Source organism: Schistocerca cancellata, chromosome 4 (assembly GCF_023864275.1).
Source record: "Schistocerca cancellata isolate TAMUIC-IGC-003103 chromosome 4, iqSchCanc2.1, whole genome shotgun sequence".
In the NCBI taxonomy this organism is placed as follows: domain Eukaryota; kingdom Metazoa; phylum Arthropoda; class Insecta; order Orthoptera; family Acrididae; genus Schistocerca; species Schistocerca cancellata.
The window spans coordinates 497,562,459-497,706,637 of record NC_064629.1 but is presented as its reverse complement, the minus strand read 5'-3'; the positions used below and the strand labels follow the sequence as shown (position 1 = coordinate 497,706,637).

The 144,179-nt window shown below is 42.2% G+C and overlaps 1 protein-coding gene across 1 annotated transcript; it reads right to left on the bottom strand.

Annotated features, from left to right (window-relative positions):
* Positions 1-41,388: 41,388 nt before the first annotated feature.
* Positions 41,389-100,835, bottom strand: LOC126184285 (mucin-22-like). The gene is made up of 3 exons (XM_049926662.1): positions 100,682-100,835; positions 44,331-44,418; positions 41,389-44,173 (listed from the first exon to the last, which is right to left on the bottom strand). Exons 1-3 carry the CDS (start codon positions 100,833-100,835, stop codon positions 41,389-41,391), a joined length of 3,027 nt encoding a protein of 1,008 aa, XP_049782619.1.
* Positions 100,836-144,179: the final 43,344 nt, after the last annotated feature.

Here is a 144,179-nt window from a genome sequence, read left to right as displayed (position 1 = left end):
ATGTGTCTCATGTTTCTCAGGACTGTCTGCAAGATTTTAAGGTTCCCCGTGGCCACAAATATTCACAGATCTGTCTCTGAGAGAAAATGTGTGGAACCAAATCGGGCATCAACTTCTTGCCGTTGCCAGTAGCCAGGATATGAAGGACCAGTTGATAACGTTGCGGGCAAGCATGGCTGAAAAGAGGATACATAGGCTATAGTGATACATTCCATTCTTTGAATGAGAGGTAAACTACATCAGGGCAACCCGTGAATAATAAGATCAAAATGAACTTGTGGAAGTGAAGAATATGATGATTTTCATAAATTTAAATAAGAATTGGTATAAGCTCCAATTTTAAAACATTCACAAATGGATCAATCCTTTAACTTAAGTATCGATGCTTCAGAGTGTAGCATAGCATGTGAGAGGGTTCGGGGTGAATGGGATTGAGTTTGGGAGAGCACAATACGCTATCATTTGCGAGTCGAGCTTTAAGTAAGTATGGGTTAAGTTATACAGCAACAGAAAAGAAGTTATTAGCATTAAGAAACTTCACACTTTAATTTTGGGATCAATGATAATTTAATATATTGATCCCAAACCTTAGCATTTCTCATGGAAAATTGCCTGTTGCATAGCAGACTTATATATTGAGTACTTTTTTTTACCAGAATACAAGGTTAATATTAAATACATAAAGCGTTCGCAAAATGTATTTCCTGATGGGTTATCACCTTTACCATTAGGAATGAATGAGAGCATTATTTTTTACTCTGAAAAATGTAGTTAGGAAAGTTTGTTAACTTTTATATTTAATGACTGCCTTGTGGGTCAGTATGTGTTCATTTTAGAGGGATGGTGTGGGATTTGCAGACATTACAAATCACACACACACACACACACACACACACACACACACACACACAGTTAACACAGTACTATTGTTATTTCTCTACAGGCATTCCATAGCAGGGTATTACAATCACCTTTTGGGGCCTGTTCGGGTGAAGTCGGGACGTTACCGTTCTGTTAGGCATTTGGACCACTCTACGTCCCCTGGAATCCTAATGAAGAACCTGGCAGCGAGGGTGGCCTGGGGAACGGGAGCGGGGAGGGCTTCCATCTCTGTGGTCTATCTTCTTTACTTCATCGGGTCCTAAATTTTGATTCTAGTTTTTCACTTTCTTACTTGGTCTAGCTACTTTTTCGAGGGGAGGAATAAATGGGAAGAATAAATGACAATCTAACACGCAGACGGAAAAGAGATTTGGAGGAGAGTAGCGATAGGAAGAACAGTCAGGCAAGAGAATTGTCCGGAAAAAAATCAGCTGTCTTCTCGATGACGCAGAGACAGAAACAAGAAAATCAGAAATGAGAAGTACTGGAGAACTTGAAATATTACTAAAGAAGTCTTCTGATGGACTTTATGGAAGTTGAAACTTCCTGGCAGATTAAAACTGTGTGCCCGATCGAGACTCGAACTCGGGACTTTTGCCTTTCGCAGGCAAGTGCTCTACCAACTGAGCTACCGAAGCACGACTCACGCCCGGTACTCACAGCTTTACTTCTGCCAGTACCCCGTCTCCTACCTTCCTAACTTTATGGAAGTTTATGGGTAAGTTATCCCTGAGAAGGGAACTTATACCAGGTTCAGGTGAACCCATGGAAGAGAGGACCCCAACCACTTTGTAGGAGTTTATAGGTAATTTGCCTCAGATGAGGAAACTTATCCAGGTTTGGATGGACCCAAGGAAGGGAGGTACCCAACAACTTCATGGGAAGAGAGGTACATCACGTTACCAAGGGTACGAAGTTAGAGAAAAGATTATTTAATCCCTGGAAGGGCAGTGATGAGAAATGTCTCCGAGTATTATTATTTGCACAAGGGTAGAGACCATGGATAAAGCAGAATTTCCTCCAGGCTGATTAAATAAACTTATTAAAGTTACGTAATTTACTTGTCTGCGAGGACACAATGTAATCTCAGAGTGCTCTGACGTTTGATCCTAGAAGTGTAGGTAATATTAACATTTTCCAGGAAATAAAGAGATTTTTGTGATAAGGTATAATCAAATATGTGTTAATGGTAAAACCAAACACAAAGAAATATTACTACAATGATAAACTCAAAGAAAAATTGAAAACGATAGCGAAGCTATCGTATCTATTTATGTCACACTTGTATAAAAAGCTAAAGTTGAATGTGTGGTCACTACATCTTTACTCTTAGAGGAGCGTCATGTAGTGATACATCCCATCCTCTGAATGAGAGTTATCATGTCTTTAAATACATATGTCAGAGGAAAGATGTTCGTGATTGATAGTAGTCGATACGGGGTGAGCACCTCACTGTTGAAAGGTGTTTTAAATCGCTGGTGCTGATACCAGAACTAATTTTCCAGTGACTGTCTGGAAGTGGGAAGCAGTGAGACACCTCCCCTGGTGAGTTGAAGATAGGAGTTCCATGGCGTGGGCGGCGAGGAGGAAGGAGCTCAAAAAAATGTAAGAACATAAAATGTCAAAGATGATAAATGTTTTCTAATTGTTAATTATCAAATTGATAAATGATTTGTTATGCAAGTAGTACAGAGAGGCAGTATGTGAATTGGTAGCTGTCCTCAGTTGTCACGTATTTAGTCGTAGTTTTCAAGATAATATAAGAGAGTGAATTGCATATCACTTCTTATTTATGTGATGGAGTAACTTAGAACAGGCAGTTAGTTTTCAGCAGTTTTATCTGCAGCCTGTAAGAAGACGAAGTCTGATCCAATTTGGAGGAAGAGAGCATACGGATTTAGGGCACAGACCAGTTGGACCCTGTTTAATAATACTTAACGGCGACCGAATATTCTGTAAGCAAAATTCATAGTATGTAAAATGAGTGTTCAGGTGGCAACTTATTTAAGTGTTTGGAGCATGGGATTGAGTATAACAAGCCACAACGTAGCCCAAGCCAACCTGAAGCACTTCAAAGCTTTATGACACTTCCTGAACCCAGTCAGTGTACGGATTGTGACCAGAGGGTGAACAATGTTATACTGTTAAGTAGCCTCATATTTGAAAATCTGACTCGGTTTTGCAATCACTAAAATAAAGTCACATACACTCTCAACCTGAGAAGTTTCATTTCTTTTCCTCCTCATCTTCTGAATGCTTCACATTTCTTTTAGACATTTTGCATGAAACTTGCTGACAGTTAAGTGACGGATGTGTTTAGTACGCTGGATTCACATAAGGGTAGATCAGTGGTTATCAACCTGTCTTAGACCATTATCCTAAGTGTCAGTTAGACATTAGCTTCCCCCCCCCCCCCCACCTTTCCCTGCTGCAGTCTGTTGGTCTGTTGACCGCCTTTATTTCTCACATTATCAACAACTTAAGCATCTAACGACACTGTAGAATGAAAGACTTTTCTTGTAAAAAAGGTACTCATTGTTCAAGTCTACTATGCAACAGGCAACTTTCCATAAGAAATGCAAAGACTTGGGATCAGTATATACACTTCTACTTTTAAAATTATGTAAAATTAATGATATTTTATTTGTTTCTTTGTTTGTGTGTGTGTGTATGTGTGTGTGTGTGTGTGTGTGTTAGAATGAATGATGAAGGAATTCGAGGTGCGTCGCAAATACCTACCCACAACTTCTTCTCAGATGAGAGAGATAGCTATCCACTGAAGTGGGGGGGGGGGGGAGAGGGGTACCCACTTGTTACAAAACATACTTTCCCTGCGTTACTCCTCTCCATTGCGCTACCTGCTTGACCTGCACACTGCAACCAGATTTAAAGTCAAACATGTCATAAATCACTTGACTGCTACACTCCTTACTTCTGAAATGGCAGAAATTAGAAGACTCCAGCCTGTTAATGGTTTGTGTCTCACCACAGCCACTGGTAGTAATATAATAATAATAACAATTATTATAGTATTACTAATAATACTGTGTACAGGACTGTAGCAGTCCTTACGTAGTTACTGCTGTGTCGTGCCGTCGATTAAGTCATGCCATTTATCTGTTTCGGACAGAATAATGAAGCAATTTTATGACTACTGCAGGTACGGTCTACAACTTCGCTAAGACATTGTCTTAAGTTATTTAGTATTTGTTACGTATATGTCTCACTTTTATCATCAGTGATGTGCGGGACAAAGCACAAAGTATGTGTTTAATTGGTTGACTGTGTGAGGAACCTGTGACTTCCACCGCATTCATGCTACTAATTAAGCAAAAGTAAGTATTGATAACGTATACAATCAGTATTAGAGGCTACCAAAATCTTGATAATAGTAATGATATCTAGGAAATAATTTAGTTTTGTGACTGAAACACAATCGAATCGTTTAGTCTTTACCCCTTAGAAAATGTCGCTTTACTCCTCAGGGGGTAATTACCACCAGTTTGGGAACCAGTGCTCTAGATCGCTTAAAGCAATGTGGCGGTGAGAAGGGGATTAATTGTCTCCATTGGTTTTCAACGAATGCGTATTGTAGCGTCCATGCGTGACTTACGTACCCGGGTGTCCTTTTCCACGTTTCCTTGGCAGAGATTGTAGCCAGTTTCCTTCTCCTTTCTTCCCTGGTAGGAATATGTGCTTCACCTGTAATTACGTTGTTGTCGACGGGATGTTATACAGTTATCTTCCTTCCTGCATTCTTTGCACTTCTTTTGCACTTCTACGAAGTTACGAATCGACATGATCCGTTTCTTACTCTGAATGCACACGGCTATTACAAACTGTACCAAGATCTCGATGTCTAGGGAAAGCAATTATTTAGATTCGCTAAACGGGATGTTAATGAATATATTGAGATCAAAGAACTTTTTCTGAATTCCACAGATGAGAAAACCGTCAAAAATATTTTATTCTGTAGGGTTGAACCGAACGTAGAATGTAATGAATCAAGTAGAATGGTAACTATTTGAAGCAGTTAGATATGGTGCTGATTTGTTCGTTTGGGTGTACGAGAACCATGTCATTAGCATGTGTACCGGAACCATTTTAGAAATGAATGTGGTTAAAGTATTATGAGAGCAAAGATATCAACATTAATTAATATATAAAAATACGCAGCCAAAACATGCCTACATGTACAAGCAGAAATAGTAAACTCATGTTTGGAAAAAAGTACCAAACGTAAAGATGAAAGTGAAACTCGCTGGAATGTGCTGAAATAATACCACAGATCTGACACAGATCTGAACACTGGACAAAATTGGATAAATTAGCCAATTTGCAACACACTAAAACCTCCAGTCCAAAAGGGAGGGATGAAGTCAGCAGTTGAGATGGATGAGGCTAGTTTTATCCAACAAGATGGACTGATATAGGGTGCGCTACAGCTGGACGACTGACCTCAATGATCATAGTTTATGGCACTTCATGGGTAGTCGCTCATATCCCACAGTTGTATGGCTCCCCGGGTGATCAGCGATATGGTAGTCTGCAAAGGAATTGTACATTTACACTTTGCACTTTGTCACGTTATGTTCCCAGCGGTCCTCTTTGATTCCTTCTTCTGGTTGCTCAATTCTCCTTTTTCAGAAGGGGCAGCTTGTCCTATACCATTGATATTAATATCTCCGCTGGGTAATTTTCTTAAGTGCTCACAGGACGTTAAGCAATCAGAGCCAATGTCGAAAATTTGTTTTGATAGAGTCGTGCCTGCTCCAGAGCCTTTAGGTTCAAATGGCTATGAGCACTATGGGACTTAATATCTGAGGTCATCAGTCCCCTAGAACTTAGAACAACTTAAACCTAACTAACTTAAGGACATCACACACATCCATGCCCGACCAGAGTCTTTAGAATCACTTGCAATTCAATGCTGTATAAAAGATATTATTCCTGAGATTTTGAGAAAATGTGTGATTAATCTCAGTGATCCTCAGTGAAGACTAGCTATACCACACTTCGCAGACGGACGGACTCACGGGAGCGCACGCTTGATTCCACCTACGGAGTTCGCTTATTCAGACACAAATCTGTCAGTTACGACCCAAGAATCAATCAACCAAAATAAATGCCGCACAATGGATGGCGTCTTTTGAATCCAGGTTTCTTGTATGGTCGGCCTATAATCGACTGTCTATTTATTAATAACTGAGAAAAGGGCCAGACTTTTCTCTTAACTATTATAGCACAAAGCCCTCATAATTTAACAACTTCAGATTCGTTACACATGAACAAGGACGGGGATAGTCGGTGTAGCGGTAGCTGTATAAACTGCTGCAAGACCTTTCACCTATATTTGTGATTTTTTACAATTCCTGGATGATTCTTCTAACCTTCTTAACATGGAACAGGTTCTATACACATGGATATTTAATTAATATTGCTTTTTACACCATTAAGGGACAGCGAAACTGTAACTTCGTATAACGCTGTCGCTATTATAGTTCGCTATTGGGTGGAAATAACGTACATTCAGTTCCATTCACACGCGCACTGCAAAGAAACAGGCAACCAGTGAACTACTGGTGAATTACTGACACAAACTTTGCCTTGAGAAGGTGGACCACAGAGACTTAGCCACTTGGAGGCGAGTGCCTCCAGGGCTGCATCATGTATTCGTCACTATACACGTAATTAGATAGTAGGGGGGGGGGAGGTCGATATATGTATGTAGATACTTTAAGGGCTTATTAATTTGTTGTTATCTGTTTGCCACGACCCCAGTTGACAGCAACGCTTACGTAAACTTCGTTCATGCTGCAGAACGGAGCATGCACACGATGGACGATATGGTGGTTGCGATCCAAAAATCTTAGTCACTCGAAAGCTTACAAAAGTCAAAGTATTTGACCTACAAGCGTTGAGTGCTATCACTGGAGTCAGTTAGGGAAAACTGCACCGTGCAATTATCTACGTTCTAATGAGTAAGCAATAAACTCACGAATCGAGTAACGAAGGAAATTAATTTAAAAGAATTCACTGACTGAAGCTGTTTGCGGTGCATCACTGTACTTAGTGAATGAGCATTCGTTTTATACTTCAGTTAAAACGATTTAATTTAGATTGCAAGACCACTTGGTAGCTGGGAGACTACGACCAGAGGCCCCAGAAATAAATCTCATCTCAGTGTGGATTGAATACACGGATAAATCGGTTGCCACAGACACTTGTTAAACAGACTGAAATTAACAGCAGTAATAGTGATCGTAGGGCGACCTGAAGTACTACAAAGTCCAGAATCCTAACTACAGCAGGATGAAAAAAGCCCAGCTCAAATACCGCACTTCCATGCAAAACTTACACCAGAACTGGTACAATAAACTAATGCGACACATCTGCACTTCATCGCAATACAACTGATTTCTTTTACTAAGAAACTGAACCAGGTTTCAATTTAGAAACGTTTTGTTCAACAACACGTGAGGTAGCATGTCAAAAGTGTTCGTTACCGACCGATTCCAGGAAAGCTGTGCCTTTCCCCGATTTGTGCCTTTTCGTTTTTTGAGTCATCAGTCTTTTCACTGGTTTGATGCACAACTTCATCAATTCCAATCTCTGCGTTCGTCTACAGTTTTTACCCTCTTCATTTCCCCCTAGAACCATGAAAGTTATTTCCTGCCGTCTTAACAGATGTCCTATCATCCTATCCATTACTGTCGTCATATCTTCCATTCTTTCTCGTTTCTCGAAAGAACCCCCTTATTCATTAGCTAATCATTCCACATAATTTTCATCATTCTTCTGTAGCACCATATCTCAAATATTTCGATTCTCTTCTGTTGCGTTTTTCCCACAGTCCATGTTTCATCACCGTACAGTGTAGTGCTCCAAACGTACATACTCAGAAATTTCTTCCTCAAATTACACCTTATGTTTAATACTAGTAGACTTCTCTTGGTCAGGAATGTCCTTTTTGCGAGTGCTTGTCTGCTGTTTATGTCCTCCTTGCACCATCCAAAGTGGGTTATTTTGCAACCTGGGTAACAGAATTCTTCAACTTCGTCTATTTCGTGGTGATTCGGATGGTAAGCTTTCGCTACTATCATTTCTGCTACTTGCCATTCCTTTCGTCTTTCTGCGAATCACTTGCAGTCCACATTCTGTAGTCCTTAGACCGTTCATTCTATTCAACAGATTCAGTAATTCTTCGGCATTTTCACAGAGGACAGCGATGTCAGCAGCGAATCTTGTCACTGATACCCTTTGAACCATTTTTTCAATCTCACAGTAGAAAGTTTCTTTCATTTCCATCTATGCTTCTTTGACGTATAGATTGTACAATAGAGGGAGAAAAGCTACTTATCAGTCTTGCACCATTTTTGATCCAAACACTTAGTTCGTGGTGTTCCAGCCTCAGGGTTCCCTCTTGGTTCTTGTGCACATTGTATATTTCCCGTCTTTTCATACAGCTTACACTTATTTTTCTCAGAATTTCTAACATCTCGTCCTATTTTACACCGTCGCGCAATTTTTCCAGGTCGACTAATACTATGAACATGTCTTTATTTCTCTTCAGGCTTGCATGCTATAGCGCTTGCCTGGCTGGAAACTTCCCCCACTGCCATCACACACTTTCTGAGGTAGAGGATGGGGAAGTGGTGGAAACCGTGAACGTCCCATATTTAGATGGCACTGGAGCCACACTGCATACATATTGGCTTCATATTTCATATTTCTATACAACATAGATCGCAAACGAAACAAATTTTCATTCATACGCAATGAGTTTTGGCACTCTGAAGGCATAGTATTTTTTTTATCCGGTACAAACTGTCAGCATACGAACAGACGCAAGCAGTATCACACATTTTGGCACTCAAGGTTACTGTGTAATTGTGGGTTATTTACACTGGTGTGCAGATGTCATTACAGCTGTTATCTGGACAGAAAATGCAATTCCGCTCAACGAAGACGCCTACAGACTGTCTGCTGTGAAGGGCCATAAGAATAATCGAAGCAGGTGAGTCGCAGAGTGATGTGGCTCGATGGCTTAGTGTGAATCGTTCTGTTGTTTCTTGGATGGTACGACAGTTTAGAAAGACTGCAACTGTATAGCGGAGACAAGACAGGGCCGACCACGAGTGACATTATGAAGAGTGGACCGTTATCTGGCTGTAAGGGCGTGATGGTACCGCCTTAGTACTGCACTGTAACAGGCATCTGACCTCGCAGCATCCCCTCGACGTGTTTTATCTAAGCAAACGGTATGCAGAAGTCTTCAGCAAAGCTGCCTTTATTGTTGCAGACCTGCTGTCTGCTTAACCCTGGCTTGTCTTCACAGAAGGGTACATCTAGAGTGAAGCCGTCAACATGCCACCTGGATGACCGAATGGTGGGCCAACGTTCTTTTCACAGATGAGTCCCGATTTGGTCTGGAGAGTGATTCTCGGCGGGTTCGCATCTGGAGGGTATCGAATCATTGTGGAAAGAGACTATATCGATGAGGATGGAGGATCCCTAATGATGTGGGCAGGGATTATGTTGACCACTCGAACACCTCTTCACGAAATTGTACAGGTGGATCAGCAAGATATAACTGCTGTCAGGAACCATGAGGAGATCTTGGGATCTCACGAGCGGTTGTTGCGAGGTGCTGCGGGACCATACTTCGTCTTAATGGACGATAATGCTCGACCACATAGAGCACGCATTATTGATGTTTTTCTCTTTCTCTCTCTCTCTCTCTCTTCCCCCCCCCCCCTTGCTCTCATATATATATATATATATATATATATATATATATATATATATTGCATGCGTGACGTGATCTGCTCGCTCTCCAGATCTGAATCCCACAGAGCATGTCTGGGATGCACTAGGGAAACGAGTTGCATTACGTCATCAACCACTAACCGTCCTCTAAGACTTGTGAACAACTCTGGGTGCCAGTGGTGGTCACACCCCATACTGAGCACATTAAGCAGTTGTCAGAATGACTGCAAATCCGTTAAGTTGGAAAAAGAAACGAAGAAAATGTTTGTCTACCGTCATGTATTTTGCATCTTATTACTTTCAGTATGCTATACGTTATTTCTACTGTACTATCACATGTTTATACTGTTTTGTGGGAAAGTAAATACAACCTTGCTAAATTTCCGTTTGTTGCTTTAATTTTTGACACCATTTTAGTTTCATAATCGAAAAACATGTTTCACATACGTATGTTTATTGAAATATTATAGCATTTTTGCAACTCCATTGTGGAAACGTAGAAGTCCCACCTGAAGAAACCACTGTAGGCGACCTGAACAGTTTCAGTTGAAACACATATATCTTTAAAACGTGAACTATATTGCACATCTATCAGTTCCATCGGAACATGCACAGGAGCGCTTTCCGCTGAACCGGCAAACGGTCGCGTAAACTGCTCATAAACGTAAGTAAGATTGGCAATGTCTTTTTAATTCTTTCAAGGCCACAATGAATTCTTTAAATCTCTCGTTTTCTTTAACACCAATGATCTTAGGGAACATGACTGGTTTTGTTGTCAGAGTCTGACCCTTCTGCAATGCGATTTTCTTTTTAAATGCATCTCTATCGAAAGACGAATAAGTTGTTTCTCACCTTACAATGTCGTAGAATGATCAGTGTGCAGTCGTGTCCACTTCAGATGCGAGGCCTGCAATTCATTCCAGATGTTCTAATTTTCGTTCCTGCACTCCTTTTTTCTTCATAAATTCAATAATAGCTCATTTTATATCGCAAACTCGTTACAGACTTTCCCTTTGCCTTACCCAAGGTACTTTTCAGTAATATATAAACTAAGCAAATTCTTCGTTCAGTTGCATTGAAAATTATTGTAGTTGACAGCGGAATAAATTTTACTATTTTGACCATCACTTCCTTCACTTTACTCATGCCTGCAATTTTAGCATCTTCATGTACAGAACAAATAACCCCGTCTCTCGATCACTGTAAATTTTTGTTCTTTCATTGTCAACTAAATCTTTCAATTCCGTTTGCATGGTATTATAGCGTTATTTCATACAAACTTTGCAGAATCCGTCGACCAGGCGACTGCATAATAGATATCGAGAATTCCCATCCCTTTCTTCCGTCATTGCCATTTAGTTTCAAAGGCTTGTCTCTACATACCACTCGGCTGCATCTTTTGTGCAGACAACCTGCAGAATAATACGGAGATGTTATCAAAGGTGTAGTACCGCCTCCTAAACCCACACGGAAAGCATCTAAGGAACTGTCTCTATTATAAGGTCCAGACAAAGCAGTAAAGCGACTATAGACCACGGAAAATAATTTTTCTGATTGTTTTGGTAGCTTGTTTCGTAATGCTATTGCTTTAGTTTTAAGAGTAATTAACTGTCTTTGGCTCGTATCGTTATAGGGTTCAGACTAATCCTGCCTCTTTAATTGCGTCATGACAACTAGTTCAAAGCAAGGATGGTAAGCCTTTTTATTATAAGAGTTACCCTATCCCTTCAGTTTCCGTGAATGTACGTAGTAAAATGAGTTAGAGTTATCGCCAGCCTCAATTACCACTTTTGATACAAAAATATGATATTAAAAACTAGAATTATCAGTATATCAGAATAAAAATACGTTAAGTAAATCGCCCACAATCTCAATTAAAATTATTTCACATTTCAAATAATCAGATCGATACTCAATTTTTACAAATTCAGATAGTTCGAATGGCTCTGAGTACTATGGGCTTAACATCTGAGGTCATCAGTCCCATAGAACTTAGAACTACTTAAACCTAACTAACCTAAGGACATCACACATATCCATGCCCGAGGCACGATTCGAACCTGCGATCGTAGCTGTCACGCGGTTCCAGCTTGAAGTGCCTGGAACTACTCGGCCACTGCGGCAGGCTTCAATTTTTCACATGGTTACAATTTACACGTGAGTTTCATGTCAGTTCTGCGGGAAATGATCTATTCTTTCCAGGGCTGCTATCCAGATGTATGCATCTTCAACGAAATTTAATTTACAGGAAAAGCTATCAAGAAATGATATTAATTAATTAAAACAGGCTATAAAACATAGAGACCTATGTTCTAAGTCATTTTTATGACATATGACTAAGTTCTCTAATGCTTACTGCCACTCTCTTAACTAAACAGCTGATTTAATCGCCTTTCATTGGCTGTTAAAGTGTGTAAATAAACATGTAATTAGCACATGCCATGCGTCTTGGTGAGCGATTTCATATGGTAGGTCGATCTCTCTTGTAGTTCAATTGTTACAAGTCTTATTAAAGATACTGTGAAAATTGGTTAGAGATAGCTTCATGGCCAAATAATCAGTTAAATACATCATATCAATTAAATTACCGCGCTCTCAAACTTGGTGTGTCGCACTTCGCTGTAAATTCAGTGGTTTGCGAGCCACATGCGCGAATTTGTACAAAGATTTCTAGTCGTTGTGTACAGTGACAGACGTGACATCACATTGGGACATCAGCGTGGCTGACAGAAGCGCGTGCGCTAAGCGGCACCCACCTCACTCTTCTCCACATCTCCTCGGCATCCTATATAAAGGAGATGCCTCACTAAACCAGAAGACAAATATTTGATTTCTACTGTCCATACTTCCACTTACCTTTCACACGGTGATTAAGATGAAGTAAGTAGCATCAAAATATACAATCCCACGAAAAGGGAATCATAGAGTTGTCAGCAATAAAAATAAGCAAATGTATAACAATTTGAAAACTGCAAAGGCAGCATGTGAGGCATGTTTCTGACACCTTAGAAACTAAACGTATATTAAAACCGTGAGTGTAAAATTCCAAAATCTACTGAGAACCACGCCTTGTCGTATAGAAACGTAAACAAATAACCAACTAACCTCTTGTGTGCAGCTGGGTGAATGACAGTGTAACGGTTTGTAAACCAGAAGCAAAATCATTTAATTACAGAGACATGTTGTTATACACTAGAGTACAAGATTTCCTGTGCCTGCGCTCAAAACTGTAGAAACGATACTGAAAAAAGAATAATTTACAGAAACGACAACGTTATTTGCTATCGGTTCTCTCCTTCCTGTATTATGTGTAAGTCATTTTATGATTTTGTGTACAGGGGTTGCATAAAAAGATGGAAACACCGCGAGAAAATCATGCTTCAACACAAAAACTGGAGATAGATAATGCTTCCGGATACGCTCATGTATTTGGCGACGAACGCCTTCTGTGCAACGTCCTCAACACGTTGCATGTGTCATTCGTAGTCAGAAACACTTTTTCTGCATGACTGAGAGTGCATCATATGGGTGTTAAGCGAATCCGAACGTGGGAAAATTGTTGCAGCCCGTATAGCGAGTGCGTCCGTGAACAAGGGAGCCGAGGTGTTGGATTTTTCAAGAAACATCATAACAAATATTTATATCACATAAAGGGAAGGCTTAAAAACATCATCCGTTGAGTGAGAACTCGGAATAAAATGTCTATTGAGTCTACGATAACTCAAAAGGATTGTGACGAAAAGTAGGAGAACAACTGCAAAAGTCACTGCAGTACTGAAAGTTTCGCTCGCGAACCTGTCAGCACCAAAACAAAAGTATGGTAGCTCCTTAAGAAGGGATTTACAGGGAGCGCTGGAATTCCAAGACCACTCATCAGTATCAAATGCCCGTTACAAGAAGACGTGGTGCCGAATCCATATAATCCGGACTATGGGGCAATGAAAGAGAGTCATTTCATCGAGTGAGTCTTTTTTCACACTGTTTCCAACTTCTGGCCAAGTTTATATTCCACGAGTGAAACATTGAGCTGTGGTGGAGGGGGTTTCCGTGATGATTTAGCCAGCCATATCGTGGTACTCCATGAGCCCCATTCTTGCTCTGCAAGGTCGCGTTACTGACAAGCATTATGTGATCATTTTGGCGCATAAGGTATATGTCATGGAGTAATGTTTGCTCGCCGAAGGTGGTGCTGTGTTCCAAGAAGACAGGAGCCCTGTTCACACTGCTTGCATCGGCCAGTCCCGGCTTCAAGAGCACGAAGATGATGGGTCGCACCGTCCCTGGCCACCACGGTCACCACATCTCAATATTATTTAGCCTTTGTGGTCTCTTTTAGAGGAAGGGTGAGTGATCGCTATCCACCTCCATCGTCACTATCTAAACTAGCTATTATTTTGCTGTAATAATGGTATAAATTTCCCTTAACTACTATACAGGACCAGTATTCATTTATTCTGAGATGGAAGGAAACTGTTTTGAAAGCCAGTGGGATGCCTAAAATGTATTAGGCATGCTAATCGACTTTAATTTTTGTGTTCCATATGTTTGTCCAACTGCTGTATGTTGTTAGTATGCGTCTTTTAATTTTATACATGTTTTGTACCCATTAACCGACATTTCACTCACACTATGTAGTACATGACACAGGGCACTGCTAGCACGACATTAGATATTTACCTACTCCTTCCTCAGATAGTGGTAGCTTCAGTACAGCCAGCATCGCCACATTACCCACACTTCATGCCAGCCAGACCATTCACTACGAAAGAAACAAAACGACCGTAAGACAACTGACTAAACCTCAGTCACATCCGCCATAGGTCCGGCTGTATGAACTCCCTGTCGGCATACCAGACTCGAACGATAAAGATATTATCTGTAGAGCAAAATGCACTCATAACCACTATGCAGAGAACAAAACTAGAAGTTAAAGAACATTATTGTTGAGGCACAGAATAGTAAGGTGTAGGAAGCTAGAAATTTCAGTTTAGAGTTGTTAACACTGCCATGCAAAATCAAGTCATGCCAGAGTCAGAGGCGAAGCAGGAAGCGAACCGGTATATTGGAAATGGTCAGGCCCTAGCTGCATGACAACATCGCGAGCCTAGTGACAATATTCATCCAACAGAAAGACCACTACGGCAGGAAACCAAATTAAGCGAGACAAGAATGTTCGTTAGCTCATAAGAAATGTACAGGAAACTCTCTTACTCAACTGCTCTTACAGAGTAACTGACACACCAGTTAATAGCCTTTTAAGAGAATGTAACAGCATGGGGACAGATGGAGTCGTTACAAACCGTGCATTGCATCACAGCCTCAAGATAGTTCCCTTTAAATACTCCAAAGATCCTGCTCTCGACATAAGGCTATTATTGGGCTCGGTGGTATTCACAGTAATCGCAGTCGATTCCCTGACTGTCCTAAATGACCCAGAACAGTCTATGAACTAGCTGAAGATGTACTCGAGATGATGGTCTTCGCCTGATGAACTTATGCTGCTCGCCACCTATCATCTCCTGATGGAGAAGTTACCTGTCTTCCGACAACACCATACCACACAGTACCGCCAGCATTGAGTTTCAAATCAGAAGCCAGCTCACAGGGCCTCTTGGTGTGTATATTCCTATTCAACATATAGGCGCCTCAAGGTACTGAAACCTACCACTATAGTAAGGAGGAGATCAACCGACCACGCGACTACCGACACCAGCTCTCCACCTGCTGGGAACCTCCTGGCTTTTGCGAAGATGAAGAAAGCTCTAGGGAACTCCTTGGCTAAGGAGCAACTACGCTGTGTTCTTCTTTTTACTTGTGTTGAATGGTGCAAGTACTTTTTTGGTAATAATAATAATAACTTACAGCCTTCACCAAAATTCATATAGAAGAATTTCACGCCACACATAAGGTGACATAAATAAACTATTTGCTTTGTACACCCCTTAGCATAAGAGGGAGCACTTGAAATGACACTAGGCAGGTGGACGCTTGAATGTTACATATGGAAGGTGGTTGGTTTCCGAGAGCTGGTAGTAGCGATAGTAACGCAGCCGGAAGTTATATGGGTGAGGAATTTGCGCCGGAAAACGTCTCGATGTTTCTAGAACAAACTTTGCATAGATAGAACTTTCTGTCAGATTAAAAGCACTGAAAATTCCCAAGTCAGAGAGAAATCCCCGTTCTGGTCAGCGATGCAATTGACTGAGTTTAAGAATAGCTCTAAGCACTATGGAACTTAACATCTGAATTCATCAGTCCCCTAGACTTAGAACTACTTAAACCTAACTAACCTAAGGAATCACACACATCCATGCCCGAGGCAGGATTCTAACCTGCGACCATAGCGTCCGCGCGGTTACAGACTGAAGCGCCTGGAACCGCTCCGCCACAGTGGCAGGCTTAAGCTTAAGACCTATTTAGTTTAACAGTACTCTAAACAAGGTGATGGAACACAGTACGATAAGAGCAAGATTCCTCGGTTACAGCTCGTATCTTTCACACATCAGGAAACTCGAGTAAATGTAATGTGACTCACGAGCATAGAAGCACGTGTTCCGTGGAGGGGTTGCCAGGTAAGGAGTTGGCCGCTAGTGGGTTGCCTTATATGCACCACAAAAATGTTCATTTCGGAATTAAAGTAGTACTTTCGGACTATCAGCGCTTTTCGAACACTGCTCCGAGTGTCTGAAACAGCATATGCGTTAGGACAGGCTTCTCCGCAATTATTAAATTCAAGTGTTACGTACGACTAGGAAGTGACTTTGAGTGTGTGTGTGTAACTGTCATTTGCTATCAGAACGATCTTTGTGATGAAGGTAGGAGTGTATTCTCGTGCCATGGTACATTCTTCACATGATAGCTAAGTGATTTCGGCACATGGAACTGCACTCGAGAGAATTTGTGACGTATGTTTTAGTCTTAATTGTGCAGGTAGCCGACTGGTCTCTTGTTTGAAGTGATGAATATTGATCACTTGTTCAGTATGTTTTACAATTATTGTGGAAAGACCGACTGCAAGTCTAATTGCATATTGTTTTCCCTTGTTATATTATTTTAAATTGCAAAGTGCATGAAGTAAACTTCTGGTGTCCTAACAATGGTTAACGTGAGTCAAGTTTCTGTTTGTTGTGAGTACTCGATTCGGGATAAGGGTTATATTTAACATAATTTACGAAAACTTCATTGAAGGCACGTAAGGGAAGACGTTTGCCTGATACCGTTGTCTTTCATGTTCTCTCGCGTTAAACAAATACAACTTTAATTATCAATGCTTCGTAGTGTAAACTGCTGATTATTCGAAACAATGTGCCTCTCAATTATATTTAACGGTCCATTTCAGTTCTAAGCTATTTATTTGTGGCTAACAAATCCTACTTTCCAGGCCACCTCAATTTTTTATGATAATCCTTCAATGGTTAACAGTGTGTGCCTACAACAGAGGAAAATGAGGGCTATTCTTATACGTCAGTTCGACGAGACGGTAAAATATCTGGGTTTTTGGCACTCGCGGCATCTCACAGAACTGAGATGTCCGTTGGCATGCTGACTACCTTGGTTAATGAGTAGTGTGGCACCTATGCACTCTACATCTACATCTACATTTATACTCCGCGAGCCACCCAACGGTGTGTGGCGGAGGGCACTTTACGTGCCACTGTCATTATCTCCCTTTCCTGTTCCAGTCGCGTATGGTTCGCGGGAAGAACGACTGTCTGAAAGCCTCTGTGCGCGCTCTAATCTCTCTAATTTTACATTCGTGATCTCCTCGGGAGGTATAAGTAGGGGGAAGCAATATATTCGATACCTCATCCAGAAACGCACCCTCTCGAAACCTGGCGAGCAAGCTACACCGCGATGCAGAGCGCCTCTCTTGCAGAGTCTGCCACTTGAGTTTGTTAAACATCTCCGTAACGCTATCACGGTTACCAAATAACCCTGTGACGAAACGCGCCGCTCTTCTTTGGATCTTCTCTATCTCCTCCGTCAACCCGATCTGGTACGGATCCCACACTGATGAGCAATACTCAAGTATAGGTCGAACGAGTGTTTTGTAAGCCACCTCCTTTGTTGATGGACTACATTTTCTAAGGACTCTCCCAATGAATCTCAACCTGGTACCCGCCTTACCAACAATAATTTTATATGATAATTCCACTTCAAATCGTTCCGCACGCATACTCCCAGATATTTTACAGAAGTAACTGCTACCAGTGTTTGTTCCGCTATCATATAATCATACAATAAAGGATCCTTCTTTCTATGTATTCGCAATACATTACATTTGTCTATGTTAAGGGTCTGTTGCCACTCCCTGCAGCAAGTGCCTATCCGCTGCAGATCTTCCTGCATTTCGCTACAATTTTCTAATGCTGCAACTTCTCTGTATACTACAGCATCATCCGCGAAAAGCCGCATGGAACTTCCGACACTATATACTAGGTCATTTATATATGTTGTGAAAAGCAATGGTCCCATAACACTCCCCTGGGGCACGCCAGAGGTTACTTTAATGTCTGTAGACGTCTCTCCATTGATAACAACATGCTGTGTTCTGTTTGCTAAAAACTCTTCAATCCAGCCACACAGCTGGTCTGATATTCCGTAGGCTCTTACTTTGTTTATCAGGCGACAGTGCGGAACTGTATCGAACGCCTTCCGGAAGTCAAGAAAAATAGCATCTACCTGGGAGCCTGTATCTAATATTTTCTGGGTCTCATGAACAAATAAAGCGAGTTGGGTTTCACACGATCGCTGTTTCCGGAATCCATGTTGATTCCTACATAGTAGATTCTGAGTTTCCAAAAACGACATGATACTCGAGCAAAACACATGTTCTAAAATTCTACAACAGATCGACGTCAGAGATATAGGTCTATAGTTTTGCGCATCTGCTCGACGACCCTTCTTGAAGACTGGGACTACCTGTGCTCTTTTCCAATCATTTGGAACCTTCTGTTCCTCTAGATACTTGCGGTACACGGCTGTTAGAAGTTACTCATGTAAGTGGCCACTGACATTCGACCAGTTTAATTCCGATAAATTTACTTTTAGATTTTATTGACGTAATAGCATTACAGTTATTCAGGTGGGATTAATTACTCCGTTTTCTAATTCATCGCAGTACCTGCTGAGCTCCCCGTTACCTTATGAGATCTCTGTCTCGGGCCAGTTACTTACATAGTAGGTGAGGTTCTTCACAGGTACACAGGCCGGTTTCAGCGTCCTGACTACACGATATTTCGAAGGTCGAGCTGGCCGCTATCTTCAGGTGGAGTTGCAGGTGCACATCACGCCCGAAATGAGTTTACATCAGTTACGGCGTCTTCTTTATACCCCGAGAACAGGCCGCCGCGCGTGCTCGAGAAGCGAAAGGACTGTCCTGTGTGAAGCGAAGAATCGCAGCTCTGACGGCGGTAGAAACTAACAAAAGGGGTGAATCGCAAATAAAACTGCAGCCGGTTGGAATCCAGTCCATTTTTATTTTATGTTTGACAAAGTACGATTCCTCATCTTGCCTTTAAAGGGAAGCCTTTATGTCTGTTAATAATGTCATTGGATGATCGTATTTCTATCGATTCCTCAAGTATAAACCCTAGTAACGAGAAGCCAGAGCAATAATTTGTGTATCTCAAAATGTCATATAATGTCCCTCATTGAGACAGTGTTCAGCGATGACAAATTTTTCAGGCTGGAACAAAAGGTTGCGACGCTGAAGTTCCACACATCTGTCATGAACCGTACAATTGCCTGTCCAATGTATGCCTTACTGCGATGACAGCTAATTTTACGCACTCCAGACTTCCTCAATTCCAGATTATCTTTAACAGATCCAAGAAGGGCTCTAGCTTTGGCCAAAGGCAAAGAGACACTTTTAACATAATATTTTCTGAGGACATGCGAAACTTTAGAACGAATATTCCCCGAAAAGAGTTAGACAGCAATTGACTTACAAGTGTCCACTCGTCATTGTCACTATGGTACAAACTTAAACGCACCAACAATTTGATGAACAGGATATCTGTTTCGCCTGGAAACAACTTTAAGCTTCTAATAATTGGACACAGGATCTTCAGGTTGTTCACTTTGTCGAAAATTCAAAGATTCCCAGAAAAGTGTCCTTTTGCCTTTCGTCAAAACAAGTCCCCTTCCTGGATCTGTTAAAGATGATTTGGGATTGAGGAAGCCTGGAGTATATAAAATTTATCGTCATTGCGCAAACGCTTATACTCGGCAGACTTTTCGTAGAGTTTATGACTGATGTATTGAACATAAACGTCACATACGTCAGCCTAAAAAATCTGCCGTCGTTGAACATTGTCTTAATGAAGGACATAATATGTCATTTAAAGAGACGCAAAATATTGCTCCTGCTTCCAGTTAATGGGATTATGTAATTAAGGAATTCATCAAAATACAATTATCAGATGACGTTATTAATAGAGATAAAGGTTTTCCTTTAAGCAAGATGTGGGGTCCCATTTTATCAGATATAAAAATACATCAGTATGGTTTTCGACCGGCTGCATCTTAATTTGCGATTCATCGCTATTGTTAGTTTCTACCGCATGCGACGCTGCACTTCTTGGCTTCGCAGAGGGCAGCCCTTTCGCATTTCTTTGCTTTTGTACCTATTTTGCTTGTTTTCCTTGTCTGTTTCTTTCATTTGTCTCTTCCAAAGTTCTCACCCAGCCGGCAGGTGTGGCCGTGCGGTTCTAGGCGCTTCAGTCTGGAACCGCGTGACCGCTACGGTCGCAGGTTCGAATCCTGCCTCGGGAATGGATGTTTGTGACGTCCTTAGGTTAATTAGGTTTAATTAGTTCTAAGTTGTAGGGGACTGATGACCTCAGATGTTAATTCCCATAGTGCTCAGAGCCATTTTGAACCTAAGGGAACAGGCACCATCTACAACAACGCACGCTTTTATACCACCTTTTCGACAGTTTAGTGAACAAGAGGAGGAAATGCTCGAATGGTTGTCCCAGTTTGAAGCACACATAGCGGTTCACAATGTACCGGGTACTGCGGGACTTCCATATCTGTTACCCACGTTAGGAAGTGCAGTCTTCCGCCTCATTCGAAAACTCATTCCAAACGTCGCTCCGAGTGAACTTGCGTATGAAAACATTATCGAGTCAGTAACTAACTATTATGACCAACACTTGAATGTGGTAGCAGTTAGGTATTAATTCTTTAACTGTAAAAAACGGTCAGAATAAACTTATCGGGAGTGGGTAATAGATTTGCAGGGTATGACAAGGAAATGCAAATTAAAATGTGCTCGTGATGCTTTATATACAGATGTTATGTTACGTGATGCGATCGTGTACAGTATACCTGATGTCAAACTCAGAGAACAGATTTTGAAGCAGTCGGATCCATCATTTCAGCAGGTAGTGCAAATACCAGATCAGTACAATACCGTTGCTTTGTAGGCTTATACATTTGAGCAGCCTATTTGTGGAATTGAGTCCCTCGTTTCCGATCGGCCCCTTCGGCGGCGGCAAGGGCTCGCCACTCTGAGTAAACAACCTTCCACGCCGGGTAAGCAGTTGACTAGACAGGCGGCTACATCGCGAGCAGTGACAGTACTACATTCGCGTGATTGTGAGAACATATTTGGTCTCGATTCAACTGATTAGATTGGCTTCAACAAGTCAGGATAATGTGTTGTCAGTGTCTGCTTTCCATGCAAAAGACGGTGTAGCTAGTTTGCTAAAAGAATTCCCAGAAATCTTATCCGAAGGTTTAGACAAAGCTAACAGTTTTGTTGCACATATTACGCTAAAAGACAATGCTCAGAGGGAATTTTGCCGGGCCAGAACTGCCCAATGCACGACGGGACAAATTCGTTGCTGAAATTAAGGAATTACAAGATAACGGAGATATTGCGCCCGTATCCCCTAGTCAGTCGGCAAGTTCACTGGTTTTCCTCCCCATTCTTTCTGGTCGCATTCGCCTGTGTTGACTTGAAGTCTATAGTCAACCTCTAATTGATACCTATCCATTGCCACGCCGAGAGGTTCTTTTGGACAAATTAGGCGGTGGACGCTACTTTTCTAAGACTGATTTGCACGACGCGTATCTTCAAATACCACTTAATGAAGAATCTCAAAAAGTGTGTGGAGTTTATCCTCATTTGGTCTTGTTTAAGTATTTACGGTTGCATTTTGGGCATTGCTTCCGCAGCCGCCGTTCTCCAACGGTATTTGGAACAGCTGACTGCACAAGTGCTAAACTGTTCAAACTATTTGGACGATATTGTCGTAACAGGTCGCACACCTGAAGAACATGTTGCAAATTTGCGTACTTTGTTTCGTGTGTTATCTGAGGCTCAACATCGTAATGCGGACTCACTATCACGGCTTCCGAGTGGCCCTAATACATACTTTGACACTTCTACTGCATCTTGTTGTCACATCGATGCCCGTGATTTTGAATTGCTTCAATCTTTTTGCTGAACTACAAGAAACTTGCACAGGCCACGGAAGCTGAACTGGATTTGAACGTTTGGCTATCATACGTTCGCACATCTTGATCTTGTTCCTTGCATAGCATTAGGAACTCAGCAGTGTGCCAATACTTTGCACGACGGCATAGCTATGCTGGACAGGAAGGTGTGATACTTGTTCAAAATTACAGTGGTCAGTCACGTGTGTTGATCCCTAAACCGTCGCAATAAAGATGTGATGTAGTTACCTCACCAAGGACACTGGAGGGCTGTTAGTATGTAACAGTTAGCACGCCGACACTATACTTGTCATGGTATGGTTCAAATGGCTCTGAGCACTATGGGACGTAACATCTTAGGTCATCAGTCCCCTAGAACATAGAACTACTTAAACCTAACTAACCTGAGGACATCACACACATCCATACCCGAGGCAGGATTCGAACCTGCGACCGTAGCAGTCCCGCGGTTCCGGACTGCAGCGCGTAGAACCGCACGGCCACCGCGGCCGGCTCAGTGTATGGACACCCAAGTAGAACAAATGACGTGACAGTCTCACGCATGTGAGGAAAATCCGTCCGCTCCACCACAGAAATTCTTTGCTAGGCCTAAGTCATAATCACCATGGCAACGTGTGCACATAGACTTCGCGGGACCTTTTTGGATCACCCGACTGTTGGTTGTGATTGACTCGTATAGTTAGTTTCCTTTTGTGGTGTCACCGCCAGACACCACACTTGCTAGGTGGTAGCTTAAATCGGCCGCGGTCCATTAGTACATGTCGGACCCGCGTGTCGCCGCCATCAGTACTTGCAGACCTAGCGCCACCACATGGCAGGTCCAGAAAGACGGACTAGCACTCGCCCCAGTTGTACGGACGACATTGCTAGCGACTAGACGTACGAGGCCTTCCTCTCATTTGCCGAGAGACAGTTAGAATAGCCTTCAGCTAAGCACATGACTACGACCTAGCAAGGCGCCATTAGCCTTACCTACTTTGAGAGTTATAGTATAAATGTCTCAAGAAGAACGCTGTATTCATCAGAGAATAAAAGTTAAGTATAAAGCAACTACGTACTTTTCTTGCTACCATTCAATAGTGATCCTGTTCCAGAACTCACGCCCGTCTGCATTAAATCGCGTGCCTTTCGACTACCTCCGAGTGGCGTGGCTCTTGCTACGCCACAACAGTTTGGCGACGAGTCAACGTGTTCTTCCTACTTGTTTTGCTCTGATTTGATTTGCTTGTGTCATGGCTTCGCCACAATCTCCAGATGTACTGTCCGAATTTTATCGCTTGCAGAATCAGCAGACGCAGGCGTTATTGGATGCCCTTGGACAGCTCGTCCAGGGTCAACGTGCGCTGCAAAACGATGCGGCCGCCGCCGCTTCATCGCTCCCGCAGCCACAAAACGCAGTTGCACCCTCTTTTCGTCAATTTCGTCCCGACGACGAAACTTGGACGGAGTGGTCACGCCAGTTTGGATTCCATCTCGCAGCCTACAGAATTCAAGGTAACGAGCGGCAGCCTCACTTATTGTCTTGTGTCGGCGTGCAAACGTACCGTGTGATAGTGAAATTGTTTCCCCGACGCGACGTAGCTACTCTGTCCTACGAAGAAATTGTGTCGGCTTTAGATGCCTATTTCAAAGAAACAGTTAATGTGGTTGCAAAAAGGTATACGTTCTTTCGTACAAAACGTATGGCCGGTCAAACTAATCGGGAGTGGGTTGCAACTTTGCAAGGCCTTACTAGGGACTGCGCATTTGAATGTGACTGTGGCCTTCCTTATTCAGATACAATGGTGCGTGATGCAATAGCACAGAACGTTTCTGATGTTCGCATAAGAGAACAGATTTTGAAACTAGTCAATCCCTCCCTTCAACAAGTGATAGACATATTGGATAGGCAAGACACACTTGACTGTGCTCAGGAATCTTTTGAAGCTTCGCCAGCAGTGTGTAGCATTAACCGGCCCGCTGGACGCGCTGCGCGGCCCGGTAACCGGCCCTCGCGCACTTCGACGCAGCTGACGCCGCGCTCTAAACCAGGTGTGCCTCGCCAGCACACAAATGCAGTGAAATCATGCCCGCGGTGTGCTACTAGACATTCGCGTGAAAATTGCCCATCCCGCCAAGCTATTTGCTTTTACTGTCACAAGAAAGGACATGTTCAAAGTGTTTGCCAGAAAAAGCTCAGATCAGACAATCACAACCGTTCCAGGCCCTTTGCTTCGCGCCGGAATCGAACCACGGACACTCAGGCTCGGGAACCTTCGCCCATGGACATTAACGTAGTTAATGCCACTCCGCCCAGGGTTACTCTTTCTAACAGTGACTGTGTTCGTCCCACAAAACGAGTGCGTCGACGTCGACGGCAATCCCGTCACGTCGCAAGTGATTCTGTACCAGTGTCTGTTCACGTTGCACAAAACAGTCGCTCTTGTCGTCGGCAGGACAATAAACTTTTTGTAGATTTGGACTTTGCCGGACAAGTGATACCATTCCAGCTCGATACCGGAGCTGCAGTTTCATTGCTCAATCACGCCACGTACAAACAACTGGGCGCACCGCCGTTGCGTGCCGCAAAAGTTCAGCTCACTAGTTATTCAGGACAGCATATCCCTGTGTTAGGACAGTGCAGCCTTCTTGCAACATACCAGGGACAAACAAAACTTGTGTCGTTTTACGTTCTTTGTTCTTCTGCTGCAGTGAACTTGTTTGGTTTAGATTTATTTCAATTGTTTAACTTGTCTATTGTGAATCATGTTCTCTCAGTGAACCAGACTGTGCCTTCAGCCAGTGTTTCTAGTCTATGTGAGGAATTTGCAGACATTTTTGCACCGGGCCTTGGTTGCGCTAAGAACTATGAAGCACATTTGGAACTCAAAGTCGACGCGCAACCGAAATTTTTCAGAGCGCGCAATGTTCCCCACGCATTGCGTGATGAGGTCGCAAGAACATTAAACGATCTGGAATCACAAGGTGTCATTGAACGTGTGCAGGCTTCTCTCTGGGCCTCACCCTTAGTGATTTTGCAAAAACCTTCCGGCAAATTGAGACTTTGCGTGGACTTCAAAGCAACAGTGAATCCACAACTAGTGACTGCTACTTTTCCTTTGCCCCGCCCGGAAGATCTTTTTGACAAACTGTGCCCGGGAAAATATTTTTCAAAGTTGGACCTAGCAGATGCGTACTTGCAAATACCGGTGGACGAAGAATCCCAGCGCGTATTGGTGGTTAACACGCATCTTGGATTGTACAGATTCAAAAGCCTGCCATTCGGGTGTGCATCCGCCCCTGCTTTGTTTCAGCAATATTTACAAACTATTTGTGCGTCGGTCCCTACTGCAGCAAACTATCTGGACGATATAGTGATCTCAGGAAAGATAGAAGCAGAACATTTACAAAATCTCCGAACACTATTTCAGGTCTTGCGACAGAATGGTCTTCGCTTGAGGAAGGACAAATGTGTATTTTTTGCTCGTGACTTGCCGTATCTGGGACATGTTATAAATGCCCAAGGCATCCATCCGAGTCCAGAGCACCTCCGTGCCATACAGGAGTTACCTTCGCCGCGGAATGTGAAGCAGCTACAGTGTGTGCTGGGTAAAATCAATTACTACCATCGTTTTCTGCGCAATGCCTCTTCCATTTCAGCTCCGCTTCATCGCATACGTCAACATGGGGCCCTCCCCACGGCGGGCGGAAGCCTTATAACACGACCGTTCGCCGATTTGCGGGGGAGGAATGTGGTGTCACCGCCAGACACCACACTTGCTAGGTGGTAGCTTAAATCGGCCGCGGTCCATTAGTACATGTCGGACCCGCGTGTCGCCGCCATCAGTACTTGCAGACCTAGCGCCACCACATGGCAGGTCCAGAAAGACGGACTAGCACTCGCCCCAGTTGTACGGACGACATTGCTAGCGACTAGACGTACGAGGCCTTCCTCTCATTTGCCGAGAGACAGTTAGAATAGCCTTCAGCTAAGCACATGACTACGACCTAGCAAGGCGCCATTAGCCTTACCTACTTTGAGAGTTATAGTATAAATGTCTCAAGAAGAACGCTGTATTCATCAGAGAATAAAAGTTAAGTATAAAGCAACTACGTACTTTTCTTGCTACCATTCAATAGTGATCCTGTTCCAGAACTCACGCCCGTCTGCATTAAATCGCGTGCCTTTCGACTACCTCCGAGTGGCGTGGCTCTTGCTACGCCACAACACCTTTTGCGATAACAATGAACTCGACAAAGTCCCGTAGTACAATTTAGGTGTTGTCATCGATTTTTTCCCTCGCAGTTGTACCTGAAGTAATAGTGTCAGAGCCGCGTTGAGTTGCCGCGCGGTTTTAGGCGCTATGTCACGGACTGCGCCGTCCGTCTCGCCGGAGGTTGGAGTCCACCCTCGGGAATGGGTGTGTGTGTGCTGTCCTTGGCATAAATTAGTTTAAGTAATGTGTAAGCATAGAGACTGATGACCTCAGCTGTTTGGTCCCTTAGGAATTTACACACACACAATAGTGTCAGATAATTGACCACAGTTCACGTCCGATGAATTTGCAACATGCTGTGAACGCAATAACATACACCATCTAACTAGAGCACCGTTCCATCCACAGTCAAACGGCAAAGCGTAACGTCATTCTGTCATCGTTCAATGTGTTGATGCAGCATGCTTTAAATTTAAAGGAACTTATATCTAACATGAATTGTGAATTGCGCTATATTAATTAAACGCCAAATAAATCCATACATTTATCAAAATCGACTGTCTACTGAAATGCCACAGAGATATAAGCGCCACTGCGCTCTCTTTCTCAGAACCTTTCTGTCACAACAAAGTCTCCAGCGGCGCTCCACACATTCGGAGTCGAGTACCACACCGAAATTCTGTAGGGCTGTGCATTTCATCGCCAACGTTTTTCAGGAACAAATCTGTTGACGTTCGAATCGGGTGTAGATTCCAGAAAACAAACACGTTCCAAAACCACTCAAGAACTGCACTGAACTCTTCCTCCAGTAGAATCGATACAGCCGGCCATTGTGGCCGAGAGGTTCTAGGCGCTTCAGTCCGGCACCACGCTGTTGCTGCGGTCGCAGGTTCAAATCCTGCTTCGGGCATGGATGTGTGTGATGTCCGTAGGTTAGTTAGGTTTACGTAGTTGTAAGACTAGGGGACTGATGACCCCAGATGTTAAGTCCCATAGTTCTTACAGCCATTCCAACCATTTTTGGAATCGATACAAACAGATCTAAACTATACAGTAAACATTTGATTTACAGCGTTTGCAAGATCGTCGTAAATTCTACAATGATCCTGACACGTTATTCAAGTCCCACTAGATACATGCATTTCGTGACAAACTCCCAATCGACTTCATCGGCAAATTAATATTTCCTTTTGATTTAAATAACTCCCTTAGACTCCAAACTAACAACAAATATGAAGAAACCTTACCCCTCGTTTAATTCCGTGCAGTGAAGCTGCGTACGCAAATCGATACTCCATAGAACAATAAATTATTCCCCCAGAATGTTCTCAGATATGTAAGTAAACATACATCTGTCTTCCTAGTTAAGCATTATAATTTTTCATTTTCCAAATTTCTCCAACCACCATGCACCCAAATTGGTGCGACCATAACTTATAATTTGGAAACTACAACAAACTTGAAACCATTGAATAACTTAAACATAGCAACATACATACTCAAATAAAGCCGTTATATACCCCCAAAAAGTTATATGTGTTCTGCGCACTGATTTTTGACTAGATACCGTTCACCAAATAACTGAGTTCTCTGACCTCCTCGCACCCAAATGTGCGTCCTTCTCAAAGTACAGTCTCACTTTTGTCACATTTCTTAATCCTAGAAGTCTTCCTGAAACAGTGTAGTCGAGTCGGTAGGCAATTGGGTGCGATCATTCTGCCACTACAAATGGCCCATAGTATAGCTCAAAAAACTGTTTTTAATTCTCCATCCACTTCGCTGGACTTTTCTTTCGTATGTACTAGGACTTTGTCTTCTATTTTTTATTTAATTCGTTTGTACTGCCCATCCTGCTGTTTCTTCCTTTCCGCTGCCAACTTTCCCATACGGGATTTTACCGCCTGCTCCCCTCAGTGCCCTACTCAGCCAGGTGCTGCGGGAACTCCACAATTCCAGGTTCGAATCCGGCCTTGGGCATGGATGTGTGTGATGTCCTTAGGTTAGTTAGGTTTAATTATTTCTAAGTTCTAGGCGACTGATGATCTCAGAAGTTAAGTCGCATAGTCCTCAGAGCCATTTGAACTCCACCATTTCCTTCAATAGATATTTCGGTTTAACTTCCGTCATCACCTCCAAGGGCGAATATCCAGTTGCGTTACTTTTCACGCTGTTTAGAACGTCCTCAAACAACGTACGTATACCAGCCACTTTGAGGGTCTATCACTCCATCACTGACATAGTCATCCAACTTCTCGCATATACCACCCGCAAGGGTTACTTGACGGGTGATACACGGATATTTTAGAGCGTTTTATGCCCTCGTCGTTCATAAATTTGTTCCAAACGTTTCATGTAAACTGCGATCCGTTGTCAGATAACAGCCTTTGTGGTTTGATTATTATAAAGAAATCTTTTTCTAATTTTTCTTTCAGCGTCTTGCTGTTAGCTTTCCGTATCGGATAAAGCTTAGTAAATTTTGAAAAGAGGTCAACAACAACAAATATGTACTTCATACCGCCACGTCCTGTGGGCAGTGGGCCAAAATTGTCAACCGCCAGTAACTCTCATACCTTGGTTGGTATTATATTTTGCATTTCCCCTTGTTGATTTCTAGTGCAATATTTTACTCGTTGACATCGATCACAGGCGGCCAACTGTGGGTGTACTCGTCTGTCGAGGTAATTAATATGGATGTATTGCTCTATAAGTTCCGTACACTTCTGTTCCCCGTAATGACCGTGACTTACATGGACGTAATCTATCAGCTGTTCCACGTAAAAGTCTGGGAAGCACAGTCTCAGTGATCTGTCTTCTCGTCTCTTCTGCGAAACAGCCCACCCTTGTGGATCTTGAAATAGCGGGGTATTTATTCCTAGCCCTTGCTGTCAAAGTTGATATTGATGTTCTTCAGTTCAAAGTTATCGTTTGGCACTCTCTGCATATCCCTGCAGGCAGTGCGAATTTCCTTCTCCCCCGGTACTCCTTTCATGTACAGCAGCTGATTCTTCGTTCTTTGCCTCCTCCCCTTCATCGTCTTCCTCTCCAAAGGGAAGCCGCGACATAGCATCGGCAATACAATTCTCGGTCAGTTTAGTTTAGAGAATCTGGTAACTAAATTGCTGCCAAAACATTGCCCAGTGCATCAAACGATCTTTTAGTGTTCTACAGTCTTGCAGAAAGCTAAGGGACTTATGGTCACCTAGTCCTGTTACCTCTCCACCTTCCAAATACATACGGAACTTTTTCAATACATACACGATTGCAAGCAGCTCCTTCGCTGATATGCTGTATCCGTGTTCGTGTTTGTTGAGTATGCGGCTGGCAAAAGCAACACGCCGATGTTGTATCTTCCTGTCGATGTTGTTTTTCTTTCAAGATTTCGCAGCCTATCCCATAATCTGAACTGTCCGACGACAAACAGAATGGAAGTGTCATGTCGGAATAATAAAGCATCTTCCTCGCTCACAGTTTATCCTTTATGTTCTGAAATTCCTTTTCACATTCCTCGGCCCATTTCCAGGATGAGTTTTTCTTTAGTAATTTACATAAATTTTCGTTACTCATTCCTCCATCCCCCAAGAATTTCAATAAAACCAACATAATCCGAGGTATGATTTTAATTGCTCTCGGTTTGTTGGCCTTTCACTATCCTGATTGATTTTGGTTTCTGGGTACTCGGTAAAATTCATCCAGATGTAAAGGTGTGTCCTAGAAACTGAATTTCCGCTAGGAAAGGTTCGCATTTGGCAATCTTTAATGCCATCCCTCCTATTCTTAAGACCACAAGCATATCCTCCAGCAGTTTACAGTGTTCTTACCAGGACTCCGTCGCTATCGAAATGTCAACCACATAGATATCCAACTTACTCATTAAGCGTTCTCCTAAAACATGGCTTAGCGCTCTCACAAATACTGCCACTGAAATTGTGAGTCCGAGCGGTACAACCTTAAAGCGGTAGCTTCGTCCTTCGAATAAGAACGCTGGGTAATGTCTGCTTTCTTCTGCCAATGGGATTTACCAAAATCCTAAGGTCAAGTCAACACTAGACATGAATTTTAGGTTCCTGAAGTTTTGCAGCAGTTTCTCGATATTACCAGGCTGGTCGAGTTTTCTCACAATTACCTTATTTATCTTACGTGCTTCTAACACGATTCTAATCTATTTGTCTTTTTTCAAAAAGTGGTTCAAATGGCCCTGACCACTATGTGACTTAACTTCTGAGATCATCAGTCCCCTAGAACTTAGAACACACACATCCATGCCCAAGGCAGGATTCGAACCTGCGACCGTAGCGGTCGCGCTGTTCCGGACTGTAGCGCCTAGAACCGCTCGGCCACCCTGGCCGGCATTTGTCGTTTTTCTTTACAATTACAATGGGATTACACTAATGGCACCTACACTGTCCTATAATATTCCATTCCAACATTTGCCTTAACCTGGCCCTGACGGCTTCCCGATCAATAATAGAAATTATATAAGGCTTGCACTTAGTCAGCCCGTACGGCTTCACTTAGAGTATTCGAAGTCTGTTACTTTACCGGGACGATCAGAAAATATGTTCTCATAACGGCACAACGTTTCACATTACTCCATTATCTCTACCTCCGATATGCCCTCCAACGCTTCTACCGTTGCCTTTATCTTGTCACACGTATTGTTCTCTTCATCCAAGCCATGAGTAATTATGGTGTGCGCACTCTGGCTGTCCCCCGTCAAATGTTTCTCAAATTTTGGTTTCCTTTTTTCACCCTCAATTTCAAAATCCAGGCACCTTCACCTGCAGTGAAGCGAGGTTTTATATTTACATAAGAAATCCTTTCCCAGCACCACATCTTTGACAACTCCATTTACTACAATGCATCCTATACTAAAACGACTCTCCTCGCACTTTAATTTTTGAGCGAACGGAAGATGATAATGTCCATAAACTACGCATTTTTGAAATAAGAATGAAAAGCTCTTTTCTATAGACCAAGAAGTTTTTTTTTATTTTTGGTCATTTTCACGAGCATGTCCCCATAATGTCTACACAAGAGTTGTTACACTGTCTCACCGAACCGGTTACCATCCACCCTTCGAAGTAAGTGCATACAGTGCCGAAGTCTAGCGAGTTCGCGTTTCTTCGCTCTGAGGAGAGGAGCTGTGAAATGCCCGAAGAAAGTATTAATGGAGGAGGGTTAATACTGCCAGTGGGTAGGAAACCACAGGTTGTATTTGATGGCAGACCCAAAGAGTCGTTATTTGCACATGTTACAAGCAGGGAAAGTGAAATGGCACACAAAGGTTGGTTCTGCAGGGTCAAGAATTAATACTCAATGGAACTCGTTGTGAGATATGTGAACCCACTTTCCGCTTGCCTTTTATATCTTAATGATACCATTGACGAGCACCCAGTAACAACTCTGGATCAGATTATCGCCACACAACATGGTCGTGTTACCATGGTGCATCTCTTGCAGCATGTATAAAGCTACTGAAGTAAGTAGCGGTAGCAACTGGTAGTCAATGGTTCATCAACATCAGCCGTTTGTGTATTCCTTGTGCCGATCGGAATTATGTATTCCTTGTTCAAGAGAAGAACTGCCCCACCACTCCCAGCCTTCAGCATACAGATTCGAACCGCTCTGAATGGCAACCCCCCCCCCCCCCCCCACACACACACACCCGGACAAGGCAGCATAATAAGTGAACATTCACGGAGGGAAAGACCAAGTCTGCACATCGACCATAACGAATAATGGTGTATAAGAGGGAGAGAACTGTGGTGTAATTAGTGGTGGCAAGTTACAAGATATAGTTTCAAAGGAAGGGAACAGTGTAAATATGTAAAAGTTCAGTACAGCTAGAGGGTTCAAAACCACATAAATGGAGTAACGTGTAAACAGATGTAGTGGCAGAATGCAGGGACTCATTCATTCCATAAAACTGATAAACGTAGAGCGTCGAATTATTTGCATGATTAAGTTAGTTAAAGGGAGGAGCTTTACAGTAATTAAGTTACTTAAAATGTGAAGGAATGTTGGGAACCGGAAGTCATTCGCGTACTGCACTCTGTTGTGCTGTTTAGTGATATGGTACCGTGGCCAAAGTTCGTCGGCGGAGAGCCAAGTTAAGCAAGGCAAAGGAGAACACTGTGTGATCCACTAGCGGATGACGTGACACAGTGTAAACAGGCACGAGACTCCAGTGCCTACGGCCGGATTCGAACATGGGTTCTCTGCTGGGCGTTGTTGCTGGGGTCCGTCCTCGGATGGCTCCTGATGACAAAATAACCACATGTATTGATCAACTGCAATACATTGGTTGTTAGCCTGAAACGGTAGAGTAGTTTCCGCTCTATAAGCAGCAGGTTTCGATGCTCGCTCGCACGGGGAAACACAAACAGAGGAGGCTCCACCGCCAATTTTATTGCACGACGCCGCTGGCCGCGGTTGCAACTGAACCCATGTGGACGGGTGGAAAGAAATGTGTTAGACTTCATAATACTTATTTATATGTGTTGTTTATTATGCGTTTCTTGTACGTGAATGTGAATCTGCATATGAACTTTCCTAATCCTCCTCACACCTTTCCGTAAAGCGTGGCCAAATCTTAGTTGGGAAGTAGTTCTGTAGTATAGTAGTGCCAACCTCACTCCTAGGTAGGGGATCAGAGAGACAGCACAGGTGGGTAAGAGTCAAAGACGTTCCATTGTCACAAGATTTCGGGTGGAGAGGTTGCTCACGGCAAAGTGGATCGACCACCCCCTCCACCGGGGCCCAGGAAGACCTCTGGGTGCCCGCCATATTCGGGGAGTGTTACAGAAGATGGGTAAGTGAGCAGACGTGCCCTCAGTGCGACTGTCTGAATGTTCACGCATGGAAGAGAGGTATTTGAATATTTGTGCTAATTCTTTTATTTCCAGCTTCGGATTGTGTGAGGAAATGAATGTTCTCGTTTAATTTCGGAAATTTGACCCCCTTTGTTAATGTATCTGGTCCCCAGTTTGCCCGTTATCCTCCACACATAGTGGATGTCCCATGGATAATATTGGGAGACTTTGGTGGTATACATTTGGCCAACGCAATTCCGTCTTGCCTGTAGAAATGTGCGTGCAGATTAGTATATAATATACCCGAGCTATAAGTTGTAAAATTGTAATATCTGTGAACTGAAATAATTGCTGCAATCGCTGTAAAGTCGAGTGATAATGTTTAAAGTAAATAGGTAATCAATTGTCATCAATCTTTAACATACCTTAAAAATCACAAAGAAGTCAAGTTAAAGGAATTAATTTAAAATAAAAGATATAGAATGCAGGAAACCACACATCTGCCTGTGAGCCCTCCAGCCCTATGGCCTAGTATCATACAGAAAGGGCACGCTCTATAGGTAGTGCTCTCAAGCTCCCCTCGCCAGTTATCCGTTGCGAAATTTTCATTCTGGGCTTGACGACATCAACTTTCATCTGGCGTCCCTAGGCAAGGAGGTTAGACAGGAAGCTTTCATCTGGCCGACCCTTTCCCATGATTCTTGCGAATACGTTAAGACTCTGAGAAACCAGTCAGTGATTAATGTTCAAATTGATTGTAGTACGCTAAAGATTGATCGATTTTAGTAAGATAGTGTTGCATGTAAATTATAGCGTGACTACTCATTTAGCGAGTACAGCAAATCAGGATATGCGCACGATGCGCTCGCACTCACGTAGCTTAGCAATAATGGACCTCGGCTTGGCTGAATCCGGCAGCATGCCAAAGGCGGGTGCTGGAATGTCACAAAGCCTCGGCCGACCGGAAACCACTAGCGTGGGGAGAACTGGCCCCCGCACGCCGACAGTCTCGGAGAACAGCGGTGAAACCGCACCCTCGCACGTGCAACACAGAACGGGCTGTGCAAGCCTTATGACTGGTCAATAACCGCTGAATAACACAGTCATAGGAACCGCAGAAAATACGCACGAAACTTCGAATAACAGCACAATGATAGACGCACTAGCGAAACTGCTCAATGAACGTTTCACTGAGCTCGAGGAACGCCAAGACAAACGTTTTGTTGAGATAGGAAACAAGGTCAAACAGGACTTGGAGGAACAGACAAAACGCCTCCAAGGAGCGTTCGACGCTCGATTTAACGAACACGAGACAAAACTGACCGAACAATCACGAAAGCTCCCAGAACTTGAAAGTCAAGTAGGATCACTGGTACTGGATATTCAAACCAGCAATGAAGTTCTACGAACTGAGGTTACGGAAGTGCGGAAAGGTGTGAACGAGGTCGCAGAAAGAACAGAGGCACGATTGTTCACTATTGAATACGATCTCGCGAAGAGGCAAGAAGTTGTAGTTGGCCCGGAGATCGTAAAGAATGCAGTAAATGGTGTTTGCGAAGAGCAGTAACAAGCACTCGAAGAGGTGTGAAAGCAGGTCACACATTGTGAGACAGCACTGCACAATCAGATGGGCGATGTGCGAAAAAGACTAGGGGCGCTCGCATCAACAGTCGAAAATTGAAGTTCACGCGTGGAAGAGAATTCGGGTAGCACGCTTTCCGTCGCGGTCGGCGAGAGCGACGAAGTGCAATCCTTGTTGCGGTTCAAACAAACGCAAACTGCAATAAATGAGCGGATCCTCAAGGAGATGCGGCTCCGATGTCAGGGCGAGACGGCAGGACGCGTAGCAAATGTCCAAAACAACATACGCGATTCGGAACCGAGTGTGAATGCAACAGACGAAGACGATGAATTGCGTGAACTACAGGACCGTTTATGCACTCTACGGAGAGCAGGTGGAGACTCTGCTGCCACGCACATTACCGCAAGCACGTCAGAGAATTACGAAGAGTGCAAGAAGCACTAGGTCTCGGTGTTGAAATATTCTACGTTCCTCGACCACTTAAATCAGCAACACGCAAAAGCTTGGGTTTCGCAATTTCACCACACACTACCGGATTCATGGGGAGACGCGCTCCGAATTCTTTTTGTGTACAATCATCTCAGAGATGAAGCAGCTATTTGGATGCAACCGTCGCTAGACTTGCGTAAGACGTATGCGGATTTCCGTGCTGCGTTCATTAGAGAGTCCTGGTCTGTCACAGAACAAGAGAGAACGAAATTCTCGATATTAATATCACCAGATTACAACTATTGTACCCACCCTGATCCTGCTATCTTCTTCCGGGACATGGTGCGAAGGAACCAGTATCTTGACGCGCCATATACAGCGCCGGAATTAATCAGGATCTGCATGACAAAGTTACCTTCGAAACTTCGGCGGGAGATAACGATTGCAGGAAGAGGATTGAACGACAATACCTCCTTCCTGCATCTCTTGCAAGAACTAGGCAAGCCTAGGATGCAACAAAATAACAATCAAAGTAGAGGAAACGAACCCCTGCCTCCAGCGGGAGGGGCGCAACAGTCATGGGCAGGCCAAAACGGATCACGTGGAAACACGGATCGTTGGGGACGGAATCGCGACCACGGCAAAGGGCGTAATAGTCCGTTTGCAAGGAACAGGCCGCGAAACGGGGAACGCACGGCGCCTGTACAAAACCACGAGTCGCGAGAGGTAGTCGAAGTACGCTCACCCGATCCTCGGCAAAATGAGGGAAGGCAAAGGGACAACATAAATGCGCAGCAAAAACTGACAGAAAGCACGGAGGGAATAGAAACCGAAAGAACGGAAGTAGGAGGCAGTACGGGAATATTTTTTTATTAATTTTAAAGATATAAGGGAAGTACTACACGAAGAAGGGGACGAGATAGTATCCGTGAGGTGCACAGTTCTGAACATTAACATAAATAACATCACCGTACCCTCTGTGCTAGACTAAGGCAGTCAGGCCTCAGTTATCCGAGAAAATATTTTACAAAGACGCACAGATCGCAAGTGTACGTCACTGCCGTTGCAACGTACGAAAGTACGTGGCGCGGTGCAAGGTAAATATGTAGATGTAAAGCGACAGGTACTGGTCGACTTTACCTGTCAGTCACGATTATTCACGGTAGTTTTCTTTGTGTTTCCGTCGCCTGCTGTGGAAGTAAACCTCGGCATCGACTTTCTGTGTGCACACCAAGCGTGCATAGATTTCCGCCTAAACTGCGTAACATTAACTCTCGAAGGAGAGAATGTGAGGCTAGATTTCGTACGTGGACCAGGCGAGACAGACGTTACTGATCTGTTCAATCTTGACAAGCTTTTTAATTTGTATGTGGGACCATTCCACCCGAACGCGGTGCAAATTGAAACAATATGAACGAGGAAGAGTCGTGGATTGCACTACATCGCGAACATTAAGCTGTGGATAGCACAAAAGTAATAGCGTAGGCAATAGGCAAGTTCAAACGTAAACAACGAAGGTCACAATTAATACAACATTCTGGTCATAAATAGTCCATCACTGGCAAGTAAACTGCTCCACTGAATCAATTGTTTCTTTGGTTGTGCTCCGACAAGATTTGTCGTAATAATTCTTCGGCCTCCAAGTTAAATCTAGACAGGCTTGCGATGGAAGTACTCTCAAATAGGTTGGAACCACGCAGAAACGGGATACACTGTCATAGATACTCTAATAGAGGGGAAACGGAGAAATGAACATATGTAGTGTGGTTTAGGTTATGCTGTAGATGCCCGTCTATAAAGACGCTGTACACTAGTCTAATGAGCATGAACAGCCCGTAGTGGAGGCTGTGTGCGCCTAAGTGTGCCATGAATTTTACATTGCAATGTGATTTTGTAGAAGGGACCCTGATAGAAGGAAAGCCCTGCAGTGTGTGTTTCAGGAATGCGCTGAAGGCATCCGATGTATAGAGGAAGGATAAAAGCAAGACCGCAGTAAAAGAGGAATCGATGCAGGCGAGTAATAACGCCAATAATCTGCGCAAAGAAACCAAAAACTAATAAATGGAACAGGGAGTATACATACATCTCAAAGTAAATATCTTTTAAATGATGAGTGTAAGCTAATATACTGTTAGAACAGTATGCTTTATATGTTGGTGATCTAATACACCTAATAAGAATACATATTTGTATGTGTGTGAACTATGCCTACAGAGCCAAAGGAATGAGCGAATAAATGAATCTAGGAGACAAAGACCTGCTAAAGAATCGGTAAGTCATTCCCAACATCCCACTGACAAAATTAAGTAAGGGTAATCATGTAATTACAGGCTGGAAACCTTCAAGAGGCCAACACAAAACAACTGTGGTAAAGCTGGTATAGTATTGTGTCGTTCCATGACAATATATTTTTTTTTTTGCCCTTAGCGTAAAACGGGCGCCCACTGAATTTTATGCTTAATTTATCCTTTAACAGTAACTCCATGTACGTATCTTAGACGCATGAAGAAGAGTTGGTGATTTGCATTAGATGTGCGTAGTAACACGATGAAGTTAGTCTAAGTTTTAAGCAGTGGCATTTTTCATGTAATCACGCCTAAATGCTATGTCGAGTAGAGTAGAAGTAGTTGGCTCAGTTCAATATTTCTTGGTAGTTGTGGGAGTAGCTTTGAACTAAACATAGAGTACATTGGTGACGGAATTTTTCCAAAACCACCTGATACCATTTTGATCCCATTTCCAATTTATGTGTTGTAACTGTCAACAATGTCATGCTACATTGGCAGAAGTATTTTGTTTTATATGTCTTCAACGACGTATTTATTATTGTACATCAATGACACTGCTCACAACTAGAACCATTTAAACTTAATTATATTCATGACTGTTTGGTGTGTGACCAGCTGTGCTTATTGTCAATAGAGATATTGGTTCATATTTATGTTGGGTCAATGTTGTAGCTTTAGGAACCTAAGAATAGTCACATAATTTCGTCTTGCCTAGACGGCATTGTTATGTATAAATAATAATAATAAAAAATATATGTAATCTTTGTGGAAACATGTTACAAGTTTCTCCGCGGAGATAGTACGCCGCGAGTCCACGGCACCCCAGCTCACACCAGGCGTCTACGCCGAGCGTGCCGGGGCGGCAGCAGCGCAGGCTGTTACGGCCGGTTCCCACTAGGGCGCGGCAGCGCGTCGTGCGGCAACGGCACTGGCAAGCGTTTTCCGCTTTGACGCGCAGGCTCTCGGAATTGTCGTTCCCATCTGGAAGCGGCAGACGCTAGCGGTAGCCAACGACGGACAGCCACTGAGGTACGGGGCGGGACCCACTGAAACGCCCGGTGCGTTTGATTAACTATATCTTACACCTACATGAAGGAAAGACGAAGTTGGGTGAACACATACCAGTTTTTCATTTTCTGTACAATGTACTCTTTCACATATTTCATTATTCATGTTTTCTCATTTCACCATAAACAGATTTCATGACTACCGTTCATGATTGTTCACTATCTCTTAACACATTGAAACAATGTATGACGAAAGATATAATTCAGATAGTTAAGCGAGACAAAAATTTAAATTGTGATATGGTAGCAGGTACAGGAAAACACTAAGAACGCAAAGGCTTGGGGGAAAGGATGAAGCCATCCTGGGTGCCCGAGCGGTTCTAGGCGCTACAGTCTGGAACCGCGCGACCACTACGGTCGCAGGTTCGAATCCTGCCTCGGGCATGGATGTGTGCGATGTCCTTAGGTTAGTTAGGTTTAAGTAGTTCTAAGCTCTAAGGGACTGATGACCTCCGAAGTTAAGTCCCATAGTGCTCAGAGCCATTTGAACAATCTGAACCTCTTCAGGAACCACACGTTTGTCTGGCCTCTCAACAGATACCCCTCCGTTGTGGTTGTACCTACGGTACGGCTATCTGTATCGCTGAGGCACGCAAGCCTCCCCACCAACGGCAAGGTCCATGGTTCATGGGGGGGGACGTTTGCTATATCTCGATAAATACTTCAGTTCTCTTTAGCTTTTGCCTGGTCCACAAAGATAATTTACTGATGCAGTGTTGTTAAAAGTAAGAAAACTAGCGTCAAAACTGTCCACGGAGAGATAAAATTTGATCTCAGTTATTTAAATAAACAACAATGTCAATATTTTGCCAAATGCAGCTGACTTAGCTAACCCATTTACACTTACTGATTAGACTATAACTTTTAATTCACCTTCGCATGCTTCTTTGGGCTGCGACTAATGATCTTTCCCATTGAATGGAGACAATTACATTATTTTCACGAGTTTCTGGTAGTTTGGTACGCATCTAACAAAAATTACGTTTCTATGCAACTAAATAATCAAGCTGAATTTCTGCTTTGCATAGAAAGCAGAAATTTAGTTTGATAACTACCGTCAACAAACGATAGCTCTCATTTTGGGAACGTGGTTGTTTCAGACATTAAGTAAAATCCAATAAAGAATTATTCCCTTTTCTTTAATTAATTCAGAAAATGCCAAGCAGTGGCTACTGGAAGTATGCTCCAGGTCTATGTAGGATATTGTACCATCAGATTGAATATCATACAGTTGGTGTAAGCTCTGTACAAGCAATTTTCAGTTTTAGCATCGCTGTTCTTTCATCGGAACTCCGTAATTTTCGATAGTAACAATGCAGTGGGGAACAGTATCCCATCTCGGTCCATTTGTTCCTCTCAGCGCCCTGCTCTCATCTCAACTTCTCACACCCCCCCCCCCCGCCCCACCGCACACATTTACTCATGTACACCACACTTACAAGATTTGTGTACTTTTCTCGTCTGAGTGCTATTAACAGTTTACCATTACCGATGACTCTTGTTCTTGCATTATATGCCCGTTATTCAGAAAGACATATAATTCGCTGTGGTTGTAGTACAGCATCACTGTTTCTTATCAGAATGATTTACTTCACTGCAGTTCTCTTACACATTAAAATAATTTCATTCTTTAATTAAGCCAATAAACAGAAATATGAAGTGAGCCTCGCCATTGGTCATTAAGCTTTTAAAATGTTTTCAGATTTATTTTCTTCCCATCACCTGGTGGTCTTACTAGCTCAGATTTTAATTTACTTACAATTTACAGCTTTAATTGAGTGTTGTCTTCGAATGTAGTTTAAAATTGTAACAAGGAGCAATTATGAAGCAGTTTGAATGTAACAAGAGGTATGTAATAAAAAGCACTATTGTATATGAAGCTTCTTTTCAACACCAGTTTTGTTATTAACTGAAGGGTTATATCATTTATTTACATGTAACAACAACTTAATAAACATTTAAAGGTATTTGTTATTGCCTGAAGAATGTTTCCTAACAACCTAGACGTAAAACTGTTCACAGATTCCATTATGACGAATTGTGGCAGTGTTTAGTCAATTTATATTCATCGACAGCTTACAAGATTATGTTCGACAGTAGCTGCAGCGAAACTCTTATTTAGATAGAATTTCAAGGAAGTGAATGATTGTATACTTCAGAAATAATTTTAATGCTTTTTTATTTATTTTTTTCTTACATGTACAATACATAATTTTAGCAAACAAAGACATTTTATTTTTATAGGTTTTGTGCGGTGTGCGATGCAAATATTTAGCCATTCAATACACTAGCAACTACAAATATCAAGCTTCAAAATATCTATGGTCCAAAAGTTCAGTTGGCTTCACATAATAACACTTTTCATGTTGAGAATTGCAACACAAACTTAAAATGTTGTCCATACTCATAACTATAGTTCAAAATGCAACAATAGACAGAAAATCAACACTGTAAATGCCAACTGTAAATTCAGAATCACCACAAAAAGTCTTTATTTAACAACGCCCTGATAATTATCCCATCAATGCTCAGTGAATTCACTTAATATGCAACAACAGGAACGATGGAAATTTCGAAATTAAATTCATTAACATTTCAAATAAATCATCAGAAACTACATTCCGTAAACAGACTCTCGAGGATGAAAGCTACACTACAGTGGACGTGTTCACCAGGACGTAGTTCAGATCGTAAACCTTGTATGTCCAGTTAACTGTTATCATAGTAAATAGTAAATGGTTATCACGAGTTATGCTACACTCATCAAAATTCCGAATGCTGTCACTGACATAACTGACTGTACTGAAATTGTTCAACTAACGGTGGTCGAGACACTGAAAATAGTTATCACTTGAAGTGTTGACACCAGGTGCCCACATACTTGAGGACACCATACTAATTATTCTCTTCACGAGAGAGCAAATCTCGAAATCTTATAACGGGCTCTTCGGAAGTAGAAGCCTGAGATGTGGAAGGCTGACCTGCTTCACGAGGTTCAGCAGTGTGAGGAGAAACTGCTGTGCGGTCGCCTCGTCTATGTTTCCTGCAGAATTTGAATCCAATGCTGATGAAAATGAGAGCTACTACCGCCCCTATGGTGATAGACATTGTCTTGAGCATTCTAATGTGTAGTTTGTACAACATTAGTAATTCGTCAGGAGAAGGTCCAGTGTATGATGGATAATGGCTTTTAGTTTTGTTGCCATCCACTGCTTCGTCCTTAGAGATAGTTGTAGTGTCTTGTTTCGCTGTTGTGTTATATGAAGTCTCTTCATTAGTTGGCGGAGTCGTTGTGACATCTGGCTCGTCACACATCAGCGTGCGGTTATCCTTAATACCTGCCAGTATTTTAAAAATCGCTAGATATGACATCGTGGAGGGCTTTTCCTGGTTGGTACCAAGGTTGGTGCCCTTACATTTAACGATTTGCAATGTGATATTACTATCGTTAACAGGCTGTGGGAACGATGGTGTGGTAGTAGACTCATCTTTATTAGGTTCCGGACTTAAGGTGATATTTGGTCCACCACTGTGCTCTTTAATATTGCCACCATCCGCAGGTACGGTGACTGGCGTTAGTGGTGACATGGTGGTAAGGTTATCTTCCGGATACACAGCAACCGTGGTGCCAACGCAATCACATTCCTGCTGTGTGCAATTTTCATCATCTGCTTGCTCTGCCACTGGTACTGAGGGTAAGGTGCTGGTTGGTAAAATATCGTGAGATGACGAAGGCATGTTAGTGTCGAGTTCACCAGCCTCGTCCATGAAATTCTTGGTGCCAGTGGGTAGTGTAAAGAGTTCAGCCGGGGGTGTAGTAGGTTCCATACCATCATAGTCGGTCTGCGGTGTTGTGGCGGAGGATTCAACATTCTTCTGCGTAAGACCCTCGCCATCATTAGGAATCGTCAATAGCTTTACTGGCGAGGTGGTGGTCATTCCAACACCACGAGCTGATGAGGCAGGTATAGCGCTGAAATCATCATCCTGCTCACTGGACTTCTCGGAAACAGTGCGGTGTATGAAGTCAACATACTGTGGTGTGGTGCTCACTTCAGCATCATTTTCGCTCTCGAATGCTGCTGTGGTGTTTTCTCCTTTCTCCTGCGTGTCACTCACATCGTTATTAGAAACAGTGAAAAACTTTGTTGGGGAGCTGGTAGTAGTCCAGATTTCTTGAGCTGACGAGACCGTGGTAGTGTTGAAATGATTGTCCTGCACTGTGGAATTCTTGGTACTAGTGCGCGGTATGAAATCATCATTTTGTGGTGTGGTGGTCACTTCAGCATCATTTTCGCTCTCGAATGCTGCAGTGGTGTTTTCTCCTTCCTGCTGCGTGTGACTCACATCGATATTTGAAATAGTGAACAACTTTGTTGGGGAGGTGGTAGTAGTCACGATTTCTTGAGCTGACGAGACCGTGGCAGTGTTGAAATCATTGTCCTGTACTGTGGAATTCTTGGTACTAGTGCGCAGTATGAAATCATCATACTGTGGTGTGGTGGTCACTTTAGAATCATATTCGACCTCGAATGTTGTGACGGTGGGTTCCCCATTTTGTTGCGTGCCACTAACATCTTTATTCGGGATAACAGACAACGTTTCTTGAGCTGATGATTCAGTAGTAGTGATGAATATCCCATCGTGTCCATTGGGATTATTAGTACTAGTGTGTGATGTGATGTGTTCATAGTGAGGTGTGGTTGACCCTGCAACATCATAGTTAGCCTCAAATGTTCCAGCAGTGGTTTCAACGTTCTTCTGCTTGAGTCCGTCTTCAGCACCAAGAACTGATGGTGAGATGGTGGGTGTTCCAGTTTTCTGAGACGACGAGGAATTAGTACCGTTGAATTCATCAACATCCTCCTTGAAATTATTTGTATCACTGCGTGGTATGTAGCCCACATCCTGGGTTGTAGTGGTCTCTGCATCATTGTGATTACTGGCCTCAACTTTTGTGCCGGTGGGCTCACCACTCTGCCACATGACCTCATTTTCATCTGGAGTCATGAATGATGTCGATGGTGATCTCATGGATGTCTCAACATCCTTAGCTGGTGAGGTTCCACCCTGCTCCTTGAAGTTTTTGATATTAGCAGGAGGTGTGAAGGGCACATATTGGGGAGTGGTGATACCATCTTCATAGTTGTCCTGTAATGTGGTGATCTGGGATTTGCCATCATGCTGTTCGTGATTCTCAACTTCTCCAGGTGTTGTGGGCGACGCTGATGGTGAGATAGTGGGTGCTTGACTATTGGTTTCAGTATGAGGTACGAAGCTCACGTACGGATCTTCGTAATTTTTACTATCATTACGCTGCATTAACTCTCCTTGTTGCGATGGCAAGGTGTGCACGTGTCCATAATCAGTCCCAGTGTCTTCCGTATTCTGCTGCAGGAGGTTTTCATTGCCACTCGGTAGTGCAAACGGTGATGTGGAGGTTGGCTGTAACTCGGGGACCGATGGAACCGCTGTAGCGTCATTTGCGTCAGTCTTTCCATCATCACTGAGCTTCAGGGACCCTGAAAAAGCGCCAGTAGTCGATCTGTTATGGATACTCGTTGGCGGTGTAGGAGTAGATTCACCGCTTTCAGGCGCAGAATTCCCGTTACTAATAAGACTTGTGAAATGTGACATCATCATGTAACCTTCATCTTCTTTAGCAGCTGTCGTCATGTCCCTGAAACAATGGAAACAAAAAATTATCAAATTTTGAATTTTTCTGCCTAGACTCTTTTTCTCAGTTAACACAAAAATTAAATAAAAATAATAATTAGACGTGTTTCAAATGTAGGAGAGCAATAACATAGAGTTACAAAGGCAAAAGCGACACTTACACTTTTCGTTGATTTGTTATCTCTTCTTGGATAGAATCAGCTGTACCTGTCGCATTTTCAGCTGACAGCTGACTTGTTATCGGTAGAGCTGAAACAAAAGAGTGATTATAAATCTAGTGTCCATCAGTGATATCTGTCCGAGTAAGCACATCTGGGACCACTATAGAACTAGACAATTTCATAACTGAATCTCTGTGACAGAGGCGTTACAATTACTCACAGGTTCGTGTAAAGATACTGAACATAAACAAATATACGACGAAATGAAATAACGATTCGTAGCTGAATGCAATATCAGAACCTACAAATACTTTCTGAGAAATTTACTACAATTCGTTGGCATTTGATGCACTGTGTAAGACATTCCTGTCATGAATGAAAAGAGATGCGGCGGACGTGTACCAAGTTCGCTCTGATATCGGACATAAATAATATGTAGTAGTTTTTCGAAGAATGTTAGTTATTTCTCCAGCGTGCACATCGAATCACAAGCCAACTGTATGGATTGGTGCATTATCGTCTTGGAAAATAGTGTCAGTGGTTGAGAAACAAATCGTAGCATTTACTTGTACAGCATTATCGCCTAAATCAAATCAGCTACAGAGATAGATGCATATGACATCGCTGTGTGCACTGAAGATAAACTTCTTCAACTGTAAAAACAAGTGACAGTCGCACAGGGCAACTGATTAAATATTCAAAACAATCTCTTTTCCTGACAAAATATTTAATTATCTTATTAACCTTAACTGAAAATATGTCATAAAATTTATCATTTTTGCCTCCTAGAAATACGAGTCCAATTTCAGATAACGGTTTGATGAAATTGTTCTCGCAAGTGGCGTTCTTTCGTTGTCACCTTTAATACTGTAGAAAGTAGTTAACAACAGAGATGACTGAAGCCTTAAGATGCTGATTTATGGGCTCCTACACACGAAAGTATCTGTAAAACTTCATAACGTACCCCTATGTTTAATGATAATTTTAGATCATAAATTCCTGTTAATAATTTGAATATATACATCGTTAAATGCCGTTTAGCGTTGTTTATAGCAAGTACGTTCGACAAACGGTGAAACAAAAGCCCAGTACACAATATGTGTGGCATGTATCCTAAAAAAACGGAATAAGTGGACATTACGCATTGGAGGTGTCTATATCAATGTGTCTATACATGCAGAGAAATATACCCAATCTATATTCTGTCTCCAAACGAGAAACATATTGGTGAAGCTCTTATTATGCGCGGCATGCGTGAAGAAATATACGATGTGTGACAGGTGAAAAATAAACAAGCTACGGTGATAACTGGAGGAAAAGACGATGCTTAAATGTGCAACAGAAACATGCAAAGCGAGCTCAAAATAACAATGACGGTTCAACATCGAACGAGGTGCAAGGATTGTACCGTGAAGTTCGCCGAACATGAATGTCAAGATTGCAGCTGAAGTTACGGGTTGTATCCCAAGTTTATTGGATTTTTATTTAAAGAACAACTGACAGAGTGATTGTGTCAAGTGAAAGTAGGAATTAATTCGGTGCTATAAATCCTGACCCGTGAAGAATGTACTACAACATCAGCAGCGACACTATTCCGCACACGTGGACGATTCACCGTGCTACTGCTGAGTAAGAAACATGAAAAAGCTATGAGCAGCATAGAGATAGCGAAATATTTTATACATAGCGCCTTCACGTTGCACAGAGCTCAAAGTCAGTGGAAACGTTAAGGCGTTTGTTTCGATTGGTGAGTGTGTGTTTCAGATGAGGAGCGAACGTCTGTGGACGTTGACGATAACATGAATACATAGCTGAGAGAAATGAAATATCGTGACATAAACGATTATGGAAATTAATCATATGCACGTTGAAACTTAATGATGTCACTGAAATTTCCCACACACAACTGCTTTTACTGACAGGTCATATATCATGAACGTAACAAGATTTACGAATGGGCGTCGTCTGCGAAACTATTTCACATTTCGATTGCACATTTCGAAAAATAACACAAACACTGGGCTAAGTTGAGCACATAACAAATCATAACGAGTTGTAGTAGATCGCTGTAATGGTAGACGACAGTGAAACCAAGAGTTAAACAGACACTCAATATAGCAACAGTATATTTGTACAGAAAACGGAGTACTGAAATCTGTTATCATTGCATCTTTGCATTCTAGATGTAAACCAAAATTTTATGAAATCAATAACAGAACATATAATATGATTAAGAACAGCATACGATGAAGGAGGGCCTGTTAATGTAATTTCAAGATTATTATTGTTGTTGCTATTGTGAGTGGGTACGACGATACAGTATCTCTTAATTGTGAAACGAAAGTGGCAAAGAACCTGTTGGTTCCACTGGGAGGAAAGATTTATCGGAAAAACTGGCCTACCACATTCGAAACACACGAAAACTTTCCAACTGAGCAACTATTATTTTCCCAGAAATAAATTATTTCGTAACATGTCAACACAAAATGAAACAGAGACGAATTATCAACACTCTAAATTAATAAATAACGCAAAATTGGTAACCAAGTCCGTGGTGAAGTAGCATGGTTACGGAATTTAAACTCACCAACAATATATAGGATGACCGTCAAGCAAGTGATAATCTTCATGCTGGTAGTCCTAGTTGTCCTCGCGAGCACACGAAACACTATTCCGGTCACTAGCAAACTGAATCGGCCACCGCTCGTGTGGCGCGCTTAAATACAGTACATCCCGGAGCGCTGTGGAGGGGAGGTCTCCGCCTCCCGAATATGTCAGGAAATGGAATGCGAGTTTCGTAACACGTCACCGCCCGCTTCTCAACACCTCGCGCATGCCTCTGTCAGACGATAACCGTCACTGAGCATTTGATATGATGAGTCAAGGGGCTACGAGAGATAATGGTAGCGGAAGGGAGTGGTTACGGGAACGGCGGAGGGGGCACTGCACTAAATCTAAAGCCTTTTCTCCAAGTAAACCGAATATGAGATTTTTCAGATGGTGTTCCTTACCTGTTATATTCAAGGGCACCTTTGGGTCTTTATTTTTTATTTATTTGTCCTTTACATGAGGATATTGATTACCTACTAAAACATTCCAGATTGATCGTCGAGAGTATAAAGGCAAGATGGAATGCTCTCGATCGTATATTGAAAGATTGCGAGATTTGAGTCAAAAACACGTTTAAACCCTTTAGGTTAATTAGCATTGTCCCATAATTTATAATGAATGGTGGTATTCAAGAATAACGATTTTGCTACGTATGCAAATTATAAATCTTTCTTAACCTCTTCACTGAACGCTAAATATTTCCTAACAATAGATTTGTGTAGATGGTACAGAATGGACGAACAAACATTTCATGGTTTCAAGGCCTCACGTAGTTCAATAGCTTAGCGCCCACTGCTTCGCTCGTATAGTCTGTATGTGCTACAGAGATGTTTTTTTGTTTATTTTTAATAGAAGTTTTATGTTATTCACAAACTGAAATCCCTTCTAAGCTTTTCACACTTATTAAGGCATTATAAGCACTGTCTTTTCCGAATGTACTTCTGACCAAAGAAACGATTCTGATAGCTGGAGTCTAAAATTTTTGTTAATCGAGCCTTCTGCGCTCTTTCACTGATATGTCTGTAGCAGCTCTAATCTCCTAGCAAATATTTCTTAATATCTAACCGAGATATGAAATACCAGTTTTCATAAATTTAGTTTCAAAATGTTTTAATATAATGAAATAATTTCTTACAAATTTTCATCCCATTTTACACTTCCTTAGGAACTAGATTTCCAGAAACATTGAAACATGTGAAACTTCCTGGCAGATTAAAACTGTGTGCCAGACACCGAGACTCGAACTCGCGACCTTTGCCTTTCGCGGGCAAGTGCTCTACCAACTGAGCTACCCAAGCACGACTCACGCCCCGTCCTCACAGCCTTACTTCTGCCAACGCACACTCCGCTGCAGAGTGAAAATCTCATTCTGGAATGAAACATGTGTTTGTTTTATTTCTGACTGAGAAGTCAGATACTAATTGTCATAAAAACCCTTCAGTAGTTCTTCAGTGATTACTTATTTTCAAAAAAACTTCCACTCACTGTTTACTTCCTTAGTGTTTGAATTTCCGTAATTTATGAAACATTTATTTTTTATTTTCTGATTGAGAAACCAAATAACAGTTTTCGTAGTTCTAGCTTCAAAACACCTTAATATCGACATAGTTTCCAAAGGCCTTTCATCCTCTGTTTCATCCCCTTAGGAATGCAATTTTGGACAATTCCTTCTTGAACGATGCTTACAGTATAAGATCCACGTACTGTCCAATCTTCCAGTTTGTATCCTTAGCAGTTTGGGCTGGGCGATTAGGAGTCAGTGGCTAAGTATGACCTTCTTTTACCACATTAGGAGTTGAATTTCCAAAACCACTGAAACACATTTTTTTCATTTGTAACCAAGGAGCCAAGAACCAACTTTCAAAGATTTCGCCTTAAAAATGATTTCACAATGAAATATTTTCCTAAAACGTTTCACCCCCAATTTCACCCTCTTGGCGTTTGAATTTTCAAAAACATTGACATGCGTATGTTATACAGTATCTCTAACAGAGAACCCAGATGGAAATTTTCATAGATTTAGCTACAAGAATGGTTGCACAATGAAATATTTCGATAAAAATTTTCATCTCCTGTTTCACCCCCTTAAGGTCTGAATTTCCAAAAACAATGGAACACGTTTTTTTTTATTTTTAACTGAAAATCCGTATTTAACTTTTCGTAGCTTTACCTTAAAAAATGATTTCTTAATATAATACTTTCATAAAAAGTCAACCTATTTCACCCTCTTAGAGGTTCTGTTTCCAAAAACAGTGACATACGTTTTTTTTATTTGTAACCGAGAAGCCAGATACCAGTGTTCATAGATGTAGCTTTAAAAATGCTTTCACCCACTGCTTCTCCCCCATAGCATTAAATTTCCAAAAATGCTGAAACACATATTTCTCTATTTCTGACCAAGAAATCAAATACCAATTTTCGTAGGTGTAGCTTCAAAAATGCCTTAATAGCGATGTTTTTCTAATAATGATTCGTCCCCTATTTCACCCTATTAGATTTGTAATTTCGGAAAATCCCTTCGTAAACGACGCCTACGGTATAAGATCCACACCTTCCATAAATTTCAAATTTCTGTCCTTAAGCGGTTTGGGCTGGGCGATGATGAGTCAGTCAGTCAGCATTCCCCCTTTTATACACAGAGATTGCCAGTGTATTCTCATAGTTATATCATCCCGTTCAATGAACATCACTGTACCGTAGGATGTATATCTCGTTAAATGTTTAATATAACTGTAATCGACGATGGTATAGTTCGACATTGTTGCTGATTTCATGTGAGGTTAAAATTTTGTCACATGCTTCACAGGGATCTTCAAGTTAAATTACGTTTACGCTTAACTATCTAAAAGTATATAATGTACGGTTATGCAGTTTGAAAGGAACTCAACCACATTACTTGAAAAAGTTGTTTAATCCAGCGTATCCATCCAATCAGTTTGACTACTGAGTAAATTTATTGCTTATTTATACTAAAATAAAAATATGTCATTTATGTAGTGCCATCACTGTACTAGTGAGCGAGATTTTCATGCTGAATTCCAATAAAGAACGACTGTGAAGATGAGAAACAGAGAAGTAGATATCCTCGGTTTAGCAAAGCGGCCTAAATCACTGAATAAAGACAAGGACTCTGGTCCGAATTGTATACCAGCCAGGTTCCTTTCAGAGTATGCTGATGCAATAGCTCCATATTTAGCAATTATACACAACCGCTCGCTCACAGGGAGTTCCGTACCTAAAGACTGGAAAATTGCTCAAGTCACACCAATATCCAAAAAGGGAAATAGGAGTAATCCGCTGAATTACAGGCCCATATCACTAACGTCGTTTTACAGTAGGGTTTTGGAACATAAACTGTATTCGAACATAATGAATTACCTCGAAGAAAACGATTTATTGACACAGAGTCAGCACGGATTCGGGAAACATCGTTCTTGCGAATCACCAATAGTTCCTTATACTCATGAAGTAATGAGTGCTATCGACAGGGTATGTCAAATTGATTCCATATTTTTAGATTTCCAGGAGGCTTTCGACACCGTTCCTCACAGGCGTCTTCTAACCAAACTGCGTGCCTATGGAATATCGCCTCAGTTGAGAAACTGGATTCTGCGATTTCCTGTCAGGAAGGTCACAGTTCATAGTAACTGACGGAAAGTCATCGAGTAAAACAGAATTAATATCCGGCGTTCCCCGAGGAAGTGTCACAGTCCCTCTATTGTACCTGATCTGTATTAACGACATAGGAGACAATCTGAGTAGCCCTCTTAGATTATTTACAGACGGTGCTGTCCATTACCGTCTTGTAAAGTCATCAGATGACCAAAAAAAATAGCATAATGATATAGATAAGATACCTGCAAGGTGCGAAAAGTGGCAATTGATCATGAATGAAGAAAAGAGTGAATTTATTCACATGAGTACTAAAAGAAATCCGCTAAATTTCGATTACGCGGTATGGCACACAAATCTGAAGGCTGTAAATTCAACTGAATACTTAGGGATTACAATTACTAGTAATCTAAATTAGAACGATCACATAGATGATTTTGTGTGTAGAGCAAATCAAAGACTGCGATTCAGTGGCAGAACACTTAGAAGATGCAACAGATTTACCAGAGAGACTGCTTACACCACACTTGTCCGCCCTATTCTGGAGTTTTCAGTTTTCTCCTCCGATTGCGAAAACATTCTATTGACACCTACCTACATAAGGAGAAATGATCATCACGGTAAAATAAGAGAAATCAGGCCTCGCATTGAAAAATTTAAGTCCTTGTTTTTCCCACGCGCCCTTCGAGAGTGGAACGGTAGAGACAGCTTGAAGGTGGTTCATTGAACCCTCTGCCCGACACCTAATTGTGAATAGCAGAGTAATCACGTAGATGTAGATGCGGTAGTGGACAGTTCAGGTCGTCATTCACATTGTTACTAAGCGTATGCCCTTCGCTAACATGAATCGTGAATAGCTGAGTAATCACATAGATGTAGATGCTGTAGTGGACAGTTCAGGTCGTCATTCACATTGCTACTAAGCATAAGCCCTTTGCTAACATGAATCGTTACACTTGATGTCCTAGTCATCACTCCTGCTCTGTACTGCACATCGTGTCGAAACAGGCGAAATTCAGTCGTTTTCTTGGAAATTCACTCTCAGGATGGACATTCTGTACATCATTCTCTAACTTAATTGAGCATTCTACATACACGTCAACAGTGACTCTCCAGAGACCACGTAATGGTGAGTGGCAGAAGTACTTGCTCTACATTCCCTCACTTCCTTTTTTCATTTGTGAATGGCGTGTTAGACGAAAGACCATCGATGAACCTCCGTATGAACTCTAATTTGTCTGATACTCATGCCCATGCTCATTTCGAGAAATGTTTATGTAACGAAGTAATATTTGAGTAAGTTTTCGTGGATCGCACTTCCTCGAAATTTTTACTACAAACCTTTTCTCGTCGAAAAACAAACCTCATGTAATATCTGCCCCTTAGGTTCGACGAGCTTACTGTAACGATATCGCGCGTACTAAAAGAATATGTGCCAACACACTGATGTGCTATAGAACTTCTCTATTGTACCGATTAAGGGTCCCAGACTAACGAGAAAATACTCAAATATTGATCAGTAAGTGGTTCATAACCCATTACTTCCCTGGTTGAATTATATTTTCTTAGGAAAAATACACTGATTGGTGCCTAATTTCTGCTTTTCCAACGAGCAGTTTTATGTTATGTTATGTTAACCTGGGACCTAGAAACGACGGAGAGGGTCCGTCCCCGCCGCAGCCGCAGTGGTCCGCAAACCCACGACGATTACCGCAGTCCACTTCACCCCTCCGCCGCCCCACACCGCACCCAGGGTTATTGTGCGGTTCGGCCCCCGATGGACCCCCCAGGGAACGTCTCACACCAGACGAGTGTAAACCCTCTATTTGCGTGGTAGAGTAGTGGTGGTGTACGCATACGTGGAGAACATGTTTGTGCATCAGTCGCCGACGTGGTGTAGCTGAGGCGGAATAAGGGTAACCAGCCCGCATTCGCGGAGGCAGATGAAAAACCGCCTAAAAACCATCCACAGACTAACCGGCTCACCGGACCTCGACACTAATCCGTTAGACCGAACGGCCAACCGGGCTGGCAAGCAATTTTAAGTGGGCGTTTCTCATATGAACGGACACTCCTAAACGTTTTACAGTCGTTTCGGTTTCTATTGATTTGTCGCCAATATTGTAATCGAACTGCAGTCGGGTTTTTGCCTATTAATGCGCCGTAAGTTACATTTATTTACATTAAGAGACATGACCAATAGTGCACTAGCTTGTTTCGGAGGCCGTCATCCGCTGTGCCGTTTTTTTATGATGTACTTGTGTAACGTCCCCTTTGAACAATTTTACATGACTGTGCTTAAACTGACACACAATATTTTTAGCGCAACGCAATCTGACTTTCAAAAATCCCTACAAAAGAATGGCCCTGACTAACATTAACCTATACGTTTCACAAATCACTTACCTCACCAAAAATCTTCGTTACTCGAACTACTGCAATACAGCGAGCGCCACTACTGCCAGCTGAATAAAAGATTCAAACTACGGAAGGCAGTAACTACTGATAGGCATAGTTAGCAAATGAAAGATTTTAATAGAGAACAAACAATGTATTTACCTTAATAATCATAATACACTCCTGGAAATGGAAAAAAGAACACATTGACACGGGTGTGCCAGACCCACCATACTTGCTCCGGACACTGCGAGAGGGCTGTACAAGCAATGATCACACGCACGGCACAGCGGACACACCTGGAACCGTGGTGTTGGCCGTCGAATGGCGCTAGCTGCGCAGCATTTGTGCACCGCCGCCGTCAGTGTCAGCCAGTTTGCCGTGGCATACGGAGCTCCATCGCAGTCTTTAACACTGGTAGCATGCCGCGACAGCGTGGACGTGAACCGTATGTGCAGTTGACGGACTTTGAGCGAGGGCGTATAGTGGGCATGAGGGAGGCCGGATGGACGTACCGCCGAATTGCTCAACACGTGGGGCGTGAGGTCTCCACAGTACATCGATGTTGTCGCCAGTGGTCGGCGGAAGGTGCACGTGCCCGTCGACCTGGGACTGGACCGCAGCGACGCACGGATGCACGCCAAGACCGTAGGATCCTACGCAGTGCCGTAGGGGACCGCACCGCCACTTCCCAGCAAATTAGGGACACTGTTGCTCCTGGGGTATCGGCGAGGACCATTCGCAACCGTCTCCATGAAGCTGGGCTACGGTCCCGCACACCGTTAGGCCGTCTTCCGCTCACGCCCCAACATCGTGCAGCCCGCCTCCAGTGGTGTCGCGACAGGCGTGAATGGAGGGACGAATGGAGACGTGTCGTCTTCAGCGATGAGGGTCGCTTCTGCCTTGGTGCCAGTGATGGTCGTATGCGTGTTTGGCGCCGTGCAGGTGAGCGCCACAATCAGGACTGCATACGACCGAGGCACACAGGGCCAACACCCGGCATCATGGTGTGGGGAGCGATCTCCTACACTGGGCGTACACCACTGGTGATCGTCGAGGGGACACTGAATAGTGCACGGTACATCCAAACCGTCATCGAACCCATCGTTCTACCATTCCTAGACCGGCAAGGGAACTTGCTGTTCCAACAGGACAATGCACGTCCGCATGTATCCCGTGCCACCCAACGTGCTCTAGAAGGTGTAAGTCAACTACCCTGGCCAGCAAGATCTCCGGATCTGTCCCCCATTGAGCATGTTTGGGACTGGATGAAGCGTCGTCTCACGCCGTCTGCACGTCCAGCACGAACGCTGGTCCAACTGAGACGCCAGGTGGAAATGGCATGGCAAGCCGTTCCACAGGACTACATCCAGCATCTCTACGATCGTCTCCATGGGAGAATAGCAGCCTGCATTGCTGTGAAAGGTGGATATACACTGTACTAGTGCCGACATTGTGCATGCTCTGTTGCCTGTGTCTATGTGCCTGTGGTTCTGTCAGTGTGATCATGTGATGTATCTGACCCCAGGAATGTGTCAATAAAGTTTCCCCTTCCTGGGACAATGAATTCACGGTGTTCTTATTTCAATTTCCAGGAGTGTATTTCCAGTAAATTGTCCCGTTTGCATCAATTTAGTGTAGGAAACTCTTTCACAACGACGCTTGTATCATTTGAAAATAGAAATTTGGTGATCATGTAATCAAAAACTCGTGAAAATAATGTAATTGTCTCCATTCGATGGGAAAGATCATTAGTCGCAGCCCAAAGAAGCATGCGAAGGCGAATTAAAAGTTATAGTCTAATCAGTAAGTGTAAATGGGTTAGCTAAGTCAGCGGCATTTGGCAAAATACTGACATTGTTGTTTATTTAAATAACTGAGATCAAATTTTATCTCTCGGTGGACAATTTTGTCGCTAGTTTTCTTATTTTTAACAACACTCCATCAGTAAATTATCTTTGTGGACCAGGCAAAAGCTAAAAAGAACTGAAGTATTTATCGAGATATAGCAAACGTAGTACATCTTGTTAATCTACGCCAGACATCTTCTTTTATTTTGGAGTGGAATCACTGAGTCTTAAATCAATCTTGAGAATCCGAGACAAGGCAGTTGTAGACTTGTGGCCATACTGGCTCAAAGAGTAGTTGTTCTCGTTATGTATTCCACTTAGTGTAGCGTCCTTACGTAAATAAACCAAATACTTTACTACCCTAATGTAAATAAACGGTTAACTTGTTCTCTCAGTTTTGTTGACATTTGCGTTACGTAATGGCCAAGTCCTTTTAGCCTAATCTCGTAACTATTACATTAATGACCATAATTTATGATCCAAAATGGCTGCCACCATTCCTGTTTTGTTTATGAAAGTTTAATTTTAATTAAAATAATTTTTGAGTTTGAAATGACAGACTCCCCTCTCTGAGTCATGTTGCGCATTCCTATTGGCCCCAACCACCACCAAACCTCCCCCCTTCCCCAACACACTACCACCACTGCTTTGAATATTCAACATGATGAGATGGAGTTAACATCTGTGCTTTGTACCTACATCTACATACACACTCCACAAGCCAAGATATGGTGCATGGCTGAGGGTTCCTTGTACCACTACTAGTAATTTCCTCTTCTTTTTTTATTACCAAAAAGAGTGAAGGAAAAACGACTTATTATATATATGCATGTGAGTCCAAGTCTTTCTAATTTTATCCTCATGGTCCTTACGTGAAATGTACGTTGGTGGCGGTAGAATCGTTCTGCAGTCAGCGTCAAAAGCCGGTTCTTTAAATTTCTCAATGGTACTCTTCCAAAAGAGTATCACCTTCCCTATAACGCTTCCCATTTGATCTCCTGAAGCATCCCCATAATATGAGTTGCTAGAACCTACCAGTAACAATTCTGGCATTCTGCTTCACTGTCTTCCATTAATCCAATCTGTTGCTGATCCCAAACACTCCAAAAGTACTCAAGAACGGATTACACTAGTTTTCTATTTGTGGTGTCCTTTACACATGAAACACACTTTCCTAAAACTCTCCCAATCAACGAGATCGACAATTTGGCTTCCCCTACTGGTGTTGTTACATGCTAAATTCGTTTCATATTGCTTTGCAGCGTTATGCTTGGATATTTAGTCGATGCGGCTGTGTCAAGCAGCACACTACTACACCCTTGGAAATGGAAAAAAGAACACATTGACACCGGTGTGTCAGACCCACCATACTTGCTCCGGACACTGCGAGAGGGCTGTACAAGCAATGATCACACGCACGGCACAGCGGACACACCAGGAACCGCGGTGTTGGCCGTCGAATGGCGCTAGCTGCGCAGCATTTGTGCACCGCCGCCGTCGGTGTCAGCCAGTTTGCCGTGGCATACGGAGCTCCATCGCAGTCTTTAACACTGGTAGCATGCCGCGACAGCGTGGACGTGAACCGTATGTGCAATTGACGGACTTTGAGCGAGGGCGTATAGTGGGCATGCGGGAGGCCGGGTGGCCGAATTGCTCAACACGTGGGGCGTGAGGTCTCCATAGTACATCGATGTTGTCGCCAGTTGTCGGCGGAAGGTGCACGTGCCCGTCGACCTGGGACCGGACCGCAGCGACGCACGGATGCACGCCAAGACCGTAGGATCCTACGCAGTGCCGTAGGGGACCGCACCGCCACTTCCCAGCAAATTAGGGACACTGTTGCTCCTGGGGTATCGGCGAGGACCATTCGCAACCGTCTCCATGAAGCTGGGCTACGGTCCCGCACACCGTTAGGCCGTCTTCCGCTCACGCCCCAACATCGTGCAGCCCGCCTCCAGTGGTGTCGCGACAGGCGTGAATGGAGGGACGAATGGAGACGTGTCGTCTTCAGCGATGAGAGTCGCTTCTGCCTTGGTGCCAATGATGGTCGTATGCGTGTTTGGCGCCGTGCAGATGAGCGCCACAATCAGGACTGCATACGATCGAGGCACACAGGGCCAACACCCGGCATCATGGTGTGGGGAGCGATCTCCTACACTGGCCGTACACCACTGGTGATCGTCGAGGGGACACTGAATAGTGCACGGTACATCCAAACCGTCATCGAACCCATCGTTCTACCATTCCTATACCGGCAAGGGAACTTGCTGTTCCAACAAGACAATGCACGTCCGCATGTATCCCGTGCCACCCAACGTGCTCTAGAAGGTGTAAGTCAACTACCCTGGCCAGCAAGATCTCCGGATCTGTCCCCCATTGAGCATGTTTGGGACTGGATGAAGCGTCGTCTCACGCGGTCTGCACGTCCAGCACGAACGCTGGTCCAACTGAGGCGCCAGGTGGAAATGGCATGGCAAGCCGTTCCACAGGACTACATCCAGCATCTCTACGATCGTCTTCATGGGAGAATAGCAGCCTGCATTGCTGCGAAAGGTGGATATACACTGTACTAGTGCCGACATTGTGCATGCTCTGTTGCCTGTGTCTATGTGCCTGTGGTTCCGTCAGTGTGATCATGTGATGTATCTGACCCCAGGAATGTGTGAATAAAGTTTCCCCTTCCTGGGACAATGAATTCACGGTGTTCTTATTTCAATTTCCAGGAGTGTATTACTATATTTGAACATTATGAGTTTGATATTCCTACCCATCTGCATTAACTTACATTTTTCTATTTTTAGAGCTACCTGCCATTCATTGCACTAACTAGAAATTTGGTCTAACTCATATTGCATCCTCCTACACTCTTTCAACGATTATACCTTCCCATACATCGCAGAATCATCAGTAAACAGCAGCAGACTTCGGCTTCCCTCTGTCTGCCAGAGCATTTATATATATAGAAAACAACAGGTGTCCTGTCACATTTCCCTGCTGCACTCCTGATGGTACGCTTGTTTCTGATGAAAAACCGCCAACCAGAGCAGCATACTGTGTTCTGTTGCTTAAGAGGTTGCAAGCCACTCACCTATTTTGCATGCTTATGCCATCGTTAGCAGTCGGGAGTGTGGCACAGCGTCAATCGTTTTACAGAAAGTTAAGAATATAGAATCTACCGGTTGCCTTTCATCAAATGCTCACAGGATCACAGGTGAGAAAAGGGCCGTTGCACGAGAGATGCTTTCTAAATCAGTAATGATTTGGGGACAGAAGCTTTTCCCTCTCAAGGAAATTTATTATGTTAGAAATGAGACTTGACACTTTGTCCTTGGTGAGAGATTCTCGATAAATCCAAGCTAAGTAAGAGACCATTGCTGTCAAGTACTCTTTGTGAAACGGAACTGGGATTCCATCAGGACCTGGTTACTTATTTCCTTTCAACTCATTCAGTTGTTTCTCTACACCAACGATGCTACTTACTGTATCATCATAGCGGAGTGTGTGGGATGGTCAAAGGACGGTAGGTTCGTACACCGATTGACCAGCACCAGAAGGTGTCAGCTGCAGCAGTAACAAATGCAGGAGCAACGGACCTGAGCCACTGTTGCCTGGAAGGACAGATAAAAGGAGACTGTTATTCGACTTTTAGTATAATCATTCCATGCTCTCTCATTACTCATTACTATTATTATAACTTATATCTGTTTCTGATTTGTTATTATTTCTCCCAGAGTGCAGTTGAACCTTGATGATTACGATCCCACAAGATTTATGGGAGCCAATTGAGCTTCCACAGCACCTGTCTCATTTATCATTCCTCAGATTTCTAACACCTGATACTTCGTTCAACTCTGAGTCTGCGACACAGGAGTGCACTGGTGATATATCAGAGCAACAGGTCATAAAACAACTCTTTTTCCAGAATTATAAGGTCCTGAGCTCCTGTTGCACCGACACTGGCACCACTCATTTCGGGGGTGGGGTGGGGGAGCGGGAATTTAAAATGGCATAACTCACCTAATAAAGCGATGGTATAATCAGTAACGTGCAGTGTGAAATTCACATATAATGTGAGTGGGTGAGGATGTTCTCTAGTAAAGGGTTCAATGCGGTCTTATTGACTGAAAACCCGGAATTTAGTGCCATGAAGGCTGTGAATTTTTCATTGAATGGAGCTACCAATTTTTGACCTATTCTTTAACAAAAAGAAAGGAATTAGAAATTAGAAATGGCTACATCTGATAACCAATTAATTTCTTGTTTATTCGCTAGCTATATTTTTACTATAATTCTTCTTTTCTACAGACACACGTAACATTTATTAGGAAACACAGAGATATATTCATCTCTGGTAGGAACTACAACAATAATGACTTAATACTTTTCACACCAATGCTGTTTAATAATCACTGGAAACTCTTTGACACTAAAACTAGTATGACCCTTGGTCAATCTTTTCTAAAATCTGTTATAGTTAACATTCTTTGATGAAACTATTTCAATAGAAACGTTTTTACTGTTATCATTTGTGACATTGCTGACTCAATACTTTTTTCACATTTTTAATGCAGATGATTGGATATTAAATATGGATGCCTCATTCTTCTTTAATAACTGATGTTTTTTATGTGTGAGACGAATAAAAATGTATCTAGCACTAATAATGCTGGAACAGCTTGCAGTGAAATAAAAGTAAGTAGTTTTTCAGTACATACTCACATACGCACATCCTGAGATTGTAGCCAGCCCACACATACATACACACACACACACACACACACACACACACACACACACACACACACATACACACACACACACACAAAACGCACGCACACATAAATGCACACCTACTTACACGACGGCAAATAGTTCAAAAGCTATTCGACATACATTCATACACGTGCAAAATATTGTCTACCACATGGTCTCGTGAGCCAATGCTTTTTTGGAGCACTATATACAGAGCATCTGCTCCAAAACACAGGCAAGCCTTGTAGTCAGCAACAGTGAGAGCCACTGAGGCCACACAATGCACACCCTTCACCTGTCATCAGGTGGCACCTCTTGCTGTAAAGTATCTGAACATTTTCGATATGGCTCCTACAAACTCCAAAACCGCCACACCTTCGCCTGGTCTTTCCTTAGGGCGATAACGTCCACGTTAGCACTTCAGGTCTGAGAAGTACATTTAACAAATTCATAATGAAACTGGTACATGCGAAGTTTTGAAAAGTCTAATATGCACGTACTAACAGGACAAGGTTTTGTGAATTCTATCGAAACATTAGCTTCTTCTTAGCGACTAACCCTTGAAAGAACATTTCGGCCCATCTAAAAGTTAGCCAGACGATATAAACCTCTGTGCTGCAACGCCCGTCCCAGAGATAAGCTATGTAGAATTCACTATGATTTCTTAAATTCTCTATTGTATTTCCGAAAATAGCATTATTCATAAACTTAAAAAGAATTCTAAGTTACACATCACAAGAGACCTCTGTTCAGTATTTACATTACTATAGTCATCCAACCAGTGTGATTCTAATCAGTATCACTTGAGAAACTGACACACTGTTGGAGATTTCTGTAGTGCATAGTATATTTCTGTTTCACCCCTAACTCGTCATCAGTTTCGGGATGGAATTGTTGTGTGGAACTAGGTGCTCCAGACATAGTGGCAATTACCATGCAATGCAAACTATTGGGATATCTCAATTCTGCTTCCACGACTTATGCTACACCACAGTCCAGTCTCACATACATGAATTTATCTAGTCTGACCGTTTTACTATCGGACAGCCAAAGAAACCCTCCAACAGGCAAAGAATATTGCATAGCATGCTCGAATAAGTTGATAACATCCACATACAATATGTAACTTAAACTGTCAAATAAATTAAAATGCTCACTCACTTGTGGGTTATTTGCCTTGGCATGGCTATGGACAAATTGGCGAAGTGCCCCATAGATCCTATCATTGAAAAAGAGCTGCATGTCGACATCGGTAAGTAATTCGATGTTGTTACATGTCATCTCCAAGATGGCGCCCAAGTAAATCCCATGCAAACTGTGATAGAAACAGGATCTAGTATATATTTGCTCATGCATTCATTCCAGAATGTCTCGAAAATATCTGCTAGCAAATGTACAGTATCACTTGAGAAACTAAGACACTGCTGGAGATTTCTGTAGTGCATAGTATATTTCTGTTTCACCCCAAGGTCGTCATCAGTTGCCAACATGCCTTACAGGAGATATCGACGTCGTCGTCGTACAACAGTTTACAGAACCATAGACAACGTCGAACTTACTACAACAGCTGGGGACAAGAAGAATCTCATTCCAGTGAAGAGTGTTGCAGCCCACGCTCTCGTCGATGGACCATGTGTATTTCATGGATGTTCTCTTAATTTTAGCTTGGATTTTAACGATACATTCTCACATGGAAATGGATGGTTCACCGTTGCCATAGCAAAAGGTGTTAGTGGAGTGTCAAGTGTTCCTGGACTTGAAAGACTTAATGATAGAGATGTCATTGCCTATCGTACCTACCATATGTTCGAACTTGCTAATAAAGACTTTGGTAAATCTGCTTGTGATTCTACGTCTCCCCTTGTATTGTATACACGTAACAAAAGAAAACTCAATCCTAATGAATCTGTATTTATTTGGATTAAAGGTAAAGGTGTTTGTGAATATGTAAAGTTTGTTGGTGATTGTACTATTTTTTTCATAAATAAAGATCTTATATGTGCTCAGATGCAACTGCATTTTTGCTGTAATTTCTTTTGCAATCCAGTATCGACCATGGAAAGCACAAACATTGTTTGAAACTCTGGACCTTCATAAATCCTTCGTAATGGCTGTATAATTTGAAAACTTGACATAGCTAGACGCCCATTGCGTGCTTCCATAAATTAGAGATTCTGAAATCCTATCAAATATCCACAATATGCCCATACTCTGACCTGTTATGATATTGCTTGTAAAGTTACTCGTAAATGTGACTGTCATATATGGTACACAACACACTGTAAAAGTTGTATGGGAGGCAATGAGTTGCCCCTTACGTTGTGCAACAGGAGTGAGGAAGCTCTCGAAATCAGCTTTTAGAAAAAGGGGCACAGCTCCTGCTGGTGGAAATACTAAATTTTCAAGAATTTGTTTTCCGCAGTGGGCATTTCGACAAGTACAGGTTCCAGGCTAGAGCAGTCTAAAAGATGCATTACCAAAAACTCACTCGAAGTAAACGAGATGAGGCATCTAGTACTACAATGCTGTGTACCATGATGTTTACACTTTAGAGAGAAGCATAAGGAGGGCATATTCTTGACCCATACGTGGTGTTGTTTGTCCCTCTTGGAGGATAACAACAAACCTACGTATATTTTTTTCATGCCTACTGGGGAATTTGGTAAAGCACAGCGGTATGTGAGTTAATGTTCCACTTCTTACTTCTGCGCATCATCAACGTACTTTTCTTCTTCTGACATGCATTCATCTCTCTTCAAGCTGTAAATGAGAAATGAACTATGCAGGCTCTGCCGCTCAAATTTAAGTACATCCTGCAACTTGACTGGAAGTCAATGGTGTCCAACTTATAAAGTCCACAAATATCATCCGCCTTCTATGTGCTCAGATGCAACTGCATTTTTGCTGTAATTTCTTTTGCAAGCCAGTATCGACCATGGAAAGCACAACCATTGTTTGAAATTCTGGACCTTAATAAATCCTTCGTATTGGTTGTATAATTTGATAACTTGTCATAGCTAGACCCCCATTAATGAGTCATAGACTTATGAGGGCACAACTGAGTTGAAGTACAGGGTGTTTACAAATGAATATCGGGATTTTAATGGTTTATAATATTTACTACATTAAACTTACAGTTATAAATGATATGTCAAATGAAAGAGCAACTCAAATACTTTTACCATGAACCTTATAAATGTTCAATGTGAGCACCATTTGTCACACGGCACTTGAACTTTACTGTACCCAAGCGCTGGATAGGCCGCAAGGGGCTCAATGACAGGGCTATCTTTGCATGGCCTCCACGTTCACCCGACCTAACGCGATGCGATTTTTTTCCTTTGGGGCTTCATCGAGGACCGTGTGTACGTGCCTCCGCTACAAGCAGACCTCCCTGACTTATGAAACCGGATTGAAGCACCTGTTGCAACAATCACTGAAGACACACTTATCAACGTTTAGGAAGAACTTGGCTATAGACTTGATGTGTGCCGTGTGACAAGTGGTGCTCACATTGAAGATTTATAAGGTTCTTGGTAAAACTGTTTGAGCTGCTATTTCATTTGACATATCATTCATAACTGTAAGTTTAATATAATAAATATTATAAAGTGTTAAAACCCCGATATTCATTTATAAACACCTTGTATACGGCAGAGTGCCTTACCAGACCATCTTTCCTCAATTTTGGAAAAATGACCTAGTATGCCACTAGGAATAGTCACACAACTCATCGACTGAGTCGGCCAGCGATATCAAGCCATTTTCTACGCAAATGTAGAGATTTTATTTATCTTGCTCCCTATTACCGTCTTCTTTATATCGTATATTATTTGACAGCATAGTATTGCACCACACATAATGGCAGCGTACTATGGATCGTACAGAACTTTCGGGAGTTCACTTTCCAGGACAGGTAGACACATGTTTTGGAAAAGTTGTGTCTCAGTCGCCTGCATTAGCGTTGCCTTTGTGAACAAACGAAATCCGGTACCCAAATGCGCCTGCAAACGTGGATGACTAGATCAAGTCAGACCTCAAATTAAAAAAAAAAATTGAATTTAGTATTTTGTAGTGTATTTCAACTTAAAAAAGTACTGATGAATAATTTTATTAATAAAGTCATGTATACAGACTTTAATATATTTTTTAAATAATTCGCACCAAATATTGTTAGAGGTGTACCTTATTAGGTGATAATCAAGAGAAAAGCTGTCTCCATAGGCCTGTGTGTACAAGGAACTAAGACGGGTCAAGTGGCAGTATGATGGTAGCAGCTTCCATGGCTATTTTTCGTCACTAACAGTCTGAACGAGGAGTTCGTTATATAAAATTCCTATGAGATGAAGACAGCAAATCCTTCCAAGCTGTTATAAAAATCAAACCCTACGATAAATCTATCACAAGCTTCAACGTGTAGGCCATTAAAAAAATTATGGGAGCTCGCGTTCGTCAGCTGAAATAGACATTTAGTAACACCAAAGTATCGGATTTTAAATACGCTGGAAAGCTTACTGCTAAAGTTACTGATGAATTTGAGCAATCCTGTGGCAAACAGTATTAGAGAAAACATATGATTTGGGATACATGAGAAGAGTATCATGGGCAACATATTTTCACAGGATGTCCACAGACATTAACCCTGTATGTAAATTTCGACCACCTGCAGCAGATAAATGGTGCAAGTATAGAATATCAGACGCAGCTGGTAAACTAGATGCACTAAGATATAAACATTCAGTACCAGAAACAGTAACAGAGGTCATTAAGACAATGTTCAGACATTTGTCAAATCCTTTTTGCAAAAGAAATAATTTCATGGGAAAATATAAAATAATATCGAGGACTTCAACAAAATTTTGTGTACTCAGAATCAAAAAATATTTTATAATCACAGAAACTTTAAGATAATTGTGTGTGAAGCAGTGGTTGTGATTCTGGAAGGATACAAATCCTGGATCAGCTGGGAATAAATGTAGGACAAAATACAGCAAGAACATTGGAAACTTAGGACCAGTTAACAGCGCAGACTGCTGAAATATCTGCTCATCAAATGAGCTTGAAGACAAGGAAGAAGAGAAGAAGAAAGAAGTTAGGGACAAACGAAGGATCAGACTACTACGCTGGATGATTTTAACCAGTTTTTGATGAAGATGTATGCGTTTCAATAGAATATGAATTATCTCAAAACTGAATTTTCTCACGGTATAATACACATATAAAGGTAAAACACATCAAAAATTATTCATATAGTGAGGCTGATTATATGGGTATGCAATTAGTGTTTTGAGAGTGACGTAATTGATATTGTGTTGTATACAACGCAGTTCTTTTCTTTTTCTAACAGATGTAGGGATATAAAAAAACTCAACCTCTAATATGTATACCGTCTCCATTATAGATCAATGCAATAAATACATCCAGAGGTTAATTTGGTAAAAATTTGGTAGTGGTATCGTCAGTAGTTCCAGAAATAGAAGGTTAAATGTTGACAGAAATTAACGTTATCTGTATAGTGGGCCTAATTTCACCTTATCAGGGGTTCAGCTAACCTAGTGCGGTCCTAAAATGATGGAATGGGCAAGGGAGCTGCCTCCAGAATGAGATTTTCATTCTGCAGCGGAGTGTGCGCTGATATGAAACTTCCTGGTAGATTAAAACTGTGTGCCGGTCCAAGACTCGAAATCGAGGCCTTTGCCTTTCGCGGGCAAGTGCTCTACCAACTGAGCTACACAAGCACGACTCACCCACGGTCCTCACAGCTTTACTTCCGGCGGTACCTCGTCTCCTACCTTCGAAACTTTACAGAAGTTCTCCTGAGAACCTTGCAGGACTAGCACTTCTGAAAGAAAGGATATTGCGGAAACATGGCTTAGCCACAGCCTGGGGGATGTTTACAGAACGAGATTTTCACTCTGCAGCGGAGTGTGGAAGGTTCACAGGAGTGCTTCTGTAAAGTTTGGAAGGTAGGAGACGAGGTACTGGAGGAAGTAAAGCTGTGAGGACGGGGTGTGAGTCGTGCTTGGGTAGCTCAGTTGGTAGAGCACATGCCCGCGAAAGGCAAAGGTCCCGAGTTTGAGTCTCGATCCGGCACACAGTTTTAATCTGCCAGGGAATTTCAAGGGTGCTGTTGTTAGTCGGTTGGTGACTAGCTAGCTGTTGACAGTTGAGATGAAGGTGGCGTTGATTGCCCCAATCTCATGGAATGCAGCATTGATGGTCCCAGGGGAGGTTGAGGCTCTGGATGTGGAAAGCACAGCATTGACAGCCCAAGATGTGGTGAAGGTACTGTACCTGGAGATGTTGATGGAGCTGGTCGTGGCATTTGTGGCCCAGGACACATCACTGACGCGATAGAGTACACTGTTGTTGCCATCACAAAGTTGCCTCCAGACAGCACGCAGCTAAGACGAAACGACATTGATAAGTGTCTTGTGTGTGTGTGTGTGTGTGTGTGTGTGTGTGTGTGTGTGTGCATGTGTTGTGTTTGTGTCTGTACGTAAAGATTTCGAAAACAAGAATCTTATGCAAGTTTCAACAGCAATAACTTCTGTTACTTATGCAGAAATTCATCTGTGCTCACATTGCTCAATACGAATGTGCTGCCTCTTAGCAACGTATCTATATCCTCCTCCTCCTTCCCTACGACGATATCATTATCAAGGGCGCAGAGGAAACAGAAACCTCTCACAAGTAGTGAATGCTACGGTAAAAGCTATTATACAATAAGAATAAATTACTTACACTTCTCCCCTTTCTGATGATGAAGTCCCATCCCCGTCAGCTGACAGAAGGATGTGGTGTTATGGCCTGGTATGGGTCATTCCACTCAATTTCCACTGCCACAGCCTTTAACCATTCCCCATGGCTACGCCGTTATCAATAGCGTGAATTGTTATTACCATAGAAGAAAAAAAATCAATAGTTAGTACTACTCGTGAATGTGATCATCTAAGTTGGAAAACCAGCAATGTGAGTTGTGGATGAAAAATGACCAAAAGTATATCAATGTCCTGAACTGTGTTCCATGCAGTCCACATAACGTAAATCTCTTGCAGATATTCCAATATCGTTTCAGTACAGTCATCTGACGGTAAAAAATTGTACTACAAGTGGCCACTAGAAGACACTCCTCTGTACGGCAATAGCTCCATATATAAATCAATACCATGGTCATAAAAATGTCAGGGAAGATCTGCAACAGACCTTAATGCTTCTGAACTCATATTTATTACATTAATTGACATTCGAAATGTGTTACTACTCTCATTAGTATCTGACACAGCTAATACCCGTAGCCCCAACACATCAACCGTTGATGTACGTATTCTTGCTACCTGGAAGATGTTTCAATAATCCATTAACGATCGTTCACATCGCGGGTGCTTCTTCATGCACTTATTAATGAACTAACCATTTAGAAAAACCATGATTAAGAGCATCAGCTGCTTTGTCGAGTCCTCGCTATCAGCTAACCGCTCTCTAGGAATTTCACTGTACTCATGATGGTACGTTGATCTACGTGCACTTCGAAAACCACCTATCGCACATGTTACTTAACACAAAATGACATTAAAAATATTTGTGCGTGACCGAGATTTGACTACAGCGCTGATCGTCATTGCTGACTATTCTTTAAGTGATGTGATATAACACCTTTTCAGCCAATATCAGTTAGCAAATCAGAACTTCATATTTCATGATGTCCTTACATGGACATCTTGCGAAGTTTGAAATATTGAACAAACAAAGAATTGATAGCACTCTGTCGTCAAGATGGAACCAAATCCCGCGAAAGGTAAGATCCAACTTCGAATCACAACCTAGAACTCATATGTGCAATATCTGAAGCTGAAATAAAAGGTAGAATAAGTGCCTTGTAACCTTATGTTGTTTGGCTCTTAAACTAAACTAAAAATTATAGTGTTTGTAAGGTTAGTGGTGATGGAGTGTCTACATGCTGTTCTATCATAACCCAACCTAATCTGTAGTCGTTAGCGAACCTGTGCCGTACATATACATGCATTGTTACTGTCAGTGGTATACATTGGAACTTTTGTACATCAAGCGCAAATAATCCATTACTCTGTGATCTTTGCACTGTAATCATGCCTCTGTAGTCTGTGCTTATTCTTTATACTACTTTGTGGTAATTCCTACGCATATATTAACTTCTTACTGTACACTGGGTTTCTTGTTGCTGGGACTTTAATTAGCAACCCCATCCAGAATTTCATTATATATCTATTGGTTCTGAAAGCAACCTGAAACCGAATCTATTTGACAACGAATAAGTAACGCTACTGTACCCCAAAACCAACACATTCAGTGCTGATGGCGATAACTGTTTGCTTAATCATGTCTCTAGCAGTGGTGTTATTTGCTTTTGTTCCGTTAAAGCTTTAATAATTCGTCCTGCAGTTCGTTTTCACTCCATATTTCTAATCAATCTTTGCAGTGGCGTTCAATACAATCAGTATGCAGTAAGGAAAGGGCGTGCTGATCTGCTTATATCTGTCTCAAAACGTAGGTTCCTCATAATTATCTACATTTATTGGTCTAAAACACTGCCTTCAGCAACCCTAGTTCTTGTTATGATAACCACGTTTCAACTAATGACAGCAGTCACAAATTTTACCTCGTATGGTATCCTACGTATGAAAGGACCTTCAATCACACAATACCGTAAGTGCATGGATTAAATTTCATGTTGTTCCACGTAGCAGCAAACCTATATGACATTCATACAGGTACCTGTAAGAGTTGCAGTACGAGGGATGGGGACAGGGGGGGGGGGGCTGGAGTGATACACTATAATTTCGACTAATTGCGTCAGCTTGCATTGTCGGAAAGCGAGGTATGTGAGGGGCTTTGTATAACTGCGTGAATAAACAAATTATGTTATACACAGTTATTATGGGGGCCGTATTTGATATTGCTTAGTAAAGCGAGCAGATATGGATTGGCTCAACAAATAAAATCGCAAAGTTAAAAGAAATTGATGTAAATTAATTAATTTAGTTTCGATGGTTTATTATTCCATACGAAGTGGTTGAAACCAGCGGCGTAGACAGACACTGGGTAACGAACACCCTATGGCGGTTACACATGGAGGCCGTTAGTATTCACTAAAGCACATCACGGAAAAATTACTAAATTATTACGTAACATACGGTTGATGGCCATCAAAATCATTATACCGTAGTCCCAGATATTAATGAACATCTGAATCACTCTAGATTTAGGTACAACGAGAATTACAGTTACACACGTGGCCAGACCTCACAAACAAAGAAACAACTTAAAACCGTAAGAAAATTCACCCAAAAAGTGACATACGTGGCGTGTTTTTTAAGTAAGTACCGTTTTGAAATTAAAAAAAGACGTGCTAAGATATCTCAATAATTTTATTTTTACATGAAAACCTATACCTTAATCTACGCACTGGCGCCATTATAGTCTGATTCTTCCTTGTTTACGTTGTGTACTGAGTGTTTAAGAATCCTCCGATAATCGTGAGTTCCACCGACTGTGAAGTACGTGCTGTTATAAGATTTCTTAGTGCTAAAGGCCTAAAAGCGATTGATATTCATCGTGAGATCTGTTTAGTTTAGGGAGAAAATATTATGAGTGATGGAATGGTAAGAAAGTTGGTGAGAGCATTTAAAGATGGCCACACAAATGTGCATGATGAACAACAGAGTGGGCGTCCTTCGGTCGTTAATGAAAGTCCGGTGCAGGAAGTGGACAATAAGGCGAGAGAAAACAGACGCTGTACGATTTCCTCCTTGCGTGATGACTTTCCTAATGTTTCTCGTAGTGTTTTGTATGGCACTATGACCGAGCACTTGAATTACCGAAAATTGTGAGCACGTTGGGTACCGAAAATGTTGACGGATGCGCACAAAACCAAACGTTCAGGCAGTGCATTGACTTTCCTTGAGCGTTACCACAACGACGGTGCTGATTTCTTAAGCGAAATTGTTACGGACAATGAAACATGGGTGGCGTACGTCACACCAGAGTTAAAGCAACAGTCCATGGAAGTTGAGGAAAGGCATCGTTTTCCTGCAAGACAATGCCCGTCCGCATGTGGCGTATCAGACCAAAGATCTCATCACATCTTTTCGATGGGAAACTCTAGATCACCCTCCGTACAGCTCCGATCTTGCGCCCAGTGACTACCATCTGTTCCTGCACTTGAAGAAACACCTGGACTGTCAGCGTCTTCAAGACGATGACGAAGTCAAAACAGTGGTGATGCAGTGGTTAACAAGTCAGACGGCAAACTTCTATGTGGAGTGTATTCAAAAACTGGTACAACGTTATGACAAGTGCCTCAGTATTGACGGAAATTTTGTAGAAAAGTAGATTAAGGTACAGGCTTTCATGTAAAAATTAAATTATTGAGATATCTTAGCACGTCTTTTCCTAATTTCAAAACGGTTTTTACTTAAATAACACGCCTTGTAAAATTTCACAGAATCACCTTGATGAAACATTAAGACATTTTAGCACACTCTGGTACTCCACGTGGACTCAAAACAGATTCTACTCACCCGCATGGCGAACACTGTAGCTCCAGTACAAGTTACAAGAAAAATGGCTGAATTTTATAAAATACCTGAATGAGAATAATCTGTACATCTTAAAGATAATTAATCGCCAGAAAAACTCTACATTTCTACTTGTTAACCTTGACACAATGAGTCGGAGCGAAAATGTGCTTATGATTATGGTACAAAGAAACTATTTAATATTTCACCTTTACCCCACAATTTTTTTGTAATTATGCAAGAGCTCGACACGTTTTCTCAAATGAACATGTTTTACTAGCAGTTATTTCCCAAACAGAGTGCAGAGATGATGGCCCAATGGTCACCCTCACAATTTACCAACATGATCTTCTAACACTTCCCTTAATAAACTGGCTCTAAAGGACTCATTACGAGAGTTATCTTTGATGATGTAACTCATATTTGTACCTTATATTCGTCATATCAACAAGAACTCCACAGCAGTGTCCGCACCTCAGGCCTGCTCATCTAGTAGTGCTCCAGCACGGTGGACTTCGCCGGCCGGGTGGCAGAGAAGTTCTAGGCGCTACAGTCTGGATCCGCGCGACCGCTACGGTCGCAGGTTCGAATCCTGCCTCGGGCAAGGATGTGTGTGATGTACTTAGGTTAGTTAGATTTAAGTAGTTCTAAGCTCTAGGGGATTGATGCCCTTAGAAGTTAAGTCCCATAGTGTTCAGAGCCATTTTGCGGTGGACTTCCGGAGACGTCTCCTTTTCCAGTTTTACGGAGGGAACCTTTACTATCGGCTGTAGCCAACAGCCACCCTCTACTCTCGATTCTGTCGATCGTTTCCGAAGCCTGCAAGCAATCTCTTTGCATAGCTTTCCTACAGTTTATACTCTGTCAAAGCCAACTACACTCTATGCTAGGTACTTCCTCGCCTTTCTGTATCCCATCACCTTCAAACTACATGCAATCTCAAAAGCACGGAGGAAATTGACGGAGATCCGAAATGTGAAATGATTTGGGTGAAGGTCGCGGTTAAAGCAGGCTCAGACATGGTAATTGGATGTCTCTATAGGCCCCCTGGCTCAGCAGCTGTTGTGGCTGAGCACCTGAAGGATAATTTGGAAAATATTTCGAGCAGATTTCCCCACCATGTTATAGTTCTGGGTGGAGATTTTAATTTGCCGGATATAGACTGGGAGACACAAACGTTCATAACGGGTGGCAGGGACAAAGAATCGAGTGAAATTTTTTTTAAGTGCTTTATCTGAAAACTACCTTGAGCAGTTAAACAGAGAACCGACTCGTGGCGATAACATATTAGACCTTCTGGTGACAAACAGACCCGAACTATTTGAAAAAGTTAACGCAGAACAGGGAATCAGTGATCATAAAGCGGTTACGGTATCGATGATTTCAGCCGTAAATAGGAATATTAAAAAGGGTAGGAAGATTTTTCTGTTTAGAAAAAGTGACAAAAAGCAGATTTCAGAGTACCTGTTGGCTCATCACAAAAGTTTTGTCTCAAGTACTGATAGTGTTGAGGATCAGTGGACAAAGTTCAAAACCATCGTACAATATGCGTTAGATGAGTATGTGCCAAGCAAGATCGTAAGAGATGGAAAAGAGCCACCGTGGTTCAACAACCGAGTTAGAAAACTGCTGCGGAAGCAAAGGGAACTTCACAGCAAACATAAACATAGCCAAAGCCTTGCAGACAAACAAAAATTACGCGAAGCGAAATGTAGTGTGAAGAGAGCTATGCGAGAGGCGTTCAATGAATTCGAAAGTAAAGTTCTATGTACTGACTTGGCAGAAAATCCTAAGAAATTTTGGTCTTATGTCAAAGCGGTAGGTGGATCAAAACAAAATGTCCAGACACTCTGTGACCAAAATGATACTGAAACAGACGATGACAGACTAAAGGCCGAGATACTAAATGTCTTTTTCCAAAGTTGTTTCACAGAGGAAGATTGCACTGTAGTTCCTTCTCTAGATTGTCGCACAGATGACAAAATGGTAGATATCGAAATAGACGACAGAGGGATAGAGAAACAATTAAAATCGCTCAAAAGAGGAAAGGCCTCTGGACCTGATGGGATACCAGTTCAATTTTACACAGAGTACGCGAAGGAACTTGCCCCCCTTCTTGCAGCGGTGTACCGTAGGTCTCTAGAAGAGCGTAGCGTTCCAAAGGATTGGAAAAGGGCACAGGTCATCCCCGTTTTCAAGAAGGGACGTCGAACAGATGTGCAGAACTATAGACCTATATCTCTAACGTCGATCAGTTGTAGAATTTTGGAACACGTATTGTGTTCGAGTATAATGACTTTTCTGGAGACTAGAAATCTACTCTGTAGGAATCAGCATGGGTTTCGAAAAAGACGGTCATGTGAAACCCAGCTCGCGCTATTCGTCCACGAGACTCAGAGGGCCATAGACACGGGTTCACAGGTAGATGCCGTGTTTCTTGACTTCCGCAAGGCGTTCGATACAGTTCCCCACAGTCGTTTATTGAACAAAGTAAGAGCATATGGACTATCAGACCAATTGTGTGATTGGATTGAGGAGTTCCTAGATAACAGGACGCAGCATGTTATTCTCAATGGAGAGAAGTCTTCCGAAGTAAGAGTAATTTCATGTGTGCCGCAGGGGAGTGTCATAGGACCGTTGCTGTTCACAATATACATAAATGACCTGGTGGATGACATCGGAAGTTCACTGAGGCTTTTTGCAGATGATGCTGTGGTGTATCGAGAGGTTGTAACAATGGAAAATTGTACTGAAATGCAGGAGGATCTGCAGCGAATTGACGCATGGTGCAGGGAATGGCAACTGAATCTCAATGTAGACAAGTGTAATGTGCTGCGGATACACAGAAAGATAGATCCTTTATCATTTAGCTACAAAATAGAAGGTCAGCAACTGGAAGCAGTTAATACCATAAATTATCTGGGAGTACGCATTAGGAGTGATTTAAAATGGAATGATCATATAATGTTGATTGTCGGTAAAGCAGATGCCAGACTGAGATTCATTGGAAGAATCCTAAGGAAATGCAATCCGAAAACAAAGGAAGTAGGTTACAGTACGCTTGTTCGCCCACTGCTTGAATACTGCTCAGCAGTGTGGGATCCGTACCAGATAGGGTTGATACAAGACATGGAGAAGATCCAACGGAGAGCAGCGCGCTTCGTTACAGGATCATTTAGTAATCGCGAAAGCGTTACGGAGATGATAGATAAACTCCAGTGGAAGACTCTGCAGGAGAGACGCTCAGTAGCTCGGTACGGGCTTTTGTCAAAGTTTCGAGAACATACCTTCACCGAAGAGTCAAGCAGTATATTGCTCCCTCCTACGTATATCTCGCGAAGAGACCATGAGGATAAAATCAGAGAGATTAGAGCCCACACAGAGGCATACCGACAATCCTTCTTTCCACGAACAATACGAGATTGGAATAGAAGGGAGAACCGATAGAGGTACTGAAGGTACCCTCCGCCACACACCGCCAGGTGGCTTGCGGAGTATGGATGTAGATGTAGCTGTAGATGTAGATGTAAAAACAGGCAATGAGAGGTGTGACACACTAAAATAAAACACAGATGGGTTAAATCTTGTGTCAAAAGGACATATTTCATAAGTATAAATTCTTGTTATACCACAGAGAACAAGGACAATCAGTCTAGTGATACTGTAATATGACTGGCATTCACGTGGTGTACATGGAGCGTACCGACAGTAGCGCTTCTGTCAACCTAGTATCAAGCCGCCATACCACGGAACTCCACATATGGCTGAGTCATGATTTTGTCGTAGCACAGGGGCGTTACAATGGATGGGAATACTGACTTTCTGACTTCCTGGAGAGGCTAACACTTTGTTCAGTTGGTTCATTTCTTGCTCGATCGAATCGCCATTTCCCAGCTGCCTCAGCTACCCAGAGCGTACATTCAACTTGGTTTTTTTTAATCACTGAAGAAAATCACATAAGCGCCATATAAACTAATTCAATGCGCAAGCTTCCACAGGAAACGTTGTGCCTGCTGCGGCTAGTCTACTGCACTGACATTTCATAGTAAATATCGCGTAGTGCAAAAAAACAAACAAAAAAGAGTTGTTGAATGCAACTCTTCCGTAATTCAGTGTACTTAAAGTCGGCAGTCTGCTAACAGCATCAATCTGTTCGAAGCTCGGAAATAATATACACTCCTGGAAATGGAAAAAAGAACACATTGACACCGGTGTGTCAGACCCACCATACTTGCTCCGGACACTGCGAGAGGGCTGTACAAGCAATGATCACACGCACGGCACAGCGGACACACCAGGAACCGCGGTGTTGGCCGTCGAATGGCGCTAGCTGCGCAGCATTTGTGCACCGCCGCCGTCAGTGTCAGCCAGTTTGCCGTGGCATACGGAGCTCCATCGCAGTCTTTAACACTGGTAGCATGCCGCGACAGCGTGGACGTGAACCGTATGTGCAGTTGACGGATTTTGAGCGAGGGCGTATAGTGGGCATGCGGGAGGCCGGGTGGACGTACCGCCGAATTGCTCAACACGTGGGGCGTGAGGTCTCCACAGTACATCGATGTTGTCGCCAGTGGTCGGCGGAAGGTGCACGTGCCCGTCGACCTGGGACCGGACCGCAGCGACGCACGGATGCACGCCAAGACCGTAGGATCCTACGCAGTGCCGTAGGGGACCGCACCGCCACTTCCCAGCAAATTAGGAACACTGTTGCTCCTGGGGTATCGGCGAGGACCATTCGCAACCGTCTCCATGAAGCTGGGCTACGGTCCCGCACACCGTTAGGCCGTCTTCCGCTCACGCCCCAACATCGTGCAGCCCGCCTCCAGTGGTGTCGTGACAGGCGTGAATGGAGGGACGAATGGAGACGTGTCGTCTTCAGCGATGAGAGTCGCTTCTGCCTTGGTGCCAATGATGGTCGTATGCGTGTTTGGCGCCGTGCAGGTGAGCGCCACAATCAGGACTGCATACGACCGAGGCACACAGGGCCAACACCCGGCATCATGGTGTGGGGAGCGATCTCCTACACTGGGCGTACACCACTGGTGATCGTCGAGGGGACACTGAATAGTGCACGGTACATCCAAACCGTCATCGAACCCATCGTTCTACCATTCCTAGACCGGCAAGGGAACTTGCTGCTCCAACAGGACAATGCACGTCCGCATGTATCCCGTGCCACCCAACGTGCTCTAGAAGGTGTAAGTCAACTACCCTGGCCAGCAAGATCTCCGGATCTGTCCCCCATTGAGCATGTTTGGGACTGGATGAAGCGTCGTCTCACGCGGTCTGCACGTCCAGCACGAACGCTGGTCCAACTGAGGCGCCAGGTGGAAATGGCATGGCAAGCCGTTCCACAGGACTACATCCAGCATCTCTACGATCGTCTCCATGGGAGAATAGCAGCCTGCATTGCTGCGAAAGGTGGATATACACTGTACTAGTGCCGACGTTGTGCATGCTCTGTTGCCTGTGTCTATGTGCCTGTGGTTCTGTCAGTGTGATCATGTGATGTATCTGACCCGAGGAATGTGTGAATAAAGTTTCCCCTTCCTGGGACAATGAATTCATGTTGTTCTTATTTCAATTTCCAGGAGTGTACTTCAGTTTATAAACCACCAGTAACAGTAAAACCTTGGGAAACCGTTTCCGTGAAGGGCTCATGCTGCCTGTTGTGATATGAACAATTTCTACTTCACCGACTTCGGCCGGCTGACGCTAGCTGGCTTCAGCCCAGGTGATTGCGACGGATCGCACCTTGTACCTATGATCTGCAGCGGACGTTTCTATAATCACACTGACAAGCATAAATCTATTTAATGTTGTGGTAGGATTTTTCAGTATGAAGTACTTCCTGTAAGCTTTGTGTACACCATGTAGTAGCAACAACGTTGTAACCACGATTTCACATCATATGACGTGAGGAGTACTTGGTATGTAATCTACTAATTCCAGGAAAATTGTAAGTTAAACAGGAGTTTGATGCATGAGAGGCTCCATGCCCTCTTTTGCATGTCTCCTCTCATTTTCTTCAATTTTATTAATGTTCTATGTCATTGCACGGTAGTAACAGACCGAACAAGGTTATTGTAATGAGAGTATTTGTACTGCATGCAAAATTCGTCTGAATTAAAGAGGTACAAACTCTTCCCCGCCACGACAGCTCGCATAATATGGCGACCCTTGCCTCGGTTCTTTCCTGTGACTGCTGAGACTCTGTCAGGACTTGATCGATAATTTTTCTCATTAAAGAAAAACACTTTAATTAGTTTTCTTTGCTGTAATCAGAGTTCGCGATAGAAATATTTTGAGGCTATCGTATAATAGCCATTGATTTTGTTCGTTTATTTAGTAATTTGATGTTGTTTTATTTTGTGTGTGTTGGTTGATGTTTGTGGGTTCTGTACCACATCACATTCCGCTGAAACTGACAGCCTTACTTCAGCGTTGAATTTGTTTTGGAGGGGTTGTTTTATCGACATTTGTACTTGTGAGTTAATTTTTTTTTTAGTATTGGGAGTCGGTTAGTGCAATTTTTGTGTCAAGTGTTATATGGGGTTTTCGCTATTATACTTTTGTTGTTGATGATGTTCCGTGAATGAATATCACTCGTAGCAGGGCGCGACTGTAGTCGAACGCATCTCGAATAAATAGACTGCACAAGATGGAGCAGGATCAGGGTAGTATCAGGGTTGAGCCAGATGAAGAATTCTTAAGTTTTCCTACGGGACGGGAGATGTGGAACACGGACGTTAGACGCGAATCGTAAGCAGATCGAGAACAGGAGGGTCTGGACGGTGAAATCAGTGAGAAAGAATGGGACGTAGAAGTGAACAGGCATGTGGAGGTTCTTGTTTATATAAACAAGAACACAAATGAGAACATACCGAGGAAAATTCGGCCTCGACAGTATAACAGTGTTCAAGTATCTACAGTAACATCACCAACTGGTGAAGAGGGGCCTCGTCAGCCGAAAGGATTTATTGTTAGAGATTTTGGGGGTGGTAAAGAACATAAAGCAGGGCCTAGGAAAGGCAATGGATGAAGTAGAGAATAAGGTACTTGCGGTTGTGAACGAAGTGAAGAGTGAAATAGCCAAAGTCGGTAAGACGAGTGTCGAGGCGAAGAAAAGGGCCGTTCAAGCCAAGAAGGAAGCAGAGTTAGCATGGGTTGAAGCAGCTGGCGACAAAAAAATGGCAAAAGTCGCAAATAACCGTGCAAGAATCGCTAGGCGAATTGGACACGTGAATGCGGTAGGAATTGATGCAATAAAAGCCCGGGGGAAGGAAGCACTGGCGAGTACAACGCAAAGAATGGAAAGCGTGGAAGAACGCGTTGCGGGTATCACCCAAAGGTGTGAAAGTGTAGAAGAATGTGTAGCACACCTGGAATGCCAAGTACAAATTGGTACACCGCGTCCAGAGGCGACGACTGGCGGACATGGAAGTGTGGCGCCGGACGGCGGCCCACCGTGCATCGGTTTGGCGCAAGATAGTGGACTACTAAGCGCGCATAGCAGCCCAGAGAGCGAACGGACGCAGAATTACAGCCCGATCGGAGTAAGAAACGCTCAGTTCTAGTGTCATTATGGGGCAGGACTATGTGGTCACAGCACGCACCAGGAGATGTCAACTCGTGTCGAACGGGCGGGTGCGTTTGATACTAGAAGCAATAGAAATGCGCAAGAGGGACCTGAGTCTTGATTACAAACACTTTTTATCGGTCCTGAAATTCCAAACTTTTTGGGAAAATGGAAGCTCACTTCACCCAAAAATTTGGCTGTCATAGTTTTCTAACACGCTATCAATATCTTGGCCATTGACAGCAGCATTAGAATATATCTGCGGGCACATCGAGGGCACGGCAGCTGAGAAAATGTACGGTGTTGCGGGTACCTGCCGAACGTACCAGGAATTCACCGACGCGTTTCTCGAAACGTATTGGTCACGCGAAATGCAAGACCGAATAAAACAAGAAATCATTTTGTATCAAGATCTGGATGCGTCAGGATACAAAAGCCCCACGAAGCTCTTTCAGTCTCTAATTTGAAAGAATCAGTTTCTTGATGTGCCACATAGTAATGGTGAAGTAATTAAGTTCTGTTTCACGAAACTGCCAAGCAACTACCAGCAAGCGCTTGTAGGAAAGTACGGAGCGAATATCAAAACATTCAAAAGCCTTCTGCGCGAGTTGGAGTTAATTTTTGAAAAAGAAGCAGCACATGATCGAAGGAAAAGGCAAAATAACTATTACAATGGCGACTTTCGTGGAGCACCGTACAATAACAACAACAATGACAGGAGGAATGAGCGTGATGGAACATACTGGAGGCAGAACTAAGGGAGACAAAATTCAGGACGGCAGAGTAACTTGCAGAGACAAAACGATACCCGCCAGTACGACACGAACTGGAGGCGCAGAGATTCAGATGAACAGCAGGATGAGTCAATCGAAACATATGGTCCTAACCCGAGTTTCAATCACAGAAACAGAAATGAAGAGCGAGATTGAAGCCAGGACCGTGCGGATTCGGCTGGGGGAAAATCGCACAAATACTCGGACAGAGCCGTTAACATACGTTGAAAAGTAAGGAGCGCGAAAGCGTTTTTTGTATTGGAAAAAAGGTGTTGCTGTGTGTTGAACCAAAAGGAAACATTTGTAAAATAGACTCGGTTAGAATGCATCTTTCTGTTGTGTGCATATTAGACATTATGTGTGGTAATTACTTTTTATTTTATATTCTTTAACATGTACATGTGTAACTTGTGTGGGTTACGAAGCGACATATGATGTTGCACGATATTGGTTAACTCAGAAAGCAAAGTGTCGGTCTAACTCACTTTTCCGGACTTTCCGTTACACCGGGGAGCCACCACTCTTCCGAGTCATTGGTAACACAGACTGGCTCTTCATGTGTGTTTTGGCTTTACACCATACCTATTAGTGTGTCTTTTTTGAGGAAGAGCCACTGGGTGCATATCGACAGTGTTCTGGGCACGCATTACAGCGTTGCACCATTTGTTTGATTTCGCAGTATTTGTCACTGGTGTTATGGGCACACAGTAGCAGTGTTGCACCTATTTTCAGTGAGGTTTTTTTTCGTTGGCGTGTTGGGCACGCCACAGCGCGTTGCACCATACTCTTAGGGTTTCGAGGCGGATATACAAAGGTGGCCATTGTGCCCGCCCATGATGCTGCTGCTGGGCGCAACCTTTCTAGAGTGTGGCGAGTTTCTCGTAAGATGGTACGTCACGTCTCTGAACGTGTGCGGTCGTAGGGATTTTTCATAAGAGCGGTGTAATGCAGTAGGTATTACGTTCCTCAACAAGTCCGGTTAAGTGGTGTCTTGGTGTGAGACATATCACGCAAGAGAAGTCTATAAGTATGGTATTTAGAAGAACTTGTTTACAGAGGTAGAGTCTTTGCACTGTATATTGCGAAGTCTGCCGTGTTTTTTGTGTAAATTTTCCCCCGTAAGTTTCAGGACATCCAGTTCCATCTCAGATGAGTAGCGACCAACTCAGCGTATCGGCCACACCAGAGACAGCAACATCCATCGAGGTGTCTCAGCGGGGCAGGTCGGGTGAGTATGTATGTTAAACGGGTGTAGCCGATAAGTTAAATATAATATTTTTATTAATTTCCATTACTAATGCAATTGCTGCTAATTTTATCTCGTCTAATATGTGTTCATTCTGTATTTGTGTCCGGCAGCCATATCTTGAGCAGTTTCAGGGATCCTTCGAGGCCTCTGGGATCAGATGTGGCGAGGGACGTGCAGTGGTGACTGTAGATTGCGTAGTTAGCGTATTTAGGGAGGTTAAAGAGTCACAGGTAGTTGTGAGCATGCTCCAGTGATGGGTAGGGCATAGTCGGTATTACATATAGTATTTTAGGGTTATAGGTAGCGTACTTCAGCTTTTATTTATCTTAATGAATCCATAATTACACACACACACACACACACACACACACACACACACACACATACATACACACCAGTATTAACAATGGGCCCATATGTTAAGTCACTATTCCTTATAAGTAAGACTATGGTAAATACTGTCAGCAGAGTATAAGACTTTTTATATTGAAGTAGCGTAACAGTTTTATTCGTGTAAATATTCATTTCTATTAATTATTTTATTGAATATACAAAATACTACGTGAGACAATTGTATGAAATTTTAAATGCTGTATTTGCAAAAAGTTTTGGGGAGGCACGCTTTATAAAAGTATTTCAGTATGTAAGTAGGCTGTTTAGGTTTTTATATTGGTAACGCCACGTAGCGCTCTGTATGAAAATCACTGGCTGTGCTGTGTGCAGTCTGTGGCTAGTTTGTATTGTTGTCTGCCATTGTAGTGTTGGGCAGTTGGCTGTGAACAGCGTGTAGCGTTGGCAGTTGGAGGTGAGCCGCCAGCAGCGGTGGATGTGGGGAGAGAAATGGCGGAGTTTTGAAATTTGTAAGACTGGATGTCATGAACTGCTATATATATTATGACTATTAAGGTGAATACATTGTTTGTTCTCTATTAAAATCTTTCAATTGCTAACTATGCCTATCAGTAGTTAGTGCCTTCCGTAGTTTGAATCTTTTATTTAGCTGCCAGTAGTGGCGCTCCCTGTATTGCAGTAGTTCGAGTAATGTAGATTTTTGTGAGGTAAGTGATTTGTGAAAGGTATAGGTTAATGTTAGTCAGGGCCATTCTTTTGTAGGGATTTTTTAAAGTCAGATTGCGTTGCGCTAAAAATATTGTGTGTCAGTTTAAGCACAGTCGTGTATAATTTTTCTAAGGGGACGTTTCATATGTCGACCCTTAGCCGAGGATACCTCACTGGAATCTACTGATTTTTTCTTGTAGTTTGTGTAATTAGTGTAGCTTTTGTTTATTGCTAGCGCGTAATTATAGAGAGAATTTCCTTTGTAGTTGTAGTTTTTCATTGTTGTACAGTAAAACAGTTGTGGTATGCATGTAGATTTGCAGCAAGTATTTCGCAGCTGCGCTTGCAATTAACTAGATATTATTTTCAGTGCCATGTTAATGTGTTCCCTTTTTTTTTGCTCTTCAAATTGTGTTTTTCTGTGTTGTCGTGTGAAATATTGTGTGAAAAACGTAATACTAGGCTCCAAAGTAAACTGAGAAATGACAGTGAAGACGAAAGCAGTGTGTTAGCGCCACCGTGTAATGAATTAACTAATGTTCAACATAGTCATTTGGTAATTGTGCATAGGGACATGGAGCGGGCGGCAAACAATGGCGTAGACAGTGAAACAATTAGTGAACAGGGAAGCATTATCGATCGATCGCTCGGCAACAGCTCGCCTCAGGAATCCGAAATGACAGGACACAATTTTTCAAATACTGTAGATTCAGGTTTTTCGTCCTCACCGTTTTCGCAAATAAGTCAAGACACATTTTCTGCTTGTCAAAATGTGAATGTTGCCGGTGCAAATGCACTGCCGAAAAGCGTAGAGGAACAGATTCCAGACACTAATGCATCGTTATTACAGCTAATGCAACAAATGGAACAAAATCAGAGACAAACACAGCAAAAGCTTCAAAAGTTAGACACAATGGAACAAAATCTTCAAAAGTTATACACAATGGAACAACACCAGAGACAATCACAGCAAAAGCTTCAAAAGTTAGACACAATGGAACAACACCAGAGACAAACACAGCAACAGTTAGACGCAATGCAACAAAATCTTCAAAAGTTAGACACCACACTTGAACAAACACGTGAAGATTTAACTACTGAGTTACATAAAATCGAATCGAAATGTCAAAAAGTCTGTAATGACGTAAAAACACAAGTTTGTGAGCATTTCCAACCTATTTTTTCGCGTCATGAAAATGCATTACAGAATCACGAAGCAGAAATTAAAGAACTGCAAACTACTGTTCATGAAAATCATGAGACCTTGCAAGCTAAAATTGACTCAGTTGCATCTACCGATTCGGTTATGCAACTTGCAAAAACTCAGGAAAACTTAAAGGACACAGTTGATACGATTTTAACACAAATGGACACTCTGAAACTTGGTTCAGAAAAACACACAGAGGAAATAATTTCACTAACGGATAAAGTAGCCAAACTTTCAGATCAGTTCACTAACTTACCTACAAAGGTAGATGATGATCTGAATGACACAAGACCTGTAGCCATCACTGACACAGAAGAGTATGAACAAATTAAGAAATTCAAACAAAATCAGAATCAAATTAATACGCAACACAAAAGAGAAATCCAGGAAGTACAAGATCAGTTGGCACAAGTAATACAAAAATTACATATTTCAGAGGACACTCGCCCTCCAACACGGGAAGATGGACTTAGAAATACGGAACAACCACAAAATAATAACACAGGACACTTCGGAAATTATGAAAGAAATTGGCAGGGCACACCGAATTTTGAGATGGAACCACCGAAACGACGTGACAGTGACCGACATGTGACTCGCCGACATGATGATTTTGACTATAAGCTGTTCATTACTACATGTAAATGCAAAACATTTAAGAATTCGGGCAACGACATTCATCCACAAGCATGGCTCCATCAATTCTCTCATTGTTTTCCTCCCAACTGGTCGTTAGAGCACAGATTAGAATTTGTGTGTGGCTACTTAGAGAATGAACCAGCTGAAAGAATGCGATCGATCGTTCACGATTGTCACAGTGAAGGAGAATTTTACCATGCGTTCCTCTCAGCATATTGGTCTCAAGCTACACAAGACCGAGTAAAACATAGCATCATGAAACACTTTGAACAATCTGAATTTTCCAGTCTTGTCAAATACACTCCTGGAAATTGAAATAAGAACACCGTGAATTCATTGTCCCAGGAAGGGGAAACTTTATTCACACATTCCTGGGGTCAGATACATCACATGATCACACTGACAGAACCACAGGCACATAGACACAGGCAACAGAGCATGCACAATGTCGGCACTAGTACAGTGTATATCCACCTTTCGCAGCAATGCAGGCTGCTATTCTCCCATGGAGACGATCGTAGAGATGCTGGATGTAGTCCTGTGGAACGGCTTGCCATGCCATTTCCACCTGGCGCCTCAGTTGGACCAGCGTTCGTGCTGGACGTGCAGACCGCGTGAGACGCTTCATCCAGTCCCAAACATGCTCAATGGGGGATAGATCCGGAGATCTTGCTGGCCAGGGTAGTTCTAGAGCACGTTGGGTGGCACGGGATACATGCGACATGCATTGTCCTGTTGGAACAGCAAGTTCCCTTGCCGGTCTAGGAATGGTAGAACGATGGGTTCGATGACGGTTTGGATGTACCGTGCACTATTCAGTGTCCCCTCGACGATCACCAGTGGTGTACGGCCAGTGTAGGAGATCGCTCCCCACACCATGATGCCGGGTGTTGGCCCTGTGTGCCTCGGTCGTATGCAGTAATGATTGTGGCGCTCACCTGCACGGCGCCAAACACGCATACGACCATCATTGGCACCAAGGCAGAAGCGACTCTCATCGCTGAAGACGACACGTCTCCATTCGTCCCTCCATTCACGCCTGTCGCGACACCACTGGAGGCGGGCTGCACGATGTTGGGCCGTGAGCGGAATACGGCCTAACGGTGTGCGGGACTGTAGCCCAGCTTCATGGAGACGGTTGTGAATGGTCCTCGTCGACACCCCAGGAGCAACAGTGTCCCTAATTTGCTGGGAAGTGGCGGTACGGTCCCCTACGGCACTGCGTAGGATCGTACGGTCTTGGCGTGCATCCGTGCGTCGCTGCGGTCCGGTCCCAGGTCGACGGGCACGTGCACCTTCCGCCGACCACTGGCGACAACATCGATGTACTGTGGAGACCTCACGCCCCACGTGTTGAGCAATTCGGCGGTACGTCCATCCGGCCTCCCGCATGCCCACTATACGCCCTCACTCAAAGTCCGTCAACTGCACATACGGTTCACGTCCACACTGTCGCGGCATGCTACCAGTGTTAAAGACTGCGATGGAGCTCCGTATGCTACGGCAAACTGGCTGACACTGACGGCGGCGGTGCACAAATGCTGCGCAGCTAGCGCCATTCGACAGCCAACACCGCGGATCCTGGTGTGTCCGCTGTGCCGTGCGTGTGATCATTGCTTGTACAGCCCTCTCGCAGTGTCCGGAGCAAGTATGGTGGGTCTGACACACCGGTGTCAATGTGTTCTTTTTTCCATTTCCAGCAGTGTATTTTGAAGACATGTTGCACAAGAATCAGTACCTGTCAAACCCATACAGCCCCTCAGAACTCATCCGCATTTGCTTAATCAAATTACCTGAATATTTACGACATATTATTTTGGCAGGAAGTTGCAAAGACGTCATTGAAGCTTTTCAGGGGCTCTTACAAGAACTAGAAATTGACACTGACAATCGCGGAACACGAAAACAGGAGCACAACAATGACAGGTCACATCCGTCACAATCCCGCGATGACAGAAATAATAACTGGGCGCGACAAGGCTATTCTCACAACACAAATCGTGACCAAAACAGAGACCACCCATATGAAAACCGTTGGCAGAGTAGTAATAATTACAGGGAAAGATCACCTCTCCGCGGTAATGACTATCACATAGACAATCAGAGAAGCAGACAAGATGGGAACCAAAACAATTATTATTACGGGAGACTGAATAACTTTAGACGCAATGGTCCAGCGCGCAGTTACGATTCAGGGAGAAATTCTCCACCACTTAAGCAACAAGAAAGAAACTACAGGACCTACCAATATGACGAAAGACGATATGATCGTAACGACAGACCTGAATTGCATCAGAACTGGCGGGATTTAAACAGGGCAGGGCCCTCTCGACAAGGTGAATTTGTAGAAGTTAGGTCTCCAAACCCCAATAACGACGCGCGCCAACAAAGAGACAATAGGCAATGACTCATACCGCTGGCAGCCACAAAACGTATGTATGAAACTAACGACGCAGCTGCCGTAGCTAGTAATTACTTTAATATGGAAGACATTAGGGACATTTTACTCCAAGAACACGACGTAAAACATAACAACATTGCATATCCTGTGATTCACATTACAGAAAATGACGTAAAATTTATGGCAGTACTTGACTCTGGCAGTCCCATTTCAGTAATTAGTGAAACAGCCTTTAGCAAATGCAACAAATCGAATGATTGCCCCACACTTCCGTTACGTAAGATTAAATTACAAGGTGCAATCTTTGGAAAAAGTGTAGATGTACGCCAACAAACCAACTTAGAATTCTTTTGTCAAAGCCACAGCTTCTCTATGAACTTTCTTATTGTTCAATTATTGTCGACGGAAAATATACTGGGAGTAGACTTTTTGAGTGAATACAAAGCAATCTTAAGCTTTCACGATGCTGAAATAAGTTTAGAAAAAGAAGGTAAGTCAGTAGCTTTGAAATTTGAAGATTGGCTCTCAAACCATTACGAAGAAATTAATCGGCTTTACCTCCTGTTACACAACAGTTCGGAATTTTCGACGGAACTTGACACTAACAATCACTCTGCAAGTACTGACAGGGATGATATCGACGGCGCATTTGATACTAATGAGTTAATTCAGAATAAAATTCAAACAATTGAGAATTGTAATGACACTGATAGGGAGGACCTTTTTGAGATTTTACAAGCACATTCCACAGTTTTTACTCACAAAACAGGAACAATCGAGGGATTTCAATACCAATTTCGTGTTCGTGAGCATACTAAATTTTGTGTTAGACCATACGTAATTCCGGCGCATTATGGGGACCGTGTTAGAACAGAAGTACAATCTACGCTTGACGAGGGCATTATTGAGCCAGCAGTAAGCTCATACAACAATCCATTACATGTTGTTGAGAAGAAAAATGAATCGATCAGGCTTGTCTTAGATTCGAGACAAATCAATACTATCATCATTCCTGAAACAGACAGGCCACAAACGTTGGAAGAACTTCTACAAAATTTTAATGGTGTAAAAGTGTTGTCTTCCATTGATCTCAGATCCAGCTTTTATCAGATCGAACATCATCCAGAATGTAGAAAATACACAGCGTTCCTTTGTTTCGGCGTTTTTTATCAGTTTCGGTAACTTCCTTTTGGTTTGAACATTTCTTCGGCAGCATTCATTCGTGGGCTAAATTTCATATTACCTGAGTTCTTAAAACGTCACATCACCTTATATGTGGACGATATTCTAATAGCAGAAGCTTCATGGGAACAACATAATCGCATCCTCGACAGTTTCTTACGTATTTTTGCAGAATCTGGAATTACAGTTAACTAGGAAAAGTCTGAATTCGGTAGGTCAAAGGTGAGGTTTTTGGAGCATATTATTTCTTATCTGTCACAAGATTTCTGTCTTAGCACGGATTCTTCTAAAGTCGGTCTTGGAGCCCATTTATTTCAAGAAGCCACAGAAAATGACACTACTGTTCAGAAAACCATTGCTTTTGCCAGCCGAGTGCTAACAAAATCTGAAAAAAATTATTCCGTTACTGAATTAGAAGCTTTAGCTATCGTTTCGGCATTTAACAAATTCCGTTTCTTTCTTCCTGGTAAGCACGTAAAAGAATACAGTGATCGTCGTGCATTACAATTTCTTATGTCTTAAAAATTAAATCATGACAGGTTAAGACGTTGGGCATTGTTTCTGCAAGAATTCCACTTCACAATAGTCTACATTCCCGGCAAGGAGAACATTGTTGCGGACGCACTGTCACGCGCACCGGCTGGGCTTGAGAAAAGTAACACAGAAGGGAACCTCGAGAAAAATTTCAGTATTCTTTCCATTCAGAAAGTCGCCTTTGAAAACTTCATCACCACATCTTTAAAGGACATTGCTCATGAACAAGATAAAGATCCGATTTGGAAAGACATCAAACGTAAATGGCATGAAAAGCCGCACACTCAGATTCGGCATTATTATCTGGTTAGAAACAACATACTGTTCAAACGCTGCACTGTTGATGACAAGCTATGGGTACTTTGCATTCCTGACGATTTTGTTAACAAGCTCATTTGGTACATTCATTTCAGCTATGCACATTTTGGTCCACGAAAATGTTATCATATTCTTCGGACGACTTATTATTTTAACAATATGGAAAAGAGAATTCGAAGAGTCTTGTCTACTTGTAAACTTTGTCAAAAGGCGAAACCTTCTACTATCTCACATCGTGCTCCGTTGTTTCCTATTATTCCTTCTAAATTAAAAGAATTTGCTGCTGTTGATCTCCTGGGGCCCCTTGTCAGAACATCGAATGGATTTTCGTACGTTCTAGTCGCTGTTCAACTTACTTCAAAATTTGTTTCTTTCACTCCGTTACGTAAAGCCACTGGACGGTCTGTATCCAACGCCTTTATTAAAAATTTCTTACGTGAAGTTGGACACGTTAGTAAAGTCATTTCAGATAACGGACCGCAATTCAGATCTGCTGTTTGGTCACGCATGCTTCGGAATCATGAAATCAAACCTGTTTTTATTCCATTGTACTCACCACATTGTAACCCGTCTGAAAGGATTATGAAAGAAATCAATAAGCTTTGCAGACTTTATTGTCACAGAAAGCATCAGCATTGGGACAGATATTTAGACTTATTTCAAAATGTGCTGAATGAAATGCCTCATGATTCCACTGCTTTACCACCTACTCTTGTACTGAAGAATGAAGAACCACCGAACAGAATCAGAGAGCTTGTACCTTTCCCGAATACACGTAAACTTCGACACAAGGACATAATTGACTTGGCTATTAAAAATGTAAAATCTGCAGCAGACAAAAGGAGAAAACAACACGGTAAAGCAAATGCAAAGAAATTACATATTGGTCAGAAAGTTCTCATTAAAGCTCATTCATTGTCACATAAGAAGAAACACTTGAGTCACAAATTCTTTCTAGTTTACAATGGACCTTACAGAATCCGACGTATACCACATGATAATTGCGTTGAAGTTGAAACCCTGCGTACTAGGAAGCGTAAAGGATTGCACCACATTTCACATGTAAAACCGTTTATTGAAAGATAATCTGTTTTTTAACTTTGTCCTTGCCATATAACTTTTCACTTTACATCGCTAGTATACTTTGTCAGACTTAGAATCTGTTAACATGCAACAATGTTTGAAGTTAAATATCCAGGCAAGAACCAAGAGAACTTATTTAAACAGAAATTACGAGTGCACTGTTATTGTGAACAGACGACACAGTGTTATTGTGTGAGTGCATTTTTGCTTGTTAGTTGCACGATTACGTAACGACTATAAGGCTCACATACTTAGAACATTTACCAGTACAGCTAATGGGATTTTAATGCAAGATTTTGGTTTACTTGAAAATACATTCCGGATTTAAAGTACTTTCTGTGAGATACCAGATGACACAGTGGTTAGTTTATGTGACAGCTACACGATTTTATCACGACGCTACTAATGAGTGACAATTTACAATGTTGCTTTTGCGGTGTTTCTGTTTTATATCTGCACAGTTTTTCTGAATTATTCTGGAAAGTAAAACATGTATTAGTAGTAACTTTTGTGGTATAGCTACAATGAGACAGCCTCTTTCGTAGCACAACAATACGTTACATTCGTTACATTATAGTACTTTCTTGATCACGGTAAGGTACGTAATAACTACGATATCTATGCGCAAAGCATTTCACTTTCGTTTATGATGAGGTAAGTGTTGTGTCGGCAGATTAGCCAACACAACGCACACTAATTGAGAGAGGAGGCCGAAATGCACGCGTCAACTCACGCAGGCTGGCGATAGGTCTGAAACAGGATACGTAATGAATGCTATAAAGAAAAGTACGTAGCTGCTGGAATACTTAACTTTAATCCATCATTTGTATACAGCGTTCTTGATGATACAAGTGAGACTCTCTCTTGAAATGGTTAATGGCGCCTTGCTAGGTCGTAGCCATGGACTTAGCTGAAGGCTATTCTAACTATCTCTCGGCAAATGAGAGAAAGGCTTCGTCAGTGTCGTCGCTAGCTAAGTCGTCCGTACAACTTGGGCGAGTGGTAGTAAGTCTCTCAAGACCTGCCGTGTGGTGGCGCTCGGTCTGCGATCACTGACAGTGGCGACACGCGGGTGCGACATGTAATAATGGACCGCGGCCGATTTAAAGCTACCACCTAGCAAGTGTAGTGTCTGGCGGTGACACCACTGTAAGTACATTGACTTCAGCAGAACTTTGCTTACAGAGGACGATAACTACGACACTTCCACAGAATTATCTTACAGCAAGACGCACATTTACCGCTACAGGACACGCATTTGAGTGCTTAATTTTGTACTTAAGCCATTTACTTTTTAAGATTTTTGAATTACAAAGAAAGTTTTCTGTGATACATTTCATTCCATTGCTGTAATCTGTAACACCTGAGGGTATAATTACATTAATCCTCAGGGGTGTACACGCCTACTTTGTGTACCATATGTTTGGCAAGCACAGGGAGCCCTAGCCAATATGGTATTTGCTTATACAACTTTACACATCGGTACCATATTTCTCTAACACATAAAATACACAGCTATATGATCATTTAACTGAGAGACACAAACATTTTTTTACTATGTCAGTGACACATGTTTACACAATTACACACTTGGGTAACTTCACACTTATAAAATTGTATTTTGTCTGTACTTTGTGAACTGTTCATATTTTTTTAGGAACCATTGTGATACTATGAGAGCTTTGAATGATGTATTTGGTATGGGATCATGATTTTTAAAGTACATTTGAGGTAGATGACACTTTTGAAACGAGCAGAGAATTTTTTGTAGGTTTTAAAATATTCAGAAAGCTATGAGGATTTTGAGATGTGATTGATCTGTTATGATGTTATTATTATGACGACGATGTGTATTATGCTGTTGAGATATGTTTATGATCAATGAGATGATGCTATATGAGGAATTTGATTATGCTACATATTTATTATGATGAAATATTGAAGAATGTCTACGAATATGTATATGTGTATTAAGGTAAGGAATAATGAGTAGTGGTTAGGGACTCTGGTTTGTGAAAAAGGTTGTTGGAAACCAAGAATCGTACTTTAAGAGTTATGAAATATAATGCGTGAACGTATTACAATGCCGACGATAATTTTTTGGACACTGCTATATCAATAGGATTTTGTTTCTACAGAATTGTAACGCAAATTCTTGACCTTTGAAATATTATTATATGAGACTGTCTCTGTAGCGGAAACTGCTGTCGTAAATATTTCCGCAAGAAAGTTTAGTGACCACCTGCACGTAATGCGTCGTGGGCACCCAGCTGTGTCAGACACCTGGAGAAAAAGCCATTAGTGTGTGCCTTTTCAGAGGCACAGGTAGAAAAGGGAGGCCATTATTCTCGTTATTGACATTCCTTTGTAGAAAGCATCGCAAATACGACACACTCAAAGTTGAAAACATATGATTATACTGTGGAGCTCTTAATTTATGATATTTACTAAAATGCCTAATGAAACTATGAGAAACATTTCATGGGTATTGTCTTGCTAGTTGAGAGAAATGCCATATGGCTTGCTTTATGTATTTATTTACTTATTTTGTTTAATATCAAATTTCTAATTGCAGCAGCATTGGTTAAAATAAAATTTAATAGATGTACAAAATATAAATATTTTATGCCTACAGATCCAGTAAATAATTTTATGATCTATTAAAAAAAACGAAGGAGCATAAAAAGACATTTCCCTTCACAGGAATTGCATACGGAATTTTCTTTTCAACTACTTGGTAATTTTTTTGGTAGAATAACTTCTTGTGGTGCACCACTTTAATTACATAGACATTAAGATGTGAATATACATTTCCCTTGTCTGCATTGTTGTCTTTAATGTAATATTTTTTCTGCTTGAGCTATGTCATGTTCAGATATAAGTTATTGCATTTGCTGCTGCTGTTTGCCAGGTATAGTGCTACTAAATTTCACTTTGTATTACTCTGTTAAGCTAGTTTTACTACTGTTTTATTTTTCTTGTTGCTGCACATTGGCTCATATTTGTTGTAATGTTGCATTACTTGGTAATTTAGATTTACTGTAGCTTGCTTTGCAATTTTCCATTTTTTTTGGTCATTGCTGTTTGTGTTAATTGTTTTGTGCTGCTGCATTGCCTCGTCCCTTAGTTTAGCATCTGAGCTCAGTAGATTTAAGTTAGCTTAAGAGGGGGTAGCCTATAAGAGAATGAGTTGCGATGAATTTGAAGAAATGCACTGAGAGGCTATACGAGAAAAGTACAGAGAGCAGGTATGGATAGGAGTTTTGGAAATAATGAAGAACGAAGGGAGATCTCCGAGAAGTAAAGAAAGTTTTGTTTGCAAAATACTGCAGTAAAATAAAACCCTGTAATTTCCTTGCATTATTCCGCTATATGTTTGTGTAACCTTGTGTATCTATGTTCTTCCTGTCTTTATATGTTTAGCTAAAATGATGTATGTTGTAGAATTTTTCTGGAACTAAGCTACATTGACTTATGACGAGGAATACTGTTATCCTCAAATATAATTTGCATTTATAATATGTCATTTTCTTTGTAAAGATGTTTACACATTATTAATTCTGTTCTGTTTCAATTCTCATGTGCAAAATTAATGTTTCGAAAACTATTCTCATTATTTTATTTATTTACTTATGTCGTAATTCTTCTAGCACTGATGTATATGTTAATTTCTATTCTTTTGTAAAGTCCGTGTTACTACAAATGTTATCTGTACTGTTATGTTTTTAATGATGTATTTTGTACCATTATTATTGTATTCTTATGTTATAAAATTGTAATTGACACCAGTTCATCAAATTAAGTAACTTGTAAGTTACATTTCACTGCACACGTTTCTGTTGGTCATACACTCCTGGAAATTGAAATAAGAACACCGTGAATTCATTGTCCCAGGAAGGGGAAACTTTATTGACACATTCCTGGGGTCAGATACATCACATGATCACACTGACAGAACCACAGGCACATAGACACAGGCAACAGAGCATGCACAATGTCGGCACTAGTACAGTGTATATCCACCTTTCACAGCAATGCAGGCTGCTATTCTCCCATGGAGACGATCGTAGAGATGCTGGATGTAGTCCTGTGGAACGGCTTGCCATGCCATTTCCACCTGGCGCCTCAGCTGGACCAGCGTTCGTGCTGGGCGTGCAGACCGCGTGAGACGACGCTTCATCCAGTCCCAAACATGCTCAATGGGGGACAGATCCGGAGATCTTGCTGGCCAGGGTAGTTGACTTACACCTTCTAGAGCACGTTGGGTGGCACGGGATACATGCGGACGTGCATTGTCCTGTTGGAGCAGCAAGTTCCCTTGCCGGTCTAGGAATGGTAGAACGATGGGTTCGATGACGGTTTGGATGTACCGTGCACTATTCAGTGTCCCCTCGACGATCACCAGTGGTGTACGCCCAGTGTAGGAGATCGCTCCCCACACCATGATGCCGGGTGTTGGCCCTGTGTGCCTCGGTCGTATGCAGTCCTGATTGTGGCGCTCACCTGCACGGCGCCAAACACGCATACGACCATCATTGGCACCAAGGCAGAAGCGACTCTCATCGCTGAAGACGACACGTCTCCATTCGTCCCTCCATTCACGCCTGTCACGACACCACTGGAGGCGGGCTGCACGATGTTGGGGCGTGAGCGGAAGACGGCCTAACGGTGTGCGGGACCGTAGCCCAGCTTCATGGAGACGGTTGCGAATGGTCCTCGCCGATACCCCAGGAGCAACAGTGTCCCTAATTTGCTGGGAAGTGGCGGTGCGGTCCCCTAGGGCACTGCGTAGAATCCTACGGTCTTGGCGTGCATCCGTGCGTCGCTGCGGTCCGGTCCCAGGTCGACGGGCACGTGCACCTTCCGCCGACCACTGGCGACAACATCGATGTACTGTGGAGACCTCACGCCCCACGTGTTGAGCAATTCGGCGGTACGTCCACCCGGCCTCCCGCATGCCCACTATACGCCCTCGCTCAAAGTCCGTCAACTGCACATACGGTTCACGTCCACGCTGTCGCGGCATGCTACCAGTGTTAAAGAGTGCGATGGAGCTCCGTATGCCACGGCAAACTGGCTGACACCGACGGCGGCGGTGCACAAATGCTGCGCAGCTAGCGCCATTCGACGGCCAACACCGCGGTTCCTGGTGTGTCCGCTGTGCCGTGCGTGTGATCATTGCTTGTACAGCCCTCTCGCAGTGTCCGGAGCAAGTATGGTGGGTCTGACACAGCGGTGTCAATGTGTTCTTTTTTCCATTTCCAGGAGTGTAGTATATGGACAACATGTGAGAAGTAGGACTGATAGTGTTTGCACGTGTGTTAATAATTCAGCAAGGGACTGGTTAACAGCATTGCTGGTTCTAAGGGCAATTAGAAAAAAACTTTGTGAGTGCACAAGTGGTGGTTTATGGACTTGCTATATTATCCGCAAGACTCTTCAATGGCGATTGTGCACCTGCACTGTCAAACAGATGGCTGCTGGCCATCTCTACAAGGACTACAGTGGGTCTGCATCTTTGATGATCCACCAATACCATTATCTCTACAAGGACTACAGTGGGTCTGCATCTTTGATGATCCACCAATACCATTATCTCTACAAGGACTACAGTGGGTCTGCATCTCTGATGGCCCACCAATATCATTATTTCTACAAGGACTGCAGTGGGTCTGCATCTCTGGTGTCCCACCAACACCGACCGTAATCTCTACCGGGACTACAGTGGGTTGCTCTGTGATGACCTACCTCCCAATCTTCTTCAAAACGTCGAATGACTCTGCTGTGGGTGTGCTCTGTTGTGGCCTATTACCTGTCAGCATGTCAAGAGTCAGCGCTGTCTTTCCATTGGAAGGACAACACTACTTCTTCAAGACTGCATGGAAATCCACTACTTCCATGTGCATTTTCTTTTACTGCTCAGACTTTGAGAAAAAAAGAACACTGCAATTTTACTGTGATGAATGATCAGGACTGTCTTTATGTTTAGATGTTTCTTTTGAGAGTGAGGAAAAGGGTCTATTATTTAATCTTTTTGCCTTTTTGAACAAGGATATTGTTCATCCCTTTTACGCTTGGACTATACAGTAGAATGCATGTTTGTGGTTGAATGGAATGCACTTTAAAAATTTGTGATTCAATCACCTTTTGCCGAGGTTCCACTTTGAGGAAAGATTAAAAGGTTTGAATTGAGTCGGGAGTTTGTAAACAGGGGGAAAGAAGAAATATTGTGCTTCTAGGAGTCTCCGAATATTTCAGATTAGGTGGTAGCTGACAGAGGCAAATGACCTCACAGGAGAGCAGAGACCAGCGGAGCGTGACATTTTATGTGAGGTTAATCTTCAAAGGGAAGGAACGTCGCGTTCCCCATACCTCGCCACGCCCAAACGAGCTGTGAACTCTATATGACAGCAAATGATTCAAATGGCTCTGAGCACTATTGGACTTAACAGCTGTGGTCATCAGTCCTCTAGAACTTAGAACTACTTAAACCTAACTAACCTAAGGACATCACACACATCCATGCCCGAGGCAGGATTCGAACATGCGACCGTAGCAGTCGCAAGGTTCCGGACTGCGCGCCTAGAACCGCGAGACCACCGCGGCCGGCTATGATGGCAACAACCTGTCGACAATACGAGCGCATTCACTGGCATTTTCGCCTGCGGCGATCGATTTAGCCACGGTTAGCTAGCTCCTTATGCATATTATTGACACACACAATGACTTACGCATATATACACGTCTTTCTTGTTTTGTTATTCAGCGGACATACACTACACTACATGCTGGGAGACTTGAATAAGCCGGCCGCGGTGGTCTAGCGGTTCTAGGCGCGCAGTCCGGAACCGCGCGACTGCTACGGTCGCAGGTTCGAATCCAGCCTCGGGCATGGATGTGAGTGATGTCCTTAGGTTAGTTAGGTTTAAGTAGTTCTAAGTTCTAGGGGACTGATGACCACAGTAGTTAGGTCCCATAGTGCTCAGAGCCATTTTTAGACTTGAATAAATGAATTAAGGCAGATGCAATTAATTTTGAAGCTGTACGTGTTCAACTTATACAGCAAGTAAACATTACTATTTATGTTTTACAGGTGACTGGCCGAATGAGGCATCACTACTAACAATTTTTTATATTTATTTATGTAAACAAAGTTGTTTCATTTTTACAGCATTCACATGTTCAAATAATTTGAAACACTGTCTTGGTAGATTTTGTTGCATCATGTTATCTACTTTTTAACTCCTCATTCAAAGCTGATCGTGTAATATACGAGCTAAAGGTACTATCATATTAATTTTAAAAAATGGTTCAAATGGCTCTGAGCACTATGGGACTCATTTTCTAAGGTCATTATTCCCCTAGAACTTAGAACTACTTAAACCTAACTAACCTAAGGACATCACACACATCCATGCCCGAGGCAGGATTCGAATCTGCGACCGTAGTGGTCTCTCGGTTCCAGACTGCAGCGCCTAGAACCGCACGGCTGGCATTAATTTTTAACGGACTGTGGGGCGAAGAGTAAAAAAATTTACACCTTTTTCATTTTTTTCTTACCAGTGAACGTGAGGCAGAATGCGGCGGTGGATGGAAACTAACATTAGGTTCATTAAGAATGAAGTGAGACTGCTGAAGCTGATTGTGATGAAAGTAGTTGTTACCAAAATGGCACTTAAATTGTAGATTATTCCCTTCATGCTTGTGAAAATGTCTTTGCTGTTGATAGTTTCGATGTGACTGCGACCATTCGTTTTTGTGGGAGAAGTTATTATCTTGCGGTTGCGTAAAATTACTCGACTGGGCTGTACTGGCAAAGCTGGACGTTGGCACAACGAGCTTCGGTTGTGATTGTCGACCGTACTGTTGTTGGATATTTCCGGGCTGCTGCGGCTGCGGCAAGAATTACGGTTGGAAACTGCGCTTGTTGTCGTCAAAATTCTGGTATACTTGATGCTGCTGAATATACTGGTTGTCAAAATGTTGTCTCTTATTAAATTTTCATGAAAATCGCTATCGGAACCAAATATTTTACTTCTCTTGCTGTGGAATGGGTGGGATTGCTCGTTGTAACCGAATTAGTTGTTACCTTGATTGCTGTTATTAAAGTTTTTATTGACAAATAGGTAGTCCGGTACCTGAGTTTCTAATATTTGTAATAAGTCCCTGAAAGCTGAAATGCTTTCCTTTTGCTGTCCGGTGAGAAGGGAAACTCTTAATGGGCGCGGAGGTTTTGAGATGCATAATTGTATGAGCGCAGATTGACCATACGGTTCGGTCAGGTACTGGTTTCGTTGAACCATATACTCAAAAAACTGGGTGACAGTTGGAAAACTGGAGTGTTCAGAATTGTGTAAACTAATTGGCTGGTCTTTAATGCCTCGTTGAGTCGCTTCCGACCAATATGTAGATAGAAAAGTATTTTGAAACTCTTTGACGGAGTGACGTTGTCTCGCTATGGGTCTCATACGTATCGAATTTTCTCCCTCTAAAAAGCTACAGATATATTCGAGCTTGTGTGTCACTGGCCAGTTTTGTGGCAGTGAAAATGAAAATTGCTGCACCCAATCAAGGGGATGCACATCCGTGCGGTTATTTCTGAATACCTTTAATTTCTTTACACATAGGAAATGTTTATTGTCGAATCCTTCGCGTTGTAGATTTTGAAAGGGTTCAGCGGCGTAAAATAACTGATTGTGAGATGACTAGCTTGTATGAAAGTCACGCACTCTTTCTAGTATGCTCATACTAATGTGAGGCTGAAAAGTAGGTGACTGTTGCTGATGCAAGTTAGTTTGAAACAGATTACGTGGAGAAAATTTTCTGATAGTGTCTACTTCCTGATGTAAGCTGTTAACTTTCCTATGTAGCGAACTGTTATGTGAAGCAACCTGGTTTAATGTTTGCTGCATGTACTAATATTCTTGAGATTCGGGGAACGGAATGGGAGCTGTGTCGTCTGATTAGATTTCCGTTTGATTTTAAAGTTATAACACTACTGTGTGCTATTGCTATACCATAACCTTAAAGTTGGAGTCGGGTCGTGAAATAAAACTATCTCATTAAAGCAATTATAGTATAAAGCAACAGAGCAGTCTTACCCTGTGAGAGGAACATTGTTATGTTGACCGTGTTGTACCTAACGGAAGTGGCTTACCGGAAGTGAAAGTCACAATTACGTAATTATTTAAACAGTAACAAACAATATTTTACCTAGCTACCCTGCTCAAAGAATATAGTAAACGGTCGCCAGCCTAATTAGGCAAGAGAATGATTGACATTCTTGTTCAAGAAAATAGGTACGAGTAACTTTAACGGACATACATAACCTATACTTTGCCACACGCGAGTGCAGTGAACTCTGACATCTGAATACAGTATGTTCACGTTGAGGTTGTAGTTAACAGATCAGAACAAAACATTTGCATAAATTTAACAGATAACAAAACACACTATTACCTTGTGGACTTGGTCAAACGGAATGGTCTCAATAACGCTATTATTAATTTCACTGTAGAATCGTATATTGGACATAGTTTTAGTATTACTTTTCAAACACATTCCTATCTGACATGAAATATGGATATGGTTCACAGCAAATTTAGTTACTGTTTATCGATTACGTCTTTGACTACTAAACACCTTTCTACTTAGAATGAAAATTAAATGGAATTGACTGACATATTACTTCTCACTGTCTTTTGAATAAAGGAGTTACTGTTTTCATAGATAGTTGTCTTTCTATTAATCGTTATGTAGCATGAGCCCAATAGACACACTGTGGATCCTGTTACGACATTAATATGCACTTTTAATACACATGAGGAACGCAATATTGTACAGAATTTGACTTGAACAGCAAGAGTAATTGAAACTTTCTATAAGTGAGTATTTTTGTACATTTGAACTACTTTCAGTGGAGGGGGAGCGGTGGGGAGGGGGCTTAATCTTGACCACTAAACACACTTTCATTACATCAGTGAAACGAACACTTAGCAAGCATGAACATATAACTCTCAACAGTTGCAGTTCTGGTCTTCTACTGCATTGAAACACAAAGTTGAGATATTTGTAAGATCTTTTCAAGAAACAATATTAAAGTTAGCACCCCGTATTGCCATATTAACTTAAATACGCTTTTAATAAAGAACACTCGTTAATCACTTTAGTTCAAACGGAGAGGAACCTTAGAGGTGTTATGATAAGGAAAAAATGAAGGTAGGTACATAAATTAATTTTTATATTACCTTATATTTAAGTGCACTACAAGGTGTTAAAAAAAGGTACGGCCAAACTTTCAGGAAACATTCCTCACACACAAAGAAAGAAAATATGTTATGAGAACATGTGTCCGGAAACGCTTACTTTCCATGTTAGAGCTCATTTTATTACTTCTCTTCAAATCACGTTATGGAATGGAAACACATAGCAACAGAACGTACCAGCGTGACTTCAAACACTTTGTTACAGGAAATGTTCAAAATGTCCTCCGTTAGCGAGGATACATGCATCCACCCTCCGTCACATGGAATCCCTAATGCGCTGATGCAGCCCTGGAGAATGGCGTATTGTATCACAGCCGTCCACAATACGAGCACGAAGAGTCTCTACATTTGGTACCGGGGTTGCGTAGACAAGAGCTTTCAATGCCCCCATAAATGAAAGTCAAGAGGGTTGAGGTCAGGAGAGCATGGAGGCCATGGAATTGGTCCGCCACTGCCAATCCATCGGTCACCGAATCTGTTGTGGAGAAGCGTACGAACACTTCGACTGAAATGTGCAGGAGCTCCATAGTGCATGAACCACATGTTGTGTCGTACTTGTAAAAGCACATGTTCTAGCAGCGCAGGTAGAGTATCCCGTATGAAATTATGGCAGTGAATCGAGGAAGTGCAGTACATACTGACGAAACTAAAATGAGTTCTAACATGGAAATTAATCGTTTCCGGACACATGTCCACATAACATCTTTTCTTTATTTGTGTGTGAAGAATGTTTCCTGAAAGTTTGGTCGTACCTTTTTGTAACAGCCTGTATAACATCCTATGAGCTGTTCCTTCACTGTACATTATTGTAGTGTTCCATTACAGTGATTGCGCAATGTGGTGGCAGTTGCATCTTGGTAGGTGGAGATGCAGGTAGAATTGTTGGTCTCTGTCACTTCTTGGTGGTGATGATAGATACCAATTACAGAATATTTCCAGCTATTTATCCATCCATCCGAGGCACTGGAAAGCGACACAAAAAGCCTCTCTAGGAACCAGCTCAATACACAACTTTTACTTCAGCAGTTGATAGTTTAGTAGCTCGTCTCCGATTGACTCTTGGTTCCACCTTTTCTACCTAGGCCGACCACAATTTGCGCGTCTTACACATTTCCGTTCCCCCCGAAGGGACCACAGTACCTTTTACATACAAAATAACCAAGAACCCTAAGTAAAGGTCAGCAGTTTACATAACATCCAACTAACATTTAAAATAAACAGACCATTTGCATGTATTGGTAGTTCTACACAAAATTATTTAATTTTAAAGATAACCAAAGAGATTATATGAGGAAGACAAAACATATAATTTGCTCACATTGTACATATTACAAGGCTTACACTTGCAACACTCTAAAGGACATCAAAGTTTTTAACAGAAAAGAGTAAACACTCTCATGGTATCGAATCAATCCAACAACATTTACAGAAACTCAACGATATATCACTAAACAAAACAAAAGGCAAAATAAATCAGTACAGCATTAGAGCTATGGTGTTGCAAAGTGTTTCTAATCTTGCTGATCACATCTTTTCGTGAGCATAAGTATGTGTGTGGATCTCTTTGCATCTAAAGCGTCGACTTCCTTCTGTAGTGTTCGTGTAGTATTGTTCATCTTTTTAAATTCTACTTTAACTGTCTCAGGGTCCTGCACCAGCTCTATTTGTTCCAGAAGGGAACTTGCCGACTCAGTGTCATCCCTACGCATTTCTTTAACTTTTTGGATTCGTGTGTAAACAGTGGTTTTGAAATCAGTTATATCTGTCTGTGTTTGGTTCTGTGACTGTTTTACTCTGTTAACCTAGTCTGTAACGGAATTTATACTAGGGTCAACATGGGTTGTAAGACTATTGAGCAACTGCTGTTCTACTTCCTGTCGCTGTTGAGCTGATGACTGTAAAAACTGATTGTTTTCGTCAGTGTGTTTATGCTGCAAGTCTTGGTATCGCTTTTCCGAGGTCTCAGCGTGAACTTTAAAAAATGGTTCAAATGGCTCTAAGCACTATGGGACTGAACACCTGAAGTCATCAGTCCCCTAGTCTTAGAACTACTTAAACCTAGCTAACCTGAGGACATCACACACATCCATGCCCGAGGAAGAATTCGAACCTGCGACCGCAGCAGGAGCGCGGTTCCGGTCTGAAGCGCCTAGAACAGCTCGGTCACAGCAGCCGGCTAGTGTGAACTTTAAGACGTGCTTCTAATCGAGTCTCTTGTTGATCTATTCTTTCATTAACTGATTGGATTTCATCTGTAAGCGTTTCATAGGTGTCACTACACTGACATCTTGAAGCATTAATGTCATCTCTCAAAGGTTTGGTACTGTCTACGCATTGCCTGGCTATAACTTCTATTGTATCTCCAAGACGTTTCTCACTTGCCACAATGTCTGTATCTACCTGTTTGAAACGTTTATCAATCGTGGCGAACTCTTCCATTTTTCGTAAACTGGAAAACTGTTCATTGAAATGAGTCGTTATGTCAACAACAGGTATTCTCGTATGATGGATGATTTTTCATCATTTATATTAAATCGTTCATTGAAATGATCTGTTTCTTAATTCAGTTTAACCATCATTTGCATGAGAATTTGAAGCATCGCTTCCGTGTTCTTTTCAGGAGATGCGTCGGATGTCACCTGTGTTGTGTTTTGTGGTTTGGAGACATGTTCTTCAACCATGGACGTCTCGTTTGTTGCATTATCTGTACAACAGCAGTTAATAAAAGCAGACGGATTTCCAAGAACATACTGAGCACTTTATTTTTTCCTTTGACATACTATTGGCGGTCAGATGAACTATGTGAAAAGTAGGCAAATCACCGACCTCAATCAGTAAACAACCAAGGTTTGAGTTGTGCACATCAGCCATATGCAGATCAACGGCGTCCGCAATACCGGAATCTACCGTCTGATTACTAGTCAAATTAGAGGGTGAAATTATAGTGTCAGGAATTTGTTCATTACTTTTGGAAACTGAACTAATGTTTTCTGTGGTGCTTTGCAACTGTTGCACCGCAAAATGGTCACTATCATAGTCAAAATTGTTGTCAAAAATCGGAAAGTCGTCTATTTCAGTGTCTGTGATTGTAAAACGACGCGCCGTAACCTCGACACTTTTGCGCGGCATCGTAAATCAACTACAGATCACAAATCCAAAGACAAATCTTCAACACTCAACTCAATGGAAAGAAAACAAGACAGAGCATAATGTTGCCAATGAACTGTAGAATAATTTTATACAAGTTCGTTAACTGCGTTGCGCCAAAAGATCTAACTGCTATTATCGCTTCAGAGTCCTTGAGAGAACAGACTATATTTATGTGACTATTTTAATATCAAAGATTTCACAAAGCGAACGAGTGGGAGAGCTGTTGTCAGGCGTAACGTTCTTTTATAATAATGAAATAATATACTTTACGATTACGTTGGATGAAGTCAGATCGTTGGAATGGATACAGAACTCGAATTGTTGTGTTGCGGGTTGTTACTGCAAGTGATGTGATTACTCGGTGTTATTGTTAGCAAAACCTTACACCAAATGACTGGGCAATGCAACTCCCAGTACCAATAATGAAGTACAGTCACTCCAAAATACATTCAGCCCCATAGGCACTGAATCATCTGGCCCTGTTCAAAACTGATAACTTTGGCACGTCTGCACATAAAAAGTAAATTAAATTGTCTTACCTCTAAAGCAGCAACGGTGGAACGCGATGTCTTCCTGTCTCTCACAAAAATATGAATGCCACCTACAGGCTCAGCAGTGTGCAGTGCTGACCAAAATACATGAAATGCACATGGAACTCTTGACAAACGAGAACAGTTAAGAAAATTCAACTTCTTTGAAAAATATGTAATCTGGACTGGGAGGCGGTACTGGTTATGGTGAATCACTGACACACAGTTTTTTAGAAAAATTATATTTGCAAGTTAAGTTTGGCTTTTCAAAAGGATCTGGCAATTGAAGCTACATTACTCACAATTGATTGACAAACAATGAGATTTATACACCAAGTATTATCTAACTTCATTAATCCAACATAAATGCAAACCATCAGATTACACACAACTGTGCTAAAAAATCTTAAAAGCATTACAAAAATGAAATATCGAACTAGTCTTCTTTTCAAAAGAGTTTACGTAGATTCTGGGGTTACTCGACACTTACAAATTATCAGCCAAAACATCAATACTCACACGCTGGCAAAAACAGAAATCATTACTATAGAACATTGTTACCTTATTTGCCTGAAGTCTTCTGCTTCCATATTGAGCAGTACTGACATCCTTCATTAATCTAACTCTTGGTTGCTTCTCACAGCACACCACATAATCTGCATACCCATCGTCGTTCCCTCACAGACAGCTACCTACGACTGTGCGTCCAGCGGTCTTACTCAAACAAAGCAGTATCTTTCGCTCTGCGGTCGCGCACTGTCGGCGATCCGCATTATCGAACCCATCAAACACATTCATCGTTTATACTATCCTAGTTTCATTTATTAATTTATTAATATTCTTATCGTATTCTGGTACCACATACAAATGTGCTCCAGTAGATGCCTCTCAGCGTAAGCATTTCTTCGTCAGTTACTACCTGAGATTAAGGTCTTCTCATAATCTCTTCGGAATTACAACTGTTTAATCCCCATTCTTTCTCTATGTTATTGTCTTTTTACAATCGTTTTAGGTAACAGGGGCTGTCTGATGGAGATAGCGTTAGTCGATGTCTACTCCTGGTAAAAGTAAAATTTAGTTGCAACCGATTGCCTGTTGTATACCTATCATAATGTTGTAAGGTTGCCGTCTCACAACCGTGTTTAGTATTCGAAGTGATATGGAAGACTTAGCCAGAAGTGTTAGTGGAAAGTGCAATGTGTTTGTAATCGAAATAGCACATAAAACGATATTGTGACCAACTCTACAGTAACAGTATCCCCGAATCCTTACAGAATCGATCTCCTATCTCCTCCTGCCCCCCTCCCCCCCCCCCCCAAAAAAAAACTTCAGGTCCTTCATTACTTTACAAATCAGTTAATCTCTTTTGTATTTAACATTAGGCATGTAGTCAGGAAGGAGACAGAAAGGTTTGAAAATCTGTTAAAAGTTTTTTGGAAATCGCTACCTGCTACCATTAAGAAACATTAGAAGAATGTGGGTTGAGTAATGTGCACCCCACTTTAAGCGGAAGCTAGTTTTTCACGAGTCTCGATGTTTATGGCGTCATATCTCCTGAAATATGTGTTGCACAATGATATCAATTAACAGATACCTTTACTCATATCTGTAGGTACTCCGTCTACAAAATATTATGCGAATAGTGTTAGTAAGATACAAATAACAAATTCAAACGCAATGTCATGAAACTCAGTGTCTGAGTGGAATGAATCTCTGACCGGGCCGGGAATCAAACCTGAGACCACAATGTGTCAATCAGATGCGCTAACCACTCAGTTAGAGGCCAGACATTTTCCGTGTATATTGTTTTACGCGCAGCTAGCTTCGTAATGCGATTGAAATGCACTCTCCAGCACGCACAGTGTAGTAGTTTGCAGAATATTCTCAGTGTTTCAGGTGGAATAATAAATATTTCATGAGTTGGTTGTCACGATTAATTCGAAATGTAATATTCCAGGTTAGCTTTGTCCATTGTTATTAGTTACATAGATAAACTTTCATATCCTGTCTTGGCACTCCAGTTGTTGTGGCTTTATTCACCGACTGTCATTTTTATCTTGAAGCTCTACTTATGAAACTTAACTGGTCTTTATGTTATTAAAAGCATATAGCGTTTAAGTATTATACCAATATTTTGGTTTCCTTGAAGCGGAGGTCCCATATTACTGGATGAAGATCCTTTGCTTGCTGGATTGGGTACGTTCTTCCAGCACGACTGGACCCCTATACAATTAGCTGGCAGGTGGCACAGACCCTAAACCTAAAATTCGACGGAAGAGGGCTAGGCAGAATTGTTCATATTTCTTGGTTACTAAAGTCCCCAGACCTTACGCATTTCCGCGCCCGGGTTCACGGGTTCGATTCCCGGCGGGGTCAGGGATTTTCTCTGCCTCGTGATGACTGGGTGTTGTGTGATGTCCTTAGGTTAGTTAGGTTTAAGCAGTTCTAAGTTCTAGGGGACTGATGACCATAGTTGTTAAGTCCCATAGTGCTCAGAGCCATTTTTGAACCTTACGCCTTTATCGTGTTGTCACGATGACTCAAAAGTGAAGTAGATTCGTCTTTCCTTAGCACCCTCTGGGAGTATTTGTTTAGGTTATATTCTGACATCTCTATCACTGTAACAAAAAAAGAACTGGATACATGTTATATGGAAATTATTTTGGAAACAGTCTACACTACTTCTATTTAACTATTCCAGTTCTATTAATCTATCTTCTCCTTCTAACTCTCTCTGTCCAACTCCTGCTCCGTCTCCATTCATCTTCAGCTTACCTCTATCTCTGTCCACCTCATCCCCCCACTTTCTCTTCGTATCACCCTGCCCCTCTCTCTGGCCATCGCTACTTACCCCTTCCCTTTGTCCATGTGTTCCGCCTCCCACTCTACGTCCATCTCTTTGTCCTCCCCTCTCTGAAAATCTAGTCCTCTACCTCTTATGTCCATCTCCTCCTCCCCATTTCTCTGTCCATTTCCTCTTCCCTCCTCATTGAGTCAACCTCCTCCTACCCCCTACCCTATTCTCTCCCTCACCTCATCTTCCAATTCTCTGTCCATTTTCCCGTCTCCCTCTCTCTGTCCATCTCTCCTTCTCCGTATCTTTACCCCTCTCCCCCTCCCCCCATCCTCTGTCAATCCATTTCTTCCTCCCCTTTCTCTCTCCACGTTATCAGCCCTATCCCAATAGGACGCTCCTGGTCCATACCCCCAAATCATTTATTTCATGATATTGAGTAAGGTATTTGATTGAAATAGATCCAGGTGTTCTCAAGGAGTATGTTACCCATGGTTTTGCCAACATGCACACATCTAATATATATGTAACATATTTCACACGTATTTATACATATATTTTACCATTATCTCTATCAAATTTCGCCTTGCACTTTCAGTTTCACGTGGCTCAATTTTTATGATGTAATATCTCCTGAACTATTTGTTGACAAATGATAGAATTTTTCAGGTATATGTGGTGTATGTGATTACTGTCTGCAAATGTGTTCCAAACAGAATAACTAGCCCAGAAATAATTAATGAAAAATTCAAGACTCATGTGACAGTTTCACTGCGTGAACAGTCAGAATGTAGTAAAACGTAAAGTCATTTTCTTTCAACATTTTATGGTTGGAGCGGGTGACCAAATTTCTCGTAAACATTTCAAATTTTGTGTAAAATTTGTTGCAAGTCACTAAGTGCTCTCATTCTCAAATACTGAATAAATAAGTTCTGGCTGTTCGTGAGTCGTGAGCTACGCTACTTTTTCAGCCTCACCGCATTCATTTGAGAGGTAGGAGGTTCTTACTCCCACAGGGGCTCCTTCTGGACAGTAAGTATTACGTGTATCAGTTTTGGTTGAAAACGGTAGAGTAGTTTAGATGGAGATGTGGAACATACATACATAAAAAGACACACACACGCACACACACACACACACACACACACACACACACACACACACGTCACATACACACACACACACAATACTTGTGAATTATTCCCTGAACCCCCTGTATACGTAGATATACATCCTAATTCCGGGTCTCCCAAGTGTTATCCACAGTTGACGGCGTTGGTCAAGTAATCCCCAACAAGCCACATTCCATGGTGTCACACATGAGCTGCATAACGTTTTAGGAATAATGTATATTATATGCTCTTAAGAGTGAATTTGGGAAGGGGGGTTCAGTGAATTTCCTTGCTGAGGCTAGATGTTATATGTTGAATACCGCTGGTTTTCGAAGACAGGCCCACGATCGAGTGGTAGGTTACTTCAGCGTTTTCTTGTGACAGACGGTTACCATTCTAAACCCTCACAAACAAACTTTCCACCCAAGATTAGTACATCTAGTACCTAGCTGAACTATCCCCTGTTGACAAACAGAATTGTGGTTTCCGTTGTACTAGTACACTACTGTTGGAGCTAAAATCGCGTACCATGACTTATCTGTCAGCACGGATTTTTCTGTGGTGTTGCTCCTGAGTTCATACTGATGTCTGCGTCCTGTGAATTACCGGAAGCAAACGTTTACATGTGCTACAGTGGCTTTTGAATCACGTAAAGATACAACTGTTCTGTATGGTAATTTGCTCTGTGCTTATTGTTCCTTAGCGTTCATTCAGGCGTGAATTTTTGCGTTGTAGCCTATCGGCTACAACACGCTGAGAGAGACGACAGCGACCCTGTTAATAACATGTTACTGCATTTAATTGTGGTACTGGCTGTTTTTCCTGAACTGTAGTACTAGTAATTCACGCTTAATACAATGGACATCAAAACTTTAGTGCATACTAGGGATCACATGTGAGGCTCCCATGCACAAATTATCCAGGATTTGGCAGCGATAAAATGTAATTATATCGAGCTCAGTTCCTATGCCGATGGTCAGTTTAAGGCCTAGTCACATCTCAGTCACACGGTACGCCCAATTATTCGGCTATCCTCTCACCATTCCCACTACCCCTCTCTGCATCCAACACATTGGCTATGTCTGATTCAAATTCCCATTGCTTTAGTTCGAACTATAGAAACGTGACGAAATCCAAAATTGTACGTTCAGTTTAAGTACAACGAGTAATAAAAACAATCTTTTGTAACTTAGGACGTTATCTTCCAGCCCTTTCACTTATATGAAGGATGAGAAGCAAATGAAGTAACCCAACATCACTACAATGTACATTTTGAATATAAATCATAGTTAATTGTTTCAACTTTGCTCTCAATATTCAGGAGACATACTGAGAAGTTTACCACATATAGTATTAATTGTCGTAGTTGCCTCGGACACATCAGACTGCATATTATTGTTAGTCTTACATCTTGTTAATCTGATTTTGTGGGAATGATGCTTCACTGAAAACTAGTAAATTAATAATATACCATTACTAGATTAGTGTTAGGAGAAACTGAAGAGATGACTAAATATTATAGACATTTATTTTATCCAGTATTGATTGCTGTTAGTGCTGATCAAGTTTTATACAACTTGTTTATAATCGATCAGTGAGCCACTGTTGAAGTTTATCACCATGTGGAGAAACGTACTTAGAAATAACAAACACAGTTGCTACACAACGCAAGACAGAGGTGAAGTCAGCGTAAAACAGCTCCGATAAGGCAGTTGCTGGAATTGTCTAACTCCTGTTGTCTCCTGCTCCTCTGGAACCGACCGGGTAGACGGACGAAGACGAGTGTCTCAACCAATGACGTGTCCTTATTCCTCCACTTTACAAAGTGGGCGGCACCGGGCGTGGTGTGGGTGGAGCTTACAGCTGTTGGCCTTCTGAGATGTCATGTTCTCCTAACATCTAGCATGGTCTCGGCCATTAGGCATAGCTGAGCACTTCCCATAAAAGTAAATTAATGAAGTTAGCTTTCCGAGTAGCGGATTAACTTTTAAGTTAATCTTAAAGAACGTTAGCCGACTTTTTAACTTCGGTTAAGGTTCTCTGAGTCCGTTAACTGATAATTAGTATCTACTATTTATTAAAAAAATAACGACTCGCCGCTCGTGGAAATAGTTTTCTCACAAGTTTGATTTATGTAGGTTTGTGGCTAGGCAGAGGTGTGGATGTTTGATGTAAAGAATCGTGTACGAGTGAGAGTAATTACGTGTTGGCTGTTTGTTTTTCGGTTAGTGAGTTCGCGTTAAGTACTACTTTTTGTTAGTGGACTGAGTGTTGAAACAAAGTCGTAGAATCGATTTCTAGCGCTAAAACTGATGAAAGCCCATGCCCCAGGTTCAAGTCATTACGTCAGTTTTGCAGCCAGGTAGGGTGAACATATACTTTTTGATTGTAAACTGTGCTTGCCTAACGGTTTAAGAGTTAGGGCTCACACATCGAGCCTTAGCAATTGGAAACAAGGCATAAGGAGAGCCGATGAACCGTGGTAACTACAGTTTGAAGAAACACTGACGGTATTATCCAGTCGAAGAAGGCGAAAAAAGTAAATAATTCGTGGGCTTTCAGATATCGGCAGGGCAGCCATTAGCAGTAATCCGGTTTGGATAATACGGCTGCAAAGCATTAGAGTTTTTTGGCATCCCAGCAACCGATAACGGTGTGTTCAAGATAGTGTAGACGAATTCAAAAAAAATGTTTTTCTTACAAACATTACTCCTTTATATATCGTTGAATCTAAGTTGTTTAAAATGCTGCTACGAACTATTAATCCCACTAAAAAATCACTTTCGAAGAGAACATTAGAAGATGCAACATTGATGAGCGTATTTGATTAAAGCAACGTCTTATTAAGGAACTAGGAAATTTTAATTGGAATTCAAACTAACCTACGTATGAGTAGATGATGAGTATGAGTCACTGCCTTCAAAAAGTTATCTTCGCTTTAATTTTTATGATCAGTGATGTAGCGTGTCTCGCACAAAGTCTTTTAAACTTAATACAGATACATCACTTCAACAGTATAGATGTTACGATTATTATGTAAATATACTGAAGGTGTAAAATTAAATAAATTTATATTTTGCTACTATAGTTGCATTACTTGTAGGTGTAATATCTGATTTATCCCTTGGTCTCGAGTCCTTTACGGCTCTCATGATCCCATGGTGGTTTGATGAATATTAAATTATTTCACTTTACTTGGTAAGATTGGCTACAGATGACTGCTGATCAGCTCACAAAATGTTATTTGGGCATTACTGTTCACTGGTTAGGTCCTAAAACAAAAGCCACATTGCATACAGTGTTGTCATGCATACAATTAAAAGGTTGCCATTCACATGATGTACTAGTGCAGGCAGTGTTTGATATCCATTATGAGTTTAAAAAAACCAGGGTAGTTAAGAAGATAAATACTTCCATTTACTTCATTAAAAAAGAATGAAAATTAATGTAGTATATAAAAATTGAGTTATTCGCGTTTTCTATTGTATAAGACTAATTTGCTTCGACTTTTCCAATGAAGTGAATAAACATGAATTATGTTTGTGGAAATAATATAGTTTCCTATTAGCGTAATAAAATATGTTATATAACATGATCACGTTCTTACTGCATAGTGCAAAGCAAGTGTTGATAGAGAGTCGCCGGCCGGAGTGGCCGTGCGGTTCTAGGCGCTACAGTCTGGAACCGCGTGACCGCTACGGTCGCAGGTTCGAATCCTGCCTCGGGCATGGATGTGTGTGATGTCCTTAGGTTAGTTGGGTTTAAGTAGTTCTAAGTTCTAGGGGACTGATGACCACAGTAGTTAAGTCCCATAGTGCTCAGAGCCATTTGAACCATTTTTTTTTATAGTGAGTCGTATATGCACTTTATTTTTAGATATGTTTATATCATTAGAAAATTTAAAAGATAGCCACTTTCTTGATTTTCTCTCTATTTTTATTAATCATAAAATTCAGTTGAATCTTTTTCACATAAAACTACAACCGACGTTGGCAGTAACTTGGTGAAGGCATTTGTGCAATTTGGTATGGAGACAGACACACTACCATACCTGCAGTGACATGATATGGACTCAGAATCTGATGCTGCTGTTTCATCCTATTACATCAGTACTCTCAAGATAATTAGAATTTATTTCATTAGAAAACACTTATTGTGTACGTGCCGTTGTAACTCGGTGAAGACCATGAGAATATCACTAGAAAATTTGAATATTTTTAGCATGGTGCAGCAGAGTCCACAACTGTAAAATGGAGGCTGAAATTTGTTATAATTACTAGAAAACTTCATTACCTTACCAGTTCAGATTGGGTGTGCTCGCTCTGCAGTTATCTTTATCATAAGCAAAAATGAAGATGTTGCCCTATTAATAACTGGTTTGAAATTAGCTTTAGTAATGCTATGGTCAAACCATTTGCTCTATTAAATCAACAATCGCGTAGCATGGTGGCAGCATATGCCATTGACACTAAATTAGACTGTAGAGGGGTACATCCAAGTACAACGAGATGACGCTCTACCTGCGACTTTGTTTTTGTTTTCAATTCAATATTGGAAACAAAGTTCCGCTCCTAATAGGATTATGACTCATCTGAAGGTTCAGTCTTTCAGTGATGAGAATGTGACCGTAATGAAGAAGTATGTGAAGGTTAATTTGACTAAATAAATATAGATATACTTTTGATTTGTGACTTATATAAAATAATATTACTAGTAAACATGTTTGTACCTGATGGCCAGGTCGCTGGCGCCTTTGATTAAATTCAATAAGACGTTTAAGCACATTTCGAGTCGTTCCTGCCGACAAATGATACATCTGAATTTGAATTGAGGAATATGGAGGACAGGAGTCTGCAGAAGTGCACGTCTTTAGCCAGTGTCTTATTAAGTCTACATCTACATCTACATGATTACTCTGCAATTCACATTTAAGTGCTTGGCAGAGGGTTCATCGAACCACAATCATACTATCTCTCTACCATTCCACTCCCGAACAGCGCGCGGGAAAAACGAACATCTAAACCTTTCTGTCCGAGCTCTGATTGCTCTTATTTTATTTTGATGATCATTCCTACCTATGTAGGTTGGGCTCAACAAAATATTTTCGCATTCGGAAGAGGAAGTTGGTGACTGAAATTTCGTAAATAGATCTCGCCGCGACGAAAAACGTCTTTGCTTTAATGACTTCCATCTCAACTCGCATATCATATCTGCCACACTCTCTCCCCTATTACGTGATAATACAAAACGAGCTGCTATTTTTGGAACCCTTTCGATGTCCTCCGTCAATCCCACCTGGTAAGCATCCCACACTGCGGAGCAATATTCCTACAGAGGACGAACGAGTGTAGTGTATGCTGTCTCTTTAGTGGACTTGTTGCATCTTCTAAGTGTCCTGCCAATGAAACGCAACCTTTGGCTCGCCTTCCCCACAATATTATCTATGTGGTCTTTCCAGCTGAAGTTGTTCGTAATTTTAACACCCAGTACTTAGTTGAATTGACAGCCTTGAGAATTGTACTATTTATCGAGTAATCGAATTCCAACGGATTTCTTTTGGAACTCATGTGGATCACCTCACACTTTCCGTTATTTAGCGTCAACTGCCAGATGCCACACCATACAGCAATCTTTTCTAAATCGCTTTGCAGCCGATACTGGTCTTCGGATGACCTCACTAGACGGTAAATTACAGCATCATCTGCGAACAACTTAAGCGAATTGCTCAGATTGCCACCCAGGTCATTTATATAGATCAGGAACAGCAGAGGTCCCAGGACGCTTCCCTGGGGAACACCAGATATCACTTCAGTTTCAGTGGCAAAGATAAAAGCTGTGGACCTATTACAGACGATGAGGAGCGCCAACTTACTGCGGGTTTTAATCCAAAGTTCCATCTGATGCGGCAGGAAGCGTTTAACAGTAATCGAGGGGAAATATTAAAGAAACGAATGGGAAAAAGTTGTAGAAGAGGCTTTGAGACACAAAGCCGCCAAAATTCAAACAACAGAGATACTTTAAGTGGCAGTAGCGGAAGTAGCAACAACGAAGACGACCAAAGAAGTTTTTTTTTGTCTCTCTAACTGAATCTAATGAGAGGCTAAGTAACAGCACGTGTGTAAAAAGCAAAGCCCAGAGCCTAGTCAAACTGTAGCTGGACATAAAATCAACAGACTCAGTAAACGATGCAGTATTTATTGGCAACCAGGTTTTAGTACATTTATTAGTTAAATATAATACCCCTATACACTCAAGTACTGCAATGAAACCATTTTTCAATTTTTCCTGTGATCAGAGACGTTTGGTCTCCAAAGCGTGCGTCGTTAGTTGTTAAAAAGTTTAACATATTGATGTTTCTAAAGAGAAAATGCAACTTACGTCAGATACTATCTGATTTTATGTATTTTTATTCCCCGTGATTTACCATTGGTAGCTAAATATTTATAAACCAAAACGATTAAATGATAACAATTTTTTTATTTAAATTCGATGTCATACCTAAACCTCTTCAACCCAAACATTTTTATTTAACCAGCAGTAATGCGTGTGATTTACTTGCTATGTCACTATATCCACAACGTAAAGTTTACTATTAAGTAGTAACGATTGATGATTAACTTCCGTTAAATCTGCTGTGAGGTAACGCTTTAACGGTTAACGAAGGTAACTTTTTTAGTAACGGATTAACGATTAGCGAAGTAAACTTTCTGATTAACGTTGATCAGCCACGAAATGATTCAGCAAATATGGTGCCACTCCTTGACCACCAAGCCTCTTGGACGTTACCCCTTTCGATTTGTGGCTGTGAGACTGGTTGAAAGCAGAAGTGTACATAAGCAAATTAAATACAAGAGACGAACTGTTGGCTTGGATTATTAATAATGCTGTTCCCAGAAAACTCGTGTTGTGAAGAGAGTTAAAAGCAATACTGAATTGGGATGTGGAATTTAAGAAAATTAAATTCAGAATTATCAATTGCCTTTCCTTAACACCTTCGAGAGTATTTGTCGTGGTTACATTTTTTCATCTGCATCACTGCAACCAATAAAACTGGACACGTGTTACAGAGAACACTTTATTGGAAACAGTCTATAGTACAACATTCTAAAATATTTGTAGTAGATGACTACCTGTCGTTGCCTAGGTATGCATTAATTCCAATTCTGTAAGTCCATTGCTGTTCCCCCCTCTCTCTATCTATCTGCTCTTCCCCAGTCTATCTGCCCATCTGTTCCTCCCCTCTCTGTACATCCGCTCTTTCCTCCTCTGCCCATCTCCTCCTTCGCTCTCTTATTCCATCCCCTCCTGTCCCCTCTATCTCCAGGCACCCTCACCCGCAACAATCCAACATGCCCTCAATTTTTTTATTCAGGAAGGTTACACCGAATGAAAGACAATGTCAAAATTTTAGCTACTTAGACACGCTGTAGCCAACGGCCTTGCAGCTGTGGTAACACCTGTTCCCCTCTCATCACCGAAGTTAGGTGCTGCCGGGTTAGGCTAGCACTTGGGTGGGTGACCATCCGGTCTGCCGAACGATGTTGACAAGCGGGGTGTACTCAGCCTTTGAGAGGCAAACTGAGGAGCTTCTTCATTCAAAAGTTGCGGCTCCGGTCTCGTAAACTGACAAACGCCCGAGAGAGCAGTGTGCTGACCACATACCCCTTCATATCCGCATTCACTGACGCCTGTGGGCCGAGAATGACACGTCGGCCTGTCGGTATCGTTGACCTTCATGGCCTGTTCGGGCGGTATGTAGTTTAATTTTAAGACACACTATAAATATTTAAGAAATTTTGAAGTTTGTCAAATTCGTAGCTTTCGAGATGGCAGGAGAACTGTATACCTATGGCGTTACTTTATCAGACAGCACATGCGCAACACGATGGGCACACATTCTTGGTTGACGGCACATCGCAATACAGGTCACTTGGCAAAACGCGCTCATAATTTGTAAAGCTAATTTCTGTTTTCATTGGTAGTCTCTGTGACACAATTTTTCACTGTAGCTATTCGCTCTAATTTAATATCCATAGTTATTAACAGTTGACCTTTGCTGTATCGCTAAGTGTTAAAAAAGGAGGTGAAACTGAATTGATACTCTATGGGATATCTTCGTATATACTCGGTGATAGGCTCTGGCTTTGTGGAAGTTGCTGAGATTCACAATGAAGTGCAGTCCAGGTTATGATTTCGACCTTGCAGAGATAAAATATGAAGAACGTGATATGCAGTCAAAATCATTCATTTCTGCTGAAGATCTATTATTAATTAACTGCATTTACATTATTAGTTAACTCCTTCTACATTTATCGGAATTATGTCGACATTTTGTTAGAAATCTCGTGAACATGGGAAGAAACAGAAAATTCCCTGAATTGTGGTTCGAACGATGATATTTTGCGAATTAAAGTCGGGGAACAGACACAAAGAACCATGTACGGTATAAGCTTTGAGAGAAAAATTACAGGCTACATATTTTTAGTTAAATAACAGAAGCCGGCCACGGTGGCCAAGCGGTTCTAGGCGTTTGAGTCCGGAGCCGCACGACTGCTACGGTCGCAGGTTCGAATCCTGCCTCGGGCGTGGATGTGTGTGATGTCCTTAGGTTAGTTAGGTTTAAGTAGGTCTAAGTTCTAGGGGACTGATGACCTAAGATGTTAAGTCGCATAGTGCTCAGAGCCATTTAAACGACAGAAGGAGGTAAAGCTGGCGTATAATCAGTGTATAAGACGGTTTAGTTTCGTAAATTGTGAATAAGAATTTTCTAAACGTGTAAAGTAATGCACCGAAATAAAACACGCCAAAGTCTGAAGCTAAAAGCAATCCAACAAATTGGAACACCTCTTGAGAGTCAGTGCACTATTGTTGCGGGAGATCTAGGAGACTGGGCCCTCTGAATTGCAAGTGCGATGAAAATTAGTGATTTCTAGTCTTACGTAATTTGTCTCAAGTGAATCTGTAGAGGAGATATGATTAATAAGTAGTACTCTAGAGAAATTCGTAGCTGATGTGAAGATGAAGCTTCTTGTTGTCCCATAAAATGCTGTTTATTAAGCCAATCAGTCAGATTTAATGAAAAAGCCCACCTTGATATTTCAAGCAAAATAAGGGCCACGACGTTTGCACAGCCGATGGAAGATATGACAGATTAGTACCCAACAATGTCGGTGATAAATGTCAGTTGATTGTCGTTTCCACTGTTTTGTATCTCTTTCCAGGAGCACCAAGACAAATAACAACCAATAACTTTGAAAAGTTCTGGTAACTTGCAAAAATCTTGTAATCAACGTAACCAAATCTGGAAAAATGGGAGAGAATAATTTACAATGTTACATCGGAAGCTTCACCTTACAATTGAAAGTAAATAATTTATTGCTTTTGTTGGACTCTTAGCTTGGACGTAACAACATCTCTGTCCTTAGGAGGCCGATGAAAAGACTGTTCATGCAATTGGCATTCCACAGTTAACTTACAGTGTGATTCAACCATTGGATAGAAAATTTTTTCGACAACCTAAAGCTTTATTCAGAGAATCGCCAGGCCATTTAAAATCCATTAGTTCTTTGTCATTTCGGGTTTACTAGTGGAAGAAAGTTGTTAAACTTCAGTTGTTTCTATAGAGTAGCATCATTTTACGCATTTGATCAAGAATGCATGGTGCACAGCACAATATCCACAACAATGACCACGGCGATTTCATACTCCATTACGGGTCTCTCCAAATACGATCAGTAATTGGTGTGCATTAATACTTCAATTTTTTATTTATCAAGTGTGCCTGGTGTAAGGAAAATGATTGTTTTCGTCATCCAATAGACAGTTCGCATTTTTGTGCAACTACAGGAACTGTTTCATTTTTGGCAAAATAACACTGTTCAAGAATTATTCTAAGAACTGTGCTACAGAAATTGTTATAAAGTATTTGATATAAACGAATTAAAGTCCTCGTTGTGGAAGTCATCTATAATGTGACATCATACACTGCATCATTTTCTTCCCTCTGCTAGCCACTTACGTAACAGTGACATTTAGAACAGTTTAGTTGTCGATATAAACTGCTAGTTATTCGAAATTTAGTGGTTTAAGACGTTTCTGCTATGGCTTACGAGCTTAAAATTCATATCTGTCCACATTCGACTTCGCGGTAAGTGGTGCTACGACCTATTGTCACAGCTGCGGCTGCTTGTTTACCGAATCGCGCAAGCGAAGTAGGACTGAAGAAACCACTGGTACAAGCGGTTCTTCGTGCAGCAGAAATCAGTAATTTTAACGTAGGTTTCGACTTATCGGAGGTTACCATTCCCTATTAAGTCCATCTCCTCCTTACCCACCTCTCTGTTCATCTCCTCCTTCCCCTCTCTCTGTCAATCACTCCTGCCCTAGGCCCATGTTTATCTCCGCCTTCTCCTCCTCCTCTGCCTCTACATATTTTTCCCCCCTTCTCTCTCGACACTATCACACCCACCCCAATATCTGGTTTCTGATTCTTACGCCCACAATATTTCTTTCCACACATTAAGTAGCATGTTTACCAAGATAACTGTAATTGATCTTTGAGTTCTGAAAGAGCTTTTTATCCACGGATTTGCCCAGATAAGGACTTGGCACCTGTTTTTCACACGTATTTGTACACTTGTATCACCTGTATCTCTAGCAAATTTCGTTTCGCGCGACTTAAAGTAAATGACGTCATACCGTACACTCTAATTTGGTTTTTACTTAGAAGTTCATATTTAAAATTATCTCTTTACGGTCCTTTAGTACAGCTTCCCTGGTTGTCTATGACTGAATCCCAACGTCTCGGAAACCCTATTATTCCATCCAGGACACAAATGGTGTGCATCTCTCGAATGGCTCGGGTAACAGTGGTAGAAATCTAGAAATCTCTGCCTAAGAAGGATTATGACGTCCAAGCGTATATCTTTTCAACTTCGGGAACAATTCGAATGAATGTCCAGGCTGTAGGGAGGATACGGCAGCATTTCTCATCCGTATTCGCGTAGTTTTTGGGCTACAACATTCTCGATACGTGACCCAGGACTGTCTTCGACTAATGAATGTTCCAGCGTCGAGCAAGAGTGGTATGAAGTCACGAAAATACACTGTTGTGACAGTTTTTCCACGTGGGACTATCTGTCATGATGATTCCTTGGTGATCATCAGCAAAAATTGTCATTTGTTACAGGTACGATTGACAGCGTTAAATACTTTTGGACATGGAGAATCTGAAACTCTCCACTCACTGGACTGTGATTTCAACTCCGGTTCAAAGGTATTAATCCTTGTCTCATCAAAAGCGACAATTTTAAGCAAGGTTCCTTGACCTTCAAGGTCCAATCGTCATCTGAGTATGGTTGCAATGTCCAGTCGTTTTTGCTACTCTTCAGGAGTAAAACAGTCTGGGACCAATCTCGCAGAAATTTTGCTCTTCTTCAAGTCACATGTTATAATACGGAATATTCTTATTGGAGGAATTCCCGTTGATTCATAGAGTTTCTCGCAAGTCGCACTGAGATCGTCTTCAAGTCTTCGTTCATTTGTTGACGTTTTTGGCCTTCCGGTTCTTGGGTTACCGTCTATGCTCATACGACCACCGCGAAGCTGATTAATCCACCATGAAACTGTCCCACGGTCCACTGTAAACGTACCACAAACTTCACTTAATGCACCATGGATTTCTGTTGAGTTTTTGCACCCTAAACTTTCCATCTTGATTTACGTTATCTGGTCTTCAACAGTCACAGTACCCGGGACCCCTGCAGGGTCCATTTCTATATCTCCCCTGTTTTATGTTAGAATACACAGCGAAAAACAAAAACAGGTGCTTCTTCCTCAAACTCCCAACTACATCTGCGTAATTTTCATTGTTGTTGCATCAAACAGTCTACAGTAATACCAACCTGTATGTTAATTATGAAATTCCCATCGTATCTCCTGAGCTATGTGTTGCACAAGCGTATAATTTTGCAGGTCCACCTAGTGGCATATTAAAATAGTGCAATAAAATTTCTTACGAATATAATTATTAGTAAAGAAATAATAAATTAAAACGTCATGCCTGATGTATCAGTTCTAATGCAGGAACATCGAGAATTGAGTTTCCTGTAAACCTTCTTTCTTTCGTTGTTTGGTGGGGGAGTATGAATGAGAAAATAAGTTGTAAGGGTGTGAAAATACGTGCAAGAAAATTACCTGTCTAAACTATGCACTGTTGACAAACCTAATTTATTACCTGTTGTGATTTTCATCGTACTCGTGCAATACCATCGACGTTTTCGTAATGCTGTTCCGCATGGTGATCTACTCAGTGGTTGTTGTTCATTAGTTTACATTGAGGCCTGATTTTCTGCGTAGTGAGCTGCTTATCCGCTATAACAAGCCTCGATAGTTTCAGCGACCGTATTATGAGCCCATTGTGGCATTTTATTATGGCAGTGGCTGTTTTCCCCAATGGAAGTACTAACGGTTCACCCTTAACATAGTGGACATCAGAACCCTAGTGCCTACAAGGTGTCAGACATGAGTGCCACAGGCACCAAGTACCCAGGATCAGGCCGTGATAGAACGGAGTTATATCACTCTCGAACGCTCGACTCTGATGCCGATGTTCAGATATGGGTTAGCCGCATCCTAATCAGATGACACGCCTAAATATTCCGCTCTCTCCTTACCACCCCACCACCTCCACCCTACGTCCAGCTAAGTGGTTATGAATATTTCAATTTCGCATGCTTTCAGATTGAACTGTAAAAAGCATGAAATGTTCAACTCTACGTTCAATTTAACTACAATGACTCATAAAATCAGTCTTTTGTAGCTTAGGACCTGATCCAGCAGCACTTACAGTTTCACGAACAGTGACAGGCAAATGAAATGACATCGGAATGGAGTGTGAACATCACTGTAGTGTCATGATTTCGATATAAAGAAGAGGTAATAGTGTCAACTATCCTCTCAATATTTTGAAGATACGCAAAGGCTTTATCTTGCATTCCCACAAGAGGGCACTCTTGTAGTAGTTCTTCAGTCATATCAGACTACATGTTATTGTTAATCTTACTTGTTATACTTTTATTGTGAAGACCACTTCACTGAAAACTAGAGAATTAGTATTAATGTATTATTAAATTGCCAACAGGAAAGACTGAGGAGACGATTACAAATTTGAGCCGTTTATTTTACACAGTGTTGGTCGTAATTACGGCTGATCACGTTTGATAAAATTTATTTAAAATCAGTCATTACATACTGCACATGTTTAAGACTGTATTGAGAAACGTACTTACATATAACAAGCGCTGTCGCTGTGCAACACAAGACAGTGGTGAAGTGCGCCTAACAGATCTCTGATAATTCAGCTGTTGGAATTGTCCACCTCCTATGGTCCCCTGCTCCTCTGGCACCAACCTGGCAGACGGAGGAGGACGAGTGTCTCAACCAATGAAATGACCGTATCCCCCACTCCATACAGTGGGCGGAACAGGGCGTGGTCTGGGCGGAGCTTACAACTGTTGACCTTCTGAGACTTTATGTTATCCTATAAGCTAAAAGGGTCCCGGCCAAGGCAGCTAAAAAAACAATCATGCAGGCCGTTCCGAGGGGCCGTCTTGCTATTGGCTAATGCGTATGACGTCAGCTGTTTGGGGCCCCTCCTCTTGGGCCACGGAATACTGTCTCCGCAGTTCAGGAGACTTTTAACACCAGCCTCATGAACTGTATGTTGTAAACTGCTGATGCACATCATTAAGCATCTCTTATATCTAAAAGTATTAAATAAACTCTTGTAAGTCATAATAGTACCCACCTTCAAAGACTTAATGTTAATTGCTAAGATATCTTACTCTGTTGATAAATACAGTATCACTGTAGCGAAGCATCTCCTTGAAGAATTTTCCTCACTGCATGTTTTTCCCAGTTTCCTGTTTAGTCTCCTTCTCCAAATGCCTTGTTTAAATGGAGCTTCTTGGCCTAACGTTGGGAGAAACCACTTTGTGACGCAATGCGGGGAACTTTGACGTTACTGTAGAAATTATCTTTTGCATTACTTTGTCAAACGTAGCACCATGTCACCCAAAAAAAGTGCAAAATCTCACTTCAAACGCGTTTAGTTTATTGAACCAGGCAAACGAAGCAGATGCAAGCCCACCTCTGGAGATTACGGAGCTGCTGTCATTACTGGTGATGTAATCGGAAGCCAGAAGAAGTTTCTCTGAGACTGAACCGAAGGAACTGTCAATGTATGACCGAATCTGACACCGCTTGAAACACAGTCTAATTCGTTGTTTTATTGCGGAAGAAAACTGGTAATTGACTTTGAAAATGAAACTGTGAAGTCATCCACACGAGTACTAAAAGGATTCCACAAAATTTCGGTTACACGATAAATCACAAATCTAAAAGGCTGTAAATTCAAATTCATATTTGGGACTACAATTACGAATAACTGCAGTTTGCAACAATCAAATAGCAATATGAACTTCATTCTATCAATTTTAATGGGGGAATTTGAGAAATTGCGTGCATTAACAACGCACGTGTAGCGTTCTCGCCACTCGCTTCTCGTTTCCCGTATTCCGGACGACTTCACGCCGTTTCGTCCAGGGCCAATGATATTTACGAGACCGGCACCGAGATTGTGACGTCACGCTAGTCATCTAATCCGCCACACTTCGTGAACGCCAGGTTCCGTGCAGGGCCGATGGGAAATCAATATTTAATTGAAAATTTGTCCAACAAAGGTCTTACTTTTGTGGTATGCTATCGAGAACTTCCAAGTACATAATGACGCATTCAGGAATTACTAAATTGGTCTGAAATATTTACTCGCTTCCCGCCGGAGATGGCTGCTGGCACTCATAAGACCTGTAGTGTCACGTGCTGTGAAACACGCGGCACGGTCTGACTTTGTTGTGGGCCTCTTTCGCCGGCAGAATTCCCGAGTAGCCACTATGGCATGCACTGGGTCGGTGTGACGTGTGACGCTAGTTGCATAGCCGCTAGGAGATGCTACTGGAGACCTCAGTGCCTTAATTGAACTATTCATTTCGTAGTGTTTGTGAGTGTGTGTCATTCAGTACAAAGTGAAACCCACAAGTAAAGTATTGAAATAAATGCGGTCGAAAAAAAAAAACTGAAAATCAAACGTCAAGAGCATGGAGACCGAGTAAATGCATCTCAAGGATGAAACACATGGATTACAAACACTGGAAATCGCCAATGAAGATGATTTTGAAACAAAAAAAAAAGCGAAACTCGAACGGCAAAAACCTAACAGACTCCATCTAGTTGTAAAAACAGAACATCCTTCCATAATGTTTGAAGCAACAGAGGAACGACGGAAAACGAAATAAATGACAGTTTCTGTACCTTTATGTAGCTCTAAGTTAATATTTGCTGTCTCACTGCTAGAAAGCGATATAATACACACTTAAAATGTCTGAAATGTACCTGCATCTATGCACTAAAAACACCAGAACTATGTATTAAATTCCGGATATATGTGTTACAGGCCAAACCTGATTTTAGGATGAACTCGTTCATCCTGATACGAAGAGGATAAAACAGTTTAGCCTAGGTCGAATCGGTTTATCCTGTTTAGGGTTTGTATGCTTTAGAATAATATGGTACGTCCTACTCTGAACTAATTTTGCCTAGTCGGAACGCATGTCGATGCCTGTACGAACGGAGAATCCCCCAATCATTTTCGGCTCGCCTTCGCGCTTCTCAACCGCTCTTCGCTCGCACTGTCCTTTGTTTTGAACGGTCTGTTACATCGACGAGTGCGGGTGTTACGTCACTGTTTGCGTTTAAAAGATTTTATTACAATCCTAGTATAATTATTTTGGGGCGTTTCATGATGGATGAGCCTTCGTGTAGTAGACAAGCCAATCAAAAGGTGTCGAGAGGAAAGGTTCTGTAGGAAATTTTACAGAGCGAAAACAAAAAGACTTCTCACTATAGTGTGTTAACAGTGGACGAATATGCGGATTTGTTTAAAGAAGTAGAAGACGCACAAAAGTTGGAAAAAAGAACATCATTACATAAAAGAAGACTGAAACGATTTGGTGTTTTGAAAATTGGTGACGTGAAAAAAAATCATTGCGCGGTGTGAAGGGAATATAAAATACTTTGTTCCAGCCGATGAACATCATGGTGTGATTGACGCAGGTCATATAGCTATAGGTCATGGTGGTTGCGATTGAATGTTTGTCGAGACATCAAAAAATATGCCAATATCACAAATGAAATGATATGCCTCTATTTATCAAAGTGTGATGTTTGACAACAAAAGAAGACGAACAAGAAAAGAGGACTAGTTTCAAAGCGAATTCTCCATTCAGAAATGAACAGCAGATGCCAAGACGATTTGATTGATTTTAAAACACAACCAGACGGGAATTTTAAATTCATTCTAGTTTACCAAGACCGTCTCACAAAATTTCTTCTCCTTCGTGCGTTAACGTCAAAGAGGGCTGAATAAGCGGCTTATCATTTAAATGACATATTCCTAACTGTAGGGGGGTCGGACATTCTTCAATCTGATAATGGCAGAGAATTTGTCAATAATGTAACAAGTGAACTCGCAAATCTTTGGGCAGAACTGAAAAATGTGCATGGAAAACCAAGGCACAGCCAAAGTCCGGGTTTTGTTGAACGTGCCAACCAAGACATTGAAAATACTATAGGTTCTTGGTTAATGGACAACAATTCGACGAAGTGGTAGGAAGGATTAAGGTATGCCAAATCATGAAAAATCGAGCTTACGGCCCTGGCATAAAACAATCACTTTACAAAGCATTATTCGGAATGAAACCTAGAGTAGGACTTTCCACTCACTCCCTCGTTGCCTCAAGATATCATAAATGATAATCAGGATGAAGATGACCTAAAGAAGACAATCGAAGGTGTCAGCAATGCTGAACATTACGAAGAAAGTGATGATGATAACATTGTGATAATTGGCACAAACGACATTCAAACTGCTAGAAAAACTGCGACAGGAAGTTAAAAAAAAGCCAAAAGAATGAAAGCTTCCTCTGACAAATCCCATCCACCAGCTGGCATTGGATACAACGTAACCATACCTATTCCATATGTAGATAAGGGCAGAGGTGACCTTCGAAACATAACTGGAGTAACACGTCAAAAGCCTGATGAGGGCCTCTACAAAGTTGGCACCAAGCATGGCATACTTCAAAAACGTTGCAGGTATTATTTTATTACAATTTTCCATTATTTTTTCTAATAAAACATTAAAATATATTTGTTTTAACTTCTTCTTTATTTTTGTAGAAGTGATTTGAACGTCTGCATTCTGAAGTCTTTCGATATGGGAGACATTAACCAACTATATTGAAATACCTTTAAGAACTACAACCACAAAACTTTCTGTTGGATCAGGACAAGGTTTCGTGAAATGCAGTTGCATGAAAATCTCTACAACAAACAACTGCAGCTGTAAGGAAAACTAAGTACTCTGCAATTCCAAGTGCCACCAAAGAAAACCTTTCAAAAGTAAGTAAATAAGCAAACTGCAGATAAGGTGATTTCGGTGGATGCATATATGTAAGTTGATCTAGTGACAGATGTGAAATTACTGATTAGTTAATTAATAATTTTAATGATTCATATTGACTGTTTTATTTCTAGTCCTTTATTTAGTTTACTTTGAAAAGCTTACAGAAGATTAAAAAAAGGTGAAATTAGTTCATAGAAGGATGTGCCATTTTATCCTAAAGCATGGAAATTCTTGCTAGGATCAACCGATTCGACCTAGGCTAAACTGTTTTATACTATCGGTAACGGGCTGAACGAGTCTGACCTAGGCGAAACTAGTTCGTCCTAAAATCGGGTTTGGTTAGTAACATATGCACTTAAATATCGTCAACCATACGCTTTAAAGAAACTTATTCGTATCATTCTTATGTTAGATTGGGAAAAGCAATGCAATATGTCTATAGCTTAATAGAAAACTTAGTTAATATACATGCCATTCCAATTTCGCTTCTGCTCACACACGCAGTGGTTAAATGTCATTCCGATTCTGACTAATCAGCCGAAATAAGAGTGAATTTGTAGATTCCACTTTAACCCTTCGGTGGGCGCGCTTGCGGCAGATAGCCGCAAGATTTAGTTTTCTGTCAGTATCACAGATAGCGTTACAATTACGTCCACGTCCAGACACGGATTTGTTGTTCTCAACGGATGTCACCACTTGCTACATTTGCGCGATTCATGAATTCAGCAGTTTAGTCGCTAATGTTGTTTGAAATGTGAGAGTTGCGTTTGCGGTGTGTTTGCAGGTACGCGTCTTGTGATGTTAGTATTTTCTGTACTTGTGTTTTTCTTTCGCCTCAAGGCAAACTTTCTTTCATATTAGTATATAATAAATATTCGAAACGAATCAAAGTTTCGATAAGCAATTTCTATCACTTTTTACAGTCTTGAAAATTGATTTTCTACATTGTATTACTTTTATAAAAATATGTGGTTCCTTAGATCTCATAAAAGCGTGGAAATGAAGAAAAAGGTGGCATTAGACAGCCACCGTCTACTTGTGCGTCCTGAAGACTATGACAAAATACTAAGAGAATTGTCAGAAGAAGAATTACAAGAATTGTCAGATTCATGTGAATCTGAGTTGGAAGATGGTGTTATTGAAGAAGAAAACTACAGCAGTGACTCCGAACGATCAAGAGAGGAAACAGATAACTACCTGGTTGAAGCGCGGAGACAACAAACAGAGGATTACCGATTTTACGTAGGAAAAGATGAAACACTTTGGACAAGTGAACCGCTTCCTTCACCATCTAAAACCAAGGCCAAGAACATCCTAAAAGTTTAGTCAAGTCCAAAAGCAAGTGCTGAAATTACGGAAAAAGAAATTGATGCATTTTACCCATCTATCACTGATGGGATGATTATTTTTCCTTAGGTTGTAACACTAAATGCGGTGCAAAAGCCGAAACGCACCCATTCATGGAAGTATGAAAGGCGTGCCCACCGAAGGGTGAATATAGTTCGTTTTCAATTATGCGTAAAACTAAAATTATTCAGAATACCACTCAACCTCAAAAGTTGGTAAGGATGTCTACATTTTTCGAGACAAGCCGATATGTATCAGGCTGCTAGAGGCGTTACTGAGCAATCCTGAGATGTCATCATGTTCTCACCACCAGCGCCACAAATGAGAATGCTAACGGTGTTTCATTCTCATGAGAGGTATCTCCTGGTACTAACACGTATAGGTACCAAGTTTGATTGGCATTGCTACAGGTGTTCCAGAATTATGCGCTAGAAGACACACACTAATTTAAAATTAAAATTGTGAATGTATACTCTATTAGCTGATTTACTGCAAAGAGAAACCAAAGAAGTATTAGTATGGTTCACTGATGACTGGTTTCGCTGTTTACATTGCGAAGTCTTGGTCACACTTCAGGTTGACGAGTTTTGAGGAATTCTTTTAGAAATATACTTCAGTTGTGGCTTAAGTTGCGTCGCAGATTGTTATGTAAATTTTAAAATCTACAATTTGCATGACTTTAGGTTTGTGCAACTTGCCATGGTTGCTTCAGTATTTCTTCGACCAGGGTGACATTCATTGTAGCATATGAAATTAAGTCGTCGTAACTTTTTAACGGTTCGCGTTATGACGTTCAAACTGCACAGATGACCGCGGGGCATGATGAAAATTAGTATGTGCATGCCTAAGGTTTGGTTTAGCGACGAGGCCCACTTTCATTTGGGTAGCTTCGTCAATAAGCAAACCTGGCGCGTTTGGGGGACTGAGGATCCGCATTTCGCAATCGAGAAGTCTCTTCGTCATCTATGTTTAGTCACGGAACAATCGGTGCGTTATTACTTGACACTGGACTCGCATTCGGGAGGACGAGGTTCAATCCCGCGTCCGGCCACCCTGATTTAGGTTTTCCGTGATTTCCCTAAATCACTCCAGGCAAATGCCGGGATGGTTCCTCTGAAAGGGCACGGCCGACTTCCTTCCCCATCCTTCCCTAATCCGATGAGACCAATGACCACGCTGTCTGGTCTCCTTCCCCAAACCAACCAACCAACCGTTATTACTTGATGGCACGGTGATTACCAAACGGTACGTGAAGGTTTTGGAAGATGATTTCATCTCCATTATGCAAAGTGACCCTAATTTCGACACGATGTGATTCATGAAAGACCGAGCTCGACCTCATCCAAGCAGGACAGTGTTTGATGTCCTTTAGGGACCGCATACTGTCTCTGGGGTACACAGAGGCCATTGTTATGAGCCTCGATTTCGCGCCATATTCTCCGGATCTGAACACATGCGAGTCCTTTTTGTTGGGCTATATTAAAGACAAAGTGTTCAGCAATAACTCCAAAACCATTGCTGAGCTGAAAAGAGGCATACAAGAGGTCATTGACAGCATCAGTGTTCTGACACTTCAGCGGATCTTGCAGAATTTCGCTATTCGTCTGCACCACATCATTGACAATTATGGTAGGCATATCGAACATGTCATAAACTAAATCTGATTATATTTAGTAACGTTTACATGTTGATTAAACTGTGTGCACACCGTACTTAGTATCTAATTTACGTTTCTTTTCATTTAGTTCAGTAATTGTCAGCCTATACTGCTAGAAAAGTATCCCCGTCACGTTTTCCAACTTTCCACGTAACAGCATCTGCTTGAATAGTTTTACTCCTGAAGGGGTTTAAACGCATTGCAGAACTGGCTTCAGGATTCAGGAACTTGAAGTCTTTCACTACTGTGCACAAACAAATTAAGTGCTTTAATTTGAAGTAGAAAACCACGAAGACTGACAACCACAGCCAGTCCGGTATCTGCCAACATACTTGCAACGCCTGTCAATCTGCATATGTGGGTCAAACATGCAGGAATTTCTGAACAGGTATATAGAACATCTCAGAGCACTGAAAAGCTATAGCTTACACTCAACATTCGCAGACCACCTGCTAGCACACGATAGCCACCCGACAAACATTGAACTGTCTTATACATCCTAAAACTACTAGCAGCTTATACCAAAAATTAACTATAGAAGAAAACTATAACATCCAGAAATCAGTAGAACAAGGAAAGAAAGTACTTAACGAACACGCATTACTGTGCAATGAAACCCTCTGTGTTGTAATTGAAGAACTATACAAATAATACCCACACCAAAACAGCTCATGAGAAGAAAGAAGTCTCTCTCTCTCTCTCTCTCTCTCTCTCTCTCTCTCTCTCTCTCAGCCCCAGTCCTGTTCACACACACGCACAAGCACACACATACACACACACACAAACCAAACACTACAAACTTGCGCGCCTTATGTAGCCAAACACGCTACGAAACAAATGAACACTACACAGCCAGAACACGTAATGGCGGCGAAGACTTTGTTGATGTTCTGAAAATTCGGAGAAAGTGTGATGTCAAGTCACCCTAGGTCACGAAATCAGCCTATTCACTTCGCCAACAACATATAAGAAAACACTGCAACATCAATGCCTTAAGTTACTCACAAAAAACGTGATATATATTCATTTCCGTTTGTAAATCTGTAATAAAAAGAAAAATAAAAATTATGTTTTGCCGTTTGCAGGTGAGAAGTTTTAGATTGTGTAGCAGACTAGCTACCAACATTAATACCCAATGCCATAATGTAAGGTATGTAAACTAATGCGTACATACACTCATTTGCCGATTAATCTATAACTAGAACTTTATACATATGTTTTAAACAATACACAGTGCATCAGGTCGTTAATACATATCTCAACTGTGAACAAATGATGTATAATATTTTACAACAATTATTCATTCACATTTGTAAATGTTTTGTTCCATAATTTCGCTAAATGTTCATATGTAACAAAAATTTTGCAGAAGGAAAAAAATAAAATAACCTACTGAAAGTAGCACAAAAAGTGCTAAAACATGTCTGGGTAAAACAAAATCGAAAAGGTGTCTTGCATAAGGCGGAAATCCTCGTCCTCTTTTCATAGCAAGCACCGACATAAGATGAACTGCAACATCACAAGATGATTATCTAGGAAAAGTCTCAGGTTTACAAGCATGTTCTGTATTATTGATGCTACATTCACGTATAAACCCTGTGGAAAGGCAGAACTGTGTGCCCAGGGATGTGGACTGGAAACGAGCACCCACTTCCTCACTTCCTGCCGCTACCACGCCTAAGCATCGAAATCGTCTCCTCCTACAGGAGTTATTCAACCTTGTCTTCGCAATCACAGAGGATGGATTTAGGTCAGAAGGGGATAGCACTACTCTATGGATACAAGAGTCGACTCCAGAATAAATTAAATATCTCACAAATCGAAGAGGGTAACAAGGCATAGAAACAGGTGTCAAAACTACCTGGATACCAGAAAGTTATTACTGGACCAGTACACAACACACCATCAGTCACGCAAAACTACAGATGTAAGTAATCAGTGGAAATAAAACGGAGAATGAAGCACGTAATTGATGGCAACTGAGAGAGACACTAATAATGGCACATGGCAATCGAATGTGGCACGTTACCCCGTGAATTGCAAGGAAACGTAAGTTCTCGGGATGCAGTCATAATTGTGAATTGCCATAGCAGTTCCAGCTAATCTGGTTGTCACAACCTACGGTGCAACAAGATCATTAAATCATTCCCTGACTAACCTGCCATCCATTACCACATCTTCTAGTGGCTGTAGCACTCAACTGCACAGTCGCAACACCGCCCCTAGACGGTAAAACCATGTGTTCTGGAAACTGACTGTACCAGTTTCAGAAACGCGTCTTGAAGACAGAGGATACTGGGTCCCAGTGAGGCGGAGATCTTGCTGTGAGGAATAGTAGTATACCTATGGATCTTCTGCCACATTCCTTAGCCTTGCGTTCGAAGCTAGGGGTCCTGTCTCCAGCAACCTGTGAGAGAACTATGCCAATATTTGTGAGGAGACTAGATGCAGGGACTTTTACATCGCAATTGAAGATGGCTGTGGCGGGACATTTAGAGATGCACAATGATGCTGGCGGAAAATTTAAAAATAAACTATGAAAGCCGTGTGATATCTAATTTTTTTTTATACATTAAAATGAAGTAGCCAACAAACAGACAATCATTGTGTAGTCGCCGAGTTCAACATTATCTGAATGATCTGAATATTATTTTTTGCTTCATATCAAAAAGATATTTGGAATACAACGGTAATTCAATATCACAAAAATTATATCAGTTCCACCTGAATAGAGTAAATTCGCGGAATGGTCAAAAGTATCTAACTGACCAGAATTTTTCGTAAAAATTGTATTATTCCGTTTACACACATACACACACACGCACACACACAGCCACGTTCCATAACATTTCACCTCAGAATTCCTTCTCTCTCTCTCTCTCCCTCTCTCTCTCTCCCTATCCCTGTCCCTCTTATCTCACAAGGGAACACACACCAGCACAAATTACGCAAAAGTGTGAAGGAAAAAAAATATTTATGTCAGAGACCATACTGCCTTTTTTGTAAATTTCATCCCTGTCATGTCAGCTACACTATTACAGTCAATCACACTAACAAACATGCAGTCTGAATTACATTTCTACAATGGTCAACTACTGGAAGAGAGCAGGTATTACTTAACTAACAACTGACGCCTAACCATGATTGTGGGCCCTTAAATTAAATGTCACAATACGTAATGTTATTGGCACTTTGATCTTAGCCATACTTGAAGCTATTTTACACGTGGTACACAGGTCAAACTATAATCACCCGACATTTCCAGTAATGCAGCACCTCACCAGCAGCATTTGGGGGAAGGAGGGGTGAGGAGAAGATAGTACATCGTGTTCTCCAGTAGAAAAACGTAACTGACGTTATTGCCTCACTAAAATAATTTTTGAATTAGTTTCATATACCTGCAGTTATGTACCACTGGTGTTCTATACACCAGCATTGCAGTTTCTGCCCTTTAGCAAATCAATGCATAACAAATGTGATACATTTAGAAAATATCGTTTACTCATCATACTCTTGAACATTAGATTTTCCCAATATCCAAGAGGAACTTCATAATGCGTGAAATAGGAAATACATACCGGATGATTGTAATTAAACTTTTCTTATTTAACACATTTAACAAGGAAAATCATTTACGTAAGAGTACCAAAGTTGGTAGCATTTATGTCCAAAGTATGAGGTGCATGATTCCAATGCGTCACAGCGCTGTCTTGAGTTCCAACTATGGTCAACAGGTGCCGCTATCAGTCAACGTGACTCATAGTTGCACACACGTGACCAGTCGCAATGCATTTGTCGACGTGTCAACATGAGCTTCAACAAAAAGAGCAGGGGCTTACTGGTGAAGCCATATCATCAAAACAACAGTACTACAGCAGCTGTATTTCGAGAATATCGCCCGCTGAAAGGATTACGGAAGGGTCCTCTAACACCACCTGATGTGCGGAGCGTAATGAAGTTCGAATCAACTGTAGAACTGGTCGTCTCTCTAGGAGGAGACCGACGACCGATTGCGCCACAGGTTGTTGATGAAATAGCTGTTGCAATGGCAGGCAACGCTGGGGACAATTCCCAATCGTTAGGCAGTGCGCGTGCTGTGTCACGACAGTTGAACATCACGTGGTCCAATGTACTGAAGGTGCTTTGAACCATTCTCAAATTGTATCCGTACAAGATCCATATCGTACAGCAACTTGCACCACACCACGCACAACGACGTGTTGACTTCGCTCTCCTGTTACTCGCAAGGTTTGAAATTAAAAATGGCTGGCCCTGGACCATCCTTTGGACAGACGAAGCTCATTTTTCTCTGACGGGAGAGGTGAACTCACAGAATTGCCAATTTCAGGAATCTTCACCTCCAGTCAAAGTTCCTCTGTATGATGAACATGCCACCGTATGGTGTGGCTTCACTGCTACGCTCATTATTCGCCCATTATTTTTTGTACAGGTTGGCACTCAAGACCAAAGACGTGCAGTATTACTGGCCAGCGTTACTGCTATATACTTCGCCAGCATGTCATACCCACCCTAAAGGAGAGAGGAGCATAGAACTCAACAGCTTTCATGCAAGATGTGGCCCAACAGCACATCAGTCGTGGAGTTCACCTGCTTCTCCGAAACATATTTATTTGGAAACGATCGAATTATCAGCCGATCGATTCCAAATGATTGACATGCACATGACATGCATCACCTGATCTCACTTCCTGTGGTTTCTGGTTGTGGGGCTACCAGGAGGACAGGGTATACCACGGGATGATTGGTTGATTTAAAAGAGGGGGTGGGTGGGAAGAGACAAAACTGCTAGGTCATCGGTCCCATGTTCTGAATAAAACAATGCCACAAGGGTGAGAATAACACAAGAGAGATTCACAACACAAAACGGAGAAAGGAAAAACCACAAAAACAACACTAAGGCAACAAACACTTAAATGGACTAAAGGGGAGAAGAAAACCACAGAAACGCAAGAATCAGGTAAAAGAGATGAAAACGACAAAACAGATTACCATGGCTGACTGACCATGAGAAGATAAAGGAGAAGCCAGCCACTCTGCAACCCACTAAACGTTCACCCTAAAAGCTCTAGGCTGGACAATACAGGGGGACAAAGGACATGCGCTAAAACTTAGATCAAATGATAAAACCCTCCCTCACGAATGAAACGTAAAACTGAATCACCTGATGAGGCTTTGTGAGGTAAAATTAGCGGCAACGAGACCGGTAACCGAAGATTTCGTCGCAGGGCACTGAAAGTGGGACAGTGCACCTGAATACGGGCCACTGTGAACCGAGCGCCGCATCGACACTGAGGCTGATCTTCACAGCGCAGGAGGTAGCCGTGGGTCGCCAAAGCGTGGCCAATGTCTAGCCGGCAGAGAACCACAGAGTCCCTGCAAGAGGCCTGCATGGAGGACTGCTACACATTCGTAGTTTCCTTAATGGCACGCAGTTTGTTGTGCGTACTGTGAGGTAATGGGCGAGTTGTGGCGCCCTAAATATATTCTAAGTTCAGAGATGGCGAGGCCGCGCGGGAGCCTCTCGGCGGCCACGGCTCGTCGGTGCCGTGTGTTGCCGAACGTTAGCGGGGGCAAGTGGGGTAGCCCCAGCGCGTGGTCCAGGCCATCCACATGGCTGGAAATTCCATGTTGACGCTGTGATGAGGATTGTGCTTTGTGTTGATGAAGGAGATGTGTATGTTGGGATTGCCAAAGCTTTCTGAAACCACAATGGCAGACGTTACACAGCTCATGTAGAAATTAATAATGGGCAGAGGGATCATGTAACCTTGATAAGAAACATGTACATTACCTTTATTTGCATGACGATATAAATATGCCTTGGGCAAATACCTGATCTGTGAAATGTTACACCGATGATGGAAGATATCACCCAGCAAGATTCTTGGCAGCGTGTAGGGACACCTTTGTTCACGGCATGTCAGACGAAGCGAAAATAAAATACGTTAAATGCCATTTGGAGGGAGACCACCGGTCTTGGGCAAATGTTAAATGCAGTTCGTGCGACTCGTAAGAAGAGTTCGAAAAGTGTTTTTTGAATAAATTTTGGAGAAAGGCAAAACAGACGAGGAACCAAAATGAATTTTTAAGTGGTCCGAGTATCAGGTACGGTAATGGGACAATGAGAGATTTTTGCAAGCGCAAACTTAGCAAGCTTATGCATGTGAAACATCCGTCGGGGGTTTTAACGGACATCGCCACGTTAAAAAGGCGATTACCCGAAACTTTGCAGTGGGATCTTGTCCATAGTCCATGTGATTCTATTGACGAATTTCTAGAATTTGTAGAAAAATTAGAGAGGGCTTTGAAGTTCAAACCTCAGATCAAAGCGGGTCGTAGTTTTCAAAATGGGAATCCAAATAATCATCAACAAAATAATAATAGTGAGAGAAATCAAAGGAATTCACATGGAGATAGTAGCTGGAATGAGCAGAAATGGTCGGAGAACGAACGGGAGCGATAACTTCCGTGAACGGGACCCAAGTAAAGAACGCAGATTTGACGTGGGAAACTCGCGCGTAGTGCAGTCGCTTAGCAACCGGTCGGGAAACTGATGTTCGCCACATCTTAGGTCCGGGGATGGTGATCTGAACAGGTAATGAAAAGAACTGGAGATAATGGTAATGGTAGAAATGTTGATAGTTATGGAGAAAGGCAACAAATATGTAGTATGGAGTATGTTAAAGAGGAAGGGTATATAGGTGGCTCTTTCAATAAAAGCAGGCGCTAACGGCGGAAGCATAGATTTGTGAGAAATTTAAGTAAAAGTAATGAGAATAGATTTGCGGGAAATGATGTAAGTTATGGATGTGTAATGAATGTGTGTGTGAATGGTGATGAATGGAAAGATTCAGTGGATCAAAAATAAGTAAAAAAGGAGATCAATTATGTGAAAGCAAATTGTGTGGAGAGTTCTGAAGAGGTTTTAGCAAACAGTAGCAATTGCAATAAGGAAGGTATCATAGTAGCAAGTATTTGAGAATCGGTGAAAAGCGTCGATGTTAGTGAAGGCGGCGTAGCTTTGGTCTCGCCAGCTGCAAGAGAGGGTAATTGTGTTCCGGCGGAAACAATTAATATTACTAAGGGAGGCTTACCATTGGTCGCACCAGCAGTTGAAGTTAAAAATGTATTGGCGGAGGTAGATGATTTCAGTTTAATGGAACAGAGTAATGGTAATTTATTTAACGATGTAAAAGGTACTAGTATTGATACTTCGGAGGAAGGAATTTACGCGTTTCTAGTCACGAATAAAGGCGAAACGAAACTTACTGATGAAGGTGTGGATCTAAGACATTTGTCAGAGTGGGAATGTGGGAATGTATGTAAAGTAGGATCTGGGGTTAATTTGGGTGAAAAGTGTGTAAAAATGTCAGTGTGTGCTGATCTTTGTCCGATCACAGCGGAATGTAACAGGTGTGGAAGTCCCAAAATTGTACAAGGTAGGAGCACTTGTGTAACATAGCGGCAGAGGATAAAGTTGTGTACGATTCAAGTAAAGTTAATTTGTCGACGGAGGAAACTAAGGTTTCTGATGTGAATTTTTGTTGTGATTTAAATAGTGTATCAGCAGATAAGGTTGGTGAGATGAATATTTACGGTGATGATGGCTTAGGCATCGATGTGTTATTTCAGGAACATAAAGTGTTTAACAGTGAATTGATGTGTAATTATGTTGAAGCTGCTAGTGTCGATATTTTGGAGCGGGGAAACAGTAAAGTTGTGCATGCTGTGGGCAGTGAATCGGCGAAAGGTGTGGAAGAACTAACAGAAAATATAGAGAGGGCTGAAGTAAATAGTGTGCAGGAGGGTATGAAACTTTCTGGCAGATTAAAACTGTGTTTTAATCTGTCAGAAAGTTTCATATCAGGGCACACTCCGCTGCAGAGTGAAAATCTCATTCTGGAAACATCCCCCAGGCTGTGGCTAAGCCATGTCTCCGCAATATCCTTTCTTTCAGGAGTGCTAGTTCTGCAGGTTCGCAGGAGAGCTTCTGTAAAGTTTGGAAGGTAGGAGGCGAGGTACTGGCAGAAGTAAAAGCTGTGAGGACGGGGCGTGAATCGTGCTTGGGTAGCTCAGTTGGTAGAGCACTTGCCCGCGAAAGGCAAAGGTCCCGAGTTCGAGTCTCCGTCCGGTACACGGTTTTCATCTGCCAGAAAGTTTCATATCAGCGCACACTCCGCTGCAGAGTGAAAATCTCATTCTGGATGAGGGTAGTTTGTGTAATGAAGTACTTACGAAGTGGTTTATGAAGGAGGAGTGTGATTTTATTGTGGCTGATTTACATTGGTACGGTAGAAAATTACGGTCGTTACCGCAGTATATGTGGAAACGAGAGAAGTTTAAAATTGCTGGAGGTTTAGAAAAGGGAAGGAATGAATTTGGGGTGAAGGAAATATTTAGTTAATTATTTTCGGATCAACATGAGACTGAGGGATGAATAGAACGGGACGTGTGTATGCTAGAATGGGAAGACAAAGGACAAGATGTAGAAATTGATATATTGAGGGAGAAATATTTTGAACGAAAGGGAATGGTAAATGTATAGAAAATTACTGAAATTAACGTTGGCAACGAAATGGTAGATGCACTGCTAGATTCAAGTAGTAATTTGTCAGCAGTGTGGTAAATGAAAGGACTCCAGTTAGGAAAGAAGGGGTGGGACACGAACTGCATCTGGAAGCCCTAACCTGGGGCGCCAGTGTAAGAGATGAACGGCCATAGGTGGGAAATGGATACGGTAATTTCAATGCGCAGGAGAATTACGATACCGTGCAATGTAAACTGGCCTGCAGTTGTGCAAGCCTATCCTGCAATGGAAAGACTCTGGCCTCCAGCAGGACGCTGGTCACTGGATTCTTCCTAAAGGCTCCTGTCTCTAGGAGAACACAACAGTGGTGCACTGATTCGAGTAAACGCTGAAACATAAACCAGACTTCCATAGTCAAGGAGGGGTTGAACAAGGGCTCTGTAGAGCTGCAGCAGCGTGGAGCGATCTGTACCCGAGCTGGTGGTCCTCAGGCAGAGCCTATGAGACGCCGGGGGTCCGACAGCCGATCAGTTCCAGTCATTTCAGCAGGAAGGAGGTACACAGCTCGTGTTGCCTCTAATTCAACCATTACTAGACGGTCAATACCGCGGTTCGATCGCGACCGTATTGTTACTTTGTGCCAGGAAGGGCTCCCAACAAGGGAAGTGTCCAGGAGTCTCGGAGTGAACCAAAGCGATCTTGTTGGGACATGGAGGAGATACAGAGATGCAGAAACTGTCGATTACATTCCTCGCTCAGGCCGCCCAAGGGCTACTACTGCAGTAAACGGACGCTGCCTACAGTTATGGCTCGGAGGTACCGTGACAGCAACGCCACCATGCTGAATAAGGCTTTTCTTACAGCCACAGGATATCTTGTTATGACTGAGACTGTGCGCAACAGGCTGCATGATGCGCAACTTTACTCCCAACGTCCACGGCGACGTCCACCTTTGCAAACACAACACCATGAAAGGCGGTACAGATGGGCCCAACAACATGCCGAATGGATTGAATTGGCATCACGTTCTCTTCACCGATAGGTGTGGCGTCGCATATGCCTTCAAGCAGGCAATCGTTGGAGACGTGTTTGGAGGAAACCGATCAGGCTGAACGCCTTCTACACGCTGTCCAGCAAGTGCATCAATGTGGAGGTTACCTGCTATTTGGGGGTGGCATTATGTGGGGCAGACGCACACCGCTGGTGGTATGTAAGGCACCGTAATGGCTTTAAGATACGTGAATGCCATCCCCCGACAGTGCAACCATATCGGCAGCATATTGGCAAGGCCTTTGTCTTCGTGGACGCAATTCGCGCCCCCATCGTGCGCATCTTGTGAATGACTTCCTTCAGGATAGCGACATCGCTCGACTAGTTTGATCAGCATGTTCTCCAGACATGAACCCTATTCAACATGCCTGGGATACACTGAAAACGGCTGTTTATGGATGACGTGATCCACCAAACAATCTGAGGGATCTACGCCGAATCGCCATTGAGAAGTGGGACAATCTGGACCAACAGTGACTTGATGAACTTGTGGATAGCATGCCACGACGAATGCAGGCATGCATAAATGTGAGAGGACGTGTTACTGGGTATTAGAAGCACCGGTGTGTACAGCAATCTGGACCACAACCTCTCAAGGTCTCGCTGTACGGTGGTACAACATGCAATTTGTGGTTTTCATGAGCTATAAAAAGGGCCGATATAATGTTTATGTTGATCTCTGTTCCAATTTTCTGTACAGGCTCCGGAACTCTCGGAACCGAGGTGATGCAAAACGTTTTTGATGTGTGTATGTGAGCAGAGATTAACGAGCATACCCAGAATGTTTGTGACCTGCGAAGTATACTGGAAGCACTACAGCACTCAGAATACTCTCAGTTCTATTATACCTACCCAATATCTTTGAAATTAAACAATTATATTGTATACGTTCAGTAAATATAATACGTTTGTGAGAGTGCATGTGTCTTTACAGTTCACGCCAAACTATCAAACACATAAATGTCTGTGATCGTTATGGACGAGTGTTCTTGTGTCCTACGAAACAAGTAAATACAATGTAAATACATTTGTTGGCACTGTGTATTTTGAATAATTACGATCCGTGGACACAATATTTAAAACATACGCTCCTGGAAATTGAAATAAGAACACCGTGAATTCATTGTCCCAGGAATGGGAAACTTTATTGACACATTCCTGGGGTCAGATACATCACATGATCACACTGACAGAACCACAGGCACATAGACACAGGCAACAGAGCATGCACAATGTCGGCACTAGTACAGTGTATATCCACCTTTCGCAGCAATGCAGGCTGCTATTCTCCCATGGAGACGATCGTAGAAATGCTGGATGTAGTCCTGTGGAACGGCTTGCCATGCCATTTCCACCTGGCGCCCCAGTTGGACCTGCGTTCGTGCTGGACGTGCAGACCGCGTGAGACGACGCTTCATCCAGTCCCAAACATGCTCAATGGGGGACAGATCCGGAGATCTTGCTGGCCAGGGTAGTTGACTTACACCTTCTAGAGCACGTTGGGTGGCACGGGATACATGCGGACGTGCATTGTCCTGTTGGAACAGCAAGTTCCCTTGCCGGTCTAGGAATGGTAGAACGATGGGTTCGATGACGGTTTGGATGTACTGTGCACTATTCAGTGTCCCCTCGACGATCACCTGTGGTGTACGGCCAGTGTAGGAGATCGCTCCCCACACCATGATGCCGGGTGTTGGCCCTGTGTGCCTCGGTCGTATGCAGTCCTGATTGTGGCGCTCACCTGCACGGCGCCAAACACGCATACGACCATCATTGGCACCAAGGCAGAAGCGACTCTCATCGCTGAAGACGACACGTCTCCATTCGTCCCTCCGTTCACGCCTGTCGCGACACCACTGGAGGCGGGCTGCACGATGTTGAGGCGTGAGCGGAAGACGGCCTAACGGTGTGCGGGACCGTAGCCCAGCTTCATGGAGACGGTTACGAATGGTCCTCGCCGATACCCCAGGAGCAACAGTGTCCCTAATTTGCTGGGAAGTGGCGGTGCGGTCCCCTACGACACTGCGTAGGATCCTACGGTCTTGGCGTACATCCGTGCGTCGCTGCGGTCCGGACCCAGGTCGACGGGCACGTGCACCTTCCGCCGACCACTGGCGACAACATCGATGTACTGTGGAGACCTCACGCCCCACGTGTTGAGCAATTCGGCGGTACGTCCACCCGGCCTCCCGCATGCCCACTATACGCCCTCGCTCAAAGTCCGTCAACTGCACATACGGTTCACGTCCACGCTGTCGCGGCATGCTACCAGTGTTAAAGACTGCGATGGAGCTCCGTATGTCACGGCAAACTGGCTGACACTGACGGCGGCGGTGCACAAATGCTGCGCAGCTAGCGCCATTCGACGGCCAACACCGCGGTTCCTGGTGTGTCCGCTGTGCCGTGCGTGTGATCATTGCTTGTACAGCCCTCTCGCAGTGTCCGGAGCAAGTATGGTGGGTCTGACACAGCGGTGTCAATGTGTTCTTTTTTCCATTTCCAGGAGTGTATGTTTACTTAAATGAGGAAATGTAAGAACGTAATACTAAGAATTTCATGTAGAAGTGCTTGATTTTAAGTTTTGCAGTTTGAGCAGTTAATGACTCTCCTCTAAGCGATGCTAGCAAATGCTGACATAAACAAGTCTACTACATAAATGGATAAACTGCGATTCCTCGCTCAATTTATTAAAGTCTGTAGCCAATTGTTTTCACATCCGTGATGAAGTCACACCTTAAGTTCACACGAGTTATCCCTTTCGCGGGCTGTGGGAGATATACTTTCCACTAATGGTATTCCTTTACTGCATTCATGGAAATACGTGTTCCCACTTCCTTACGCTCTTGGCCCCTAGTGGTAGTCCGCTGCACTAGCTCTGGTTTCTGACTGTTGCTAAACATAGCATTTAGGGTTGTGGGAAGTATATATCCCACCAAATAATGGTGTTCCCAGGGTTCTTGGGAAGTATGCATACCACTAAAAGTCGTTTCTGAAAGTGGCTCGGCAAATATATATACCACAATGTCTTTTGTGGTCCTTGGGAAGCATACTTACCACAAACGTCGAGGTACCACAATGCTTCTGCGAATACGTCTCACCACCGCTGTATTTGCCTGACATCTTGTGGTATTACACTGTATCAGGTGTATGAAAACTGCTACAACAATCAGTTTGTGTGTATCGTGGGGTCACTACTGTTGTCGGAAGAGTTTGCTTCTCTTCTGAAGTATATGTCTGTGTTACTATCATCAGTTCATAGCTTTACTGTTTTCACATTGTGGTAAGTAAGTTTCAATGTTGGTGGCAAACATAATTGGAATGTCATATTATCACTTATCGTTCGACTCATAATCTTTCTTTGCTTTTCGTATCGAAAATGTCAAAGAAGCACGCCTATACTAAGCAATACACACCAGAAGAAGAACTGGAGTTTCTATTTTCACTACCTAGCGATCCTCAGGATTCTGAAATAGGAAGTGATGAAGCACCAAAAGATGAATTTGTTCCTGACGTTGATAGATGTTTGGTTCCACAACCTAATATTAATAACAGTGCAAGCAATTCCTGCTCCATGGAGGTCGATATTTCTAGTGACGGTCTTCGCTCAAGCAGTATATGCCTCTCAAGCCAGTAAAACGAGGATACAAGGTATGGCGTTTAGCAGATTCAAAGACTGGCTATGTCATAAAATTTTAGAAGAAGGCAGCCAATCGCACGATGACCAGCCCCGTTCCAGGACGACAACGAGACAGCACCGGCCCCTATGTGAAGACAAGCGCTTCGCCGGACTGGTGGCTGTCAGTTCGATAGCAGCGACAACGTTAGCGACTCCAATAGGAGATTCAAGGTTAGCTACTTGGATAGCAGCATCAATGATAGCGACTTCGAAAGCAGTTCAGGCCAGACTTGTAAGTTTCAGATCATCAGTCTCTGCAAAGACTTATTATTTCGTAAGTTGCCCTTTGCTTGCCACACATATGTGTAATTGCCAAAGTTAAGTACTGCATTTGATTACTTGTAATAAAAGTCATTAATACGACTTGTCTCATTGTTTGACTAGCGAAACGAGTACACAGAATTCCTAGACACAAAAGATTGACGACGAGGCTCGTCCAAAAAGTTTCTTCAAACAAATCGCGAACAATTGTTGTTCCGCGCACGGTCATTGATAAAAATTTCATCGTTGTTTGGAACATTAAGTCCAATAACGGCTGCAAATGATCTCTAAGTAGCCGAACACAACCAGGATAAAGCCCATTCCATGCAAACACAGCCCGCACCGTTATGGAGCCACCACCAGTTTGCCAGTGCCTTGTTGATAACTTAGGTCCATGGCTTCGCAGGGTCTTCACCATATTCGAACCCTATCGTCACCTCTTACCAACTGAAATCTGGACTCCCCTGACCAGATCACGGTTTTCCAGCATCTATGGTTCAACCGATATGGTCACGAGCCCAGAAGAGGCGCTGCAGGCCACGTCGTGCTGTTAGTGAAAGCACTCGCGTCGGTAGTCTGCTGCCATAGTCCTGAACGCCAGATTTCGTCCCACTTTACATACGTTCGTCGTACGTCCCACGCTGATTTGTATGGTTATTTGACGCAGTGTTTCTTGTCTGTTAGCACTGACTACTCTAAGCAAATGCAGCTCTGGGTTGTTAAGAGGGAGCTATCAGTGGTGAGAGATAATGCCTGAAATTTGTGCCGAGAATACCTGTCTTGAGACGATGAATCTCGGAATACTGAGTTTCCTAACGAATTCAGATATGGAATGTCCCATGACTCTAGCTCCAACCACGTTTCCACGTTCAAAGTATGTTAACTCCGATCGTGTGGTCTTAATCACGTCGGAAACCAATTCACATCAGTGACACGTGTACAAATGACAACTCCGCCAATGCACTTCTCTTCTAGTGTTCCTTTATGCGATACTACGGCCATTTGTGTATGTATCGCTTTTGACTCCTCAGTGTACGGTTGAATGGACAGTGAACAGACCGCTAAGCCTAAAGAAAAGAGAAAAATGGCCCCCAACCGAAAGACTGATCTGTTTAATATAATCAAGTAACAAAAAATTAGTTTTTGTTCTTAAGGGTACCTTACCCACAGGGAAGAAAAAAACACAACACCAAAAGTAATTAATGTAGAGTAATGAAATTTCAGGAATATGTTTGTCTAGGTAACATATTTAAGGGAACACCATTGCAAGATGACTGTATAATGTAAGCACGAGATAAGCCACTGGAGATGTGAAATACTGGTACAGTAATAACTGGTGTAAGAACCTGAATGTTGAATGCAAGCATACAAACGTGCATGCATTGTATTGTAAAAGTACCAGGCATGAGTTAGTTTGATGGTGTTCCATGCATGAGGCTCTTGGTCGATCAATACATGGACAGTTAATGCTGTTTGTGAATGGCGCTGGAGTTGTTGTCCAATAATGTATCATATGAGTACGATTGGAGAAAGATCTGGTGACCGAGCAGGCCAAGGCAACATCTCGACGCTCTGTGCAGCATGCTGGGTTACAACAGTGGTATGTGGGCGAGTGTTATCCAGTTGGAAAACACACCCTGGAATGCTTTTCATGAATGGCGGCACAGCAGATCGAATCACCAGCCAGACGTGCAAATTTACCTTCAGTCATACGAAACCACACCCCATACCGTTACTCCAGGTGTCGAGCACGCAGACTGGTTGGTTGCAGGTAATCAAGTGGCCTCCTTCTAATCAACATACGGCCATCACTGGTACAGTGGTGGAATCAGCTTTCATTAGAAAGTACAACAGACTTCCACTCTGCCTCCGATGGCTTCTCGCTTGACACCAATGACGTCACAAATGGTGGTATTTCAAGGTCAGTGGACCGTAAGGTACTGGGCGTCTCGCTCGGAGCTATCCTCGATGTGACCGATTTGTAGCAGTTCGTTGTCACGGTGATGCCACCTGCTGCTTATATTTCTGCTCCAGATATATTACGATGCGCCAGAGGCATAAACCGAACACGATGGTCTTTCCCCTCATGCTGCATTGTCGTCCGTAGCCAACCTTGCGGTTGTTAATTCCCGTGATCACCACTGCCAATAATCATGCTCAGTGACTACATTACTGCTTCGTCTTTCTGTAGTATTGCAGAAGGAACGTCCAGCTTCTTGTAGCCCTATTACACGACCCCATTCAGACTGAATAAGGAGTTAACAAAGTCGTCTTTGTCGCCTTAAAGGCATTTTTTACTTACATAAACTCACATGTCCGGTCTCGAAAGTACACGCTGTAATGGTTCTGAGAGTTAAATCAAACCTTATTTGCATTCTTATAGTGGCGCTACTAGCGCCACTCTTATGCGACTGGCGCAAAATTGGAGTGGACATCAACTTTTAGATGTAGGTAACACGCGTCCCAACTTTCGTCTATGTTGGACAACTGCTTCTTGGTGTTGTGATTGTTTCCTGTCAGTGTATGTATTCATAAGACTTGTACTACTGAACACTCTACCATAGGTGTCACATCAAGTGTTAATGATACAAATGTACCACTGTTTCATGTTGTCCATATCTGATGAGCTGTCTCCTTGAAATGACAGCAACCTATCTTGAGGTCCGTAACATTCTACCACATCACTGGTTTGGCTGACCGGATCGCTTCCTCTCTACAATTGATTCTGCGTCAACGATCGACACTTCTTTTCTACCAGGGATCCAGTTCATCCCGTCTCAGCAAGGAAGATTACGTCGACAATAACAGTCCCAAAAGTCCAAACTTTTCAAAGCCACTGCTATAAACCACATATTAACCTGCGTGTCTCTTTTACAAACGTTGACAGAAGTCCATGATTCTTTTCTATCGGCCAAGAAAAAAATTTTCCCTTCACACCATGTGTACGCGAGATGCTTTTGGAAAGGCTGTTATGACACAGTAAATTCCATGAAATTTATTTATTTTATTCCAGACATGACACGTTGTGCTCAGCAGTATGTCCGCTGCTTAGGGAGAAAATTTAAGATTTGTTGGATGCTGTATTCGCCAGAATACCTTCACTTTTACTAATCCTGTTTGGATTACATGAAGTTCGTCTAAAATCCATACACTTAAACCATTTTTCAAAGATCTGAAATTCATTGTACTACAAGTAAATTCCAAACTTTCTGTGACAAGCACCTTCTGATCCATACTATTTGTTATCATGAACTACGCTATTGTCTGAGGGCCCTGTCCCGGCTTTTAGCTCTGGTTTCTTCGCCTGAATAGAGGGATAAACATGTAAAGTATGACTGTAAGCATTGGTAAAGTAATCTATATTCTAACCATTCGCTATTATCTCTAATTATCCAGCGTAAACCTGATAATGTCTGTAACTATCTAATGAGGTGAATACTATGCCGTGGAAGGACTGTAATAATAAAGTCTGTTTAGAAAAGCCACATTCGAACGACAGCCAGTATTGTCCAGGCAAATCATTCTCTTACTACGAACACTAATCAATTACAGTAGCTAAGTGACTAATATTTTCTGTGCCGTTCCAAACATTTTCGTAAAACTTGAAGCGAATAATATCCAGTTCAATGCTGATACACAGGTTACAGTAATGAACACTGCCCTAACCAATAGAGGATGCTATATAACATACCTGAAACCACTGTGTAATATTCCTGTTTATGGACTCATGTAATAACCCCTGATGTTATTTAAGAAAAATGTTACAAAATTATGACAGCTGAATCGAGTGGACAGTAAGGAACTATTTCTTTTAAATGGATTATAAAAAAGTCATACTCTTTGGAAGGGATAATGTTTGTAAATTCCTTATATGATATTAAACTTTGTTCTGCCAACTTTTAATTTCTATATTTATGAAGATAGCGACATTACAATGTTTCCTTATTCGCTTTCTGGCAGCGGCACTATACAGATATATGTGAATTCATTGTACATTTTGGCATTATTAACTGGACCACTGTATTTTAAACTTGGTTTTATTTTCCAAAATGATCCACCTCGCAGATTTCCTGTTTTAATTATATAATGCAAGTAACTTCTGGCTGGAAGTAACTAGCTGGGTGATGGAGCTATCGA

Coding starts and splice junctions, on each gene's coding strand:
- LOC126184285 (XM_049926662.1), bottom strand. CDS start 100,835: ATGGAAGAGTTCGCCACGATTGATAAACGTTTCAAACAGGTAGATACA. Junction 44,419..100,681: donor TGACATTAATGCTTCAAGAT/GTCAGTGTAGTG, acceptor CTTTTGTTTCAG/CTCTACCGATAACAAGTCAG. Junction 44,174..44,330: donor ATAACAAATCAACGAAAAGT/GTAAGTGTCGCT, acceptor CCATTGTTTCAG/GGACATGACGACAGCTGCTA.